This window comes from Culicoides brevitarsis, chromosome 1 (genome assembly GCF_036172545.1).
Source record: "Culicoides brevitarsis isolate CSIRO-B50_1 chromosome 1, AGI_CSIRO_Cbre_v1, whole genome shotgun sequence".
Lineage (NCBI taxonomy): Eukaryota > Metazoa > Arthropoda > Insecta > Diptera > Ceratopogonidae > Culicoides > Culicoides brevitarsis.
This window is the reverse complement of record NC_087085.1, coordinates 15897314-16039598: the sequence shown is the minus strand read 5'-3', so window position 1 is coordinate 16039598 and position 142285 is coordinate 15897314. Positions and strand designations below refer to the sequence as shown.

General features: G+C 29.5%; 19 protein-coding genes across 21 annotated transcripts in view; 10 read left to right on the top strand and 9 right to left on the bottom strand.

Moving 5' to 3' along the window:
* The window catches only part of LOC134836837 (glycosyltransferase 25 family member), a 2259-nt gene extending 2167 nt beyond the window's left edge, over positions 1-92 (bottom strand). The window contains exon 1 of the mRNA XM_063852078.1: positions 1-92. This exon is cut by the window's left edge and continues 212 nt beyond it. The gene's annotated coding sequence lies outside the window, so the exon portion shown is untranslated.
* Positions 93-566: 474 nt separating this feature from the next.
* Positions 567-1331, top strand: LOC134837419 (uncharacterized protein C16orf52 homolog A). The gene is made up of 2 exons (XM_063852797.1): positions 567-757; positions 827-1331. The coding sequence occupies exons 1-2, from the start codon at positions 658-660 to the stop codon at positions 1225-1227; spliced, it is 501 nt and encodes a 166-aa protein (XP_063708867.1). The 5' UTR covers positions 567-657; the 3' UTR covers positions 1228-1331.
* Positions 1292-2019, bottom strand: LOC134837430 (H/ACA ribonucleoprotein complex subunit 2-like protein). Its single transcript, XM_063852808.1, has 2 exons — positions 1761-2019; positions 1292-1702 (listed from the first exon to the last, which is right to left on the bottom strand). The coding sequence occupies exons 1-2, from the start codon at positions 1930-1932 to the stop codon at positions 1398-1400; spliced, it is 477 nt and encodes a 158-aa protein (XP_063708878.1). The 5' UTR covers positions 1933-2019; the 3' UTR covers positions 1292-1397.
* A 659-nt stretch (positions 2020-2678) lies between these two features.
* On the top strand, positions 2679-29443 carry LOC134827528 (TGF-beta-activated kinase 1 and MAP3K7-binding protein 2). The gene is made up of 4 exons (XM_063840210.1): positions 2679-2870; positions 11350-12599; positions 28057-28299; positions 28363-29443. The coding sequence occupies exons 2-4, from the start codon at positions 11381-11383 to the stop codon at positions 29082-29084; spliced, it is 2184 nt and encodes a 727-aa protein (XP_063696280.1). The 5' UTR covers positions 2679-2870; positions 11350-11380; the 3' UTR covers positions 29085-29443.
* On the bottom strand, positions 13096-22127 carry LOC134827530 (uncharacterized). 2 transcript variants are annotated; one of them, XM_063840213.1, is made up of 2 exons: positions 21553-22127; positions 13096-13924 (listed from the first exon to the last, which is right to left on the bottom strand). In XM_063840213.1, exon 2 carries the CDS (start codon positions 13882-13884, stop codon positions 13402-13404), a length of 483 nt encoding a protein of 160 aa, XP_063696283.1. In that variant the 5' UTR covers positions 13885-13924; positions 21553-22127; the 3' UTR covers positions 13096-13401. The 2 variants fall into 2 exon arrangements, with proteins under 2 accessions (XP_063696283.1, XP_063696282.1); XM_063840212.1 differs by lacking the exon at positions 21553-22127 and adding an exon at positions 13998-14217.
* An 845-nt stretch (positions 29444-30288) lies between the features above and the next one.
* On the bottom strand, positions 30289-31141 carry LOC134837978 (pre-mRNA-splicing factor Syf2). Its single transcript, XM_063853391.1, has one exon. It carries the CDS (start codon positions 31040-31042, stop codon positions 30359-30361), a length of 684 nt encoding a protein of 227 aa, XP_063709461.1. The 5' UTR covers positions 31043-31141; the 3' UTR covers positions 30289-30358.
* Positions 31142-31218: 77 nt separating this feature from the next.
* LOC134828057 (small ribosomal subunit protein uS9) lies at positions 31219-32454 on the top strand. The gene is made up of 4 exons (XM_063841005.1): positions 31219-31296; positions 31379-31423; positions 31737-31983; positions 32207-32454. Exons 1-4 carry the CDS (start codon positions 31288-31290, stop codon positions 32350-32352), a joined length of 447 nt encoding a protein of 148 aa, XP_063697075.1. The 5' UTR covers positions 31219-31287; the 3' UTR covers positions 32353-32454.
* A 705-nt stretch (positions 32455-33159) lies between these two features.
* LOC134837081 (structural maintenance of chromosomes protein 2) lies at positions 33160-36950 on the top strand. The gene is made up of 3 exons (XM_063852398.1): positions 33160-33373; positions 33434-34327; positions 34395-36950. The coding sequence occupies exons 1-3, from the start codon at positions 33206-33208 to the stop codon at positions 36864-36866; spliced, it is 3534 nt and encodes a 1177-aa protein (XP_063708468.1). The 5' UTR covers positions 33160-33205; the 3' UTR covers positions 36867-36950.
* Positions 36898-44525, bottom strand: LOC134837092 (putative inorganic phosphate cotransporter). The gene is made up of 8 exons (XM_063852409.1): positions 44308-44525; positions 43898-44247; positions 40851-41096; positions 40597-40799; positions 37830-38079; positions 37645-37777; positions 37343-37584; positions 36898-37280 (listed from the first exon to the last, which is right to left on the bottom strand). Exons 1-8 carry the CDS (start codon positions 44315-44317, stop codon positions 36987-36989), a joined length of 1728 nt encoding a protein of 575 aa, XP_063708479.1. The 5' UTR covers positions 44318-44525; the 3' UTR covers positions 36898-36986.
* On the top strand, positions 41294-42511 carry LOC134828014 (actin-binding protein IPP). Its single transcript, XM_063840944.1, has one exon. The coding sequence runs from the start codon at positions 41294-41296 to the stop codon at positions 42509-42511; it is 1218 nt and encodes a 405-aa protein (XP_063697014.1).
* A 359-nt stretch (positions 44526-44884) lies between the features above and the next one.
* On the bottom strand, positions 44885-46849 carry LOC134838378 (putative inorganic phosphate cotransporter). The gene is made up of 7 exons (XM_063853895.1): positions 46799-46849; positions 46378-46623; positions 46124-46326; positions 45818-46067; positions 45445-45577; positions 45140-45381; positions 44885-45080 (listed from the first exon to the last, which is right to left on the bottom strand). The coding sequence occupies exons 1-7, from the start codon at positions 46826-46828 to the stop codon at positions 44901-44903; spliced, it is 1284 nt and encodes a 427-aa protein (XP_063709965.1). The 5' UTR covers positions 46829-46849; the 3' UTR covers positions 44885-44900.
* Positions 46850-81735: 34886 nt separating this feature from the next.
* Positions 81736-118904, top strand: LOC134838341 (transcription factor collier). Its single transcript, XM_063853851.1, has 12 exons — positions 81736-82055; positions 85929-86082; positions 86155-86218; positions 87078-87133; positions 92074-92147; positions 94562-94630; positions 114619-114700; positions 114795-114909; positions 117887-118041; positions 118105-118231; positions 118295-118702; positions 118837-118904. The coding sequence occupies exons 1-12, from the start codon at positions 81940-81942 to the stop codon at positions 118866-118868; spliced, it is 1452 nt and encodes a 483-aa protein (XP_063709921.1). The 5' UTR covers positions 81736-81939; the 3' UTR covers positions 118869-118904.
* A 1066-nt stretch (positions 118905-119970) lies between these two features.
* Positions 119971-121207, bottom strand: LOC134827044 (ribonuclease H2 subunit B). Its single transcript, XM_063839576.1, has 3 exons — positions 121093-121207; positions 120518-121027; positions 119971-120463 (listed from the first exon to the last, which is right to left on the bottom strand). The coding sequence occupies exons 1-3, from the start codon at positions 121127-121129 to the stop codon at positions 120165-120167; spliced, it is 846 nt and encodes a 281-aa protein (XP_063695646.1). The 5' UTR covers positions 121130-121207; the 3' UTR covers positions 119971-120164.
* Positions 121208-122561: 1354 nt separating this feature from the next.
* On the top strand, positions 122562-124179 carry LOC134827041 (uncharacterized). 2 transcript variants are annotated; one of them, XM_063839571.1, is made up of 3 exons: positions 122562-122760; positions 122826-123793; positions 123847-124179. In XM_063839571.1, exons 2-3 carry the CDS (start codon positions 122837-122839, stop codon positions 124171-124173), a joined length of 1284 nt encoding a protein of 427 aa, XP_063695641.1. In that variant the 5' UTR covers positions 122562-122760; positions 122826-122836; the 3' UTR covers positions 124174-124179. The 2 variants fall into 2 exon arrangements, with proteins under 2 accessions (XP_063695641.1, XP_063695642.1); XM_063839572.1 differs by lacking the exon at positions 122562-122760 and having other exon boundaries at positions 122811-123793.
* Positions 124180-124372: 193 nt separating this feature from the next.
* Positions 124373-125653, top strand: LOC134837341 (senecionine N-oxygenase-like). Its single transcript, XM_063852713.1, has one exon. It carries the CDS (start codon positions 124373-124375, stop codon positions 125651-125653), a length of 1281 nt encoding a protein of 426 aa, XP_063708783.1.
* LOC134827043 (thioredoxin domain-containing protein 15) lies at positions 125642-126713 on the bottom strand. Its single transcript, XM_063839575.1, has 2 exons — positions 126602-126713; positions 125642-126547 (listed from the first exon to the last, which is right to left on the bottom strand). The coding sequence occupies exons 1-2, from the start codon at positions 126636-126638 to the stop codon at positions 125694-125696; spliced, it is 891 nt and encodes a 296-aa protein (XP_063695645.1). The 5' UTR covers positions 126639-126713; the 3' UTR covers positions 125642-125693.
* Positions 126714-127450: 737 nt separating this feature from the next.
* On the top strand, positions 127451-129026 carry LOC134827040 (pleiotropic regulator 1). The gene is made up of 2 exons (XM_063839570.1): positions 127451-127657; positions 127719-129026. The coding sequence occupies exons 1-2, from the start codon at positions 127542-127544 to the stop codon at positions 128980-128982; spliced, it is 1380 nt and encodes a 459-aa protein (XP_063695640.1). The 5' UTR covers positions 127451-127541; the 3' UTR covers positions 128983-129026.
* Positions 129027-130138: 1112 nt separating this feature from the next.
* On the top strand, positions 130139-131474 carry LOC134827042 (zinc finger protein 330 homolog). Its single transcript, XM_063839574.1, has 2 exons — positions 130139-130320; positions 130386-131474. Exons 1-2 carry the CDS (start codon positions 130189-130191, stop codon positions 131190-131192), a joined length of 939 nt encoding a protein of 312 aa, XP_063695644.1. The 5' UTR covers positions 130139-130188; the 3' UTR covers positions 131193-131474.
* Positions 131475-132336: 862 nt separating this feature from the next.
* On the bottom strand, positions 132337-142037 carry LOC134827038 (CDK5 and ABL1 enzyme substrate 2). Its single transcript, XM_063839569.1, has 5 exons — positions 141012-142037; positions 134237-135154; positions 134026-134165; positions 133153-133217; positions 132337-133085 (listed from the first exon to the last, which is right to left on the bottom strand). Exons 1-5 carry the CDS (start codon positions 141464-141466, stop codon positions 132945-132947), a joined length of 1719 nt encoding a protein of 572 aa, XP_063695639.1. The 5' UTR covers positions 141467-142037; the 3' UTR covers positions 132337-132944.
* Between the last annotated feature and the right edge of the window lie 248 nt (positions 142038-142285).

Below are 142285 nucleotides of genomic sequence, written 5' to 3'. Positions count from 1 at the left end.
AATTATGGCTCTTTTTGAAGTACACTTGGTGCTAAATTCACATTTTTCGAGGAATATTTATTTATTTATTTCCCTCAATGAAACTCGGTTTGTTTATCAATGAATCGTGCACATATGTGACTGTATAATGAATGAATTTTGTATGTACCATATGCTGGAATGAAGATGTCAAAATGTTCTAAAATGATTATTTTTAAGATTTTCTTTGAATTTTTGTGAGTTGAAGTTTTTTGAATTAAAAGAATTAATTTTTTATGAATTTAAAATTAAATTTTAATTTTTTTAATGACTTTTGTATGAAAAATTATCTCAAAAAATTACAATTTTTGTGTTTTTTATTCAAATTTTTTGTTTTAAAAATTAATTAAAAAATATTTTTTCCTTATTTTTGCTCCTGAAAATTATTTTTAATTAATTTTTAGGCTTCAAATATGTTAAATTATTTTTAAATCATTTTAAATCCTCAAATTCAAGAAAAAAATTAAAATTTATTAATTTAATGAATGAATTTTTTCCAACGTATTTTTACATCTGTTCCATTTCAAACCAATTCATGAAACGTCAAATCACGAAAAAGCAAAATGGTTCTTTTGTTTACAAATTTTGCGAAAAATTAATTAAAAATCCCAGAAATCCGACTGATTTTACTGCGTAAAAATGGAAAAATTGACGCTAATTAGCGCCACACTCTTCTTAGCTGCTGATGTTTTCGCCATTATTGCTCTGGCAATGCCCGATTGGATAGTTGATGTTGGAGGTGCGTAATTTCAAATTGTTTATTTTCCTCATTAGACCCTTTTTCAACTCAAATTCTTGTTTTTTCCAGGTGAAACACGTCTCGGACTCATGTGGAGTTGCTTTCAGCTGTATAATCGCCCCCAAGTTTGCTACACGCCCGAATTGCAAATCGAATGGTTGATCGCTCTCATATGTATCTTCGTCGGATGCATTTGTGTCACGACCACAATCATCCTTTTAGCATCCAGCAATTGGGACCGACATGTCATAACGTATGCCCGATGGGTCGGTTTCACGGCAATGGTTCTTTTTTGCTTTGCTGCCGTCATTTTCCCACTCGGATTTCACGTCGACGAAATTGGCGGACTACCATATCAACTTCCCAACAGCTACAGCGTCGGAATCTCGTACATAATGTTCGTGCTGGCATTGTGGATTACCGTCATCTCGGAATTATTTGCGGGAAAAGTTTGTCTTCCGCACTTTTGAATTAAATTTTCGCTCAAAATTTTAATTTTTAAGGATATTTTTGTATAAAAAAAAACGTACTGAATTGTTTTAAATTCTTATATTTGTAGGATATAAGTCGCTATTATCAAATTAGGTGTAATAAAAAATATTGTAATCAATGACTTAAAAATCTAAAGTGGTCCGTCTTCTTACAAAGGCGTTGGCAACGTTTGAATTTCCGCTCGCAGCTCGTCATACAGATCTTTGTACTCGCCATGTTCACGGATCAGCATTGCCACGGAACCACGTTTGACCCCCATAGCGACTCCGAGATCCTTTCGACTGGGCGTAAAGCAGTAGGGAATGGCTTTTTCCTCGCACACAGCCGGCAAGTGACACATGATATCGATGGGAGTCACGTCGCCAGCGAAAATAACGAGACCCGTTTCGCCTTTTCGCAAACGAGTTTGTACATCTTTCAAGCCATTTCTTAAATAAGACTTTTGTTTGGCAGCTAAATGAAAGGAAAATTATTATTTTCAATCAAAAAATCATAAAAATTGAATTCTTACCTTTTTTAATCAACTTGTAAATACGCTTGGTTAGTTTCTTGGAAGCCAGCGGTGCGGCAATCTTACAAACGTTCTTGACTTTTTCCTCGTACGTATCTTCCTCCTTGATTTCCGGCTCTTCTTTCACGCTGACGACACTTTCGTCCAACTTTTCCTTCTTTACTTTGCCCATGTTGTGCTTTAAATTGATGCAAAAATGCCTTTTTCCAAACTAAAAATCGTGTTTGTTTTTAATGTCCTCCTCGTGGATACTCAATGACACATGTGAGGCAAGTGCAACTTCAAAAAATGTTTTACATTATCGCCCCCCTAATTTTTTCAAAAATCTAAGATGGGAATAATGGAATGAATGATCGTGGAAAAACATAGAAAATTGACTTAAAAACATTAAATATTTGTCAAAATCTATAATTTTTGTTATATTTTGTAATTTTTGAAAGATTTTGATAAATTTTTACCAAAATATTTTAAAATTTAAATTTAAATACAATTTGTCAAAAATTTTGAAATTTTAAAAAGAGCAGTTTTTCATCGAGAATTTTTAGAAAATTTGAAGTTTTAGATGAATTTCTCAAAAATTTTTAAAATAAAAAAATTATTGAATTTTTGAAAACTTAAAAATTTGTTCAAAAATTGATAAAAAGATCTTTTAAAATTGAATAATTTAAATCATAAATAAAGCTCCTTAAAAATACTGAAAAAGATGAAAAATTGTTAATATTTTCTTTTCCGTTTCCATTATTCATTACTTCCCCCTCCCTAATTTTTGGTCCAAAATAATTTTACTTGCCTAATTGTATCAGCCTTAACATCATTTTAATTCGTCTCAAAATGTCATTGGAAGACAGTAAAAGTACTTCAAAGAAAACAAACCTCAGTTACAAAAACCCGTCGGAAGACAGTAGCAGTATAAAAAAAATAAACAAAGGTTACATGGTTGAATTTTCCGATTTTCTGCCATTTCCTCGCGAAAATTAATTGAAAATTCGCTCAAAAATCGCGTGCCGTGTCCCGTTTTTGTCTTTCTCACGTAAAACTGATCGATTCGTGATGGCATTTTGCGTAAAATCCAACATTTTCTGTTGTGGCGAAATTCGACGATCATTTTAGGTAAGAATTTTATTTTTAATTTAATTAAGGAATGCATTTTGCCGTGCGAACGAGTGATTGTCCTTCGACTGTAATCTACCTTTGCCAAGTCAGAGACCCACGATTTGCGGCGATCAACGACGTATCAGGCGTCTCCTCGTCTTTTTAATTTTTTTTTTTGTAAGAAAAACTCTTTCGACATGAGATTGATCGATCATCTCGCAAGTTAATTTAAAAAGAAAATTGCTTGAATTTTTGCACCCATTCCTTTTCCTGTGTTAGACATTAGTCACCTGTTACATTTTTTTTCTCGCCGTTTCAAAAAATCAATTTAAATTTTAATTTCTTAGCATTTTCTTATTTTTTTTTAGTGTCTGACCTTCAACTTGTTTAATTTATTTTTTCGAACGAGAAGAAAAAACGCAAAAAATAAACAATTTACGATGCACACATAACACATCTGCAAACACGCACGGCACTTTCGAAAATTGGTCCAACTATTTTTCCCAAGAATTATTTGTCAATCATAAACAATTCAATGTGGAGAAATATTTATAGACGAATGCGACGAAAATAGTCTTGTTTGTTGTTTTACGTAAAATCGATTTTTTTTAAGTACAAATATAGCGATTTTTGGTGGCTTTTCACGTAATAATCACTCTAGTCAAGCAAAAAATAAATCATTTTAAAAATATCACAACCACTCATCAACGTGCATCACCCAGCAAAGCAAAAAAAAAAGCTGTAGTAGTAATGCAATAAATTTTCATTCATCTGTGCGTTGTGTGAGTCGCACGTGAAAAAACTATTTTTTCCGCGGATGATGATGAAAAATGTACATCGACCATTAAATTAGAATGTCAACTGCCAACTGCCGAACCAACTTGAGTCATGCTGCCACACATCGGGCTGCTTTAAATCTTCCAACCACATGACCGCTGCAACTAAATCAATTAAATGCAATCGCGAGACAAAAAATAAGCGAAAATCCCTGTATAATATTTTAATTGAACCGACTTTTGTACGGCATCGTCGTCGTCGTCGTTGTGATCTTCCAAAAAATGTTAATTTTAGACTTTTGCGCTTGTGTGAGTTGTGCGGTCGAGTAAAAAAAATTTTTCATTAAGATATCCAACAACGAGAAAAACACTTTTCCTCCACACACAACGAACAACCGGCCCTCGCAATATCGTCGACGTTCGGCTGTACGCGTGACGCTCAGATATTTTTTGACGTAGCTGCATTCCTTTAACACCTCTTCATTTTCTCACAGAAACTCACTGTGTGTCTGTTTTTAAATAAAATTTAAAAAAAAAAGTTAAATTCACATAAGATTTACGAAAAAAAAAAAAAAAATAGACAGATGTGTGTGGCGACCCATACGTGATTTTTATTACATTTTTTTTTCTTTGGTCGATTAAAGTGGAACGACGTAAAAACAAGGAAATTCCACTTCTTTTCACTTCCCCTCGGTGGTTTCCAGAAGTGTCTCCTTGAACTTCTTCAATTTTTTTTTTACAAGAAAAACTATCTTCAGTGGGAGAGAAAATATGTTTTGACAATAAATTTTTACGACAATTCCGAGAAAAAATAAATAATAATTGTAAGAGTGGAATTTCGAACAAAAATGTACCAGACGTCTCCATGAAAATTTCTGTAAAATGCCACAAAAACTATTTTTAAGCTAATCGTTGGTTATTTTTGTTCCTGTTGCGATAAAAAAATTCTTTATCACGCTACTTTGCTGGGCATTTTATTTACAATCTTTCTCATGATATATTTTTAAAAGTGATCTAGTAGACATTTTAATAGTGGGATGAACATGAACAACATACAAAAATACACAACAACAACAACAACATCAACGCTTGAGAGAGATTAAACAAATTCAACGACGACGACGACGACGCTTGTACTTTGGATGTTTTATTATTATTTTTAAATAAACTGCGTTGATACAGTTTTTTTTTTGGTTGAGAGAGAAGAGTGTTAAGATGCGCCGATACGATAAAAATAGACGCATTTTAGTGGTTTTTAGATAATCTAATAAAAATTAAAAAGCTAAAAATATCACAAAATGTGCTTCTGTGACGTAAATGATGCGAATTTCTTATCAAAATTGTTACTTTCTTGCGGTTAAAATCCCTTGAGTTTTTTTTTGTTTATCAAATGAGTGAGAAATAAAATTCAGAGAAAAATAATAATGCAATTCATGACCTTTGAAACAACAAAAAATATTTTTTCTTGATTTTTTTTTTGAGCTAAGGCTGGTTAAAATTTTGTAAACTTATTTTCTTTTGAGAAGTCGAAAATATAATGTTGCAAAAAAAATAAATTTATTAAAAAAAGTATTTTTTTTTAAATTTTTTCATAATTTATGAAATAATTTTAATTAAAATTTTTATTTAATTTGAATTTTTCAATTTAAAATAAGAAATATTTTAAGAAATTTGTTATTTCGAAATTTTTTTGTATCAAAATTAATTATTGAACATACATTTTCTTTTCTAAAAAAAAAATTGTCAGAAAATTACTCAAGTTGATTTTTTTTTAAATTTTTTGACAAATTAGTTTTTATAAAAAAATCAAAAAAAAAATAAAATTTTTTGCTTAAAATATTTTTAAGTCACTTTTGACTTAAAAATAAAAAAAAAATTAAAAAATTAAAAAATTAAAAAATAATTAAAAAATGAAAAATAAATAAAAAATTAAAAAATAATTAAAAAATTAAAAAAAAAATTATTAAATTTTATATGAAAATGTATTTCCAAATTATTTCAAAATTTATTAAATTATATTTTTGCTGAAAAAATTCGAAAAAAAAAATTAAAAATAAATTTTAAGCAACCTTATTTTCAAAACAAAATTTAAAAAATAAATATATTTTTTTAAATTTTATTTATTGTAAATAACTTTTGTTGTAAATAAAACAAATTAAGCATCTGTAACTTTATCTTCAGATTTTGCCAATTAATTGAAAAACTTGTGAATGAATAAATTTTATTTTTAAATTTAGAGATAAAAATAAATACATTAATGAAAAACAACAAAAAAAAAATAATCTAGAATACCCCATAAAACCGTGAAAAAATGCTGGCAATCTTTTAATGCTTGTTATTTATCTAATAAATCAACGCAACATAAAAAAATATAAAAAAACGACAAACGTCAAAACAATCTAACTCTGAACTGTGAATTTTTACGCAGTTTTTTTTATCACTACTTGTCTAACGAAATTTATTGTGCAACATAACAAATAATAACAAACGACGGATTACTGTTAACACAATAACAGGAAATGATTAAGAATGAAATTTATCACCGCAAAGAAGAAAAAAAATCAAAGTTTTATTATTGAAAAATTTTCATTTTTCATGACCTTCGACAATGTCTTGCATCTGTCACGGTAATCAATGACATTTTTTTGTGTTCAATGTTTCTTTTTTCATTCGAGAAAAACAAATTTTTGAAAATCTGGTCTCGTGGGATGAGTGACAATAGATCGTCGCGTCGCGATAGTCACTTGAAAAAATATTGTCCTAGTTGCCATTAATTTTTTTGTTTATTTTTCTACGTTTTTATTTTATTTTTTTTTATTATTAATGTTTATCAAATATTTTTCTGTAATTAATAACTGTTGAATAACATTTTTTAACAGATTTTTTTTTAAATAAAAAATGCAGAAATATTTCCTCTGTACGTGTGAAAAATTGATAAACAAACAGGTCAGCAATAATTTTCCCATGCATCGTATGTGGGATCAAACAGAAAACTTAATTTTTTGCCGTAAAAAATTTTTTTTTCTATGGAATTTCCAATTTATGTTTTCAACTTTTTCGTTAATCATGGGAAAAGATGCGACCAAAGTTGATATTTTTTTTTTGAAAAATTTTTATTAATAAAAAAATTCACTTCTGATGGTTATTAGCAAATGCGAAAAAATATTTTGACTTCGAAATTGACGTCAATGGTGTCGTCTTCCAGAAAATATATGATTTTCGGAATGTCTCGTTTTTTTTATCTCAAGATGCAAGAAAAGCTTTTATTTAAAAAAAAACGTAATTTAGTGTTAAAAAAAAATAAATAAATGCGCGAATGATGAACGTAATACATTATTAAAATTTATTATCCAAATTAATAGGTTTAAACATGCTTTCATGCGCGCCGAACACGCGAAGAAATGAAATTAAAGCATCCTCCCCTTTTTGGGTGTCGATCGTCGTCGGTTGCGTCGCATTTTTCGTCAACCTGGCTCAATATATCAATTAAGACTGCAAGACTAAATAAATAAAAGTTTCATAAATTTATTGTGATGGCAGATGAAAAAAAAAATAAATAAAATTTTTAAGTGCGATGTGCTCAAATTTGTAGAAAATTTAAAATATTTCACACAAATTTTCGCGTGCGCTACAATGTTGCATAAATAAATAGTTTGCTTTATGTTATTAAAAGCATTAAGAAGACCCACAAATTGCAAAGTCGACGTAAGTCATTAAAAATTTTGAATGAAACACACCTGTTCCTCATATAAATCTCAACACTTTCTTTCGGCGGCGCGAGCAAGGAGCAGCATGCACGACAAAAAACAACATTGATCTTGATAATTTTCACTTCAAACTACAAAAACGCAAATTTTTATGATAAATTCTTTATTTTTAACTAGATGACTCGCAATGCACAACAATTTTTTCTTGTCACTTGTTCTCGTTCGCTGACAAAATCTAAGCAAAAAACTTTTACTTTTCAAAGACCTTTTGCGTATTTTTAGTTATATTTATTACCGTGATGGTATTTATCACGAAAAAGAAAAAAAAAATTTTTTTCGACGTCATCAACAATAAAGAGACAAACAAAATTTTTGTGAATTAAAGTAACAATAATAACAACACATCGCTGCTCCGTAATGCTAAAAATAGCTCATCTCTGCCGAAAAAATTTTCTCAATAATTTTTCTTTTTCACTCTTAGAGCATATTTGACAAACAAAAATAACACTAAATTAATACAAGAAGAGACCGGACCGTGTACATGAACTTTTCATCACAGCCACTGGGACAGATATGTTTTAACCGTCTCAGTGATTGCCTCGCAAAAATATAATTTTTTAATATTTTTTTTTTTTTTTTTTGAAAAAATAACCGCGCGGAGGAAATTCTTCTGACAGTAACTCGCAGTGCTGTGATAGAGGTTTAAAAAGTCAACAAATAAAATTTCTTTGTAGATGATGACGATTAATGTATAAAAATACTTTCATAAAAGTGTAAAAAAAATCAAAGATACTTAAGAAAAAAAATACAAGTCAAAAAAAATTTAAGTGAATTAACAGTTGCTGAGCATATTGGATATTTTCAGACACGAAATGGTTAGTGGATGTGTTTTTGTGTGAAAAAAATATTTTCGATTCCGATCAACAACACGCAAGAAGTGCCATTTATTTTGAAAATATGTTTTATTTCGCACAATTTTTTGGGTTAAAAAAATTTTTTTTCTCATCAACATCAACTGAGAGTTGTCTCAGGATAAAATTCGTCGGTTAGATAATAACGTTAGTTCAATATTTATGCTCGATTATGTCGGATGGTGTGCCATGAAGAAACTGCAAGTGTTATTAAATTAAAAATAAATTAAAATAAAATTAAATAAAAAAATTAAATAAAAAAAATTAAATGCTTATATAATAGAAAAAAATAATAAATTAAATAAAAAAATAAATACATTATCAAAATAAAATAAAAATATTATTTAAAAAAAAATAATAATAAATAAAAATTAATGGGATAAAACAATTAAAAAATATATAAATAAACATTAAATAAAATAAAAAAATTCTTGTGGTAAAAATTTTGTAATAAAAAAAATTAATCACCTTTAATTTATGATACGGATCAGACAAAGAATTTTCATGAATGAATAAATAACAAGACTGTCATGATTTGCAACAACTGCCCACTCACAAACAAATACAACCGTAACAATTTCCTCCATACATGAAAAATAAAAGAGATAAAAAGTGACGAAAAAATCAGGTATTTCAAGAGATCACAAGTGAAAGATAAAACAACTTTTTTGAAAGTCAACGTAATATAGATGCCGGTTAATTACATTACTCTAGTAGTATTTGTGCATTGAAAAAAAATTATTAAAAATATAAACTTACGTCATATAAAAATATATAAATGTATTTTTTGTCACCAACACAGATTTATTTCAACAAGACATATAAAAAAGTACCTTAATGAATATTTTTTTTAAAAGACAAAGTGAAAATAGTGGGCGACACAATTAACATTGCACTCAATTAGCAGTTTTTAAGCGCATATAATTGCTTGCAGTTATCTGATTGGCAAACATTTTATCAAAGTAAAAGTTTTTTTTACGTGACCTTCATTATTTAAGCATAAAATTGAAAAAAAATCAATTTTTTTTTATTTGGGAGAACGAAGTAAGTAACATGTAACGCCATGAAATCGAATTAAATTCAAATTAAAAAAAAATAAAAGTTTTCTAAATAAAAAAAAATTGCGTAAATGATTAACAAATAATAAAATTAACTACCGTGTGCGTTATATAGCTAAGCGTTTCAAACAGTATTTTATTATAAAATAATATAATAATGAAGAAAAAAGAAACTAGAGCACATAATTTCAACTGATTTATAGTGTCTTATATAACATAACAACGAATCGATACATTTCTATTAGATTTCCTTCGCGAACAAATCACTGCCGGTCGTTCGTTCATGTCCATTGGTTGGCGCGCTACAAACTAACTTTCCCATTGAAGAATGCCAAAAGGTCCTCTTTCGTCTTCAACTTGACGACCATCGGTTTCAGTGCTTTTACATCGCGGATTGGGGCCTTTGTTGTAGCTGTCGTCGTTGTTTTTGCCGTACTTTTGACCGTTGATGCTGTTGCCACTGCCTCCGCTGCTGCATTTTTCGTTGCGAGACGATTGTTTCGCAACAACCTCTTTGAACTCTTCGGAAAAACGACCTTGGGTCCGGATGTCATTCTGTCGCTTTTATTGTCGCTTGCACTTTTTGATGTCTTAGCGCAAGTACTTACGGCAATTAAGACGGAACAGATGAGGAAAATTACAATGTAAAAATTCTTCATGGTGTTTTTTGCTTTTATTTGCTGCTTCTTTGTGCGATGCGAAGAGGAGATGTACAAAAGTAATAAAAACAACGCTACTTGTCTTTAAAAGAGTAGTTTTGTTGTTTTTTTTGCTGCAAAGCGAGCAATTCGAGTGCACTTTATTGAATATATTATTGTTAATATTTTATGGCGCCGCCACACGACGTACTTGTCCGAACGACAGACAGTAAGTGACTAGCGAACTATTAAAAAAGCAACATAAAGCAGCATTGCATAAAGAGGCAAGTCGGCTCACGTGAGAGTGTAGTGGTAGCTGCTTTGAGTTAAACTTGATCCTTTTATACCTTGAAATAAATCCCATGCAAGTTGTGCCCATATAACTATCAATTACTTTGCGTTTTTACGAGAGAGTTGCTTTGCGTATTTTTTTTTCTTATTTATTATTTAAGAGACAGGTTTTACAACTTAATTATTACAATTAAGCGAGAAAAAAATGTGTAGTGCAAGAAACGGCAATTACAAGTTGCCTTAAAGTCGAAGTGAGGCGATTGAATTTAATTATTTCATTTTTTTGTCTTGAACAGATTTTGATGAATGGGGGAGGTATTAATTAAAAATAAATTATTATTAAAAAAATTAAATAAAAATATTTTTTTTTTAATTTAAAAAATTAAATAAATTAAAATTAAAGATTTTTATTTTTAATTTATTTTTAAAATAAATTATATGCGTTTTTGAACGTTTATATTATTTTTCAATTTTAGTTTTTTTTGTCATTTTTTTTTATTGAAAAACTAAAAAATGCACTCATATTATATATTTTTAAATAAGAAAATTTTCTTTGTATTAAATAATAAAAACTTTACTAACTAAATAAAAATTATTAAAAATTTTAGTCATATAAAAATTTTAAACTTGAATTTTCTTTAATTTGATTTTTTTTAATTTTGCTCTTAAAGTTTTTTTTTTAATATTTTAAATAAAAGAAAATTCTAATTTTAATCGAAATTTCAATAATAAATATCACATTTAAAAAAAATATAATTAAAAATTTTATTTTAGGCATACCTACATTTTTTTGTAAATTTTAATTTTTTTTTTAATTTTAAGTATCTTGTTAATTCTGTTAATTTTTATTTTTTTAATATTTTATATCGATATTTTTAAATTAAATTTTAATCAAAAAATCTCAAAAATATTTTTTAGAATTATTTTTATAAATTTTTTTCTTCATTTTATTTTTGTAAAATCAATGGGGGGAAGTTGACAAAAAATGAAAAAATTAAATTAAATCGCCTCAAAGAGTGTGCGGCGCAAATAAATTAAATCTCGAATGTGTGGATGTGTGAATTATGAGAGTATCTAGCAGTAATTAACGGTTTCCGATTTGCTTTTTCGTTGCAGGAATTTGTAGTTGAGGCAATAATGGCTGAATATGGCGGCTAACTTCTCAGGGCTGCCTGCTGCTGCACCATCATCGAAATCCCCAACGAAATCCACGAAGCCAACTCAATGTTCGTGCTCGAACATCAGTATCATGCAATTATTTCACGAAATGAAACAAGAATTTCCGACAGTGCCTGATCATGTGGTAACGCAACTTGTCGCGGAAAATTGTCACAATCGTCCGAGGTGCATCGAAAAACTCAGTGAAATCGAAGAGGAATACGCACTTTCGACACAAGCGTATCCCGTGCAATCGATCCGGAATAACAAACCGCCGACTCCGCCGCGTCGGTGCAAAAACCCCCTGCGCCAGCTTGAGCTGGAACAAGCAAAAAACACTCGCGATAAAAGTGCGGATCGTAAAAAAAGTGCGAAAAGTGATGAAAGTAGTTGTGAAATTATACTAAATAGTCAAAATAATAGCAAAAATCTAAAGGAAAATATGTGTAAATTCGAAAAGTCAAAACAAAACTCGGGCGATGTGACGCCTCTCGCGTACAATCGACCGGCGCCGCAACGTCCCAACACCTTAACCACCCACAAAGTGCCTTCGTCGCGTGATTCGTCGCCAAGACCGCATCGTGTGGCACCGCCGCCGCCCATTTCCGCCGGCATGACTGTTCTTTCGCAGAATCCGAATGCGGCGCCCGAAGCTCTCAATGTCTCCCTGAATGTCTCCGTATCGCCTGTATCAGGTCGTCGTCCTCCGCCTCGCCCACGACACATTAGCGAAGTTACCGTGCAACCCGAAATGCCCTTCTCGCCGGCACCCGTGCCCGCCAACGGAGCTCCTCGCAGCTACACTTCCGTCAATTTTACGCTGCGACCTCCGTGTACGACAAGTGCCCAAAGCCCGATCGACATTAGTGCGGGCCCGAGTTTAACGTATTCCAGTAGTTCGTACGATGCGCGACAGGGATACCAAAGTAGTTTACAGATAACGGTAGGAGGCACGGGAACGCCGCCCGTTTTTAGTGCGATGAGGACTCGAGCGCAGCAATTGCAGGATGGCGAAAGTGGGAATGAGAATGTGAGTGGATGCGGAACGGGAGCTGTGCAGGAATTGTGTGATACGGGAGACATTTTTGACAAAATTTATCAGCAACGAACGAGTCCGCTGTCTTCGAATACGACAAGTTCGACGGTGTTTCGACTTCCGATGCTCGGAACAAGCAGTTGTCAACTCATGTCGTCGTCATTAAGAGAAGGTAAGAAATTTATTTTATTTTTCGCAAAATTTTCAAAAAAATATTTCACATTTTCTTCTTTATTATTTATCTGAAAATTAAATTCAAAAAAAAATATATTAAAATTTTAAAATTTAAAAATTTTTTTTTTTATTAATTTTTTGTAAAAAAATATTTTTATAATTTTTAAAATTTATTTTCTTGACATTTTTTTAATTTTAAATTTAATTCATAATTAAATAATTTTTTTATAATTTATTATTAAATTTATTATTTTTTTATTTATTTATTTTTATTTTTTTTATAAATTGAATTAATCGTTAATTTAATCAATTGACCCAAAATTATAAAAAATTAATTTAAAATTAAATTTTAAGAGAAGAGAAATTTTTCAATATTTAATTCCAAAATAATGTGAAATATTTTTTTAATTAATTAAGTTTGCAAATTTCGTATCTTAAATGTCTGTTGAACTTACCCAAAAATCATAAAAAATTAAAAAAAATACCCAAAAACGTCAGTTCTTTATATTAAACATTTTTTTATTGCATTTTATCCAATATTTTTTTTATACATACATCAAAAAATTTAAATAATAATTTTTATTACATTAAAAAATCATAAAAATTAAATTAAATAATAATAAAAATATAATTCACACAGGAAAAAATAAAATAACTTAAAAGCCAATTAATTTTATAAAATAAAATAAATTCACTTAAAACACATATAGCAATAATTTAGTCATCAATCAGTCGAATCTTCTTTTTAAAAAATAAATATTTCCTTAAATATACACATAAAAAAATCTCTCAAATGAGTCTCAACCATTTTTTGTGGGGGTCTTCATTTGCTCCTCCTCCATCAACGAAGGATGATGTTTATTACAGCTCTCATTAACTACATCCGCTGTCGTTGCCTCGCCGGCATCCGTAACAGCAGAGTTATTAGCTACATCACAGTCCATGGCTTCTGTAAGATCATTTTGATGATTTTGTTGAGTTTCTATTGCAGTAACGCGGGCTTCGACCACCGTCGTTGTCGATGAATTTTGGTCGACGCGTTCCCAAACGTACGGTCCCGGCAACGGAGTCTCTGTTTCAAAGTCGAAATTCCATCGTGAAGCACTTTCCTGACGATTTTGACGTCGCCACTCTTCCAAACAGGCATTTGCGTAATTCTGATCAGCTGTTTCTGCGGCAAAGCCATTCGGTCTGCTGTGTTCAGGTGCTTCGTCATCGTCTTCGTCATCGAATTGCAATCGTCTACACGTCGGTGGTTTAAAATTTGACATTATTACGGGCATTTGGATGCAGTTTTTTTGATGAAATTGTGCAGTCAAGTGTCTGAAATGAAAAAAAATCAGAAAATTAATTAGATTTTTATAAAAAAATAATTTTTTGTTAAAATTTAGCACACCTTATCTCATTTCTCTCAATATTCGACTCAAAAATTAAATTTAAATCCCGTATTTGAGTTTTCTTTGTGTGTTTACTTTTTTGTAAATCAATAAAAAATTACGTTTAACACAAAAGTTCCCTACTACTATGTTGATGACGACACGACTCATGCACTACTGACTATCCCATATTGCGTGAAACGTAATGCACGGCACCTACGATAACTGAGTTCTATTTAAAAGGCAGAGAAATGCAGTGAGTGACTAGACATGCGCAGTACAGTCAGATTTAAATGCCATCCAAGTTAGAAAAATAAACAGCGCAATTGCCTTTAATGCATGTGTCCCTTCGTACATAATAAATCGCTGTATGGGAGAGAGATCGCGCACATAAAAATAGAATGTCAATAGCACCATATGTTCTTATTAGATAAAAAAAACTGAATGAATAAAATGGGTCTGGAACGCGAGTGTTGTTAGATAAATAAGCAGAGGGAACAAATTCAATGATCGTGAATTCCTTTCTCCCTTGTTTTATTTTTCGTTTTTTGTGCTTCCCATCCATTCTTATTTGAAATTTTTGTGTAATTCAATGATGATCATCGTCATTGTGTGAATAGTTTTGTGCGTGGCAGTGTTACCATGTCTTTGAAATATTTTAATGCGAAGGGAAGGGCCGGCAATGATTTCATTCTAGTATTGTCTAGAATTGTTAATCGCCGGTGTCTGATTTATTTTAGAATTGAGAAAGTGACAAAATATTTTCGTTGTTTGATATTGATTTTTAGTTAAAATATTTTGTTGAAATATTTATTTATTTTTAAAGAAACAAAAATTTAAATTAAAAAAAAAAGTTTTTAAAAATATCCTTTTGCCCTTTAAATTATCACATAAATACCTAATAATTAATAATAAATAAATTATTTAAATTAAATTTAAATATTTTCATTTTTTACATAAAAATTGTCATTAATTTCACATTTTACTTTGTAAAAAATAATTAATTATTTTTTCTTTTTGAAAAAAACTTAATATATAAAAATTTGAAATATTTAAAAAAAAATTTTTTTTTTTAATTATTTTGAATGTTGATTTTCGTAGAAAATAATCTATTTCGAGTATTAAATATTTAATTTTTTTTTTTAAATTAAATGTAATTGTTTTTAACTTTTTCATGTCATTCAAAAACAAAAAAAAAATTAATCTAAAATTTAAAAAAATTCTAAACTTTCAATAAATCAGCTCACAAGCCATAAATTAAGACACAAATTGAGTACAAAAAAAATGGTTTCTATTACAAGGTTAAAAAATTGAGAAGATATAATAGAAATATCTTCTTTTGTTTATAAAACTTTTATTTGTTTAAAAACAATCAATTTTTCGTCAGTTTTTAATTTTCGTAAACAAAATCTCGATATTTATAATACAAGAAATATTTTTTGTAAAAATATATTTAATTTTTTTTTGCGCAATTGTCTAAAACAAATCACAAAAATTATAAATTAATTAAAATTAATCAAAAATTACTAAAAAAAATTATTAAAATATTATGATTTATTCAAAATTAAAAAAAAATATATTAAAAACTTATTATTTATTAAAAATTTAAAAAATTATCAAAAAATTATTATTTTAACCATTAAACCTTGTTTTTTAAATTCAACAAATAATTAATTTTCATTTTTTTTTTGTAAATTTACTCAATTCACTTTGAATCATTAGCATCTGTAAACTAAATTATTTTTAAACCTTAAACATTAGAACAAAATCCTTTTATGCGAAAACCGGTTAAAATTAATTCATTCACGTTCCCAACACTAATTTGATAGCATAATGATCTACACTTCACACAAATTATTTAAACATTTTTAAAGGGCCACGCAATATCCGACAGACATTCACATCACACACACACCAAATTATACAAAAGAAAAAAAATGCGTTCAATACCCTTTTTTGTATGTTGTTTATATTGGCCCATTCGTCTTTTTTATATTTTTTTTTGTTCATACTTATTTAATATTCTAAAGCTACAAAAAAAAATAATCATTTTTAGCCAAATATGTTTTGTTTGTTTGTCGTTCTATTTATCACTTCTTTCAATTAAATGATAATTTAAACGTGGTTTTACATCAATTAATGGAACCTATAGGGCAGTTTTTTTTGCTCTTAAAAAAAATCGAGTGGGGACATCGTAAATTATTATCATGACACTAGAAATTCGATATTTTTTTTTGGCTTGCCACCCATCTGTGATGTTCAGATAAAGGGCTTGGAATTCATTAAAATTTAAAAAAAATTTTTTTTTGGCTATCATGATCTGTTTTAGGTCTCATATAAGGACAAAGTTTTTTTTTATTTCTAATAAATCTCTATCTTAGACACTTTTAATGTAAACATGGGCGATTTGAAACGATCCCGCGGTGCGGAAATTATGATTAATTTAATGTTTCCCTCCACTTGTTTCGTAAAAGTTGTCTAAATTACAGATTATTATAAAATAAGATGAATCATGTTCATTTGACCTCCACTACAAAATAATAATATACTTAATTCCATATCACACAACGAGAGAGCAGCACAAAATTAAACCGCAGAAAACTTGATTACCCGCGTCCAAATTACAATCAGCAGCAGCAGCAAGATAAATACAGAAGCAATTTTTGATTATTGCTCGCTTTTTTTTTCTCATGTACAAATATTGCTTTTTTTTGTGCCTCGCTACTTCAATTTTAATCCAATTTCTGAACAACATGATGACTGCAAAAAAAAAATCACGGCAATGTTACGCTTTTTGCACACATTTAGCAAACGACGACATTGATTTTGCAAAAAGATTGTAAAATAAAAATGTACAGCACAAAAAAAAACGTTAATCCATGTTCATCAAGCGTTTCAAGAAAAAATCTCGACTTGAAAATTTGTATTACGGGAAATGTTCCAGTCGATGTCTTTTTTTTTCATTGTACTGATTCTGAACTTCCTTCTCTTTTTTCTGCCTTTTTTACGTGCCTTCGCGGTGAAACACTTGAAATTCATTTTTTTTTTGTGGAATAATGACCGACTTTTGACCTTCTTTGGCATTCAATGTGTGCACTGTTAATTTTCTCTTCACATTTTTTGTGTCGACTTTGCAACTATTTGCACATTCTTAGACGTTCCTCGTCTGATGACTTCATGATTTTTATAATTTATTAAAAAAAAGTTGTTATTGTACCGTTTTTTTGCTTCGTGTCATGAACAACGTCGTCGGTCAGAGACACACATTTTATGGATGCAAGAAAGAAAAAATTAATTAAGCGAGTATTCATCATGAATTGTGTCATAATTAGCTCAATAATGAGTGTAATGGTCAATAACTGCCCACACTTCATAAAAAAAATTCTCAAATGTGTCTTGATGATGAATGAATGAGACATAACTGATAACGTTAATAAAAAAAAATTTTTTTTTTCAACCCACTGTGGTTGTTATTACAAGTGTCAATCACTCCATATCGGTCATCATCATCATCAACGTATAATTGAATCAAATACGTCGCGCACACACATTTTATTGTTGTTGTTGTACCTACGAGACGACAAAAAATTCAAATATACGACGAACAATTGAGGCGAATTAACGTTATGCGCGCGAAGATGCAATTTGAATGCAATTCCAGACGATAATCATAACAATAAAACTTTATGGTCGTCGTCGAACATTTTTTAATTTATTTTAATTGTTTTTTGAATGATTCGTGTTTATTTAGCTTTTTTTTCCTCCATCATCATTCATGTTATTGTTTTAATTCGCGTCGTTGTCGTGAACGTTGTTTGTCCCCGTTGCAAGATCATAATCATGTCTCCTTCTTTCTTTTTTTTTCGCGTATATTGATTTCATTTGCATCGAACGTGTTTATTTTTCTGATTTCTGTTCGGGGAGTGCTATATGCGTTTGAAACAAGTGCTGCAAGATTAACGACACTCATTTAATTTTATGTGATTTATGATTGCATCAAGTAATTTTTTCGTTCTGTGTGTGTGTTGAAATTTATTCCTGATAATGCTTGTTTTTTTTCTTCAATATTAATAAATAAAAATAATTCGTTGCAATATAGGTCTCTTGTGTGCGATGTGCGTTTCTGCGACCGGCATATTAATGATGATGTGCTAAACTGACAAGTGAAGGTGTCAAACACCTTTCGAGTATTTTTACGCGCGCGCACGTTAAATACAAAAAAATTTTTTTTTACAAATACTCCAAAAAGTTGTAATTTATTTATTTTTTGATAAAGAGGGAATTGAAAAATAGGTCAGTTGTATGTTTTTTTCGGGTGATAAGGGAATTTTTGAGTTGTTTACAACTTTTTTGAAGGTTTTTTGTTTGTTTTAGTGTTGTAACTTGTTTTACAGACACTATCATTGGCATTTAAATTTTTTTTTACTTTTCTTTTAATTTTTGGTTAAATTTTCGCTTATTGAAATTTTTATTAATATTAAATTATTTTTATTTTCTAACTTTAATAACATAGGAGGATTTTTGATTCATGAAAATTAAAATCAAAATTGGTTAAAAAATAAAGAAAAAATTATCAAAATTTAATTCGACTAAAAATTTATTCTAAAAATATTTATTTTATTTATAAAATTTAATTAGGTTAAATTATTTTTTTTAAATATTAGAAAAATTAAAAAAAAAATTTAAAAATATTTTTGTGCTACTTTTGAGTATCGAATCAGTAAAAAAATATTAAAAACTAAAAAAAATCATAAATTAAATATTTAAAAAAAAAATAAATTTAGACATTAAATGGATTAATTTGAACAAAAAATTTACTTTTTGTAAAACTTTCAAAAAATCTCTTAAATTTTTTAATTATTACTTATAAGATAACATTTTTAAATTTGATTTAGTTTTAATTAATTTAATTTTTAAATTACTTGAAAAAATAAATATTTATTAAAAAAAAAAAAATAAAATATCTTTTGTTCAAAAGATGAAAAAATTAAATTATTTTAACTTTTATCATAAAATAATTTTTTGGAGGCTTATAGCTTAAAAAACTTAAAAAAAATTTAATTTTATTTTAAACATTTTTTTTTAATTCTTGAAAAATTTAAATATTTTTGATTTTTTTCTCCTCACATGAAAAAATTAAAAAAAAAAATTTAAATTTACAATTGATGCCTATTTTACATGAAACACTCTGTAACAAAAAATCAGTAGCAAAAACATAGACACCTCTAAAAAAATTGTAACTTAAGATCTCAAACACGCGTCTATCATTAGTTAATCCACTCTCATTAATGATCTAATCAAGCGAGACCATTAATTATAAGCAATTTTCATTAGTAATATCCAAACAACACGAAAAAACGAAACTTACAGCCCAAAAATGACTAAACGAGTATTTAACCACGATAAAAATCAAGGCGGGTACCTCACGTTCACCTCTGTATTCATGCCCATTGTCCACAACATCAGAAGCCCTCAAGCTTCAGTTTTTTTTTTCGTTTTGTACTAATTGCTTTTGCTCGATGATGATTATGATTGATTTTCGACAATATTTCAAACAAATTACATAAATTTCACACTTGGTCTTTTTTTCTTGTGTTTGGCGAAACTAATCCCATGTTCGTTAACATTTTTTTTATTGGTTTACGACTCCTGTTGCGCGCATAAAAAGCGATATGAATCTTTTTTCACGTGTAACAAAAATCTGGTAAGTCGGTAGCTGCGATGTTTCGTACGCAAGATAAATGAGAATGTTAAAATTCTGTCTTATCTCGCTTCATTGCTGGATCGTTGCTCTTCGTTGTGGTCGTGTTTACATGATATTACGTAAAATATACAGAAAAAAAAGAGTTGGAGATACACATGAAATGATTACTTTGTAAGGGGTCTTATGATCTTGTTGATGCCTCTTGCATGTCGCTCTTCCCTTCTCCTCTTTCTCGTCTTTCAAATACAAATAATAATATTATCATTATGATGTTGATGATCGTGAAGTGGATATAATGGAATTAAATGTCTTCGCTACAGACATATACGTTACTATTTTATGTTAAATACAAAGGAGTTCTTTAAACTTTAAATTTCTTTTTCTTCGTGTCTTCTTCTTCCTTTTATATACATATTTCGTTGTTGTTGTTGTTGTTGTATTTAAATCGCCATTCGCTACTACTGGTACTTACTATTAAGAGTAAAGCAAGTACAATTTCAAAAAATGTTTTATTTTAGAACATAAAACATTAAAAAGGAGAAATAATATTTTTATGATTTTCTAAATTCTTAAAAAAACGAAAAAAATTTTTTTTTATATTTTCCTTTTTAAATAAAATAAAAAAAATAATAATTTAAATTTAATAAAAAAAAATTATATAAAATTATTTTTTAAAAAAATTAATTAAAGTTATTTATTTTAATTAAAATAAAATTATAATTTTTTTTATTTTTTTTTTAGTAGAATTTAATTGGAAAATTAAAAAATAAAAATTTTAAAATATTTTGTATTATAAATTATTTAATATTTTATTTAAAACTATAAAATAAAAATTATACAAAAATTATAAAAATATTTTTTTTTAAATAAATTAATATTTATCATACGTATGTTTTATAAAAAATCTTAAATTTTTACAAAATTTTAAATGTTTTTTATGACACTTCATCATTTTACCCTCGAAAATTTAAAATACATTTTTTTATAATTTTATTAATAATTTTCACTTGAAATGTTCAAAAAATAATTCAATTTTGATAAGAAAAAAATATTAAAAATATTAAATATGACAAAATTTTTAAGTTTTTATAAATCTTTTTATTACATTTTTTAATTATTTTCATGCCTATTTAAATCTTTTAAAAATAATAAAATTTTATTTTAATTATTCCTTCTTAAAATTTATGAAAAAAGAATAAAAAATGAAACATTTTCAAAAACTTCACCCGCCTAATACGTTCAATTATCCTGAGATTTTTTCGAAAACTCGCTCTATTGTTTTGCTATCCGAATGTCAAGAAATAGTAGTAGCGAGAAGTCAAAAATAAAAGAGAAACAAGGCAAAGCGAAGAAGCGAAACGAAATAGTTAATAATGCCATGGATGGCGTATGAGTAGAGAATGTTATTATGGTAAAACAAACAAAGGTTAAAGACACTGAAACTTGTCTATTTTTTTTTCTCTTTGTACATTCAATGCGAGTACACCAAAAAAAAAACATTATTTTTATATATTAAACAAACTTCTTCAAAAACTTAAACACACTTGACTCCATATGCCGAAAAAAAAAATCGTGCGATGACAGATGCATTTCACACTTTTTTAAAATTTATATAAATATTTTTTTTATTTCGCAAAACTACAACAATTAAATTTTGTACTGCTAACTTTTTTCATGCGCTTTTTCATTAGCAAGTAGACGTGACGCGCTGTAAAAATGTATCAGGGTCACACTTATTATCGACAACTTGCATTTGTTCTTTGTTGAAAAAAAAAGTTATTACTTTGCACACACATGAACTTGGTTCAATAAATATTCCAGTAGTTAATGAGACACTTGAAAGTTTCTTGATAACAATAACTTTGACTCACCGTATTGTTTATTTTCGATAAAAATCCTCTTTAATTGTGAAGTTTATTTATTTTAATTATTTTTTAATTATTTATTTATTTTTTTCTTATCAAAGCAGATAGCCCGTAATTATCATATCCGCTACCTGAATGCACTTTGTTACACAACTATTTAAATTTTTAATTTTTTTTTTGCTGTTACTGGGCGTGTTGCGGCTATCTGTCTATTTTTATGTGAATTTATTGCATTTTTTCTGGAATTTATTTGAATAAATAGACAATTGTCTGCGAATTTTTTTACTTTTTTTTCTCTGTCTGGCGAATTTTCGCAGACAATTTTTATTATTTTTTTTCTGTTTCTCACTAATAATTTATTTAATTGAATTTTATTTTATTTTTATTACATCGATTTTTTTTTATTTTTTTTTTATGATCGAGGAAGCGACACTTTACAACTCCGCGTCTCACTGGAAACTGACGGCACTCACGTTCAAATGAAAAAAAAAACTATCATCAATTCAAAGAAGAATAGACAAATGTATTAATTTTGTGTGTTAGAGAAGCTGAGTTGTTGTTGTTCTTGCGAACGGAATAGAAATACGATACGGCGTTGATACTCTTTGGCTTGAAACTAACAAACAGCAACGACGACGTCTCCACACAGACCGACACACGATCGACGAGTGAATGGAAGGAACGACATGTGAACTAAAATGATGTTCGCTGTGTTGCTTGTACGATCGTGTTTGTGCACGACGATCGCGGAGGCAGGAACGTTTCCTTATCTAATCATTTTTTTTTTTTTTGAAAAAAAAAATTTTTTTTTTGATAATTTTTATGAGAAAAAAAAATTATAAAAGTGAAATTTGATCCAAAAAAAAAATGTTCCTATCTAATCAATTCCTGTACGACGAGTAAATCTACGCGACTACTACGTTCGTAGTAAACTACGCCGGCTTTGTTGTTATTTTATCGATGTGCATTCATGACCGACCTCTGTGCGCAATGCGAGTTCGTTCGTTCCTTTTTTTTGCATGAAGATAGTAAATGATTCGTGGAAATGTAAAAGTGGGATCGCATATTGAACCAAACTCACAAGTTCAAGCAGAAAAATACAAAAAAAAATTACTCTTTATGATGAAAATATGTTGAACTTTTGATGCCACATACAATTTCAACGCTGCAAAATCATTAAATGCACGCATATTTCTTCTTTTTTGATCCATGCGTGCATCAGATATGTGCAAGCGATGATTTTGAATACACTTATAAAAAAAAAATAAATAATTGTAATTCGCAACAAGAACAACAAAAAAAGAATGAAAATTGAGACGATCCACACGAATGTTTATTAAAAACAGAAAATGAATGTAATTATTGTTTAAAGGTTTGTTTATTGTAAAAATCTCTCGTATGCAGCGCGCAATAAAACTAATAAATAATAAATCGTGTGAGTCAGTGTGTGGGAATTTCAATGCATTTCTTTTCAACAAAACCCACGTCGATCATCCGCAACATTCCATCGCTTCCTTCTTTATACGATTTTTTTTTTGCTTTGCGCCCTGCCCTTTACGCATCTGTTTAGTCTGCGGGCCATTTCGTTTCGTCTAATTAGATTTGATGAATGAATTAGCAAAATCAAGTGGATCCACTATCAATTTTCTGTACAAATATCATAAGTTACCCAGCCAAATGGTTGAGCTTTTGTTTTATGCTGTGTGGTTTCACGGATTGTATGCTTTTTATTTTTTTTTGTACAGATGGATAGATGAACGTTTATAACGATCACCCTTTATGGATGAAAGAGAAGATCGTGAGTCGTGACTTTATGGACGAATGCTTGATAATCAATGTAAATGTTCAGATTTTTGTAAAAAGGTTTTTTTTTTGTATTCAGTCATCGTAATTTTAAAGGCGGTTAAAATTTGGGAAATATTTTTTTTTTAATTTTTGTATTTTTTTTTAGTAAAAAAAAGTCTTAATAGCTCGTTTTTCGGCCGAATCATTTTTATTTTATTTTTTTAAAATTCAAATTATTTATTTTCAAATTATTTAGTATTGATTTTCATTTGAAAATTCACTTTATTTCTCTTTTATAATTTTTTAAAATTCTTTCTTGTTTTTGAATCTTTTTTATACCGTTTATTCTTGTTAAATTTTGATTAATTATTAATTTATTATGAATTTTATCGTTAATTTAATATTTTTCTTAAAATCAAATTTCAAATTGAATGAAAAATAATTAAAATCAAAAAAAAAAAAAATTAAAAAATATTTTAAATTTAAAAATTAAATTAAATAAAATATTTTTTAACTTTTTTTTATTAATTTAAAATATTTTTTTTTGTTATTAATCTATGGATTTATTTCATTTATAGTATTATCAAAATTTTCTTGATCATGAGTTGTTTTAATTTTCAGAAAGTTAGGTAACGTTTCTCGAATAAAAACTTCCCGTTCGTATTGTTCTTCGTTGAGACATTCAAAGTTATCTACTGACTTCACAGGATAAATTCGTGAACGTAAACTTGCTGCATTAGATTTAGAATGATATTGTTGAAAATCGTCTCTCAAATAGGGACTAATTGAATTTGATTTGCAAAATGCATCGATTTCCTCCATTCGATCACAAGTTAAATCTAAATCTCGTATCAAAACAAATTTCAGGTTTGGCATTTTTCGTTTATAATCTTCAATTTCAAATGATAACATCGGATTGCTTCGAACTTCGAGATTTTGCATAGAACCCAATCCCTCAAATGTCTCGGGTGGTAAACGCAACAGTTTATTATTGCATAAATCAATAGTTTGCAATTTTGTTAATCCTCGGAAAAGTCCAACTGGAATATTTTTCAGCTTATTGTTGTTCAAGATGATTTTTGTTAATTCCTTATTTTGGCTGAACAAATTTTCGTCAAGTTGTGTGAGTTTATTGTCTTGCAAATGTATCTCTCTTAAGTTTTGACACTTATCAAAAGCTCCAGGTTGGATAGTTTTCAACGAAACTCCTTTTATTTTGAAAATTTTTAAGTTTGGAAAAGTTTCGCAAAAGACGTGCGTTAAAGTAGTTACATTTGATGAAACAAATTGCAATTCAGTCACTTCATTCGGTCGCAAAGATTTTGGAAGAAACGGAGTGGAATTGTCAATTACGACGTTTTTCAGGACACAAGTTGTACTGGATATTTCCTCACAGCGATAAACTTCAATGTAAATTGGATCTCCTTTTATTTGGGAGAATAAAGCCAATAATAGGCTTAAAATAATTATTTTCATTTTTGCGACTTAATTACTGGAGATGCAATGAATAACTAAAGACAAGATTATTTTGCAAGTTTAGATGAAAACTTTTGATAATGATTGATTTTTGAACTAAAAAAGCAAAAAAAAAAGTTTGTTGATAAGAAAGATTATTTTGATTTAAATTTTGCTAAGATTTAACAAAATCTTTTGCGACTCATTTTCTAACTCGAACCTTTGTTACGTGTTTAACGGCAAAAAAAATTAAATCATAGGAATCTGGGTTCAAAAAGTTTTCCTAAAAAATAAAAAAATTAATCATTATGCCCTCAACCTTCAAGAAGAAAACATCGAAAACAAAAAATAGTCCAAATTGCCTTTTGCAGGTAAAACAATCTTCAATTCAAAAATAAAAAGCCTTTTAAACAACCTTATTGGTTTGATTTTGATAAGAGTTTAGTTCTAATTTAATTTAATTAATTTTTAAATTCAATTAATTATTAAATAATTTTTTTATAAAGCTCTCATTAACTTTAGTAATTTAAATTAATTATTCATTAAAATAATAATATTAAACAAATTGTTTTTTTTTTTAAATTATTTAATTAATTATTTTTTATTATTAATTTTTACAATTTATTAAAAATAATTCTTCCTTATAATGAAAATTATTCTTAATTTTTTTTTTCAAAAAATTCAATTTTTTTCATTAAAAAAACTTTCACACGCAACCAAAACGCAAATTCTGACCCGCCTTAATATCTTAGACGAGTTTAATATTCATGATCCGTAACATAAGGTCAAAGAGAAGATGATAAATTTGATTTCTTTTCCTTTTATATACATAACACACTTAACTCTGTCTCTTTTTTTTTAAATTTTTGCACAGAATGGCAAGCATAAAGCACAAACACAAAAATCACATCATTCACGTAACGTTCTGCACATACAAACTAAATTTAGCATGATTATATTCTTTTCGTTAAAGAAATAATAACAATAATGATACAAAAAAAAAAAACATGTAATTGTTAATCTTAACAAATCTCAAAAAACGAAAAAAATAAAAAAAAATCATTCGCTAAAAAAATTCAAATGATAATAAAATTCACAAAAATCATCTCCATGCCATAGATCTTAATCGTCTAAATAATTGGGCGGAATTCATCAAATCTCATAAAGACCACTTAAACCACGTCATTTGCCGAACAATAATGGAAAAGTATCGTTATTGATGCGAAATTCGTGATATCAGCAAAAACTTGTAATAATCACAATGAGTGTTTAATTGAATTCGAGATCAATTAAGATATGTACATTTCAGTTGAGACGTAATTTTTTCGTCAAAAGATTATAGAGCAATAACCTTATATGCGAGAAGTGTTTCTTTTTGTGTGCAAATTTTATTTTTTTGATGATGTGTCGAAAGAAATTTGATGAAAAAAAAATAATAACAACTTATCAACATTAACACGTTCTCTGAATTTAAGTTAATTATGACAGCGAACTATTAGAAAGAACACTTTAAAAGCATTAAAATTAATGACCTAATTCTGCCTACTGCTTGTCTGGTCTTGTTTTTCGGATTGATGTGATGTGTGGATATGAGTTGCAGCGCGTGCCGTGTCATGTTAGACACTTTTATCGTGATGATAATCGGAAAGTCTAACCTTTCTTTTATATTTTAATTTGATTGGTAATAAAATTTTTTGTTTAGAAATTTTTGTCAGACAATTTTTTGCGCATGATGTCATATTTTTTTTTTTTGCATAAAACGTTTTAAAAGTGATGAAACAGGTGTGTAACTGTATCGAACACAGATTTACAACAAAGCAAATTTTTATTAAAAATTCACTTCAAGTTTTTTTTTGTTGAAAATGTAAAATATTAATTAATTCAATTTTATAATAAATTTAATATAAATAATTATTTTATTATTTTTATTTTATAAATAAAAAAAAAACATTTTTCATTTTTCACTCAAAATTCATTTTTTTAATAAAAAAAAAAAATAAAAATAATATAATTAAAAATTTAATTTATTTAAAAATTTAGTTTTTTTTTAAATCCAATTTAATTTAAATTTATTTTAAAAATTTATTTTTTTATTATTTTCGAAAGAGCTGAATAAATTCAAAACTTAAATAAAATATGAAACTTAAAAAAAGCTTGAAAAATTTGGGGAAAAATCAATTTACAATTTTAAAATTATCAATTTATTCTTTTTAAAAATATATTTTGTTAATGAACTAAATTAAATTTTGTGCTTAAGTCAATTTAAAAAAAAATCAATTAAATTCTGACTCAACGATAATTTTTAAAGATTTTTTTTGAAATTTTTTAATTTTTGTAAATATTTAACTTTATTTGATCCAACGTGGCTAATCTTTAAGTTTAACTTTAAAATTTAATTTAATTAATTTAATTTTTTTCATGTTTAATTTGCGGTTTTATTTTAAGTTTTGAATTTATTTTAATTAGGTATTTGATATTATTTTTTTTTTATTTAATTTTATTTATTTTTTTTTTAAAGAATTTATTCAAAATAATTTATTTTTTTAATTAATTTATTTGAATTTTTATCGTTCTTAAATTTTAAGAATCTTAAATTTATTAATTTAAAAACTATTAAAACCATTTAAAAATTGACTAATAATACACAGATTTGTAAGCTACGTACAAAATATTTACTAGAAACCAAACAAAACAAAAAAAAATGTTTACGATGTTGATGATTATTTTTCGAATTCATGTGTAAATAAACACACGAAGAATTGTTTTCACAAGTGTCGAATTCTTATCTCTGTCACAAAACGCTGTCGACGATCAACGCAACGAAAGAAAATGAGAGCCAATAATAATAAATAAATATTTTTTGGTGTGTGCACTTAATTTATGTGAGTTGATTGTTTCCATAACTTATCAAAAAAAAAAAAGTATTTAACGGCACGTCATAAATTCTGACTTCATTATTAAATTTTTATAAAATTATGTTGAATGACTTTGAAAAAAATCCGATTCATTTCCAATAATTATTCTTATATTCAAATAATAATAAATAGTTCATCACAGTAAATAAACACAAATATTTGTAAAAAAAAAATTATCTGATAAGGATTGTGCAATACACAGAAATAAATACAAAATTACGGGTAGTTCACAGACATTTACAGCGATTTGAAGTGTTCGGTCGTGTTTTACGTTCCAAATAAAATCGGAACTATTTTTCGAAAAAAAAAATTATGGTGAATGTTGGTACTAATGCCGATTTGATGTTTCTTTCAGACGAGATCGTCCAACGACAACTGAATCGCAAACGAGTGTTGGAGAAGGAGCTGCACCGCGATAAATATCGACTGGAAATAATGCAGTACGACATCCACGTACTCGAGTTGACGTTTCCCCTTTCCGAGACAGATAGACTGACTGAAGAGATAAAGCAACTGCGGAATGAATGCAAGATGCTCAACGAAATTTTAGATAAGGCTGGCGTTGCTGTGTTGGGTGATTTGTCGTCGAGTGTGAATGGTGAGTTTTTTTTTTCTAAAAAAAAATTCTAAAAATAAAAATTATTTTTTTTCTCGTTTCCAGCTTTGAGTTTAACGAATCAACCGATCATGAGTAGCAATAGTAGTTGTAATAGTGCGCGATCACCGAAACGACCTCCGTTGCCAGCGGCTCTGCGGACCGTTACCTCGCCTCAGCGTGCCCTTCAGATGCCCGCCTTTACGAATTTGCAGCATCTCAACTTGCACCAGACACCCACAGACATTGTCAACAACACCATTGATGCCGCCGCACATGACGTACCATCGTGGCGTTGTAGCGTTTGCACATTCCAAAATCATCCGCTCCTCAATAAATGTGAACAATGCGAGCAACCTCGAAATCCCTTGGGTACAATACACATTACCGCTGCACATTTTGAGCCTCGTTTTGAAAATGTACAATACCAACAGCAAGCGCATACTAATCCCGTAACTGCAAGAAGCTTTTCGCTCACTAACAATGTGTCGTTGTCGCCTGACAGTAAAATGAGTGACAATCAAATGGTGCCACAAACTGCACCACCAAACACGAATTGTCCTTTTTTCATTCCAAATAACAGTAATTTTAGTAGTAACAGTAGGATAATTTCTAGTTTAGAGGAACTTCAGTATGAAAATGTTGTTCGAGAAAGTAATTTAGAGGAACACACGTATGTTAATGTAGGAAGTTTGAGTTTAGGAAATCTTCCGGAAATTTTTACGAATGACAATCAAGAAACATCTTCAACTTTTGTCAAGGGACATCGTTACAGACCTTCAATGTGAAGTCTTAACAAATCGAAAAATTAAAGAACTGAAAAATTTTAACTGAATTTGCGTCTTAAAAGGTCTAAAATGACATAAAATAGCCTTAAATTACTTTTAAAAATAATTTTTTTCATTAATTTTTTTGTAAATTTACCCGTTAAACGTCTGGTATTTTATAAATCGTCAAAAATTGTTCGAAAAAATATTTAAAATTAATTTTAAAAATTTTTTGTATTATCTTCTGAATTATAAATTTTCAAAAATTTAACATAATATTAATCCTTAATTTTTTTTAAGTTTTGCATGAATTTTCTACATGCGTGTGTTATTATTAAGTCTAAAAAATATTAACATATTAATTAATTGTTACCTTGTTACGAACTTAAATTTATAAAAAAAAATCTTATGACTGTATTAAAAATTTAATTGATAAAAAAATAAAGACAATAAAAATATTCTAAAAAAATGCATGAATTTTGTGTGATTTTTTTTTTTTTTGAGAATTCAATAAAATAATTTAATTAAAGATTTAATTTAAAATTAATTAAAAATTTAATTTAAAAAAAAATAATAAAATTTTTTATTAACATTTTTTTAAATTAATTTTTATTTAAATTTTTAATTAATTTTAATTTAGATTTTTAATTTATTTTATTTTGATTTAATTAAAATAATTTTTAATTATTTTTTTTATAGTAAACAGTTCGAGCCACAATGAAAATGTTCATATCCTGTTGTCAACTATTGTAGGACGAAGTAAGAATTTTAAATTTTTAAAATTCTAGAAAAAATATTAAATTTTAATATTTTTTTTTTAATTTTAGAAATCGTTCATTCTTGGGTGGTTTAGAGAAAAAGAAGAGCTCGGCAAAATTTCCTATCAACTTTAAAAGAAAAATACACACAAAAAAAAACGTTCGGACTTGTATTCAACAAATTCCTATAAAATTTAACTTGTTAAAGATTTTTTACAGTAATTTTTTTTATAATTTAGTGAATTATGAGTGATTGTTTTTCTGAATGTTTTAGAAATTGTCTAAAAAAATTAGTAAAAAATGCATGAATTAAAAAAAATGATACGTAATTTTGTGAATGAATGTTTTTTATAAAATAAATTTAAGAATTGTTAAAAAATGTTGTTATATGGATCAATTTAATTGATTCTTTAGGTTTAAGTAGCTTCAAATTTGGCAGAAAAAATTAAATAACTCAAAATTTTTAGAATAGCTTTGTAATATTATTAAATATTTATTTGAATAAAATAATATAATAAAAAAATAAAAGTTTTTTTTCTATATAGCTGTTCCTCGTTCCAAATTTTGTTTGATTTCCTGCGTATATTCGCCGTAGAATCGATCGAGTTTCTTGTTGAATCGCGCATTTTTGTCGTTGATATAGCTGATATCTTCGTCGTCGTTGTGTGTACGTCTTCTCGAGTACTTTTTCCTCTTCGCGATTTGCCCGTCAAGGTCTTTGACCATTTTATCCACTGCTTCCTTCGAGTCTTTGTGCAAGCCAAACAGCACGGGATTACTTCCGCCGTAAAAACTGTCGCCCAATTCCTCCTTTTGTCTCTCGTACTTTGCCATGTCAGGAGGAGGCATCTGTTTTATCAGTCTTTGGTACTGTCTCGCTGTTGCAGCTTCATAATCTGAGAATCCTGGATCGCCGTTCTTCTTCTTGGCCTTCAATTTGTCAATTCGTTCCGCTTCCACAGCAGATACATTTAGCAATTTGACTCTGTCGTAATCGAGACCTTTTTCGGCAACGGCATCTCTCGATTTTTTATCCTCAATTAACCAGTCTGCTTGTCGTTTCTTGGCTTCCCAATTTTTCGGGAGTTTATTACGTTCGTCCTCGGCGATGGTTTCTTTGTGATTGTCGACTCGTGCTTCATTTCGAGCGTTGTGCAGCTTTTTCAACCGTTCCATGCGTTCTTTCATGCGATCAGCTACTGAGGTGCCGGCTTCACTCATTTTTATTCGGATTTAAAAGCGAGAAATTCAAGAAAATTAATGAAAGTTATGAAATTTCGTCGTTTGTTTTGATGAATAATTTTATTAATTGTGCATTGGGTTATGATACCATTCGTGAGACGAATGAAAGTGATAAATATCCTAATGAGAATTCAAAAAATCGCTGTCAAATTGTTGTGAAATGCCAGCTGGGTGAAACGTCAAGCGTCCACGTTCTCTTTTCGGTCCGTCACCTAGCTAACAAAATGCCAAAGGTAATGTGTCCTCAATTTTAATGGAATTTTTCGAGTTTTTCCAGCGAATTTCCATGCTAAAACTGTTTAATTTTCATTTTAGGCAAAGAAGGAAGCCATCAACGCTGTTCAAGTCTTCGGACGCAAGGTAAATATGCGAAAAATTGCGTGAAAAATATGCGCCCATGTGCAAATGGCTGCTCGTATTGACAACCAGTGTGTAGTGAATAGTGAAAATTACAACCTTTCAAACCTTTTTGTTACTGATGAATTTCGAACGCAAGTTCCTAACAATCTTTAACAAGACAAATGAAAGGCAAATTAAAGTTTCTTTACAAATTACCGCTCAAAAGTTAATTTTGGTGGTATTATCTAGGGAAGCTACATGTGTGTCATGTGTTAAAAATCAACTTTTCTGAATAATTTTGTACTTTTTCTAATGAAATTTTCTTTTTTTGCAGAAAACCGCCACTGCTGTTGCTTACTGCAAACGTGGACGTGGTCTTTTGCGCGTAAACGGACGTCCCTTGGAACAAATTGAACCTAAAGTATTGCAATACAAGTTGCAAGAACCTCTTCTCTTGTTGGGCAAGGAAAAATTCGCCGGCGTTGATATCCGTATCCGCGTCTCTGGTGGTGGTCATGTCGCCCAAGTGTATGCTATCCGTCAAGCCATCTCCAAGGCTTTGGTTTCATACTACCAGAAATGTAAGTAAAAACTTTTTTTCGTCATCCCTCCTACCTTTTTGCCACTGGAGAAGCCATCCTCCGGTAGCAAGACGACAGAAGGGCAGAAAAATCGTGACACTACTAAACCAGTTTTATTCATTTTAAGAGTTTCACTGGATTCCATCATGTCATACATTTTCACTCTAAAAAAGATTTTTTTTTTATTTTGAAATTAATTTTTGTTGTTTTTCGAATTTTTTAGACGTCGATGAAGCATCCCGCAAAGAATTGAAGGACATCCTTACCCAATACGACAGAACTTTGTTGGTTGCCGATCCACGTCGCTGCGAACCCAAGAAATTCGGAGGTCCAGGTGCCCGTGCCAGATACCAAAAATCTTACCGTTAAGGTGGTTTTTTGTGTACACTGCTGCGTGTGTGTATATTTCGCAAATTGCTTAAAGATCATGCAATTTACATTCAATAAAACGATAAATTTCTAAGAAGACAACATTTTTTGTTTTATTTTTTGGAATTAAGGCCGCTCCAAGTAAAAATTAAAAAAAAAGTTTAAAATTTTTGAAAAAAAAATTACAAAATTTCATTAATTTTTTACCATAATTAATAATTTTGATGTTTTTTTAATTATCTTTTTTGAGATTTGCAAGTTAAAAAGTGATTTCAGATCATTTTAAATTAAAAAATAATAATTTCATAAAAAAATATCTGTAAAAAAGTTGTGAGAAATAAGTTCAGTAATTTTATGAAAATTTTTTTTAGAGAAGAAAATTCATGTTGAACAATTTTTCAGTAAAATTAAATTTAAAAGTATTTTTTTTTAAATTTTTAAATTTTTTTATGAAAATAGACAAAAAATTAACATTTTTGATGAAATTTTAAAAAATTTAGTAATTTAAAAAAAAATTTTGCCCCATTAATTTTTTTAACTTTCAAAGGTCATTTGAAAATCCTTTCAAAAACTCCTTTCTGTTCTTTTTCCTTCAAATTTCTTCCGAAAAATTTCCCAACGGTTAAAAATTCAAATAATTTCCCCTATTTTGAGACGAATGAAAATGATTAAAAATTCACCTTTTGCTAATTCACAAATTTCCCCAAATCACTGAATCAGCAAAAAGGCAATTTTTAATGTCAACTGTCACTGTCAAACAAAAAATTCGTTAAAAAGCTGTTTGTTTACGCTTTGTTCGGACAAAAAATTCCTTTTTAATTCCTCAAAAATAAATTAATTACCACACAAAAGCATGTATATCAAGTCTGTCGTAATAGACGGCTTCAAATCTTACGGGCGTCGTGTCGAAATCCCCGGATTTGATCCCGAATTCAATGCCATCACCGGTTTGAACGGAACTGGCAAAAGTAACATCTTGGATTCAATTTGTTTTGTGCTTGGAATCTCCAATTTAGGACAAGTAAGACCCTTTTAACGTTCAAAAAACTTATTTTTAGACTAAATTTCCGTAAAATTTCAGGTTCGCGCAACTTCACTGCAAGAATTGGTGTACAAAAATGGTCAGGCTGGAGTTACCCGCGCAACTGTCACCATCGTCTTCGACAATTCAGACAAATCGCAATCGCCCATCGGCTTGGAAAAGTGCTCCGAGATCTCTGTGGCACGTACCGTCATCGTCGGCGGCAAAAATAAATACATGATCAACGGCAAATCCGTTCAGAACAAACGAGTTCAGGATTTATTCTGTTCCGTGCAACTGAATGTCAACAATCCCAATTTTCTCATCATGCAAGGTCGCATCACAAAAGTCCTCAATATGAAACCACACGAGATTTTATCAATGATCGAAGAAGCAGCTGGCACCAGCATGTACGAAACAAAAAAAGAAGCTTCTCTGAAGATGATCGAGAAGAAAGACGCCAAATTAGAGGAACTTAACGCCTTGATTAAAGAAGAAGTTGAACCGCGATTGGAAAAATTGAAACAAGAACGCGAGCAATATATCGCCTATCAAAAAGTTTTGCGTGAAATTGACTTTTTCACACGTCTCCACATCTCGCATAAATATTTGCAGCTCCAGGAAGCCGTCAAAAACAGCGAATCGATGATACAATCGATCACACAAAAAATTGAGGACCACAAGAAGAAAATTTCAGAAAATATCGAAGAATGTGCGACCATCGAGGAAGAAACAAAGACCTTACAAGCAGCCATGGACAACGATACGGGCGGCGCAATAAAAGAACTCGAAGAAGATTTGGCAAAAGTGAGCAAAGTTGAAGCCGCTACATCGGGAAAACGGAATGCCGCCACGGAAAATATCAATGCTGAACGTCGCAAATTGAAACAATTGCAAAAAAGTATTCAAGACGACGAAAGAGTGTTGCAAAAAAAGGAAGCTGATTACGCAAAGGTAAAAATTTCACTTTTTAAAGCGAAAAAAAAAAATTTTTTTTAAATAATTTTTATTAAATTTCAAGGTCGGTTCAATGTTCGAAGCCCTCAAAAAGGCAAACGATGACGACGCTCAAGCAGCTGAAATTGCCGAAAAACGATATGAAGCTGTTTGCAGCGGCTTGTCTGTCAACGAAGACGGCGAAGCAGCATCTTTACAAGATCAATTAATGGCTGCCCGTTCACAAGTCACCGAAGCAACAACAACCATCAAAACGTCAGAAATGGAGCTAAAACACACACAAAAAGTTTACAACGAAAAATCGAAGCAAGCGAATGTCCAGGATTCAGTCCATTTGCGCGAAACTAAAACCATCGAGGAAGCAACTCGCAAAATTCAGCATTACACGAACGAGTTGTCGAAAATCCGATATGAAGAAGGTTCATTGGAAGCTTTGCAAGATAAGCAGCTGGAATTGACGAATGAGGGTCGAAATATCAAACGTGAGATCCAAAAACGCAACGGGCATCGTTTTGATTTCGTCTACAAAGATCCCGAACCGAATTTCGATCGTCGTCGCGTCTTCGGGATGCTGGGCAAACTCGTTCGGGTCAAGGACAAAGTTCATGGTGTCGCGCTAAATGCTTGTGGCGGCGGCAGTTTGTACAGTATCGTCACCGATACGCAAGTAACTGGCAAATTGTTGCTCGAACGCGGTCAATTGCAGAACCGGGTGACAATTATCCCGCTTAACAAGGTCAATTCGGGCGTTATGAATCCGGAAATCGTGCGAAAAGCGCAACAATTGGTAGGACGAGACAATGTTTGGTCCGCTTTATCGTTAATTGACTATGACGAGGATGTTGCTCCTGCAGTCCAATATGCTTTCGGGTACCAACTTGTGTGTCGCGACTTGAATATCGCCAAACAACTCGCCTACAATCCGCAAATTCGCAGCATTTGTGTCACCCTAGAAGGAGATTTCGTCAATCCCGAAGGTACTTTATCGGGCGGTGCTCGTGGAAATTACGGTTGTGCCATCTTGGAAATGGGTGCGGTGCGTGAACTCGAAGATCGTTACACCGCCATCGAACAAGAACTGCACCAGATTCATCAGAAAATCCAACAACTCGAACACGTTGCCGGGCAATTCACGAAAATCAAGCAGCAGCTCGACCTGGAGAACCAAAATTTGCAGGCAGCTAATCAGCGCATCGCTAATTCCACGTTCAACATGAACCAAGCGGAAATTGACGCGTTAAAGGAAAAGTGCGAAACACTAAAACAGGCGATTGTGGCAGCGAAAGAGTCCATGGCGGAGGGAAATCGCAAAGTGAAGGATGTCGAAGCGAAATTAGCGGATGCGAAAGGTTATCGGGAGCGAGAATTAAAGTCCGCCGAAGAAAATATGAAAAAAGCTAAGAAGAAAAGTGAAGAAAGTAGCAAACAATGGAAGGCACGAGAGCGGGAATATGAAACAATTCGCTTGTCAATCGAAGATTTGAAGACAACGATCGCTGCGTCGCAAGAAAAACTCGTGAATCTCGAAGAAACCATCAAAAATTTGGAAGAAGATTGCGAAAAATTGGTACAAGAGAGTGCAAAGGCGACAAATGATGTCTCCGAGTTGAAAGCAAAAATTAAAGAACTCAAGGACAAGATGTCGGCGCAAAATAAAGAAATTAAACAACGTCTCGCCAAAAAAGATCGCATGTTGAAGCAGAACCAAGATCTCGAGTTGGACATCAAAAAACAAGAAAACGAAATCACAAAAGTTCGAAATGACAATAAAACCGGGTATGACAACATCAATGCGCTCGAGAACAAGTACACGTGGATCGCCGAGGAAAAACAATATTTCGGCGTTCCAAAGACCCGTTACGACTACAGCCAAACGAATCCGATCGAAGCAGGCAAAAAAGTCAAACAACTGAACGAACAAAAGGAGAAAATGGGCAGAAATTTGAACCAAAAAGCGATGATGCTGCTGGAACGCGAGGAAGAAATGTTCGGGCAACTCACGAAACGTCGCACGGATCTCGAAAATGACAAGAAAAAACTCCTGAGTGTCATCAAAAATCTCGACGAAAAGAAAAAACGCGAACTCAAAAAAGCTTGGGATCAAGTAAATGCCAATTTTGGTGGAATTTTCAGTTCAATCTTGCCAGGAGCGAATGCCAAGCTCATGCCGCCTCCCGGACAAGATTTCCTCAAAGGTCTCGAAGTAAAAATCGGTTTCAACGGTTTGTGGAAGGAATCGTTAACGGAACTATCTGGAGGACAACGATCCCTTGTCGCACTTTCCCTTATTCTTGCCATGTTGAAATACAAACCGGCGCCCTTGTACATTCTCGATGAGGTCGATGCCGCCTTAGATTTGTCACACACGCAAAATATCGGAAATATGTTAAAACATCACTTTACAAACTCACAATTTATTATTGTCTCGTTGAAAGATGGCATGTTTAATAATGCCAATGTGCTTTTCCGCACGAAATTCGTCGATGGCATGTCTGCCGTTACGCGAACCGTCAATCCGAACTTGGGGAGGAAATAATAAAATATAATTTTTTTACTAAGATTTGAAAATTTTGATTAAAAATATTTCTAAAAAATTAAGAAATAAATATTTTTTTACAGATTATAATACTGATTTTTATTTGGGACTACGGAAAATTTATTGCTCGTCACTGTCGCTAATGCGGTCAGCTACTTCTTCGATAAGTAAAATAGGCACAGCTAAAGTTTGTTTGGGCTCGGTGCCATTTAAGGCTTCTTCTTTTTTCGTGTCGTCATTTTTAAGTACATTTTTCGGGGTATTGTTCAAATATTCCATTTCGACATCGGGTTTTTCTGCAGGAGAGTTCCAGCTTTGTAATTTTGAGTCCGCGAAAAGGCAGTAAAGAACTCCTGAGATGATTAACATGCCAGCGGTGATTAAAAATACATATTCCCATTGCTTTGCTGTTTGCTAAAATTTAAAAATTTCCAATAAAATTAATATTTTTGAAGATTTCAAGTGAGTTTTCTTACATTATTCAAGGTTAGCAATCCAACAACGATTGGGGACACAAATCCGCTTGCAACTCCAACCATGCCACTAATACCTAACGTGACTCCAGCGAAATTCGGGGCAATATCGACCACAGCAGCTAATGGTCCGGTACTTACGGAGCCATGTACTCCAACAGCTAATGTTAAGAGAACAATAGCTGCTAAGGAATTGCATCCTGAATATGCTAAACCGACGACGAAGAGTCCTTTGACAATTGTACCTTCGAAAAAATGTTTAAAATTTAACTTTATTTGATGAAAATTATGAAAAAAAAACTTACAAACAGCTGTTCCAAACTTTCGTACATTAGTTCGAGACATCTTTTCGTTTCTCAAAAGGTAATCTCCGAGCCATGAGAAGAGCAGCGCGAACAACATTCGAAGTAAATGTGGGAGGCCACTCAAAAATCCGCTCTAAAAATTCAAGAAAATTAATTTTTAATTGCATTTTTCACGTATTTTTTACCATTTTGATATCCCATCCATGAATGTACTTGAAATACGTTGGAGCTTGCGTCATTAGAGTAAAAAGTCCCCAAATACCTCCCCATTGGGCGATTACAATCATCCAGACAATTCGCGAGGTTAAAATTTCTTTCCATGGTGTTGGATAATTTTTCTTCTGAACTGTTGTCCCTAAAGATTTTTCGATGTATTGGCGCTCGTCATAAGCTATTCTTGGATGTTTCGCTGGAGTGTCATAGACAAAGTAGCACCTGATAAAAAAAATAGTGAGATAAGTACGAAAAATTAAAAATTTTAATATCTCTCTCTCTGTTTTTAAAAAAATATAAAAAAATACATAAAAAAATTTCAAATAAAATATTTTGTAGGTTAAAAAAATTAGGAGAAAGAATTACTCCAGAATTAGGGTGTTCCAAGATCGTTTTCTGTTTCGCGTTTCCTCCCCCATCATTTTTATTAAAAATCACCATGGGGGATAGAAATTTTGTATAGATTTTGAAATACTTTTTTATACTAAAATGACTTAAGAAATCAAGATTTTCTAGCTTTTTAGCGATATTTTAGCTGTTTTGAAAACTTTGACATTTTGTTTTGAAAACAAAATACAAGCAAAACTAAATCAAAAAACTATGCAAAACTTTATAAAAACTCAACTGTCAAAAACTGTGTCAAATCAAGCCATTTTTGTCAAATCTTGCTCCAAATGGATAAAAATTTTCAGAGGGCTCTAATTTTCATCATTTTTAATCATTTTATTTTTCAAAAAAAAAATTTTTTTCTGCATAGTTTTGTTTTGAAAACTAAATCAAGAGCAAAACTAAATCAAAAAACTATGTCAAATTTTGTCAAATTTTTTATCATTTTTAAAAAAACTGCCAAAAAATTGAAACTGAAAAAAAATTTTTTCTTTGACACAGTTTTGTTTTGAAAACTAAATCAAGAGCAAAACTAAACCAAAAACTGTGTCAAAGCCAGTCAAAACATTTTTAATCATTTTATAACTAAATCCAAAAACTGTGACATCAAAAACTGTGTCAAAGCCATTTTTGTCAAATCTTGCTCCAAATGGATAAAAATTTGTCAGAGGGCTCTAATTTATCATTTTTAATCATTTTATAACTCAAAACTGCCAAAAAATTGAAACTGAAAAAAAATTTTTTCTTTGACACAGTTTTGTTTTGAAAACCAAATCAAGAGCAAAACTAAATCAAAAACTGTGTCAAAGCCATTTTTGTCAAATCTTGCTCTAAATGGATAAAAATTTGTAAGAGGGCTCTAATTTATCATTTTTAATCAAAAACTCCAAAAATTGCTCCAAATGGATAAAAATTTGTCAGAGGGCTCTAATTTATCATTTTTAATCATTTTATAACTCAAAACTGCCAAAAAATTGAAACTGAAAAAAATTTTTTTCTTTGACACAGTTTTGTTTTGAAAACCAAATCAAGAGCAAAACTAAATCAAAAACTGTGTCAAAAACTTTGTCAAAGCAATTTTTGTCAAATCTTGCTCCAAATGGATAAAAATTCATCAGAGGGCTCTAATTTATCATTTTTAATCATTTTATAACTCAAAACTGCCAAAAAATTGAAACTGAAAATTTTTTTTTTCTTTGACACAGTTTTGTTTTGAAAACCAAATCAAGAGCAAAACTAAATCAAAAACTGTGTCAAATCTGTGTCAAATCCAATTTTGTCAAATCTTGCTCCAAATGGATAAAAATTGGTTCAGAGGGCTCTAATTTATCATTTTTAATCATTTTATAACTCAAAACTGCCAAAAAATTGAAACTGAAAAAAATTTTTTTCTTTGACACAGTTTTGTTTTGAAAACTAAATCAAGAGCAAAACTAAATCAAAAACTGTGTCAAAAACTGTGTCAAAGCAATTTTGTCAAATCTTGCTCCAAATGGATAAAAATTCATCAGAGGGCTCTAATTTATCATTTTTAATCATTTTATAACTCAAAACTGCCAAAAAATTGAAACTGAAAAAAATTTTTTTCTTTGACACAGTTTTGTTTTGAAAACCAAATCAAGAGCAAAACTAAATCAAAAACTGTGTCAAAAACTGTGTCAAAGCCAATTTTGTCAAATCTTGCTCCAAATGGATAAAAATTCATCAGAGGGCTCTAATTTATCATTTTTAATCATTTTATAACTCAAAACTGCCAAAAAATTGAAACTGAAAAAAATTTTTTTCTTTGACACAGTTTTGTTTTGAAAACCAAATCAAGAGCAAAACTAAATCAAAAACTGTGTCAAAGCCAATTTTGTCAAATCTTGCTCCAAATGGATAAAAATTCATCAGAGGGCTCTAATTTATCATTTTTACGCATTTTATAACTCAAAACTGCCAAAAAATTGAAACTGAAAAAAATTTTTTTCTTTGACACAGTTTTGTTTTGAAAACCAAATCAAGAGCAAAACTAAATCAAAAACTGTGTCAAAGCCATTTTTGTCAAATCTTGCTCCAAATGGATAAGTTTTGTTTTGAATTTGTCAAAGCCATTTTTGTCAAATCTTGCTCCAAATGGGCTCTAATTTATCATTTTTAATCATTTTATAACTCAAAACTGCCAAAAAATTGAAACTGAAAAAAATTTTTTTCTTTGACACAGTTTTGTTTTGAAAACCAAATCAAGAGCAAAACTAAATCAAAAACTGTGTCAAAAACTGTGTCAAAGCCAATTTTGTCAAATCTTGCTCCAAATGGATAAAAATTTGTCAGAAGGCTCTAATTTATCATTTTTAAAAATTAAGGACTTACCACGCCATATACCAAACAGTTCCAAATATCCCACAAAAATGAAAAACATTTTCCCAACAACTCGATGAAATAATTGCACCAAAAAGCGGATAATTGATAAAAACTCCAAATGAACTTCCGAGATAAGCTGATACGAATTTGCTTCTTTCATTCGGCGGAATCCAACTTGCAACCATCGTATGCATTGCGGGCCAAGCGAATCCCTAAAAAAACATAAAAATAATTTTAAATTTTTTTTTTAAAGAAATTCTTACCGTTATTAATCCTTGAAACACTCTCAAAAAAATCAGGACATCAAAACTCAAATAAGAAGCCATCGGCATCAAAAAACACAGCAACGAAGACACAAAATTAGCAACTCCATAAACGAGTTTCGGTCCATACTTCTTCGAGAGAATCCCTCCAGGCACTTGCGTCACCCAATGAAGCCAATAAAACGACCCCAGAGCCAATCCTTGTTCATATTCGTTCCAATCGAAACCTGCTTCGTCAATTTTGAACTAATAAAAAAAGATAAAAAAAATATTTTTTTATGAATGAACTAAATTCACATGTCTAATCTTCCGTGTTTTGTCTGAATGATAAGAGATAAGACACTTTAATTGGTCCACACGTGACAAAATTAAAATTGGCATGTATGTCATTAACATTTTAAGTAGGCGCTTGTTATTCAAAACAGTTTGTGACACGCGAAAAAATGTCGGATTTCAGTGAAAAATTGTTCTTTTCCTCCAGTTTTGGGGACACTGCGGAAAATATCCCGAAGGAAAGGTCTCTTTTCAAGATGGGATTGAGTCAAAATAGCATTTTCAAATGGGATCAAATTAGTCAGCCACCAAAAACGGATTTGCTGGTATCTCTCGATCGAATGGTCAAAAATTACACAAAAACCGACCTTCAAGTCTTGATTGGCGATGAAATTTTCAACTGTCACAAAATAGTTTTGCAAGCATATTCCAAACTTTTTTACGAAACCCCCACGGAAGCTCAAACTGTGAGATTAGCAGCTGATAAAATCACGCCAGGAGCATTTTCCGCCATTTACGAATGGATGATCTCGAGCAATCCAGTGGTGAAGCGTCAAGGAATTTTGCAACTTTTTATCGCAGCTCGTTATTTGAAGATCTCAGAGTTGGTAGAGCAGTGTTGGAGTTGTTTCGATTCGGATAATTTCATTGAAGACCAAGCTTTTTTGTTGTATCTCGAGGCACGGTTCTCCGGCGAGACGATGATAATGGAGCTCATGATAAGTCGCATCAGTAAATTTTTCCTAACTCTCGTCGCATCAAAGGAATTCTTGAGTTTGAGTCCCGATGAGGTCTGTTCCTTCCTCAAATGCAGCCAAATTGCCGTTCATTCCGAGCTGGAAGTGCTTTATTCCGGTCTTCGATGGATTTTTCACGACTGGGAGTCACGACAATCGGAAATCGTCAAAGTTATTTCCTGCATCCGTTTCGCTCTGATACCCCCATGGCAGTTAGTTGAGTTCTCCCGAACGTCAGATTGCTCGGAAATTGCTGAAATAATGAAATATGGCGAAGTTATCAAAATGGTTCGTGATTCCTTGGATTATATTGTGTCAGATGCTTGGTACCGCAAACTCAATAACGCCGATGTTGCTGAAGCCATGGAACGATTGAAGCTGAATGGACCAATTGATCGTGTCTGGATCGATGATAAAGTCTTCCATAAGTTTGTAGAGTCGAAAGGATCTTATGTTTATAATTACGACACGTTTTTGACGTATTTGGACACAATCAAGGACTTGGGTATCGATTTCTGGCGTTCAATGAAGCACGTTGATCCACCTCTTCATATGACGGACATGCACAATTATGAGGTTAGTGTTAGCGAAATTGTCAAGAAAAAGCTGGAAGAGAAGTCAGATGTCGAGCATGGAGTGAAATTGAACTGAAATATATTTTTTTAATTGACTTTTGTACCTTAAACCTTAGACGATGCAAGTAAAAGAATAGAAACCGTGCCGAAAGATGATGTTATTTACTCATAATTGGCAATTAAGATTAAACTATTGTAAACAATCGTTTAAGTGAGCATTAGGGATCCTCAATTTTTCCAAAAAAAAAAAAAAAAAAATTAGAACATTATTGAAAGCTGTTTTATGTTTATTTAGCTAAAATTAATAATTTTTTGGCAAAAAAACAATGAAAAATTTATGAAGTGAATTTTTAGTGAAGCAAAAACGATTTTTTAGTTTCTTTGACTCTTTGAATTGTCTTTCTTATTCGATTTTTTTTTTAGAGAAAGTAGTTTTAAATAGCCTTCAATGGTTACACTTCAATATAAAAAAAAATAAAAATACAAAAAACATCGAAAAATATAAAATTTACACAAGACTTTTAAGCTTTTCATTGATTTTCGTTAAAAATTTTGTAATTTTTTTGGATTTTTTTGTTATTCAAAGTAAACATTTTTTACCGAAAAAGTAAGAAAAGTCCATTTACTACAAAATGGGGTGATAAAAAAATGTTTGAGAAAAATTAAAATTTTTTGCTTCGAACAGAAAATGCTCAAAAAGGACAAAAACTTTTGACGAACACACACATTAAAAAGCTTGAAATTTTGTTTAAATTTTATATTATTTTATTTTTTTTTTTGTCGTAATTAAGCAAATTTCTTTAGTTTTTTGTATAATTTTACCATAAACAGTAAATATTTTTTATTAAAAATTATAAAAAGTATTTTATTCTTAAAATTTTTTATTCTTGAAACTCAGATAACGAGTTATTATTCAAGGAGTCGAAGAACCTTAAAAATCGTTTTTAACACTTCGTTAAAAATTCATTTCATGCCGTTTTTCACAAAAATTAATTAATTTTAGCTTAATAATCAAAAACTGGCGATTAAAAGCCAAAATAAGATTAAAATATATTTTTTTTTTTTTAAAGTGAAGACCCCTAAGAAGCACGTTATCATCAATTGTTTTCATTTTTTTATTCTTTTACGCGCCAGTCGTCGTTATCATGAGTCACCGCACTCGACTCAATTTAATCAATTGTGCGAACAAATAATTTACTTCCGTGGAATTTCGTGCAAATTTCCTAACTACACAACACGGCGCTCTAACATGATAACTTTTTTTAGTTTTTGATGTCTTTCATTACATCAGCTTCACAATCTTATCACGGTTGTCTTAATAAATTTTATCAATGTTGATATTATTTTCGCTTGACACTCGCGCACACAACTTGTAAATACCATAAAAGGTTATCAGTTGCAGCGTTATTTGCTCATTTGGATAAGATTTAGGATTACAAAGTGGATTATCATCAAAAATTACCCCAAAATATCGAAGAAGGCTTTTTTCAATGGAGCCGCCCGTCATTTCTTTCTTCTGCATTTTCGTTGGCGGGAGCAATATTGTGTCTGGAAATTCACTTTCGTTGTAAGTTCCGGTGATTTTGGGAATTACATCGTTGTTAAAAGTGTCCAAAGTGGAGTTGAATTTTTTTTCAGCCAACAAAATTTGATCTTTTGTCAAACATTCGGCAGTTTCGACGGCGGATTTGGTATTAAGACGTTGCTTGACCATCACGACAACAGTCATATTGATGTTGATTCGCACCATGTAGTTCACTGCCATGCCGACGAACGTCAGGTACCATAAAATTGTGCGACATTTTATTTTTTCTGAAAAATTATGGAAAATTTTTAATTTTTCTTATCACATTTTTTTAAGGAAAAAGGTACCTTTTCCCATTTTTTAATTTTTTTTTCAGATTTATTAATTAAAAGCACTTATTTTTATCACAGACTTTAAATTTTGTCTCCAAAAATTTATTTTTCACTTCATTTTTTTTAAATTTATCCACAGATAAGAGATACAAATATTCAAAATTTCAATGTCACTTTAATAATTCACGACGATAATTTCTCGTAATATTCAGCGGTTTTCGATCTTAATTCCGCGATCGCGTAACTCGTACTGATCTTCAGACTATCTTCATGAAGACTTATCTCACAAACGATGAACTGAGAACAAAAAAAAATTGCAAGTCGTGTTTACTACTACTACAGCCGAGTGTCGACGACATAATCTGAAATAAAATAATGTTTCTTAATTTATCACAAATTAGTGAAGAACGAAAATCTTGGCGATTATTAGCGCTTGTTACAAGTTGCTGTTGTCATGTCTTATCAGTTCCAGTTGTTTAAATTATTATTATTTTATAATTGTTGTAGAGATAGTACTTTTTTGCGTCGATTGTCGCATTTTTTGTGAACTTTACTTGTAAATTCGTCAAAAAAACATTGGTTTATTGTCGTTTTTTGCGAATGCAATTTTAATTGTTTGAGTTTTTCGCCGATTTTTTGTCTAAATTTTCTATTTCAACGTCATTTTCTGTCTCAGGTGAGTTCCATTTTTGCAGTTTTGAGTCTCCAAAGAAACAATAAAGGACTCCTGAAATGAATAACATGCCAGCGGTTATCAGGAAAACATATTCCCATTGCTTTGCTGTTTGCTAAAAGTCATTTTTTAACAATTATTTTCGATTATTTTAGGAAAATCAAATGAACTGACATTATTTAAAGTCAACAATCCAACGATGATTGGCGAAATGAATCCCGTGGCACAAGCTGTTGTTCCACTAATGCCCGATATGATTCCAGCATGGTTGGGAGAAGCATCTAACATGGCAGAATGGGGTCCTGAACTGACAGCTCCATGAAAACCAACTGATAAATTCAACATTACGATGGCTAAAAATGAATTGCAACCAGAATAGGCAAGTCCAAGAACGAAAAATCCATTGACGATTGTGGCTTTTGAAGAAAAATAAAAATTTTAGGTTTTAAATTTTGAATAAAAAAACATAAAATACTTACAAATCGCTGTTCCAACCTTTCGTACATTAGTTCGAGACATTTTTTCGTGTCTAAGAAGATAATCGGCGCACCATGAGAAAAAGAGTGAAAACAGTATTCGAAGTAAATGAGGTAAGCCACTCAGGAATCCACTCTGAAAATTTAAAAAAATCATTTTTAATAAATTTTTCTTCTATTTTTTGAGAGTAATTTGGCTCAATTTTTTTAGGTTTTCGATTTTGTGCGAATAATTACTTAAAAACTGAATATTTTTCAGATTTTCTCACGAAAGTGATTTTTTTTTTGTTATATTTAACATAAAATAGGTCAAAGTTTCTGCCAAAAATTGATTTTTTAAAAATCATTTTTAAAGTTTTGACTTGAAATTTTTTACCATTTTGATATCCCATCCATGAATGTACTTGAAATACGTTGGAGCCTGCGTCATTAGGGTAAAAAGTCCCCATCCGCCTCCCCATTGAGCAATGAGAATCATCCAGACTATTTTCGATGTTAAAATTTCTTTCCACGGTGTCGGATAAATTTTCTTTTGAACCGTTGTCCCCAAAGATTTTTCGATGTATTGACGCTCGTCCTGAGCTATTCTTGGATGCATCGCTGGAGTGTCATAAACAAAGTAGCACCTGGAAAAAAAAATTTTAACTAAAAAAATATTTTTTTAATTTTTTTTTTTACTTACCACGCCAAAAACCAAACAGTTCCAAAAATCCCGCAAAAATGAAAGACATTTTCCCAACAACTAATTGAGATAATTGCACCAAAAAGCGGATAATTGATAAAAACTCCAAAAGAACTTCCGAGATAAGAAGACACGAATTTGCTGCGTTCATTTGGCGGAATCCAACTTCCTACCATTGTTTGCATTGCAGGCCAAGCAAAACCCTGAAAAATTTTTTTTAAATATTTTTCTATGAATTTTAGTGAATTTCTTACCGTAACAACTCCTTGAACCACTCTCAAAATAATTAAAGCATCAAAACTTAAATACGAAGCGATTGGCATCACAAAACAAAAAAGAGCTGACAAAAAATTCGAAACTCCATAAACAACTTTTGGTCCATATTTCTTCGAGAGAATCCCTCCAGGCACTTGCGTTAACCAGTAAAGCCAATAAAAAGACCCAAGAGCCAATCCTTGCTCATATTCGTTCCAATCGAAACCTTCCTCGTCAAATTTTATCTAAAAAAAAACCAAAATAGATTTTAGACAATTTTTTATGAATGAGAGTCAACGTGCACGAATTAATCTACTTTTATTTACATGAATCATCACTACAACTACTTAACCCAATTGAATTATCAAATAATTGAATTATGTAACAGAATTAAGTTGTAAAGTTTTGAATGAAGCTTACCCCAAAATAGCTCAAAAGACTTCGTTCCATGGAATATTGTGTCTTTTTGTGATCGAAAGTCGCATTAAAAATGTTAATTCTGTTCAAATTTGAATTATTCCATGATTTTTCTGCTAGTAACATCTGATCTTTGTTAAACATTCGGCAGTTTCAACGGCAGACTTTTGATTCAACTTTTGTTTGGTCATCACAACAATTGCCATATTCATGTTGATTCGAGTCATGTAGTTTACTACCATGCCTACGAACGTTATGCACCATAATATTGTGCGACATTTAATTTCTCCTAAAAAAAATATAAAAATTTTAAATTAATTTTTAAAAAATTATTTTAATATATAAATTAAACTAAATAAATAAATTAATTTTTATAAAATTAAATTAATTAGTTTTAAAATTAATTTTATTTTTTTTCAATTTATTAAATTTTTATAATTTTTTAAACAAAACTTTTTTTTTTAATTACAAAATAATGAAAATTTACCCATTTTTATTTAAAATTAATTTTTAAAGGCACAAAATTAGTTTTCTAAATATTAAAAACTTCAACTTTGAATTAATTTTTGTAAACATTGGACGAAATTTAATCTAATAAAAATCTACCGAGCTTATTTCCTTGATCGCATTTATCACACTGATCATCTAACTCTCGACTTGAGTGCCATTCACGCTAATCAAACTCTCATTTCAAGATATAACTCTCATAAAATTATGAGAATAATAAACGTGACGTCTGAATTTTTATCCCGCATTTATGAAAATGTCTTTTAAATTGAAACGAGACATATCTTACAATTTGTTATGCATTTTATTGTAATGGCTCCATTTCCAAAAAAAATATTTCCGAAAATAAACGAAAAACAAGAAAAAATGTCATAATATTAAATAAACATTTATAAAAAGTGACACCATATAATGATAAAATATTCAAAGTGTCTCTAAACTTCGGTGTCGGAATGAAAGGTTTTTCCTTTTTATACATTTTCAATTTCTGAAGGAGGTGCACGTTTGTTTATATTTTTATGATACCTAAATGTGTCGCTCAATCGATATGGCACGGAATAAAAGACATTTTTGCACCGAGAAAAGTACTTCGTGGAAGGATAAAAGCAACATAAAATTTTATCTTTATTTGATTTGGATGTTCCAGGTGACATTGAGGCAATAACAAGAATGAGTTGGAGTCGTAAAACGACCGAAGACGAAGTTATTCAGAAACGATTTATGAGTTTATTTCGAAAATAGTGGGAGAAAAATTTTCCGTAAAAGCTTTTAAAAGTTATTAATATGTGATGGAAGGAGTAAATTTACAAGCAAACTATTTTTTTATTCTTATCATGAGTTATGTGTGTGACACAGTAAAAAGTTTTAAAATTTTCCTCATAAATAAATTTGCGAAAGATAAAATGACATAAAAAGCCTTTTAGTGGGAATTTTATTAAATTATTATGAAGAATTATGAAAATTTTATATGAAAATGTGTTTATGTAACAGAAAAAGTTCAAAGGGAACAAGTTTACATTTGTGAAATAGTGTTTCGTAAAATAAAATTTTATTGAAGATTTTCGTGAAAAATTCTTATAGGAGAAACATTTTTTTTAAAAGTAAAAAACTCAAACATTCAAAAGAATTTCATTAAAAAATGTTTTTAAAAGCATTTTTCGTCGAAAAATTTAATTAAAAAAATTATTGAATTAAAAATAGGTATATAAAATTTAATTATTTTTAATGTTTAAACTAAAATAAAATTTTACAATTTAGTTTATTACCAGAAGGAATCAAGCGCCAAAACTATGCGTTTCCGAGCATATGTTTCATGGAAAAAAGTGATTCTTATGACTCGACGCATGTTTAGCGCGAAAAAATCGGCGCCTGCGAATCACAGGAATGTTACATAACTCCTTCTTTCTTTACCACTAAAAATTTTCAGTAGTTATACTTTTTATAGTTTTAAAAACCGTACTTAGCACTATAAAGTATGAAATAAAAAAAATATTTAAAAAAAAATATAAAAAAAATATTTAAAAAAAATATTTAAAAAAAAATATTAAAAAAAAATATTAAAAAAAATATAAAAAAATATAAAAAAAAATAAACAAAAAAATAATATTAAAAAATGTATTTTATGAAGTTTTCAACTTCTAAAACAAATTTATATTGAAAAAAAAAATTAAAAAAAAAAACAAACTATAAAGTATGAAACAAGTAAAAAATTCGAGGAGATTAAAATAAAACAAACTATAAAGCAAGAAACAAGTACCTTATTAGAGGGAGACTTATCATATCATGAATTTCTCGCAGAGCTCGTCAAACTTTTAGGGTCAAGATTAAAATATACTCCTGACCAAAATGATATAAATTTTGGGCAACAGTTTTCAATTAAAGCTTGTAAAATACAGTAACAAAAACGTCGAAAGCTTATTAATGTTGATTGGAAAAAAGATTAATAAAAACCAAGTTTCCAGATTCAGCACAATTGCCCAAAATTTATATCATTTTGGTCAGGAGTATATTTTAATCTTGACCCTAAAAGTTTGACGAGCTCTGCGAGAAATTCATGATATGATAAGTCTCCCTCTAATAAGGTACTTGTTTCTTGCTTTATAGTTTGTTTTATTTTAATCTCCTCGAATTTTTTACTTGTTTCATACTTTATAGTTTGTTTTTTTTTTTAATTTTTTTTTTTCAATATAAATTTGTTTTAGAAGTTGAAAACTTCATAAAATACATTTTTTAATATTATTTTTTTGTTTATTTTTTTTATATTTTTTTTTTTTTTTTTAATATTTTTTTTTAATATTTTTTTTTAAATATTTTTTTTAAATATTTTTTTTTATATTTTTTTATTTTTTTTTTTTAATTATTTTTTTTTTTAAGAGGATAAAAAATTAAATATTTTAATAAATTTTCAAAATTTTGTGAAAAATTATTAATTTTGTAAAGGAAAATGTTTATTTTAATTATTAATAATTTATTTCAATTTTAATATTAATTAAATAAATAATTTTTAATATTAATGAAATAAATAATTTTTAATTATTTAACTTGAAAAAATCTAAAATTAGTAAAAAAAAAATTTTTTAAATCTTATTTAGGTATTTTTATGAAAAAAAAATTCTTTTAAAAATATAAATTAAATTATCTGATAACTTCATGTTGTCAACGTTTTTTTTACAAACAACAACATAATCATTTAAATTTAAATAATTCTCATTTATGTTTATTCAAATTATAGACCGATAAATATTCATTCAAATTCAAAAAATTCCTTTATTTATTCCTCCGCAACATTATTTCTTCTTTATTCGTGCCTCTGCTTATAAGAGCTCGAGACACAGAAAAAATTTCTTGTTTTTTTTCTCTCATTGTGAACGAAAAAAAAAATGATAATATACAATGCAAATCTCTTGAGATCATCAACGAAGGATACAAACACTCGCTCAGATAAATAAATATTGTATACAAAAAAATTATCTTCATACCGTTGCAATAATTTCTACTTTTTTTTCCATATACCTACAAAAAAAATCGCTTCATGAAAAAAAAGAAAGGAAAAAATATTGTATGGTAGAACAATAAAGAATAGGATTGCAAACGAGCGAACGCGTGAGTGTGTGGAAAATAAGGGAGCGTAAATTAAAAAATCACACGTTGTTTGACAGAAGAGCTTGTGTGCGGTGGATCATTTGCATTTCGATTATTTTTTTCTTTTTTTTTTTATTAAAGCACGTTGTAAACTTCGCGCTCAATAAAAGATGTGTGAACAAGTGTAAAAAGATGTTTTACACATTTTTATTATTTAGTGCAATTTTCTCTCCTTGTTCCAAGTAATCAGTAGAATAATGATGTTATGCGGTTTAATTTTAAAGATTTTCCGGAGAGAAAACCGAGTCAGTGGATGATAAAAAATTTAAAAACTCATAAAAAAAAAAATTTCAACACACGAAGGAGAACAAGCTGCCACAAATTGAATATTAAATTGCAATTTCTTTGTCTTTTCTTGTAAACTTTAAAAGTTTTGCTTGCGAATGCGCCTGCAGCCATTCATACAATATGCAAGGACAAAGTAAGCGCCCACGTCCTACTTTTTTTGCCATTGTTTGAAATTTTTATTTGAATTACCTGTTGTAATTTTGTTAAAATTAAATAAACTCTGGCGTTGCTTTAAAAAAGCGCACGTTCGCCAATTTGCAAGGAAAAAATGTACAAAGACCATTTATTATCCGTCTTGATTATGTCTTCATGGAATAAACAGTCGTCGTCGTTGTCGGTGTCTTGCTCTTTATAAATTCATGAACTTTTCCACAGTTTTCTCCGCAACGAAATTTATTCAAATAAAAAAAATCAACCACAAGATGTTTAAAAAAATAAAATTCAATTCAGAAAGTGAAAATTTGTAAGGGAGATCAAACAGACAGACCACACATGTGACAGAATTTATTTAAAGAAAAAAAAATAAATAAAAAGGTGTCACTCGAAGAAAAGAGGATGACTTTTGATATTGCAGGATCAATTTTTATTCATCTTTCTGGCGGCGAACTACTTTACTTCTTTTTACATTGATTTGAACGTCTCACGGGAATTTTCTCTTAAAAAAAAAAATTTGACACTTTTCAAGACTTGCGGCGATACTGCGGTGAATTTTTTGGCTAGATAATATAATAAAAAAAAATTCAAAAAGGAAATATCAATTGACTGATCCAATAAAATGTAACCAAATATACTCTCACACATGAAAGATAATAAAATTCTGGATAAAAGCAAAATCCAGTCCAATAAATTTATACAAAAACACGGCTCTCAATTTTATGGCATTATTATCATTATTGATTTATGTGGAGAAAAGGACCGCCGACTTTTCGTTTTTTAGGATATATAATGCAATAAAGTGTAAAAACATATGATTTCCATAAAATTTGGGAACATCCCCAAGGATATTGCTTTTTTGTATATTTTTTAAAATACAAGAAAAACCCTCCATTTAAATCAATATAAATATTTTTCTCTTGTTTTTTTTTCTGTTTTCTATTTATTTTGAAAAAGGTGAAAAAAATAGAAACAAATTTATTGTCACACCAAAAAGGAACAAAAAATATGCATTAAAATATTTTGTCACAACAGAAATAAATAAGATTTACGTTTGATTTGTATTACAAATGAAAATTAAATTTATTCTTCAAACTCAGAAGAATTTAGAGATGAGAAGAAAAAAAAAGAACAAAACGCGGTAAATTTGATTTAATGGATTTTTCTGTCAAATATGACAAATGATTTTTCAATATTTTCTGTTTAAAATGTAGATGATGAGGATTGATTTGAAGAAAAAATGTTTTTTTTTTGTCAGTGAATAGATTAATATTGAGATTGATTGCAGTTAGATGTGAATTTGATGATTCTTGAAAAAAAAAAGTTTTTACAAAATTTAGGAATTTTCGGCTTGAATTTGAAAATGTGTTAACTCGAGTTCAATTTTTTGTGGAAAATTTTTGAAATATATAAGAAAATATTTAAGGCGTCAAAAAGTGGCTCCACCCAGTAACTTTTACATAAAACGCCCAATGCGCAAGAGCTGAAACACATTACTTATACAAGAGCCTGAAATGTATATAAGTGGACGTATGTTACTAAATATAGAGAAAAAAAAGCAGTTTTCTTGTTCAATGTAATAGTAGAAAAAGTTATAATGAAACGCAAAAAAAAGAGAAGAAAAGAAAATGGTGGAAAATTGGAAAATATTTAATTTGATTGGTCATTCAATGGATTTTACCAAGAAAAATCCAACTCTTCCCTTTTCTTCTGATGAAAATCAAGCAAATTCACACAAATCAATTTTTCGATAAATTTTTGGCTAACCTGAACCGAAGACAATTTATATTTTATTCAAATACCCTCAAGATCCAATTCTTTGTCAACACATTTAATAACCTAACCGACAAACCGCCACACACATATATCGTAATCACCCAAGTGGCATGACTTGCTCTCCTTTCGCAAAAACACACACACGGAAATATGAAATCATCAAAATTTCAAATCAAAGTTTATCTTTTGTCCTAATATAAATTGCATCCGTTCATCTAGCGCAATGTGCCGAGCTAAAAAGTAATATCGTCATTTTTGCTGAAAATTTTGCACAACTCTCTCTCTTTGCTGGTTTTTGGCATGATGTGTGCATTCACACGTAAGCAATGAAAGTAAAATAATCATATTTTATTTCTAAAGTGTGTGTTTTGTCGGTGAACATGAAGATGATGATTTTACAGTTCATGACATCATCAAATAATTTAAATGGGAACGTGTCGTTGCCGGTCGTTGTCTTTCCCAAATAAAATGCAGGAAAAAAGGAAAAATATAATCCTTTTCACTGGTCACGAGGGATTACTTTTGTGTGCAAATATTAAAATTATCAACGAAAAAAACGTAAGTACATTCGCAAGTTATTAAAAGTTGACATAATGTCTCTCGGAAATGCGGAGGAAAAAAGTAAATTTTATATTATTATTATTAATCAAAGGAAAGATGAATGATATGTCATCATTATGAGCAAACATTGGATTCGAGAGGCTAATTTATTGCATGAAAAAACACAATTTGTTTATTTTTTGAAAGCGAATGTTAGTGGACCCCCATATCATGAAGATTATTGGCACCTTTATCCATCAATTTCAACGATGGATGATATTTTCATCTAATATTCATACAGTTTTTGGTATTTAACACCACATCCGTTCACTGGCTTTCGCAAAACATTAAGGAATATTTCTGTTCATATATTCATTTTTTCCACATGGGAATTGGTCTCATTTATGAATAAATAGCCAAAGGTATCATACCGAGATTTGCTCCTCGGTTATAATGTTTTAATATTAGATAAGTCTCTCTCTCTTTCTCAGTATTCTACATTGGTCCGTATACTTTGTGGCTTTCTGGTTACGCAGTGAATAGAGGAAAGTTTTCTAAATAATTAATTCGATTATAACTTATAATATGAGAGGAATATGTGTTAGGGTAACTTATCAATTTTGCGAAATTATAGTAGTAAGGCCGCTCCAAATGAAACTCAATAGTTTTGTCCAAAATTTTTGAAATAAAAATGGGGGGGGGGCAAAAAAAAATAAAAATTTTGAAATACTTTTTTCATACAAAATGCCAAATTTTTAAAAAAATTTTGATCGTTAATCAATATTATTGTTGTTACAAAAATTACTAAAAATTGAAAAATTTTCTTGAAAATTTCTTGAAAAATTATGAAAATACACCAAAAATGGTAATTTTTGATAAAATTTTTACTTTTTTTTATTTTGCTCCATTGGATTTTCGAATATAAAATGGGGCATCGGAGGAAACTATTGAGTTTCATTTGGAGCGGCCTAATTATACTTAAAAAAATGTGTATTTTTTTACTAAATATTAGATAAATCAATATTGGGAGGTACATAAGAAAATCATCTAAAACTTTTTTCTAATATTAAGGTAAGTGTTTCAAGTTCCTTTGCTGTGTTGGGAATGTTTTTTCTAAGTTACTTTGAAGGAAATATCAAAGTCCAGTCGTCTGTAGCGGATGTGGTTTCATTCATATAGATGAGAAAAAGAAGTGGTCCAAGGAAAGAACCTTGCACGATCCCACGAGTGAAGTTAACTCTGGAGAATTTGTAGCCATTACATTTGACATTTTTACACTTCTCTTTAAAAAAAATAGTAGCATGTCATATTGACACAATTTCTTGAGTATCTTGTGTTTTACGATGTGGAAAGCATTGGAGAGGTCAATAAAGGATCCAGCAGTTGTTTTTCAGATGTTGTCTCATTCTTTTAGCACATGTTACGTCAGGTCTTTGGCACAGTTTGTTGAGTTCTGAAGCAGAACATTTCGAAGTGCAATCGCTGTCTATCGTATATTAGAACTGTAAGCAAAAACCAGCGTATTTTTCACGAATTTTTTAAATATTTTCAGCGTGTAAATTTAGTTAAATGAACTAATTGACACGGAAAAGAATATCAAAAAGTAAAAATTCGTAAGTAATTTTTATTTTGCTACTTAACTGACATTAGGACAATATGATAAAAATTAATTAATAAGAAAAATCAGTTGATGAAAAATATCCGAAAAATGAATTCTAACTAAAAGCCTTGTTATCAATCTATATTTTTTTTAAATGAGATAATCAACAAGCAAATGCTAATATTTTCTCTGCATTTAATTTTTTTTTAGTTTTATCGAAATTGATAACTTACCCTATGAATTATACCGACAAAAACCAAAATATAGGACCATATCACTTCTCCTTGTGCTTCTTTTAAAGAGTTCAAAACCACAATGAAGAACTTTTCTTCTACCAAAGTAATAACTTTATATTCCGACTTTATTCAATTAGGAGAATTTCACAAATAAAATAAGAAATCCATTTAGGGAATCGCTTATCTCTTAAAATATGATGTAAAATGTCTGTTTTAATTAACAGAATAGTTTTGTTTAGAAATGTTATCATTTATGATTAGCTCGTCCCTCCATCCACTCGATCAGACACACATCAGAATTAATTTTAGTTCTATTCCCTGTTTGCTCGTGTTGTTGCTGCTGCTGCTGCTGTAAGCAATGTCTATAAAAATTTATTCAACTTGTTCAGTTACACCCAGTTAATTAATTACTGTCACTCTTCCCGCTTGATGTCACTATAATTAAATCTATATAAAACAATATTGTTGCTGTATTGCGTTTTCAATATCTGCCCGAAATAAATTATGACATCATTTGCATCACAATTTCAACCGAAACATCATTATCATAATAATATCGGGCATTTTCCGTGAAAAAAGCAACAACTTTGTGACAACGCTGCAATAAAATTAACATATTTAATAGTCATCTAATTAAATTAGTGGTTAACCCATGCTGTTTGTATGTGTCCATTGTCCTGTTTAAAAATGACAATAAACGGTAATTAGTGTCTCGCGAATGAAAGTCCGCGTTGTTTACGAGCCAAAACAATAAAAAGAGTGACTTGTGGAACATTTTCACACCCATCGCATTTGATTATCGGTCGTTGGCGTCATCCGCTGATAAGAGTTTTGCGGGAGATTTATGAGGTGCAAAGGGTTCGCTTTATGTTAATTTAATGTCTAATTCTCATGCAAGAGGCTCTTCTTCAATAGCTTCATCGCTGGAGTATCATAAAATAATTAATTAAGTAATGTCACAATATAAAGTGCCGCATTATTCTCGGCGATAAAGAGGCCTCTTGTCGAATAATTGAAGCCAGGTGACCAAAGGTGTAAAAAGATTACATCATTTATTTCCCACATACGAGCATTTGTGGGTTGTGCCCGTTGCGATGGACGTCCAACAGAGACTTGTTTGCATATGCACCCTTGAGATAAGCACGATTTCAACTGTCAACACGTGTAAAGTGTAAAAAAATAAAACGAAAAAAAAGTGTAAAAATTTACGTGTAGAAAAAAAAATTGGATTGTCATGTACGCGATTATGTATTTTGACAATATTACCCTCGCGGTTTATTTTTTTAAAAGTAACATACGCATAAGCTTATTATTATTGCCATACACACGCGGTTTTTTACACTTTTTTTCATCATTTCAAACCAATTTTGCGGAAATAATCATATCATCATCACATTATTTGATGTTTTATGATTGTTAAAGTGGATTTTCACGAAAAAATTGAATTCAAGGCTTTAACTCGTATTTTTTTGCAGTAAAATGTCACGTTGGTTCAGCGTAAAAACGTTTCGAGTTATTTATTGTTCAACCAAAGTCATTTATTTATTCTATGCCAGTCCTGTGCCTTCGTTATTCTCTCAGTTTTTACTCTCCGAGGACATCTTCTAGACATTTCCTTCCATTTTTTGTGTGCAAAAGTTTTTTTTTTGCTATTCAGTGACCGTCCTCACTCACTCGTTCATCCACAAGAGACATGCCGGAGTTGTCTAAGTTAAATTGGAAAATTGTCCGACGTCTTTTTGATTAATTTTTCTCACCATCTGATTTATTGCAGGCGTGACCACAATAAAAAAATACGATGATGGACACGGAAAAAAATTAAATTTTGTTTTGAACTTTTCTTTGTTATTTTTTTCCCCTTTGTAAGTTTAAGTTTTTCTCAGATTTTTCCTATAAAATTTTTTTTTTATATTCCTCGAGGAATTCAAGTATAACTGACCATCAGGTGATGATTTATTAAAGCCGGCTTATATTTTTGTAAAAGATATGAAAATTGTTACAAATTGTTTTTTTTTATCTGATATCCAACTCGAATCCCTCTGAAAATCAAGAGCTTTAAAAGTTTAGGTCTTTAAAACAAAATAAAAATAATTCAAAACAATTACAAATAATTTATATTCCATTTTTACTTGATTGGATAAAATTCCCAACGGTTAGATAACCATTTAAAAAAATGCAATAAAAATATTCACCACTACCTGATTTATATTTTTTAAATTAAATAATGCAATATTTTTAATGTTCCGTAGCATATTTTGTACTAAACCCATAAAACATAATTTCCGTTTAAATAAAAAAAATTGTTGAGAGCCCGAAAAAAATAAATTACAAAAAATCTTCCTTTTTCATAACAAAAAAAAAAAGTTTTTTTTGTTGTTTATGCAAATAAAGTAATAGACTTGATCATTTAAAAATTTTTTCTTTCTCCTCAACGACGAATAATTTTTATCCCTCTCTATTAAATTTGTATCCTGCGTAAAAAAAAATCATAAAATAAAATTAGAAAAAACCACATTCCATCGCTCGCTTAAAAAGTCACATACAAAAAAAATATTTACAGCGAGAAACAAAGCAAGCGAGGAATTTGATGGAAAACTGTAATGAAAATTATGTTCTTGACTCGGTCCTATTGAAATGGTTTTTCCCAATGGACCAACTTATCATGAGAGTGTGCGGCGGAAAATATATAAAATTATGTGCGATCCTTCAAGAACGAAAAAAAAATTTTTTTTTTAATATTTATTATTTAATCTCGCTTGTGTGTTTATTTTTTTTTTCAGGAAAAAGAAAGAAAGTCAACCTTAATCAAAAGTGGAGTTAATCAAATGAAGAGGTCAATTGTGTGTGGGCGCGCAGAACATTTGAAACGAGGGTGCATTTATAATGATATCCAACTTATGATTGACATTGTTTTATTTAATTTTATTTTTTTTGTCAAAAGGTAACAAAAAAATTCACGAAAATTTTATAAAAGTTGTCGATTTGTGGTCTCCAAAGACATTTTTCGTAAAAATTCAAGGTTTTTTGCAATATTTTATGAATGTCACGATCATTGCGATAAATTTACGTCTAAATTTCTGCATTTTATAGGAAATATTTTAGTTTATAATCCCATTAAAATGTCAAATGTCACCATATATTTCTGCAACAAACTATCTTTTGTCTCGTTACGTGACTAGAAAATTGTCACAAAATGCCGAGAATTGCAACAAATAACGTCTAATGTCGCACTTGAGTTAATTTCTGATGCATCACGGAATGATTTAACTCAGATGTGTGTCTATAAATTTTGGTGCATTTCTCTAATGCATTAAAATGTCACCGTCTGCGAGGCAACTCTGGACGACAACCGGAGTCGTCATGTAACGCGATAATTGCTGTGAACATGTTCCGGAACAATAATGATGTTTTGTTGCATCTAATTACGGCCGGACAATGCACCACCGCTGATGTTATTTTGAATAATTTTGTCCATTTTATGTGGAAGTCATGTTGTTGTTCGCCAAACTACAAACTAGCCAACATAAACAAGGAACATGGAATAAATTAACATGGCAGCTTGTAACTTTGGTAATTGACATGAATTTTAGCGCAAAGCAAGTCTCTGTGAGGAAATTATTTATTTAGGTTGCTACAAATGAAAATTATTTTTTTATGCCCATGTTTAAAAGTCGAAAATCCAATTTGATAAAAAAAGTTATAAATGTCAACAAAAATTAATTTTTTAAGTTTATTAATCATTTTTTTTTAATTTTTATTTTTTTTAAATAAATTTTATAATTTTTCTAAATTTTAAATATTTATTGACAAAATTTTAAATTTTTGGTGATTTTTGTATTGAAAATCGTAGTTTTTAATTAATTTTTTATCTCTAAAAATAATATTCATACAGTTACTGAACTTATCTTATCTGGTTTTAAATATATTTTTTATAAAAATATAATTTTTTAATTGGGCTGCTCCAAATTTATTTTCTATGTTTTTTCCCTTGCACCATTTCAAAAGTCGAAAATCCAATGGAGCAGGTTTAAAAAAAAGTTGAAATTTTTATCAAAATTGACCGCTTTGGCCTTTTTCAATATTTTTTTAAGGAATTTTCATTCATTTTCAAAGACAAAAATTTTTATTGAAAAACAAAATTTATTTTGAATTTTTTTGACTAATTTTTAAATATTTTTAATAAAAATTTAATTTCAAAAATTTTTTGACAAATTTTTACCTTTTAAATACTCTAATTTTTATGAATTTTTTTAATAAAAAAAAATAGTTTAATTTTTTACCTTGAAATACTTTAAAATCAATTTTAAATTATGAAATTTCAATGTAGATACCACAAAAACAAAAAAAAAATATTTAAAAAAATATTTTTTTATTTTGTTTTTATTTATTTATTTTTAATTTAATTTTTTTTTTAAATTTTATTTTAAAGTTTTTAGATTTAGTTTTTGATTTTCATTTAGGTCGGCCTTAAACAAAAAACAATAAAAATCACAAAGTTTATGTCTGTGTGTTTAATAAAACAGCAAATTTGACCATTTCGTGTGCAAATATTGGACGCAAGCAAACAACCACGACTTTTCTCCGGCGAAAAAAGAAAAAAAAAAATACTGAGAAATTGTACGAGGAAGTAATAAGAAACAATAAAATAGAAATAAAGAAACATAAGTTTACCACTGGTCGCTTTCTTTATTTATACCTCGAGTTACGGGCAACGAGTTCATTTTCTTCGACTGCATTATTTTTTCAATTACCCTTGGGTGTAATGAAGTCAATACAAGTAATGCGAGGTTGTAAAATACGAATCCCGAAAAAAAAAATAAGAAATTATATTAAACCATGACTGCGCCACCGTTGTAATTCAGGGAGATTTATCTTTAAATTTGTACTTGGATTACACATAAAAATCATCACGGCAACTGTTTAACGAGGAGAAAATGAAATTAGAGTCGGTTTGATGAACTTGACTCCCGACACGAGCAATAAATTTTGCTCTTTTTGACACCAAATCGATGATTTGATATAAAAATTTATGATTTTCTCGCGTCATTTTATAATTAATTAATTTAAATATTAAGAAGCTCATTTTAATTTATGGCGCGTCTTTAATTATATCTCAGCTAGAATATTAAGCTTTAATTATCCAATTTGTAATCCGTATACTGCAGTGTCACTCTCTCTTGGCAGTCTTTCGTGTGCAAATGAGTTTATGATAATAAATTAAAATAAAAATATTATAAGCAGCCCGAAAACATTAAAAGAGGACAAAAAGTTAATTTTTCTTTCCCGCGTCTCCCTGAAGGATTGTTTCATCAAGTGCTTATAAATAAAATAAAAAGTTTAACGAAGAAGAGGACAGGATTAAGTTTTTTTTTTCGTAATTTGTTGGAAATTAAGACGACAGAGGGTCGTTTAAAAGACACTTTCTTCCTTTAATAAAAGTTAATTCGTTGCTTAATATTGTTAATAATGAAAAAAAATCTCTGGAAAAACTTTTTTTTCGGGTACGAGGTGTTCTTGCGAGAAGAAAAAAATTAAATTAAATATTTACAACGCACAAAATATCATAGAAAAGTGTAAAAATGGTGTGTTAAACATTAGCTTAGTTAATTATTCATTCATTTTTAATCCTTCCCTAACACTTTCTAATAATTTTCTTTTTTTTTTCCAGCGGGTGACGACGTTTCTTTTTTGCGTGTAAAAAGGGATGAAGTGGATTTTATGTATTTTTAATTGAGTACAACACTTTTGATGACTTTGTCTTGTCTCATTACGGCAACATTTTGTCTTGAGGAAATTATATTTTGATGGAAAAGCGAGCCGCAAACATTTTTAATGACATTTTAAATATGTAACTAGAATTTTATTATTAATACAAGCAAAACGGGGAAGTTTTGTCGTAAAAAACTAAGCAATATTTTAATAAATCTTAATTTTTGTTTTCTTTAAACGGGTCCTCAGAGACTTTCCTTTGAAAGAAGTGCTAAAAACGTGCAGCTTTATTGTGACAATAAGTTTAATATTAGAACATAACAATAAAAAACTCACAAAAAAGGATAAAAACGAGTTGGGTGGATCATTTACGTTGATTGTCCCTTTTTGCATAATGTCATGAAAAATAAATGCAATTGTCTCTGTTTTAACTACATCTCATTTGAGACAATAATCGTGTGTTTGAATACTAAACAATTGTCTTACGCAGTTTTTTTTTGTTTTCATGACGACTAACTGACAACATTCGGTAAAATAAAAATCTTTCTTTGGTACATATATGTGATTTTTAATATTCCCATTGGGGAAATTATCGCCAGCGTGCTTATTAGAAAAAGAAAGACTTCCCGAAAAAAAAACAGAGACTCGTGTAATAGACTAGAAACGTACAAGACATCATCATCCATTGTTTATTCAGGAAATGATTATCTTTGTAGCATTTCTTCTTTTCATTCAGTCAGTCGTTTAAACAGCATTTCGTGTGTTCTTTCTAACGATGTGTGATAATTACGGTGTGTTCTAAGGTTGTTAAGATAAACGTGACGACTTTCTTTTCAAAACGAGTCGGGAGGAGTGGGAGTTTCGTGAAATATTTTCATTGCAAGTACGTTTTTTCTTCATTTTTAACAGCCTTGATAATTTTTAAAAAGAAAGATTGCTGAAAAAATGTGTGTCATTTTGAAGAAAAAAAACAGAATATTACAAACCTCAAAAAAAAAAAAAAATCTTTGAGTCTTGTAAAAATTTATTTAATTTTTAATTTAATTATATTATTAATTTTTTTATGGCTAAATTTTTATTTTTTAATAAAAATAAAAACTATTTAAAATAAAATTAAAAATTATCCGATCGTTATCCGATAATGATTTTATTGTATTGAACTTCAATAAAAAAATATTATTGTTACTTAAAAAAGATTTTGATTTAAGCTTCATTCAGTTAATTTTAAGGAATATCTTCTTATTTTAAAGAAGAAAAAAATTTATTAATTTAAAATAATTTTTTATTTAATTTTATTTGCATTTCAAAATTAGTTTATGACTTATTCTCAAAAAATTAAATTTTTTTTCAAATAAAATTAATTTATTTTAAATTAAATTATTTTTCTCCATTTTTAATAAAATATTTAAAAATTTAATTAAAAATCATAATTTAAATTATTAAAAAATTTTAATTGATTAATTATTTATAATTTTATTAATTAATTTTTAGTTTAATTTTTTTAATTAATTAATTTTTAAATTTTAATTTAATTTTATTTATTAAAAAATATTTAATTAATTAATTTACATCTTTTGTCCTTGAAAAGTTGTAAAAAAAATATCTTGACGGTTTAAAACAAAAAATTACTAATTTATTTTAAGATTTAAACAATACAAAATTTATTTTAAAGCTTAATTCGTAGTTCAATTTGCATTTCTACCTTGTCTCTTTCTATCAGCACGACCATCACAACAACTTCGTCTGTATGAAAATCGCAAACTTAAACAAATAATTCAATTTAAAATTATCTGACAATCAACTGCCAATCAAGCGCATATTAAATTTAATTTTGACTTTATCCAACTTTTGATTTGATTTAAAATTTTCTGCATTTGAATGTTCAGATTGTTCCGGCACAGAAAACCATCGAATAACAGAAGAAAAAATTAAATAAAAAATGTGATACAAAATTAATTATTAACAAGAAAAAATCTGCTATCCAAGCAAAGTTGAACCAATTTTTTTTTCATTTTTTTCCTGTTTTGCAATTAAATCGCAATCCAATTAAATTTTTTTTTGCATCTGAGATACAAATTTTTTTAATTGCACAAATTGTCATCTTAATGTAATTACGATATTCATACTTTTGTTTCCTCGTTTTTTTCTCCAATAAAAAGTGTAATTTGATCTCATGCACGTTCGGTGAAAAAATTGAGAGGGAGTTGCGGTTCATTGTGTACACGGAATGTCTAAAGGGACATTTTATGGCTTAATAAAAGGGTTATTATATTGGCAAGAGTCGATGTTAGTTAACTCAATTCCCCGAGCACCAAAATTCAATGAATTTTACGGGCTTGATGTTAACTTTCTGTTCTATTGACACATTTTTTCGGGAAACCAAAAACACACAAAAAGCAATAAATCTCTAATAAAATATTAATTGAATCAATAAACTTTGATCAAGAGAAGACAAACTTTTTTCTCATGTTCATTTCTTGATTATTTTCATAAGAAAGGGTTGTCATTCACGTATTTCACGATGGAAAGAAAAGAAACTAAATTAAGAAAATATTTTACGTGACATTAAACTCGGGACTTCATAAATCAACGACGACACACTTTATCATAATAATATATTAATAATGTACTCGGCAACTCTTCTTGCATGTAATTTATATTAATGACGTTAATAATAAGAAAAACTTATTTAAAACATCCATTAAATTTATTCAACGTAAAAAGCCATTTTCTTGCATATATATGAGGTACTTTACTCTCACACATGTGAAAGGTAGTTTTACGCGTCGTCGTCGTCGTGTGTGAAAGAGTTACTAGACAAATTTAATGTTTTTGTTTAAATAATTAACGAGACAGAATCTGGGTGACAAACTATAAAGGGATTCCATTTCTGCAAAAAGTACCCGCAAAATAATTCGCTTTTCATGTAAAAGTCCTTTAATTACACACAAAAAATGGACTTTATAAAAAATGAGTTTATATTAATCATAAAAGCAAACAAACATGCGAGAAATGAGCAAAAAGGACCGCTTTTAATAAATTTTATTAAATTTTTGCCTCACTTCATTTGATATGTGAAAGTAGCACTCATAACTTTAATGATGCGGGTTCAAAGTGGAGAATCATGTTGCCGTGAGATATTAAAGGATCATGAAATCACATGTCAAAGGTCAAAATGTGTGTGAGAGTGGGCGACTACTTCCTTTAAAATTTACTTAAATGGGAGTAAGAGGCACGAAAATGCTTTTCAAATCTCCAGTGGATACCGGTTTTTGAATTAAAAACTGTCTCAAATCCATTATCTTGAATAAATATTTTGAGAATTTTGTCATTTCTTGGATTTTAATGTTATTTGTAGATGATTTGAGAGTAATTTGGAGAAATGATTTGAAAATGAGGACAGTGGCTGAAATGTAACTTTAAGCTTTTATTGAAAGGCAAACATTTTAAATTTTTTATTCTAAAAATTTTAAAGAAAACTTAATAAATTAACCCAAAATGGATAATTCTTTAAAAAAAAAGCTCAAAGAGGCCAAAAAAGCATTTGACTTTAAATAAAAAAAAAAATCTATTTTTTTTCTCTTTATTTATAAAATTTTCAAATTTTGTTCAAGAGTAAAATTACTATTTGCTCAAATTTTTGACTTTTAAGTCATGTTTTAGAAAATAATAGTCCATGACTTTAAGTCGTAAATATTTAAGAAATTTTTGTAAATCAATTTTTAAAAAATTTTTTAAGTTAATTTTTTAAGCTTTAAATTTGTCTTAACATGTTTTTTTCATTTTATCCAAGCAAAAATCAATTAATTTCTCCATGTTTTGAGGGCCTTATTTTCAAGACCCCAGGGCAATTTTAAGATAAAGCAAGAAATCAATTAGCTTTGCCCTTTGATTTAAAAGTTGACCTTGATTTGACCTCTATACTTTAAAAGGCCAAATATACTAATTCAGTTAGAAAAATTTTAATTTTTTAAATCATTTTTAAACAAAAATACTCGAAATTGTCAAAAATAATTCAAAAACCTTCTGAAAAGGTCGAATTTTTTTCCAAAAATTAATAAAAATCTCTGTACTCACATCCCTGAATCCCCATTTCTAAAAGATCATTTACATTTACTTAACTCTCGGGTTGGTTTTCTGCATCAGAAGTTTCTCCATTATATCTCATCATGTGTTTGCCATAAATGACTATTTGCCTAAAATAAATGGAAAGACACATTCCTTCATCATTCTACCAAAAAAGACAGAAACGAAGAAAAATAAATTACATTTTCCATTGCTTAACCATGCCTTATACCATATGGACATTCCTCATCATCATCATCTACATGAAAATCTACTTCGATTCGATTATTTCGTCTCCTTCTTCGGAAAATCAAACAAAATGATGTTGATTTGATAATTTTGCGGGTCCAAGGTAGATAAAGTGATGAATAATGTAAATTCTGCAGAAATTGGTTTCTCATTTTTCAACGTAGATCTTTATTTGAATACGCAGATTTTTTTCTTTCTTCGTCGGAATTTTCCTATGCTGATGATTTATTTAAGTGCAAAAAATGCAATTTCATTTTATTGATGAATTCAGGACCTCTTGGGATTGCAACGTTATTAATAATAACCTTGATTGGAGGAAAAAAAAGGAAGGAAAATAAGTAATTACTTTTCCACCACTTCATTTGTCTCAATTTTCTTCCTTTTTCTTTCGTCATACGGAATTCTGCAAGAAAAAAAATATTAATTAGTTTTATTACAATTATTGGTTTCATTCCCGAGTGAAAAGTGTCTTCTTCTATTTTTTTTTGCATCTCGTCAAAAAAATTCGCAATTCCCATTGAATTAGGCAAGAATTTGTCTTGCGTTAAATTTAATACGGGCCTCGTCGTGTTTATCTTGAAAATTTGAATTGCTTTTGATTAAAACAATGTCTCCCCAGTGCATGTTTTGCCACACAATAATGAGGTCGTTTGCAATTGTTTTTATGTCTTTTATTAAACACCGATATCGTTTTCGGATTAAATTTTGCGAACGGAACACGACATCTTATTTGTTCTGCATCGTTTCATCAAATATAATTTTATTACTTGCGAGTCATTTAGGCGGCATAAAAAAGGCAAAGGGAGGCATTTATCTTGTTAGCTTGTACAAGACGAGCAAATTAATCGCATCACAGATTGATGTAAATGTGAATGTCTCTTATCTCGTCATCTAGATTTTTTTCTCCCGTTTCTTACCTTTTTACTCCGCATTAAAAATAGATGGAAATTTTATGCAAATCTGCCATGAGCATTATTCAATTTTTTTAAAAGGTTTTCGACTTCGACACAATGTAACTCTCGCGGGAGATTAAATTCCGCTCTTTGCACAAACAAAACTCTTTCGACGTGCAGGCGAGGTGCGACGCAACTTCAAACGAATCAACAACAACAAATCCTTAATCAACCAGAACGATTCACTCGAAACAAACACATCAACCACATATCTATTGTCACATTATCGCATACGATATTTCCGCACATCATCTTGCTTTTGACGATGCGAGAAGCCAATTTTATTGAATAAATTTTGGAAAAGGCAAATCAACGTGTGTCGTTCCATTAGAACGATGCGACGAAGATAGATCGAAGGAATTTTTGGTGTCTTTGCTTGACAACAACCCCTTACCGCATGCATGATGGCATATCTTTTGTAATGTGTGCATGTGTGATAAACAGGGATAAACATAAACAATATTCAAACAAACAATAAGGCAAAAAGAGGCGCACATACCCTTAAGTGCCTTAACCTGTTGAGATTTGAAAATCCCCGAACGATTTCTGTCTAGTATGCCAATTTAATGAAAATGAAAATGTTTTTATTTTTTTCGGGCATATATGTAGATTCCTGAAGTGAAAAGTGTCTTTATGTGCTTTACGAGAAGAAAACTATTGAAAATTTCATCAGGAACCAACGAAATATAAAAACTGCACATGGTCTTTTGCATATCACCCGATTTCATCATTTCATCGAAAAAAATTTGGCATGAGATTTTTTGATGGTTTTGTGTTAGTTAGTCCTAAAGTAGTCGAAAAAACCTAAATTCAAAATTCTGGAATGAGCTTCAGTGTTTTTAGGCACTTTTAGTTTGGTTGGGTATGCCAAAGAGGTACTTGAAAATCCCAAAATCCAATAAAAATTGTAAATAACTCAAATTTTGCTTCAAGAATCGCTTTGTAGTTTTGTAGTATTTCACGTTCAGCTAATAGAAGAAACAGAAAAAATACGGATAAAAAAGACGCACCTTTTCAAATAAAAAAAAAATAAGTAGATCTAAATTTGATAATTTTTCATCAAAAATTGATGAAATATCAACAGAAATCCTCTGTGGATATTAAAAATATTTTTGAAAAAGGTAAGAAAATTATATATTTGTTCATTTTTTACCAAAAAAATTTCAAAAGCGGCAAAATTATCAAAAAATCGACCAAATATCAGTCAAAATGAACTTTTGAATGTCTTTTATTTTGCTTTTCTTTCAATTTGAGGCTTGATATTGGTCAAAAATGAATATTTGAAAATATGTCAATTTTTAATTAAACTACAAATATTATCAAATATTATTTTTTGACCAATATCAAGCCTAAAAAAATGAAAGAAAATACATTCAAAAGTTCATTTTAACTGATATTCTGTCAATTTTTTGAAAATTTTAGCAAAGACAGTACTTTTCGAAATATTTTTGGGTAAAACATGAACTAATATAAAATTTTCTTACCTTTTTCAAATATATTTTAAATATCCACAGACAACTTTCGTGAATTTCCTTTTCACCGTAAACCACATTCATCTTTCCTTCCACAAAAATATTTCCTCCACAAACACTGAACATATCATGAAAAAGTCTCACAACTTTGTCGTTCTCAAAAATAAATAAATTTTCACATTATTCATTCTTTATAATAATTATAATTTGTCTGCGCTCCGTCTCTCTTATACACAAACATCCCCTTCCAGCAAATTTAAATTTCCGTATGTTTGATATCGTAATTAAAGGATTAAAGGATGTGTGATGATGCTCATATAAGTAACAGGCAGTAAAATCATTCCAAGTGGATTGCGGCTTAAATTAATTGGGTTACGGTTGATACTATCAATTTGTGTCGTTTCTTTTGACTTTTCTCGTTTTTTCTTCTCGCGCCCTAAAAATTTAAGCTGAAAAAAGAAACAAAGAATTTAATTTAATTTTTCCTCAGGAGAAACGTGTAAATATGAATGTACTTTTTAAATTTTTTATGCGACTTTTTTTTGTCGTTGTGTCGCAAGGAAAATGTCATTCAAGCAAACGATGCACGGGATACGGTCAAAGTTCCCCGAAAAAAAAAAGTAAAATAATAATAAAAAGACATTTATTTTTATGATACTCCACTCGTATACTGCTAAATTATTCACAGAAATGTCTCCATCTTTGCCCATAAAAACCAACAGCCTATTTTTCAAAACGACCAATTTTCACATGTTTAAAGGCAGTTAAACTTTTTTCCTGTGTGACAGCACTTTTTTTGGGCTTCTTAAATATTTTAATAGTTTTTTTTTTATTTTCAGGAAAAATTCGGTTCTACTTTACCGACATCGGGTTTCCTTCATATTCTTGATTGAACATTATCAATCTCTTACGCTTTTTCTTCCTTCGTCGCGTCCCTCTTAGAAAATCGTGCGTATCCAACAACATAACAATAACATCATCATAGATAACGATTACGGGGAAAATTGAAAGGTTCTTTGACGAGAGAAAATAGGGGAAAACGCATACTGTAATTACACGAGTAGGAGGTGCTTACGTAACAAAAATAACACAGAACGAAGCAACAGGTGATTAAATGCGCATGAAATGCATCTTTGATATACTCAAGCCGTAATTGCTGATGAATGGATCGCTGTTAGAAGCACTCTATACAAATGCAAGTGAATGCAAGTAGAAGTTGTAGCGGATTGACTGACAAATCAAATTCTTCCATTTTAGTGGTGCGCTTCAAGAATGTCAATGTACGCGATACGATGGAAGTAATTTAAATTGTATACAATTAGTAACCGTCAAATCTAATTTAAAATAATCGAATGACAGAATTTCTACATTGTTTCAGGAAAACGCGTAATTAGATGGCAACGAACGGCAATAAAATTCATGAAGTTGTCGTCTAACCTCGCTCTATCTGTCTCACTGGATGGCATGCGGAATAGAAAACGAAATCATCGCGTTTGTTTCAATGTATGCATCGTTATTGCCTCAAATTTACATATTATGGATGAAATATTGGTGCGAATGGAGTTGTTAAACATATTCATAAATTTGAGTTACAAACACCCTTGTTTGACTGTCATCCAAGTCATTTATATTCATTTTTTCGTCTTGAACTTTTTCAACTGTCACGAAGGTTGAAAAGGCTGAAAATACAAAAAAAAAATGTAGGTATTTAAAAATATTTAAAAAAAAATTTTAAAAATATTCAAAATATATTTAAAAACATTTTAAAACATTTAAAAAAATTAAAAAAAATTTAAAAAATTTTTAAATATTTATTTTCATATTTATTTAATTTTTATTTTTTTTTAATTATATTTTTATTTTTGATTTTTATTTTAAAATATTTTAATTGCGCTTCTTCAAATATAATTGAACATATTTTTCACTACTGCAGAAACCTCAGGTCATGATGATTTATAATAATATTTATAATTTTAATAATAAGGGTACGCAAACACCGCACTGAAACAAATATTCTACCTAATTTTCGACTTACCAGCAAAACAACATACGATCCCGTTACCATTGATAAATTCTGAAGGGTACATGATTACTGTTACATATGTTCACAATTTTACCAAAAAATGTTTCCATTACCTCTCTACTGGTAACCTACAAAAAATAAAAGTAAGTACAATACTTGAAAAAGAAAAAAAATGAAACGAGAAAAAAACATTGAATAAAACAAGAGGTATTATCAATTATTCTACTTGAAATATATTTTGCTGGTGGATTGACTGCATTCTTGCTGTGTTTTTATCTCGTTTCATTGTATTCAGTCGACTTTGATATCAAGCAAAAAAAAGTGTACAGACAGTGGAAGTTTATTTGTTCCACATATGTGAGTCGTATCTCGTATCGTCCCTTGCTTACTGCTTGCATTTCCATCCAAATATGAACGGAGTTACGTATTAATATTTAATCGAATAAAAAAGGATGGTTATAATTGAATAGTTAATATATTATTTATAAAGGGCACAAAAAATATTTATGTATTTTTATGTTATGTTAGATTAACTGTATACGAGAGAGTGGAAAAGTAAGAAAGATGATCCTCAATTGTAATATTTTTGCGTTAAAATAATTGAAAATATTTCCCCTTTTACGAATTCACTTGTCACGCACTTCATTTATCATCGTCGTCGACGAAAAAAATATCGAATAACAATTTGAAAAACAACAACAATAATTATTGGCTTGATTGAAATTAATACAACGCTCATATGCTAATATTTCTCAAAATTCAAACAATTACTGTCATGTTGCTTGAGAGTGTGTCCCCTTTGTGTGGTTCTCATCTGACAATTTTTTGTCATATACCTTTCAACTGAACGAAAAAAAAAACATTGGAATCAGCAATCTGCCAATATATATTTGCATTTTAAAATTATATCTCATTTTCAGTGGTGACGCAGAAAAATCAACAAATGTGGCATAAACAAAAACTAAAACAAAACAAAAATAGACAAAAACTAATAAGGACAGGGCGTTCAATGGAAGTTGACTTTGCAGTGATTTTTTTGTAAGTACATAGTTTAGAATTCAATTAAATATTAAACGAAAGATTTTATAGTATTTAATTTGAATTTCTTTTTAACTTATATTCTTACAAGATGGTCGTAGTATACTTATTTGACTTTCCATCTAAAGTCTTTGATGTAATCTAAAGAGGCGATCTTGGAGACTCTCCGAAAACCTAGAGTCGAAAACCTAGAGGACATCCAATTCAACACTGTCTGCTCGGAGGGATATGTAAAAGTCTACGCGAGAAATGCGCTGACAATTAATTGGATCATGGGAACTTTCGCGGCGATTGAATAGGTTATTGCAAAATTGGAGCTGCCAGGTAAGAAGCCGTTTGTGAAGGCGACTCTGAGAATAAGGAAAAAATTTAAACCCGTGGACTGGAAGTTGTTAGTCGCTACTCTGGAAAGGCGCAACAAAGGTCTAGATTTATCGGGTTATTTTATAGAAAAAGTCGAGGAACTAAAGAAACGTGAGCAACGCCCGCCTAGACGCCGATCAGCTCCGGCATTAAATGTAGCTCATAGACTAGTAATCTTCAAACTCGGTGAATCAACCGCGTGCTGTTATTAATTAAGATTGTAAATTTATTTTTACTCAAAATAAGAGGACCGAAATTACAAATGAAAATAATTCAAATATCAAAAAGACTTTGGATGATCCAATATTTTGATAATATCTGAGCTAATAAATTTTTATTAAAAAGACAACGGAAACTAAAAATACCTCAGAAATAGGTTTTTAGGACATCATAGTAACAAAATAGAATTGCAAATAGAATTGTTTTTCAACAAAAATTAAGTCATTCTATTGAGAAGTTAAGGACAAAATTATTTAGGGATTTGTAGACTTTAATATAAATTGTGAACTAAAGAGCTTAATTTTTTTTTTTGAAAAATATTTTGTGTAACTCAATGTTAAGAACGCCCTGTACATTCATTATTATTATGAGTCTATGTTTTGATTTACCTCTCGCACCAGTTTTTGTTTATGTTCATTTCACACTTGATTAGCTCATATCATTTCAACTGTTCGCACAGCAATAATAATAAACTTTTTGTTGTTATACCACATGCCTTTTGTATTGACGTGACAATGGAAAAACCGCGGTATATTTTCAATTAATTTATATTTAGTACGCGGTTGATTTTAATTACTCCACTGACAGTCTATTGAAGGGTTATTTCAGGTGACATCTGATTTAAAGAGTTTAGCAAAATTTTTACATGTAATAACAAGTTATAATCTTCTGGTAATCCCTCCTAAACATTTATAGGATAAACAAACCCACACACGCACTTGAAACATTTTTGAATAATTTTTTTCAACATAATACGCTAACGAGCTGCATTCATAATTATATTTTCACCAACGAAAAAACTACCAGTCTTTATACATATTCGATTACATATAATTTTATTACAATGCACACATGTTACGGAAAATCCGGCGTGTATGATTCACTTGTACCCCTCCTGAACACACAATCACATTATTCTCTTATTATTACTTAACGCATTGAATTATAAGAGTAATCCAAACAACGCACGAGAAGAATTACATCATTCAAATAGTTAAAGACTCATTTATCATATTGATCCTGTGTACGAATGCATGGGCGAGGGATGCGAAGAGCAAAAATTGAACCATATTTTGCTCGGAACAATACCAAACTGATTGCAAATAATAACAAACATTGTTATGCAATGTGTTTAATATTTTTGTGAAGAGAATAACAAATGTTTCGAATATTTATGAATGATGGCAGGGATAAGAAAAGGTCAGAATTCTTAAATTTAATTATGAATGACAATGATAAGTGACGCAAAGTGATTGACAAATATTGATGCCATTTACATGAAAATCAACTGAAAGAGAATTTTTCCTATAATTTGTTCCTTTTGGGAATATTTAAAGAGAACTTTTGTAATTTCAGGAAAAATCTGAACGATTTTAATTTTATTTTATTCAATTCAATTCCGTTTCAATCCGCAATCAATATGACATTATAATTATGGTAATTAGTGCATAATGCAGATTTTTACACTGTTAAAAATTTTCAACATGCATCTTCGAAAATATTTGCATTTAAAATTGAATTTTAACAGTTTCCGATAATTCGTTCAGATTCCCAAATAAAAGCCTAGAGAAAGCAAGCGAGATAAACTGCGTGCATTTTAAAACACATTAATTTAATTACTGAAATGCATTTTCCGTTTTTAATAGCATCGGGTGTGTGGTATTTGTGCTCTTACGTGCAAAAAAGTAAATTAAATGCACTCATCCAGATTAAGTGTGTGAGCGTTGCGGCGGACCACAGATTCAATTCACCTGCGTTCAAATTTATTTGTAATTTGATTTTAAATAATAACGAAAAAGATTATAAATGGTTTGTTTTTCGGGGACAATTTATATAATTAATATTTCATTTAATTGCGTTATTATTCGATTTTCGAAATTTTTTGGGTTTTTTCCATGGAAATTTCCAAACTTCTCCGAAACGGATTCACAGGAGGTACAAAAGTCGTACAAAATAATACAAAATATTTATCCAACAATTGAAAGGCTCACAAAAAATTATTAATCGTCGAAAAGTGCAAATCATCACAGAACCATTTATCATAAAAATTATGAGTCCTTCTTCATTTATCTCTAAATCTGTGTGTTTTTGTGAGGCGTAAGGCATTTTCGATTGTCACCCAACATGAAAAAAAATGAAGATGCAGATGGTGACCATTATATTATTTATTTAAGGAATGTAATAAATATTTGTCTTGTAATTCCGATTGAATTTCGGACGAAACAATAAAAGGACACGAAGAAGTTTTATTGTTACCAAAAATTTTATCTTCACTGCCAGGCTCTTTTCATCTTTTTATGTGAAGCAATTGATTCACAGTGTTGAACAAAGTGGACGTCACTTCCCCTGAGACCCGATGGAAGAAGGCGTTTGGTTAAGGAATTGCTTGTCGATTTTTCATATCAATGCTTGCCACATTTGTAATCATTTGAATGGGCAATTCGGAATTCATCATAGGAAAAAGGTTTGTAAGTTTTTAGTATTCAACGTCAAAAAAAAGAAGAAAAAAAGGATTTCATTGCAATCACGTTTGTATTCTTATTATTATTGTGATGGGAATAAATTTTCTATTTTATTTACGTTTTCTGCAGAAATATTCATGTATGAGAGTAATCCTCGTGTAACAAGCCGTGCAGAAGTTGACCAAAAGGAAACTGCAGAGAAGAGATTTGAAAAGACATGAATTTTGAATGCCAACAAAGTGATTGCTGGGCGTGTACCGCAAGTTACCGGAATATGAACGGCTTGACTTTGTGGCATTTTAAGATGCGAAGAAAATGAAACAATATTGTCCCAGCGGAATACATTAGGGCACATTCTTGGCAAATATTATTACTAAACAAGAAACCTTTTTTTCTTTCTTTTATGTGATTTTTTTTATTACAATTTATTTATATTCATTTTATAGATAAATCAAAGTTCGTTAGGACGGAATAATTTATTCAATTTCACGTGTTGCGCTTCTAAGAAAACTTTAAAATCAATTTCCTGTTAAGCAAACAAACTTTTTGACCAATTTTCAAATATTTGCACTTCATCCCCCTGCTTTTGTCCCATGCAGACAATGCAATTGTGTGCCAAAGAAATTACTTTGTTGTGGACAAACACATTATTCACATGAGCAACCAAGCGACAATTTTGATTTCAATTCACTGTTTTGATATAAAATAATATTTTTAAAATGCATCAAAACAAGTTCATCCTTCCTGATCGCATCCGTTGTTTGTTTGTTTAAAAGCGAAGGGTGAGATTTTAAAACTAAAAAAAAAATAAACATTAAATGCAATTCAATGCACATGTATTCCCTTTACCTATCTGCTGAAGTAATTGAAAAATGATGCTTTTGATTCAATTTTGATTGAAAGTGAATTAAATCTCGTTGTACCTTCAAAAAAGACAAATATATCAATTTCATGTTAAAAACTGGCGTGTGGGCAAAAAAGAGAACGACGAAGGAGTCAACGTGATCGATGTTTGATGATGAAAATTATAACAGATGTAACAGAGTCTATTAATAAATAAAAACATGTTTGCTTGTTACGCATCGTTAATTGTTGATGGTCCATTCATTCACGCAGCAATGTGTTTGTTGTTTTTATGTAGGAGACACAAAAAAAAGTAAGAGAAAGGGCTGGTTTTTTGTATAAATTGAATGTGATTGTCTGGATTGACTTATGAAGTCATGAATTTGACCTTTCTGTGATTCTGAAATACAAAAAATGAAAGAGTAAAAATTTCATAGATTTATTTGTGATTTTGAGTTTATTTATTTAATAAATTTTTTTCACATTTTATGTTTTTTACATTTTTTTATATTTCATTTTATTTTATTTTTATATTTTTAATTGTCTATTTTTCTAATTTGATTATTTGTCAAATTATTACATTAAAAAAAAAAAATAATTAAAGAAAATATTAAAAATTAGATAAATTAATTTATATTAACGGGTAAAATATTTTTATGTAAGAAAATTTTAAATAAATTAATTAAATATTAAGTTTAATTAAATTAATTCATTTAATAAAACTTTAATGATTTGTGATTTATTTTTCAGATTTTTTTTCGATTTTCAACAAAATATGAATTAAAAATATTATAGCTATCATTTCAAGAGATTTTTTGAATTAATTATTTTTTCTTGATTTTGGAGTTTTTAGACTATGTTTATTGCTTTTTTGTATAATTTCATTAGTAAAAAAATTAATTAATTACTTAAAAGTTTTAAATTAAATTTCATATTGAAAAATGATAAGCCTTCATTTAAAAAAATTTTTCTCGATAAAAAAAAAATTAAAAATAATAAAAACTTATAAATTAGAATTTGAAAAAAAAATATTTTAATGTTTTAAGTTTTAAATAAAAATTTTAAAAATAAAAGTTATCTCTAATTAATTAAATTTGGGCTAAATTATTTGCTTTTTTGAAGTATTTAATAAATTAATTGAATTTAATTAATTATTTGATTTAATTAATTAATTAAAATTAAATAAATAATAAATCAAACCAAATGAAAATAAATTATAATTAAATTTATTTAATAATATAAAAGTTTTAAACAAAATAAATATTATATTAAAATTAAGGAACCTCTTTTAAAAAGAAAAAATCCCGAGTAAAAAAATATTAAAAATTTACTTTGCGGAAAAAATTTTTTTTTTAATATTTTGAGTTTTCAAACGAAGGTTCATCATTTATTTTTTTACATATTTATGTTTTTACAAAACTTTATTTAAAACTTTTAAAAGATTAATTAAATTTATTTTCATTAGGTAATATTATGGCCTAAAAATCTGAAAGCCACGAAAAAAAATAATTTAAATTTTTATAAAAAAAATCTCTTGAGCACAGCTAAAATTTTCATTTTGATCATCAAGAAAGAAAAATAAATATGTTTGCCTAAAAGATAATCATCGTACCTTTATTCGCAAACAGTAATTAAATTATCATATGAAAAACATAACATTTTCCAATAATTCCCATAAATTATTGATAGATCCGGATGTAGGAATTCTCCAATGACTCTTATTCAAATATATGCGCAAAATTTTCCTTACAGCGATTATTATCGACAAACACTCTGAGGTGAAGTTAAATAGATTAAAAGTTATAATGTTATTTTATATGTTAATTTTTACTCCTCTTCCGAACGTCTTCCTCTCCCGTCGTCACACAAAATAAGACATAACAATATTGTCAGTTTATTTAAATACGAGAAAAGATTAGAATGATGGCATTTTTTCGGGTAGAGAGAATGTATGTATGTTAGAAAGAATTGAGATGCAGGAAAAAAATGTAAACACGAGCATTAGAACATGTGAATGAAAATTATAAATATATTCCATTCTTTAATATATTATTTCCCTGGAGCACAATAAAATGTATTACTCAAGTAGGCGCTCGAGTACGAGTATGTTATCTGCAAGGAGTGTGTAATAAACAATCACCTCTTCACTGTTTTACAATAACAACATGGATATGCAGATCAGTCTCCCCTTGTACTTATCATATAACATGCGAGAGTTAAAAGTCAAGACCTCTTAAATATTTTTTTCCGTAAATTTTTTAGAACAGTAAATAATCCAATTCCGTATGAATTTACAACTTTATTTGATGTCTTTCTATTGTTAAACATTTTTTTTCGCGTACAAGATACTTCACAAGCAATAAATTGAATGTTAGATCCCCATGCCTTAAAAAAACTCTGGAATAAAAAATGGATTCGATGTAATTTTTTGACACACGTAAATTATCATGTAAGCCATTTACGCTTGTTTATTACGTCAGATACAGGATTCGATATAGAAAAAAGAAGGAAAACTAGACGAGACAACTACCTTTTTCTTATCAATGGCTCGCGGCAAGTCCAGTTGACCCACAATACAAAAGTCACTTGCATACAAAATAAAATTTATGTACTTCAGATGCAAATGGTACAGAAATTGTACAGAAACATACAGTATGCTAAACATCAGTCAATTGATGAATTTATGAGTCTCAGAGCGAGTGTTATTTGCGGTCATGGTACGTCCTAATGGGATTACTTATAACCCTTTTTTATTTGTTTGAATGCGTGTTTGACTATTTTTGTGAGGGAATTTTTTGTTTTTTTTTTAGAAAAAATTCCTCTTCTTTAAATTCACATAATTTTGAAATATTTTAAATAATCTATAATTAACATTTATTTGACTTTTATACGAATTTTTGGGTATTTACTAAATATAAATAAATAAATATTTACGAAATATTTAGGGACATTATGAAAAATTCATGTCTGTCAAGTCAAAATATTTGCGAGACATGAAAAATTTTGAAGATAAAAAAATTTAATTTTTTTTTAAATATTTTTAATAAATAAAAAAAAATAAAAAAAAATTAAAAAAAAATTTAATTAAAAAATTGAAAAAAATAAATATTAAATTTTTATATATTTAAAATTAAAAAAAATAAATTTTAAAAAAAATAATTAAAATTGAAAATTTTTAAAAAAAATAATAATAATTTTGTCCAAAGTTTAAATAATTTTTTACAAAATTTTAAATCTCTCAAAGACCAATTTTTATTTTTAATAAATTATTTTATGTTAATATTTTTTTTATTTTTTTTGTTAAATATTTATTTTTTTTAAAATAAATTATAGTAAATGATGCAAAATCTCCATTTATTAACGCCATTAATAATTTTTTGCTTTTAAAGAAAAATTTACATTATGATAAATTTAAAAAAAATATTTTTTTTTAAATTTTTTCAAAAAAATTTTTTTTTAATTTTTTTTTTTAAATTTTATCTCGTGATCTTTTGAGCTTTCGAGACACAATATTTTCATATAGTTTAATATTGACTTTTTTCATTCACTCTCAAATTTGCCTTTTTTTTTTGTTTACTTGACTTTTTCATACGATTATCTCTTTTTTCTTCTTTTTCATGTCCGAAGTACCTGCGAAATGAACCAAACAAAAAAAAAACCTGACTTCTGGCTAAAAAAACACAACAGACGGCAACACCTCCGATACTTTTTGTTTGAAACAACTCACTCAAACAGTTAATTTTTCACAAAAAAAGGATTATTTTGACTCAGTAGGATAATTAATGGGACAAGCTTTCTTGTTCTGTTGTTACAGAGATATTTTGTATGCGGTTTGAAATTGTTTGCAAAGTGATTATCTTGTGATTTTCGGAAACAGTAGGATATTGACTTTTGTGGATTTTGTTAACAAAAGAAATATTTTTATTTTTAAATGAGATTTTTTTTTGCTCAAACAGACTTGAGTTTGCGCGATCACGCCAAATTTTTCATTGGATCTTCAGAAAACGCCTCAATTTTAATGTGTTTTTATGTGAAAAATAATGTTTTTATGCGTTTCTGAAAGGCAAAATCCCATGATAGATGGAAAAACACTTTGATTTCAAGTACAATTTTTCACGTATTTTTGTTCTTGTTCATCAGTCATCACGCGTCATCGTCGCATCACTCGCATGTAAAAACCATTTAATATCTCAATATGGATTCTTTCTGCATAAAATATTAGTTCCACATCATTTATTCATAATATTCATCCATCTTTGCGTCTCAATCCATTACCGTGCTGCACAACAACTACGACGACGACGACGACGGACCAACAATACAACACTTTAAATTATTAAAAACATGTATTCCACTCGCACTTCGTTAGTTGATCGTGCAGCAGCAAGTGGAAATTGTGCATACATAAATTTACTCCTCCTCCGTTTTGGCTTGCGACACGACACACGAACGACACGAAATGCAAATTTAATCAAGGCAAACAAGTAAAGAATGATTACTGGACCGTCATTCATTCGAATTGATGCGACGTGATGACCACGATTGTTCTTTGCTTCGTTCTGCAAATGCAAATTGCCGGGACAACAAATGACCGGACGATTAATAATTTGTTTTTCCCGAAATTTGTTTCGCATTCAATATGTGATGCATATAAATAAATAAAGTGCATGCACTTGAATGGAAAAGTAATGCGAAGGGTACACAAGTCAAGTGCATCGCAATAAAAGAGGGGACAAATACAGGCATGGATTAGAAGGCACATGGAGACAATACAATGGATGAAATGTAGTAATGATGACAGTAATCGAATTATCTTGATTATTCAAATTATCTGCGTTGTAAGAAGGTGAGACGTGAATCTGAACAGTTAATTGAAATTTAATTACCGTAAAAGGTGATTTTGAGCTCTAAGAAGAGGTAAACATTTTTTTTAAATTTTAGTAAAAAAGCTTTGACGAAAAAAATACTTTTACAAAATAAGAATTGAAATTGAATTTTTTTATAAAATTAAAATTTAATATTTTTTTTGTCCAATATTCAAGTGAAAATCAGAAAACAAATTTTTTTAGTTCAATGAAATTTTTAAAAATATTTTTTGACGATTTCCTAAACGAAAAATATATTTAATTGAAGTTGAATATTAAATTAATTTTTTTAATTTATTTTATTAATTTGAATATTTTTTTTTATTTTCTTTTATTTATTTTTTTATTATTTGAAAATTTTAATTAAATTAAAATTAAATTTAAAAACTTTTATTTTTAAAAATTTATTCAAAATTTAAGTAAAAATCATGTGATCTCTTTTAATTATGTTAAAATCTGTGCTTATGTGCCTGAGTCCTTTTAATATTCACATATTTATTTATTTCATCAAATTAAGATTACAGCATTGTAGTTCGAGGAAAAAGCATAAAGCTTAAAAAAAGTTATCTTTTCGTAATAGTTGATAAAATTTTTTATCAAAATTAAATATAGTCTATTCATGTAAATTATTTCGATGGAATCAAAAATTTTTGGATTGTAAAAATTAAGTGAAAAAATTTAAATCGATTAATTTTTTGAAAATTTTTGATTATACGACATTTATTTGATTTTTAATTCACGTTTTAAAGATTTCGTTAAAAGTTTTATAAATACTACGAAAATTGATCATTTCGGGAAATTTTTCAAATATTTTTTTTCATACTCGTTTAATTAAAATTTCAAGATCGTTTAAAAAGTGCAAATTTGTAATATTTTTAGTATTTTTTAAAAATAAAATTTTCAAAATTTATTCTGAATTTTTAGCAAAGAAAAACATTAACGATCGCGAAAAAAATCTTTTGAATATTTTTTTTTCGTTAAAATTCCTTTTCCTCCATCTAACATTTGGCTTAGAGAGACGCAAAACTAAAGAAATCCAAGAAAAAACTAAAGTTGCCACCTTTTTTCTTCGCTGCCAAGTTACTTTCCAATCTACAACTCGACATATTTATATAAAAGATAAATGAATATATAACAATATGATAATAATAACAAGCTAAAAATGTGTAAATACATAATGAATGTGTGAAAATGGGAGGAGCTTCAAACACTTTTCAACATCAAACTTTCTCAATAAATATTTTAATTCGATTTCCCGAATTTTCGTTTGTCTAAAATGGTCTTTGGATAAATAAATTGTCTTAAAATTGGTAATTTTCAATAATCTTGCAGGTCAAATAGTGGTGCAAGATGCAAATAAGTTTCACAGCTCTGCATTACCGACCAACGTTTGCTTGTGTTGGTGCTGGGTTGGCATTCTTACGTTGCGTGGAGGGGATAAAATGCATGCAAAATGGGCGGAGAGTACAGGGACCTTCAAAAATTCCTCTCGAGATATCCTTGTGCGGCGTGTGTGTGTATTGTTGTTATTTCAATGATGTATCAATTGGGAGTACAAGAACAAGAACAATGCGCAGTTAGTGAGTACAGGGAATTTCTACATGCATTCTCGCGCGCGCTCCGCATCACCTACATACGGAACATGTAGGAAAAACAGAAACATAAACAGAGGGATTGTAAATTTTTCCTCTCGCACATTATGTTGCCACGTACGGTGCTTCGATGTACGTATGGCCATGTAAAGTATTTTGTACATTACCAACCAGAGTGGCAGCATCGCAGCACTGCAATGTGATATCGTTGTGTCGTCAAGTTGCTGGTTGCGTGTACGGCGGCTGTATGGATGGAACGAAAAAGTACAAGTAAAATTGTAACTTGTATTATAAAGTACAGATTCAAATTTCAGTAGGGACTCAGACGTCACTCGGGACGAACGGTTTTCGTATATCTCCAGAGATCGTAAAAAGGAAAAGAAATTTTTCCTAAAATATTATATTAATATATTTTTCTCACAAGTCTCATCATAATATCAATTCGAGTTATTTTTGGCAGAGAAAATTTTTCTACATCACCAAAAATCGAAGTGTCACAAGTAGCTCGCAAAGTGATAAAATTTGTAACGAATGTTTCACAAGTTGAAAAATTAACGTGTCGTGTATCGTAACCGGAAAATCGTTTCGTATCGGAAGTTATATCGGAAAATTACAAGTCCTTATCAGAAAAAAATTACAAGTGAAGTGATCAAAAAAATTCTTTGAAAAAATAAAATAAAGAATTAAACTAAGAATTTATAAAAAAAATCTGATAAGAAAAAAAAATTATTTTAAAAAAATTAAAATAATTTTGAAAAATTATTTAATTAAAAAAAAATTAAATAACATTAACAATAAAAAAATAATTTAAAAATTTTTGTGCGTCGGTTAATTAAATAAAAAAAAAAATAATAAAAAATTATTAACACAAAAAAATAAACAATAAGCTCACCAAATACTTTTTTTGTGAACAAGTTCCAATAAATCATAAAACTGAGATCAGACGAGGCAGCGCCGGGCTTCAGCTCGGCCTCTCCCTGGCCAACGCTCGAATTCGAATGGGGTCGAAAGCTATACCCATCGACAGGTCCTCGTGGCACGGGCGGCCTAATGTTCGGTTTGCCACCCACTGGAGGAGACCTCAATCAACCACGCGGTCCCGTTACATCGCTCAAAGAAGAACCGCTTGGGGCACGAGCCTGGATGCAACCTGTCGATCAATCAAAGTAAGTTTCAAAAAAAAAAATTTTTTTTTCGTCAAAAGAATAGGACATAAAACATCTCATACTCCAAAAAAAAATAAAAAAATAAAGTCCAAAAAACACGCGTTTATAACAATGTAACAACATCATAAAACAAACAAAATAATGATGATGGCAAAAAGTGTTAAACTTTTATGTGTTGAATTTTTCACAGTAAATATAAATATTATTATTATTGTGTACAAACAAGGCACAAACTGGCACAAGATCACACATCATCCTATATAAATAAATAAATGAATATATTTATATGGAAAACAAGTGAAACGTGTTGGAAATTTTATCGTAATTGCGGGTAATTTATAAATCACAAAATTTTGGTATAAATTACAAAGTCCTATCAACGGTTCATAATTAAAATTGTTTAAAAGATATTGTGATGCGATAAATATTATAAATTCATGCAGTATGTTAATATTTATATTTTTTACGTGACTCACAAAAAAAGTTCGCTATGTGTATGTGTTTCTTTCATTCACGAGGCGTGAAAATGGTGATAAATATGGAAAAGTTGTAGGATGATCTGTCAAAAGATATTTTTTTCACAATAAAATTTAACTTTATTATAATGTAATAAATTAAAGGTGAAGTGTTTATGAAATTTATCTCTTTTTTATTAAAGGAAAATATTTTTATTACAATTGAAATAATAATTATTTAAAATAATTGTAACATTTATTTGTGTGTGTGTGTGTGTTTTTTTTTTTTTCTTAATTAATTAAAAAATATAATTATAAAAAAATAAAATTATTAAATATAATAAATTTGAAATAATATTAGGAAAACAATATTTCTTTTAACAATATCATGAAAAAAATTTTTATTTTAATGAATTAATAAAAATATTAAAAATATATCAAATTAATTTAATTTATTTAAAATAAAATATAAATAAAAATATAAAATTACAGCTTCCTTATTTTGAATTATTTTTCTTATATTTTATTAACTGGTGAAATATAAGGAGTAAGAAAATGTGAAATATGTATATTTTAGTGAAAAAATAAAGGTAATATAAAGCTTTTGCCAAGAGGAATATAATAAATTTTAAATAATATTTTGGAAAATAAAAAATATATTTTTTAACAATATAATGAAAAATATTTTTAATTTTAATGAATTTCGTTTTCCATTAAAAAAAATTATTTTTGTAAGAATTTCAAATTATTTGAATAAGAATTTAAATTTATTAATTAAATAAAATAAATATAAAAACTTAATAAATAAATAAAAGTACTTTGAATAATAAAATAAAAAGTATAAAAAAATACTAATTTTTATTAATTTAAAAAATTATTTGTAAAATTAATTACTCATTTAAACGATTATTTATCATAATATCATAATATTCATAGCCAAACAAGCTATCATTAATTTTCAATTAGCTACCTCATACTTAATTTTCCCTAAAATATATCATATTAATTATGATAATTACCATTCACAGCCAAATTCCGTCATAAATTAAGCAACAATCAACAGTTCAAAACCTTCGATTAATCAAATCGTATCAAATGTTCATTATTATAAACATTGTTGGCGATCATTAACTTGTCGCATTAAATACTCAACTCCGGTAACTTTTTGTTGTTGTTGTTTTTTGTCCTCATCGTCAGTTAGTCATATCATAAACAAGTAACGAAAGAAAAAGTTCTTCAACGTATAGAAATAAACGCGATACTATATGACTTTTATTTATTACATTATTCATGATTGTACATATGTGGTAATTTTTTCTTCGACAGTCTGTTTTTTTTTCTGTGTTTGTGTGACGTTTCATGTTATTATATTTATTATATTAGTATGATTGTTTTACGAGCGATGCAACTACCTACCTGTTTTTCATTCGACGATATTTTGTGAATGATTAATTTGATATGTTTTTCCAGCGCGATACGAGGCGAGTACTTGATTATCATTAATATCATCAAGTCTGAAGCAATTCGATGGTGGTAAAGTGTGTGGTTTTGTGTGTGCGATGCTCATTAAGTCATGGTCATTCGCGTCCATACTTGGGTGTTCCAGTGTGCGTCTGAGTGAACGCGATGATGTGACAAGCGAACGGATGATATAAAAATGGTAAAAATGATTGTGATTAACAAGACGACAAGACAAAAAAACAACAGAAAATTAACATGAAACACACAAAAAACTTGATGAAATAATTAGAACATTATTAATGTATGCGATGTAATTATATGGTCATTTTCTGGTAATTAATTGGTCAATCATACGGTTACGTTTTTTGACGCAGATGATAAATTAGGACACAGCCAGGGGTCACCGAAATCAAGGAAACTAATGAAACAAAGAAAATCCTTTATAAATTTTCATTTTATGACCAATTTCACACAAACATAACATTGTAACATGTTCGCAAAATTTATTTTATTACAGATTCAGGCCAAACACACGCTCATATATTATTACCAATTGGCATTCAATATTCGATATCATTAAATTGAGATAGGCAATTGAGCAAACTGATCAAATAATAATAAAAAGCATCGTCGTGTGTGTTTGCGGAATCAGTTCTCGTACATCGCGCATCATTTTTTTTAGTTTTATTTTTACTCCAAATTTATTTTCACATTTATTTTCCTACAGAAAAATAAAAAACCGGAAAAATTTTTTGTTTGCTAGATGATAACTAGCAGAAATTTTTATTTTTATTGATGGTTCTCGTTTTTTGTACGAATTTGGCAAAAAACGGCAATTTTCGTTGTTGTAACTCATAGAAATAGTTTATGAACTTCCGATAATATTTTTTTTTGTTCCTGTTGAAGATTTTTTTTTAAATATTTTTTTTTTTTTGTAAAAAGACGAAAATATCGGAAAAAAATTAACGGACACTTCTATCGTATTATCATCCTTCGACACCCATCACGAAATAACCATATAATAATTGCCAAACGTATCATCATCATTATTGTTATTATTATTATTGCTCAAATAATACAAAAAAAAATATGTATCAGTTTGTGATATCATGTATTTTTGTTTATTATGCATGAATTTACAGTTATTGACTACACTCCGCATATCCACATATCGCCTTCAACAAATAACACACATATTATTCGTTCAATGGCTCAATAAAATCCTATCACACGCATTTTATTATGAATTGTATATTCATCGCCAGAAGGATTTTTCGACGAAACGACGAACGACCGAACACATATTGAAACAATGTATGAATTTATTGGAATGCATGAAAATGGTGTCGCTCGCTTGTTTCGCATCTGAATGCCAAAAAACTACCCCTTTGGATGGAAAAATGTGGTAGCGAGAGATATAATTTACAGTCAATCGAAAGGCAATCGAATAAATTTTGGTCCGTTAATTTTAAATATTTTTTTTTGGAGTGAGATTTTTTTTGTGTATCTAAAAATTTACATTCTAGATTATTTAATTTTTTTTTGCAAACATTTTTATTTTTTCATAAAATATTTTAAATGTTAATTGATAATATTTGAAAATATTTATTAAAAATTAATAATTTTTTTTTTCAAAATAACAAAAATAATTTTATAAAAAATTATTTCTTTTAATTAAAAAATTAAATTATTTTAAATTAATAATTTTTTTGTATAAAAAAAATTAATAATTTTTAAAAAATTTTATAATTTTTAAAAAAAATTAATAATTTTTAAAAAAACTTAATAATTTTTAAAAAAATTTAATAATTTAAAAAAAAAATTAATAATTTAAATAAAAAAATTAATGATTTTTAAAAAAATTTAATAATTTAAAAAAAAAAAATAATAATTTTTAAAAAAATTATTGATTTTTAATTTTTAAATAATGACAATTTTTGTATTTATTTTTTTTCAGTCTCGGAATCGGACGTGCTCACTTCGAGAAGCAACCACCCAGTAATCTAAGAAAATCAAACTTTTTCCATTTTGTGATAGCCTTATACGATAGAGCCGGACAACCGATCGAGATTGAGCGCACAGCTTTCCTGGGATTCATCGAAAAGGATTCAGTAAGTACTTTGTTGTTGATGTAAAAAAATTGCAACTAAATATTTTTTTGTTAATTTTTATTTTTTTGCTAGGAATCAGAAGGTCAAAAAACAAACAATGGAATACAATATAGACTACAATTGTTGTATGCTAATGGTGAGTATTTTATATTTTATTTTTTTCTATTTTTTCTGCGTTATCAGCGTTTTTTATTTATTTTTTTTTATAAAAATATACAACACACATGTTCGCATATCCAAAGAGCTCTTGCATGAAAATGAAATAATTGCAGACCGCAATTAAAAGCGGTTTGTTTGCCACACACAAATTCACTGACCTTTGGGAAAAAATAAAGTTTTTGCTTAACAATTTCTTTATTTAAACAAAATTAGACAGATTAGAGTTTTTTTCATGATTTTTTTTTTGTTTCATGAAATTTTATGACTTTATCGACAAAGTTGGGGCAATCTGTTTATCATTAAAGTTTCGTTTTAAAGTAAATACGAATGTATGAAAAAATATGTAGTACAAAATTTGCAAAGACCCATAAATAACAAAAAAGTATTATGTAGCATTAAAAATATGGACATTATGCACTTGTACTTGATAAATTCATTTTAGCAGAGAATTATGTACGTTTTGCTTTTAAAGTCTGGTCATTTTGGCTGGAATTGTGTCTACTTATGCTGCAAACTGATCGATTTTTATTGCTTTTTTCATATTTTTAATTTTAAATATTTATTTAATAAAAGAAATAAAAATTTTAAATATAAAAGAATTAAAAATTAATTAATATTTTATAAATTAAATTATAAAAAATTAATTTTAATTCAAACCAATAAAATTTAAAAATAATTTTAAAAAAAATATATTTAATAAAATAAAATAACAATAATAATAATAAATTAACTAAAATTATTTTTTTTTATTTAAAAAATAATTAAATTCAATTAATTCAAGTTAAATTTAGAAATCGATTTAAAAAATAAAATTAACATTTTTTTTATTTTTTCAGGAATTCGTCAAGAACAAGATATCTTTGTGAGACTCATCGACTCCGTCACTAAGCAGGTAAGTCCCTTCAGAAAAAAATGAAACAAAACATATTTGTTTCTTCTACTCAATTTAACTTTTTTTTTATTTTATGTGACACGTCATTTGTTCGCCCTTTTGCCAAACGTAAAATAAAACAAGAAAATGATTCAACGTGTTAATCCAATTCCATTTGAAATTGCAATAAAATCTCAATTTCTGGTTAAAATTTCCTCTCAATTATTTCCATTCATCCCCAACAACAAAAACAGCACTGCATGCCTTTCAGTTCATTATAATACAAAAATAATGTACTCGAACTGTATTATAATCAACTCTACAACGAAAACAACTATAAATAACATAAGCAGCGTGTTCAATTGATTTGGTTCCAATTAAATAAGGCGTTTAATGTTTGATTTGATACACTTGCTACGCGCAATTTCAACCCACAATAACGGCATCGTTTGTATAATGATATGTTTTGATCAAGGACTCCTTTTATTCGGCGTGTTAACCCGTGTGTGTGTATTTTTGTGTAAATGAATGAAATTTTATGTACTTTCCAAAAAGTGACATATGGCAGAAAAAAAATTTGGGGTTCGTATTTTTTTTTTTGGTCTCTTACCAAAGGGTGCTTGATCAACCCGACAATGCCATTAATCTCCAGTAATAATGATGTAAAAACGAAAATTGATAAAAAAAAGTAAGAAATCAGGTTCAAAGATCATCTCCTCGACGAAAGTCAATCCTGGTAATCGCCCTCTTTTATCTCAATTTAGAGAATAATCCATAAAGCTTATTTTTCAATCATCAATATAATTTTTCATTGCACCGAAATCCTGGTCTATTAATCTCATCAAAAGGCACAATGACAAACAAGAGCGAGAAAACGGAAGGCAATTTACAAACACATTACAACGTCTAATATTTCCTCTCTGACTCACTGTGAAAATTTAGTGTTTCGCAAAAAATAAATATAATTGCGAGACATGAAAAATTTGAATTTTTTACCGATAAAAATATTTTTTACTTTAAAAAATATTTAAAAAACTATTAAATAATTTTATTATTTTCAAAAAAAAAAAAAAATAATAATTAAAAAAAAATTAATAACTAAAAAAATTTAAATTGTTAAAAAAATAATTGAATAAATAAAATAAGCATTAAAATTTACAAATATTTGCTTCAATTTACGACTGTAATTATTAATTTTTAATAATCTATAAATTTTTTTTTTTTTTTAATAATTTAATTAATTATAAATATTTGATAATTTTTAATAAAATAAATTTATAAATTGTTATTTTTTATGAATTTTCCCCTTCAAATTTAATTTTTCTACTTACTGAACAAAAAAAATTTTCATTAAATGAATTTGTGAAAAATTTTATTAAAAAAATATTTCAATATAAAAATTAAGTATAAATACTTACTCAATACAAATTTGTACATTTTTTTTGAAAAGTTTGCTCAAAAAATTTATTTTATAAAAAATATTTTTATCCTCTAGAATATTTTGAAATTTTTAAATAAAATAGAAAAAACGAGAAAATTCTTCAAATTCAGAATTTTTTCAAATATCGCAAATATTTAACATTGCGACATGTCAAATTTTCACATCGCTCCATCGGTAATCTCTTACAATTTTACATCATCCAGCCCGCCTCCGTCCTTTTTTGCCTCCGTCAGACGCTCAAATCGATTTTAATCACACGTGGTTAGGACGCCACGTGAATGGCACGTGCCATCGATAATCATTTTACATCGGAGGGCCTAACGCACTAGTCAAACACAAAACGATTTCCTTTCAAAAAAGACGGAGAAAAAATACAAATAAATAGTTTAATAATACAAGTTTACTTTTTGTTGTACAAAAAAAAAAACGATGAAGTGATTTAAACGTTGGTCTGTTATCGATATAGGGCGTATTTTTCCTCATTTGAAGTTTATTTGCTTATTATGTTTTATATTTAAACTATATTTTGTGTGACTTGAATCGTAATAAAGTTGTTTGTAAAGCCGGATTGATTGTTCCTAAAGTGTTTGCCTAAAGATTTAAAAAAGCAAAATAATTTAATTAAAGTGTCCCGGCACCGGTTTTTTCGGAACAAAACCCGATCTGAGCGAAGATAAGAGAAATTCGTCACCCTCAAACCCTTTTAACGCTCAAACTCTTCATGCAAGAAAACCCTTTCAAGCGAGCGAAAAAACTCATCATATTTCATTTTTAATTGCCTTGTAGATAGTCGCTTATCAGTTATTGCCATCAGTAATATTTCTAATTGTATATAATAATAATTCCTCCTTTCTTGTTGTTCAATATCCGCGTCGATTATATCACTCGACTCCGTTTGTTTTTATTTAGAAAAATATTTAATCCATGTCATTACAATTTTTTTATATCCATAAATATTTGCTCGAAACTTTTATAAATGACACAAAATTACGTGTTTCATGAGGAAAAAAAATCCAAATGTTTACCGTTACACCTTCTTACATGGCTTTTAGCTCTTCATTTATGCATGTTGACTGTATTTTTATCGTGAAATATCGCTGTCAAATTTGAAGCAGATACACAAAGATATGATACGGACGACATGAAAATTGCATGCGTTGACATGGTCATCAAAAAACATGTAATTTAATTAATAAATTGTATATATTTTAACATTTCATATCGAATGTTTTGTGTTTAACATGTTAATAAATGTCTCTTTTTTGTCCTGTTTACTCACTGAAAGTGCATGAAAAATTTATAAACACGTAAAACCGCATGTCACACCCAGAATGTGCCATTAATTGTTGGTTGCTGATGATGACATTATTATTAAAAAAAATTAAGATCGATTTTTTTTTCTCGTTTCTAATCAGCTGGTTGGAACCTGTAAATCACAAAAAAAAACAAGGGACGACCTTCCCGGGAAATCGCTTTAAAGTTGAAACAGTAGTTGATACAATCTACTTAGCTTACACAGATGAATGCGTTAAATAATACAAAAGAAATAAAGAAGGGTTACATTTTTCGATTAAGATCTGTAAAATGCTGCTCACTTTTGCGTGTGCGCTTTTTATTTTATTTTACGCAAAATAAAGTGACGTGCCCTTCACTATTTAGTTTGCATCGAGAAAATGTTTTTGTTTGATAATTTAAATTATTCATAATGGCAATCTAATTTTAATGCAGTTACAAAATAAATAGACAAAATTTCGGGGATAAAAGGGATTGATTTGAACTGATGCGATGGAAATTCGAGCCAAAGATGCTACAAAAATAGATTGCGATATTATGCGAAAACAGGAAAACACCAATGAATTTTTTATTCGCATACGAGATTTTTTTCTGTTTTTCTGTAGAAAAAAATAAAAACAAAAATCGAGTCACTTCCGTTGATTTTTTTATTATTATCCTAGTTCATGGAATGACAGCTCACTGAAAAATAAATAACAATTAGAGTTCATCTAGTGTTTAAATTCATTTTTAATTCTTTTTTTTTAGTTTCCGGTCATTTTCCGCACGTTTTTTTCTAATCCTTTTACTCGCTCGAGGAAAATAAAAATAAAAAAAAATAAATCGACACAAATTTTCACTTTTAATTATTCATAAATTCTTCTTCAGAGAGAAAAAAAAAATAAAAAATACGAAAAAAGAGAGAAAAATCACATCTATTTTAAAATGAAAAATGAATCTAAATAATGAAAATGAATAAAAATATTACAATAGTCGCGCTTACTCATCTCGTCGCATGTAAAAGTGTGTGTAAAATTTAAAAAAATGGGCATTTATTTGTTTCAATTTCTCATGGGAATTGTTTACAATTAAATTGATTGAACGCATACACACACAGAGAAAACTGATACAATTTTATGTTGTTAAAAAAAAAGTGATCGCGACAGACAGAGAAGTGACTTTGAAGCACAAAGGGCGTATTTTTAATAATTATTTGTGAAAAAATTATTGTCACGTCACTGCTTGAAACATTTAACAATTCCCTGTATTTATCTTCTTCACTTTGATTTTTTCTATCGTCCATTGTCGATTTTTAGAAAAAGGTAATTAATTCAAAAAAATGTTGTAAAAAATCGAGGATTATATTTTTACAATTTTTTTTTTATTTAAAAATCGAAAAAAAATCAAACAATATTTTTTTTCGATTTTTAAATAAAAAAAATTAAATGCATCACTTAGATTAATTGTCACTATTTTTTTGTATCATCGCGAAAAAAAATCATGCAAATTGATGTGTTGTTGAAATCTATTAGCCGGCTCAACCAGCAACAACAAACACTGACAAGCCAGTAATTTTTCATGTCAAAATTGGATTTGTAGACATAAGCTGACTTGTTAGCCCCACAAAATCCTGTCTAATGTAAATAAATGAATTATATTTGCATTATCTATACAAGTTGCGTGCTATGAACCCCTCGAAAAAAAAATAACAAATCCAATACCTAAATAATAATGATATTGATGATGATCGAACCAAATGTGTATCTAACTAAGAAAAATGTAATATTTTTTTCTGTACTTTGATTACCGATGAACGGACTAACGACAGAGATTCAAGGGGTTCTTGTACGATAATTCTTTGTAAGTCGACGAATGTAATGAAATGTCGCAGATGAGAGAGAGAGAAAAATAAAAACGAAATGTCATTTATAATGACTCTGGTCACAAATATTTATTACGTTTATTTCGGGAAAAAAAGGATGACTTGGAAAACTGGACCAATTTTTGTCCCTTTATCGTTAAAAAATGGATTTTTTGGGCATTTTTGTGTCACTCTACCAGTTAAAGGGTGTCATTCTCACCATTGTTTATGTTTTTGAAATTGAAATGACCATTAGGGCTTAGATTTTATTTATTATTTTGGATAAACAGGGATTTGTGCTGTAGTAACAATATGAGAACATATGATGTCACAAGTAAAATATGTTACAAAAAAAAAATATTAACTATCATTTTTTTCGTATTACAGGCCATCATCTACGAGGGACAGGACAAAAATCCCGAAATGTGTCGCGTATTGCTGACACACGAAGTCATGTGCAGGTAATTTTTTAAAAATCATATTCAATCACTGTCGCGTCAAATCTTTTCGTGTTTTATTTTTTTGCAATTGCACAACAACGACAACGACAAAAAAAGACAAATCACAACGATATTAGTTAGATTACTTCAGTTTTTTTATTCGCTTGAGAGAGACATGCATCGAGTAATTTACTTGATTTTTCAATCAAATCAACTTTTATTTTGTTTCATTTTTTTTCGTCCATATTCGCAGTGTTATAGGGGAAAAACGTGACATTTATTGCACTGCACTATTGTCTCAACCGAACCATCATATAAATTGAGAGTGTATGAAATTCAGTAGTAAGATAGGTTGCACAGCGATTCAACGATTCAGCTAAAAGCAATAAATGATGATAAATTTTTTATCGACCTGCCAAATAAACGTTGTAGGGAACACAAACTAACATATCTTTACATTGACTTGCTGTATAATTTATGTGACAAACATTAACTATATACTTGCTGCGTTGCTCGTCGCACAGTAGGCTTGAATTGAAAAATTTCTATTCCAAAACCTTCTTTTAACTAAAACTGATATTTCAGGAAAATATCTAAAGAAATGCAAAAAGCAAAATTTGATCCAAATATCTTAAGACAAAATACCTTGGTGAGATAATCGATGACAAACTGAATTTGAAAAAGAACGCAGAACATGTACAGAAAAAAATGGCAAAAATGGTTGATTTTCTAAACAGAAACCGTAAAAAATTTTCCGTATGGAGCTAAAATAACACTCTTCAAAAGCATGATTGGATCACATATCGACTACTGCAGCTCAAAAATGTATCCCAACAGAAAAAAGAAGACATTGCAGCACTACAAAAAGTATGTGACAAATGTCACAAATGACGTTTGAGCTTGTCGTGTAAATCTCCCGCCAAGACTGAGAAAAGAAGAAAAATTTATTCGCTGCAAAAATTAGTTGAAATATTTCATAGAATTTGTGATCATAAAAGTAGAGGAAGTGACGAGGCACATGAAAATTTGTGTTATTTCTCGCACTGAAATCATTGTAGAGTTGAGGATAAATTACTAAAATCTTGTTAATTGAGAGTCGAAGCGCCGAAATTGCGTTGAGAATACTTGAAGCAATAAAACACACGAAATTTTGAGTCCTAGACTGACAAAACCGTGCATTTTATTTACAAAGTACAAAACTGAGCCCTTAGAATATTGACGCATGGAAACAGAGATAGCAGTGTTCGTCTAATGTTAATTTCGTTTAATGTCGTAGTGTTGAATTATAAAACAACAAAGAATCTATTCTCTAATTATCTGTCTATTTAAGAAATAATGCAAATTTAAGACCAAGTTAAGAAATATAATACAATGAGTAAAAGTCTTCTGTGATAAAATTAAAATATTAAGAAGAAACGCTTTGAATTACGTTAAATAAATGTTAAATTAATGTTTAATAGTATATCTTGCCCAAATCATCGTAATATGGACCTGATATCAACAAAAACAATAAACTTTGTAACGAAATAACTTGAATCCTGTTTCGCGAATTTATTTGGGATTTTTGAAGTATGTTTATAACCAGAAGGTTTATTGCAGAAAATTCAGCAAAAATTTCGTAAAAATTTCCTTAGTTTTTAAAAAAAGCTTGGTTTGGAATAATTGTTAATTTTTGGACCACTGTGCATCACCGTGCGCCCATTCATAATATCAGTGAAAAAGTTTTTGCACACCAAAGTGTGTGATATCTCGAGGAGCCGGCCGCTGTTAAAGTAAACGATATCAGAATAATAGCTGAAAAGATATAAAAATAGACATTTTACCTCGTTAAAAAGACGAGGGGTTGATGTGTCGAGCAAAAAAAAATACTTACGCGCGCCATATACACGAAGAAGTTAATTTTTGGGTGTTTGTACGACGAAAGACGACGACAACGACGACAGACATATTTTTTTCCTTAGTATTATTATTATCAGCAACACAACACAAAATATTCCCCATAGCATGTCGTTTTCTCAAGAGGGAGATGTTCTTGTGTACACGCTTACTTGATCAGAGTTACACCGAACATCTCAAGGGACAAAAGGATACACATATTTGGCTACTTTTTTTTTCCTTTTTTTTTTTGCTACATCGTCTTGTTGATACTTTTTTTGTTGTTGTTGAGTAGATTCCCTCACTTCGTACGGGTCGAAGTGATATTTGATAGACATGAAGACGTCTATACTCAATATGATTTTTCGTGAAGGTTATGGAGTGTATCTTGTTCGCGTAGCGTACACGAACGAGGAAAGTCCATGATGCGAATCGCATAATAAATTCAGAAATTAAAATAAATTAAACGAATAAAGACAGGTCTATTGTCGTTTTTCCTCTGTTCCAACGCCATAAAAACGATTCAGATTTTTAATAACAAAATTTTCTTTTATTTTTAGTCGATGTTGCGACAAAAAGAGTTGCGGAAATCGTAATGAAACGCCATCGGATCCGGTTATCATTGATAGGTAAGTTTTTAAAATTTTTCATTAAAAAAAAAATCATCTCAGCTGGTTTCCTTGACCTATCCCACGAAAATCTCAAATTTCGCTGTAAAAAAACATAACAGAACAATCTTCGAACTGTCACTTGTTTCAAATGTAGTGACATGAGCTGTTTTTAGTCGTTTTCTCGTTTGACAAAAGGGAACATAATAAACAAGTGAAATAATAATAACAATTCCAAACAACAACAAAAAAAAAAAAACTAAACATCATCACACAAGAAGACGAAGTCGTCGCAACGAACGAAGAAAAGAACGAAAAAAGAGCAGACAATAAAATGGCATGTCTTAAATTGATTGACATAAGTAATGTGAGTTTGCTTTTCATCTCGCATGATGATAGCATCGCATCGACAAAACGGTAATCATTACAATTTTCGTTTGTTCTTTTTGCGGTGCGTCGCATATCGGTGGAAAGTGATCCGATCACCGAAAGTACTAATAACAAATCACGACAAAACGAAGCATTTCGTAATCTAAAATACAAAAAAAAAATATAATTGGCATAGGCATCTTCTAAAACGGCAAATTTATGGCAAGAATGCACGAGGCACGTGATATATGAAGCAACATGTATAAAAGACGTTTTCGTCAAATATGTCCACGACAACTACCACACAGTGTCACAATAGCAGTACATAAAAATCATAAACGAAATAATAATGATTTGATTTTATGAGGCTTTTTGTTTATGCTTTTATCGACCGTTGTTTATCTCGAAAGCAAAAAAAAAATGTAAAACTTTCGAACGGAGGCAGAAACGAAGAAACAAAAGGCACAAAAAATGAATTATTTATCAATTGATTGATATAGTTATTGACAATCAAGGCAAGTTTTTGCAGCTTTTGTATTCATCTCCCTCCTCTATCTTGTAAATTTTGCTTGTTTTACATTTCAAACAAAATACTGAAAATGTTAAAGAAAAGAAATTCGCATACAATGGCATGAATTACAAGATTGTCGGTATCGATCGTAGTTGCGCGATGCTCATTAAATGTCAAGTAAACTACGCCACTGAAAAATTATCACCTTTATTCTCGTTTGCCATTTAATTGTGAAAAATGCAAGAGATGATTGATAATTTTTTTGCTGCCTTGTCATAAGAGAGAAGAAATAAATAAAATGTTACAATTTTAAACATTTATTCTTATCGCATACGTTGCATCGTAACTTTTTTTGTGTTTCTCTCATATCTTTCGAATGATAATTGGTTTTCCATTAATTTTCAATTTAAATGCTTATTGATGGCTAATTAAAGCAATACATAAAGTTTTTGTTGGTGTCTTGCAACAATGCCACAAAATAATTACCTTTCGAAAAATTGCATGGATTTTTAATAAATTAATGTAAAGTGACCACCAACAATTATACGAGTTTTTTTTTGACGTATTTGTCAACAACTAAGTAGCCATAAATCTCCGATATTTCTTTAAAAGTTCAGTCATAAAAGTAACGAATACCAATAAATTGTCATAAAACTCAACCCGAATTCCTTAATAAGTATTTTATTTTATTTTATGGCGAATTAAATAACCTTAAAAATTTATTTGATTTTTTTTTTCGTTGACATTTTTGCTACTTGACAACCTCTCACTTAAAAATGGGTTCACTTAAAAAAAAAAATTAAAAATTTATCTAGAAGTTGTCGCATCGCATCAAAAAGGACACGCCAAAGCCCCAGCATCTTTGGAGGTCTAACATTTAATCAAAACACTTTAAAACATGATTTATTTCTTTTTGTCAATGGCACAATTTATGTATTTTATTCAGCACATTATTGAATTATTTTTCATATGTGTCGAGCATTAATAATTGTGTCTTGATGGACATGCGAGTGTACAAGAAACGCACAAAAAAAGAGAAAGAAAATACAAATAAAAAACCGCAATGAAGGAAAAAAAAGAGATAAGAACTAGCTTTTTTTTTGTTGTATTTTCTGGTTAATATGATTAACAAACATCGTGTTCTCTTGTCTCTCGGCAAGTAAAACGCGCTGTAAACACAGAAAAATCTATGCGGAGTTTCCATGATTTTTCGCAGCAGCAGCAAGCAAGTAAGCTGCAAGTAACGCAACGAAAAACGAAACCGGTTGCGGGCAATTCAAATCAAATGTAATCGCATATTATTGTGTGCTGCTTATGCTCATTTAATTGAATTGATCATATTTTTTGTGTTACTTGCGATGTTTGTACAAACAAACAAAAAAAAGTATCAACCGTCATTGTGGCTGGCATGACATTATTGCTTAACTTTACCACATACCGTCTCTCTCGCTCGCTCCGAAGTATCACTTATTATTATTAGGATGGTGTGATTTTGAAAAGTGTTTCACTTTACTTCACTTTTAATTGTGAAATTCAGAAACATATGAAAAAATAATTTAAAAACGTCAAAATTTTATTAAAATCCAATTAAAATTTTAAGTTTTTGGTAATTTTTTAACATATAATCTGTTAAATTTAGAAAAAAAACTGTAAAAATAATTTGAATTTTTTGTCATTTTATGCAGTTTTTCAAAAAAATTTATAAATTTTTACATTTAAATAATATTTTCAAACTAATTTAAAAAATTATTAAATTTTAAAAAATTAAAAAATAAAATAATTTAATCTAAAATTTTTGGTAGATTTTTTGTCAATTATTAAAAAAAATAATTTTATTTAATTAAGTTTGATTTTTTTTAAATTAAATTAATTACTGCTATCCAATTAATGAAATTTAAAAAAAATAAATTTAAAAAAATAATTTAAAAAAAATATTATATTTTTTTTTGTTTAAAAATTGACAAAAATCTACCAAAAATTCCAAAATAGATTTCAAAAGAAAAAAAATAATAATAAATAAATAATAAATAAATAAAAAAAAATTAAAAAAAATTGAATTTATTTTTTTTCCCTTCATATTAAATATTTTTAAAGTAACGTTTTGAAAAAATATTAGTTTCAAAATAATTCAAGGTCCAATTAACAGAAAATGCAAAAAAATATTTATTTTTCAAAACAATCCGAAAAAAAATTAAAAATAATAAAAAAATAGAAAAATGAATAATATTTTCTTCGAAACTTAAGTTAGGTTTGAGGATGCATCACCGCGGTCCGAAGACATATTTTGATCGTGTTCGAAACTTTTATTATTCATGATTCTTATCTTAAATATTTTAAAGTCCTGACAAATATTTTGAACAAATTTTCATATAAAATTTAAAAAAAAAATTTATTCATGAAAATTCCTAATTTTTTTCCTATGCGAAATTCGGAATTATTTAAAGAATAAAAATGAATGTGAAACATTTTCTGCAATTGCACTCACCTAATATTATTATATATTTCTTGCGTCTCCGTCATCGTCGTTGCTGCTGCTGTTGCTAAATGAAATGCAGTTAACAATGTTTTGTTAACATTTTTCCACTGTACATATGATCTTCACATGTCACTACGACGACTTACCGTTTTATTTAGCATTTCTTTTTCCCATTTTTAGTATGTCATAACATTACTTATTCCTTTCGTGTTTTCGTTCTGAATGCATACAATGGCATATTACGCTCTGCACACACACGTTGCTGCTGCTGCTGCTGCGGATATGATATTACAAATAAACATAAATACCATATATAATGAAATATTGTTTTCAATTTAATAAGACAAATTAATTGGATGACGAATGTTCGCAACCGACGACGACGACGAAGGTTCTTAGCTTCGTGCATGGAATGCGCTTTTGAACACTTTTTTTTAAAAAAAAAAAAAAAAAATGAATCATCACGAAAACAACGACGACGATTTTCCAATCTGCTTAATGGACTGTTTCAACCCCTTTTTGCATGCAAGACGAAGTGCGATGTGATGACACAAGCGACAAATTTACGCTTTCCGCATCCTTCGTAAGACTGTGTGTCCTTCTTAGCACAAAAGAAAAGCCAATAAAATTCATTGCTGATGTTGGCAAATTTAATGGTTGTAATTTGTTCAAATTAATTTTGGCATCGATTTCTCTTTAAAAAAATAAAAAAAAAACGCAAGAAAGAAAACAAAAATTTAATCCGAGAAATTAATTCATGCCAACTGCTTCGAGTGAATGCCAAGATTTCTCGCAATCGTAGACACTTTGACGATTTTTATTGTAAATAAATACGTGTTAATTAGTTTTAAACAGAAAAATCTTCCTTGCTGCAAGAATGACGAAGAAAAAGACGAGCAAAAAAAAATGGATTCCCCAGTTATGGACATGAAATGAGCAACATCCATAGAACAAGTTCATTAACAATCGTCGTTGTTAGCTCGTTGGAGATTTGCGGTATTTTATAAATGACATTTTCTTACGTTTTTTTATGTCCAGTCCACACGTCTCATGAGCATTTATTGTTACTCGACGATTTTTTCGATTTTAAATTCTGAATATTTTTTTTTGCCTTGCTGCGTTGTTTTTGGACAACCGTATACCCGCAAAGTATTTTTCTTGCAGCAACTTTTTGGCTTGGATGCAATTTGTTTGCCATGAAAGGCGAACGTGTGCACAAAAATGTGTGGAGAAAGGGCAGATAAATTTGTTTTTTGCATTCCTCAAGCTCTTCGCTGCTTGTGGACGATAATTATAATTAATACAGTTGTATTTTTTTCTGCTTATTAATTTAAATTTAATTTTTTTACGCACCGAATAAGGCACACTTCAAATTTTTTCGCGATTTTTTTTTTTATTCCGAGCGAGCGACCGGAGGAGGTGCAGTATCAATTTGTTCGAAAAAAATACCTGAGAAAAAATGTTTATGAGACGACTTGACCTCCATTATCGCAGGAATTTCATGCCGCATTGTTTAAGCCATATAAAAGTCAGTTACAAGAAAAAATGTTTGTTTTTTTTTCGTTCGAACCGTTGCAATGCAATTTATCGATAAAAACGAAGTGATTGAAACACGCGACGCAATGTGGTGGCAAATACAAGTAAATACATAAATACCATTCATTAAATGAATTTTTTTGAAAAAATAAATTTTGTTACAATGAAACTTTTTAATTCCTGCGAAAAAATGTTGACACGACGGATTCTCGTGCAACTAAAAGGAGACAGGTGATCTACAGCAATAAATAGCTGAATCATCAAAAAACCGCCATCCATAAACTTTTCCTTGTTCCAAAAGCAGACATTAAACTTTTCTCCGGCAACGCAAACAAAGCACGTTGAGTTATTTTATCTGTTGTAAAAGAAAAATTTCATGCTGTGCTAATATCAATTCTGGCCTTTATGGCGAAGTAATGATGGCGAATCACGTGATAACAATTTTAATCGCGTGTAAAATTAGCCAAACTCCTAGGAAGCTGCTCTCGAATTGAAATTCAGACAAAAAATGGCGACGAGAAAAATTTAATTTTCATTCATTTACGACGTTACGTAAGAAAAAAAATTTCGTTTCAAGTCAATTTGAGGGGAAAATTGTTGCTTGCGTGTTTAACATGACCGGCAATTAACCGTCCATTCATGTGGACTTAAAAAGACGCACCGCGTCTAATCCATTTAACTAACTCAAACATGATACATGATATCAATTTTCCACGAAAAAGAATGTCAAATCATTTAGTTTATTCAATATTCTGCCATATGTGAGCATTTTCTTGTGTTCTTGAACTTTTCGTTTGAGCTCCACTCTACTTTTTGTGTGCATGTGTGGAAAAGTAGCTCGCATGAATAAAATTCATATGAAAATGTGTGGTCAGAAATGAAAAAGACACAAAATAATCCATAATTTTATTTTAATCTACTAAATGCATTTTATGATGATGGCTTTTGTTACAAAAAAAAATATTTTTTTTATTATTTTATATTGATTAGATTTTGATTGTTTTAAATCGTTTTTCTTCATAAAAACATGAATCAATTTTTATTTATTAAATTTTGATGAAAAAAAAGAGAAATCACAACAAAAAACGTGTAAATGCACTTCATCCCTAATTTTCGATTTTTGTCTATTGGTTTTTTGTGGGCACGAAACAAAAACGAAAAGATGACGACGACAATAATAATAATAAATGTAGCATAAAAATCTCCGTTGTTATCAATATCTAGCTTTAATACACAAGTCTTATGTATCTGCGGAGGAAAAAAGGATGCCGCAAGCTATAAACGAACCTTTCCCTTGGTTCATTGTGAATAATTTGTTTCTCGCAATTTTTTTTTATTAATTTTTTAATAAATTAGATTCAATAAATATAAAAATTTAATAAAAAAAATTAAATATTTTTAAGATGTTTTCGTAAATAAAAATAATAAATCAATTAATAAATTTAATATTATTTTTTTTCAACAATAATACTTGATCAAAGTTTAAGGTGTTTAGAAAAAAATATTGAAAATTATTTAAAATTTTATTTTTTTTTAATTATTTTTTTAATTTTTGAAAAAATAAATTTTTAAAAAATTACGAACCGAAGGTAAAAAAAATTTTAACTGAAGTTTAAAAAATTAAGATTTAACTTTTTAAAATATTTTTAATTTTTTTTTAAGTTTAAAATAAAAAGTCTTTTAAATTTTTAAGCTTATTAATTTTCGACCATCTTTGAAAAAAAAATTTTTATTTTTTTTTAAATTTTCAAATTTTAATTAACGTGATTCTTTTGAAACTTTAAAATTGTTAAAATTTTAACTAAAAATTTTTTTTTCACATCTCGCTAATTATTTTTCTTTGCGAAACTCAAATTTCTCACAACAAACCAACAGATGTTTACAGTCAAAAAACGAATATTCTCCCAATATTGAATGGCTATTCTATAAATAAGGCTCCGAAATCCACAGCATATGAGTAAAAATATAATCTTGCCACTATAATCTCCTTTCTACTTACGCATCCAGTCGAATATTCGACCAAAACTACAACAACAACAACAAAAAAACGGAAAAAAATCTTAGTTGTTACATTTATTTATCTGGAATTATTATTTTATCATAGCCAGTATCTTTTTTTCCTCGTTTTGCAAGCATGTGCGTCGCATGGAGGACGAGCCGACCGACATATCTTGTCATATGATTATAAATTATAAGGGGGTAGATAAAGGGCTAAACCGAATGTAATGCGTTTTTAAAGAGAGAGAAAAACTTGGGAATAATTTTTTGTTTAAGAATTTAATTTTTTGCAAGATTTTAGTTTATTCAAGGCTCATTTTGAGCTTTTCATAATTTTTTTGACTCTTTGAATGTCATCGTTTGTTGTTTAACGGTAATTAGGGTGAAGAATTGCGACTCAAATTGCAGACCGCATGCATTTCGTTCATTTTGCATTTAATAATGAGAAATTTGATACCTTTTTTTTCGTGAAAAAGGAACAAAATAAAAATCCACTTTCGTTTTCTGTAAATTTATGTGAATAATGCTCGTCATAAGTGCGCTATCTCTACAGTTAATCTAATATTTATTATTAAGCGTATGCTCATTTTTGATCAAAATCGAGTATCTCGTGTGTGTGTAGGCAAATATAAATTCAATTCTCATGAATATTACATTCATGGACGATTGTCTGGGTAGAAAGGCCCCTAATAATAATATATAATATGAAGTGTGCCTACAATAGATTATAACAACAACAACAACGTACACGGAGGAAGAGCAAATTGACATAATTAGATTTCTAAACAAAATAGAAGCACTATAAGAGATTTTTGGTGTACACGACGAGCAAATCCTTTAAATAATAATCGAATGAATCATATGAGCAATTTGTTGAGCAAAGCAAATCATTTGAATTTGAATGCCAAGCGACCCTTGTTCGAAAAATTATTTTTAAAATTTTCCGCCAAAAAGGCACACAACACGGAGATCGTGCCATAATCACCCAATTTGTATTTATTATCCGGAATGCATTTCGAGTAATTATTAAGGCAAATGTGCACTTTTGCAGCAACAACAACATTAGTAGAGTGGACGACAGGAACGCACGGATATAATTATTTGTCGGTGAGACACCTCCTTATGTAAAATTTAAATTGCTTTAGCTGTTAATGCGGTGCCACTTGCCTTCAGATTCGTAACGTTTGTGACAAAATTCGAGGACTGCGACGTTTTCCAAGCATTTGAAGCAAAAACTATCGAAAATCCTTCGCAAAACAACCCTCCAAGTAATCTAGCCAAGTAACAAAAACGCGAAGTGCAAATTATAATTCAATTAATTTGACAACAGCACACACACGTGTAATGGCGTTTCGGTGTCTACGTATGAATTTACAATCAAATTCCATCGAATTGAATCAAGTCGCCGGCATAAGTGACAAAAAGTCTGAGAGCAATAAATTATGCGCGCCAACTAGCTGTTCGACACACAGCTGATCCAATATTCATATTTTTCCGATAAATACACAATAAATCAGCGAAATGCAGAGAAATTATCCGCATAAGTTGTATCGATGGGCGTCTCTTCGCTAAATAATGATGCTTTTTCACAATATGCAGCAGCAGCGGCGGACGGTGTCTCGCGCGTCTAATCAGTAAATGGAGTCCATGCACAAAAATAAAATAATTCGCGTATGCAATGAATTATGCGACGATGTTCCTTTGGTGAAGGAATGCAAATTATCCAGATGCGACTCGGGGATCTGGAGTTTAGGGATGCTGCATTTCTAAAATTTTGCCATAAAATAAAATGATAATTACCTCGCGCATTATTAAATGCCTTTTTCGGTGATAATGATGATCATTATATGTATCAGATAAATATTTATTTTCCCCAAATATGTTTAAATCAATTTTAAATATTATTATTTTCATTTAATCACCGATCTAGATAGTGCCCGTTTGAATTTAATTGGTGTCCCATACGACGACGAGAGACCTCCTAAACAACATCTCTAATCGATTTAATGTACATTTATTTGCATTTATTAAAATTTGTTGTAGTTTTGTGCGATACTTTGTTGTGATTCGGCAGCAATGCAATGTGTGCAAAGAGATAATCTTAGTAATCAAATTATTATGGCACAATTTTCATGCTAAATTTACTATAATAACATTAGCAATTAAATCAAAAATATGCATGAATTTTGCACTTCTCCGTGGTTGTGAAAGAGATACGCAGTGAAGAGATAGAATGTGAGTCAATTCATGCAAATTTGTTAAATAATAAGTGTTCATAAAATGCATATTGAGTGGAAAGGAAAATTCTTACAGTCAATTCTCAAAATTTAAAATAATTTCAAAGAATTTATAGTTTTCTTAACTTTTATATGAAATAATTTATTTATTTTGAAATTATTTATTTTTTTTAAATAAAATTAAATTAAAAGAAAAAAATAAAAATTAAATAAAATTAAATTAAAATAAAAAAATATTTTTAAAAAAATTAATTAATTAATTAAATTAATGGTTAAAATTTAATTAAATAAATATTAATTTTAACCATTAATTTAATTAATTAATTAATTTTTTTTTTTTATTTTAATTTAATTTTATTCAATTTTTATTTATTTAATTTTATTTAAATTTTAAAGAAAAATTTTTCAAAATAAATAAATTATTTCATATAAAAATTAATCTTTTATATAAATAAATTTCTTTAAATTGACTTAAAATCTTTAACAAATTAATCAAATTAATTAAAAAAAATAAAAATTATTTTAAATATTTAACTTAAAAATTACTATTAATTTTATTAAATGTTTATAAATTTATTTAATTTTTTATTCAAAAAAAAAAAAATATTAACAATTAATTATTTTAAAATTATTTTATGAAAATTATTATTTTTTAATTAATTTATTTGACATATCTCATTTAAGCCTTGAAAAGAAAATAATAAAAATATTAATATAGTGAAAACTTTATAGCATTTATATTAAAACATTATTTTAAATTTTCATTAATTTGAGTAAAAAATTCTTTTCAAAAAATTTTTAATTTTAGAACTTTAATTTTTTAATAAATATTTTTTAATTTTAAATGGAAAAAATATTAAATAAAAATATTATTTTTAATGTTTTTCTTTTGACACAGAAAAAATATTAAAATTAATTAAATTATCATTATTTTTAATTTTTTTGTTAAAATTATTTATATTTTTAATTAATGGAAATTTTTTTTTATTAATTTTGTAATTTTTTTTTAATTTCTGTCAATTTATAACGAGAAATTTGATTCTTAAAAAAAATTAATAAGAAAAATTTATTTCCTTAACAAAAATCATATTTTTTCCGCAAATAATTCCATTTTTAAAGACCTGTCTGTACATTGAAAATCTTTAAGATGTCTCGTCATGACTTGAAAGACGACGACTTTAACCTGCAATAACCGAAATATATCACAAAATATTGCGAAGAAATAGTATATCCTGACTGTGTGTGTGATACCGGATCAACTTCCAATAGACACACTTTCCACATACACTTAAATAAATTTTACATTATTGATATCTTAAAGCACTTTGCGTTCACATATAACCCTCTTACAAAGACATATCTTTTACATATCAATTGTTGGAAGCAAGTGCGAGCCAGACACTTGCCGAGCTACGAATGCAACGGAAATATCAAATTGTCGGTTCATATTCTTCTCCGGTACAATGTACCACTAATAATAATAATAATCTCAAATTCTAGCAATAGAAGATGAATAAATGAATGAATAAAATGTTCTAAAATTGACTAGAGGGTATGTGTGCGAATAAATACATATATTTATGACTTTTCCTCATGCGAGTGTGTGTGTGTTCCAAAAATACACCTCAGGAAAAGTGAACATCATGTGAATGCCTTCTAATAGTATAATCCAACATTTTATTGTGTGAAATTTATCATTGTATCAGACACTTTTTATTGTGTGTAGCTACGTTGCAAAAACTTCATACGAATAATTCAATTTTCATCCTTTTTAACATAACATCGTTAGACCATTGTTATGGATTTGCAAAATTGAAATTGAAACCGAAATGCACTTTTGCCTCAAAATATGAGAAGGCTGATTACCTTTTCTCTTTGATGCCATTTGATGCTTCAGAGTGAGGCAAAATTAGGATAACGAACCCATTAATTCCGAAAAATTTCCGAAACTAAAGGGGAAAACCACTTTAATGAACGTCTTCACGATTTATCAAAAAATTTCTCATTTTCTCGAATCGACGTGAAATTTCTTCGTCATCACTCGAACTCGACCTTACAACATTATAACACCCATAAAAATATTTCTCTGCCGTTTTTTTGTGTGCCTTTTTGAACATTTCCACACACAATTGTCATAATTTACTGTTGTTTTGCTTTGATAGCATCAATTTGGGCTGCAAACGACGAAGAAGCTATTTAAAACGGAAAAACTGTGTACGGAGGGGTGATGGTGTGAAAAATAAACAAATGAAACATTAAAAATTTTCTCTTTAAGTCGGGCTCTGTATGAAAATGAACGTAATCAGATCTACGAACAACGAAAACAACATGGACCATGAAAAATTCACGCATTTTAAAATGTGTTACAAATTTTCTCTCTTGGGTATAATGATGGCCGACATTTGGGTGGCTTAGACTTTGTTTCGTCTGTTTTTTTTTCTTGACATTTTTTTTTGAAGTCAATGAATGAAAAAAAAACAAAACAAACAAAATTGTTTATTCCGTTACAAATTTATTTTTTTTTTTGAGAATCGATTCGATGAATGAACGTCGTAAAATATTTATTTTTTTTTCTTGTTAGACTTGTTTGTATCACGTTTTGAATAATAAGACAAAAAAAAATTTTTTTTTCAGGGGTTGTTCCCCATTTTTTTCTTGTGAAGATATTTTTTTTGCAAGTATTTAAATGGGTTTTATTAGAAAAAAAAAGTTTTGTGACGAATTTGCAATCAATTTTTTTTTCTTATAAATTCCAGTCACAAAAAGTTAGCCAACCTTTTAAAAAATCACATTCAACAAGGACAATAAAAATAAAGAGAAACACGAAAAAAAAGACATTTATATTACATTGCCTTACTTTTTGTTTTCTTCGTTCTTCGTGCCTTTTGATCTCGAATCGTTGTCCACTACACAAAATTATTGTTTTTGTTATAGATTTTACCCCCATTTCGGCACGAGGCACAGTACACCACGCGGAGAACAAGAGAGAGACACATAAAAAAATTTGTACATAAAAACCGTCTGTTTAACATTTTCGTGCTCGGTACGGAGCAGCATCAATTTACTTTCCCTCGTGAGTCATAGAGACACGACACACACACACACGCACGTAGCGAAAGAGGTTTTCCAAGTCCCAACAGCATGGTTTCGAATCCCAAAGCCTCCCTTTTATTTTTCGGCGTTACATGTAAACAAATCACAAATACACGCGCAAAGAACGAACAAAAAAAAAAGCGACCGTGAAAGAGTGTGTTGACAAGAAATATTTTCGCCGGCAATCCTATGGGAATGAAGAAGACAACACTATATGCGAGTGTGTGTGTGTGTTACAGCATCCACTTGTCAATGTATTGGAGGGAAATTCGCCTCCCCACAGAGAGAACGAGTGATGATTTTTGTTGTTTGCTGCTTACTTCGAGCGACTTGTTTCTATGAATGAACGACCATTCACTGAATAAATTTGTTGGAAAATGTTTTGTTTTTAAGTGGTACACACACACACACAGCGAAACTCGAACGAAAGTGAAAATTCTCTTTCTTTTTATGGTTTTTACGAGCACTTTTTTTTAACACACTCGTCTTCTTCTTCGGCAGAAAATCTTTTTAAACAACTCTTTTTTTTCGCTCGTCGTTCTCAAATTGTCTTCAGAAGTGATGAATGTAACGAATGTTTCCGTACAGAAAATGTTCGCAGGAAAGGCAAAAAAACAAATATATTTATTTGCTAACGAAACGTCTTTCAATGATGATATTCATGTATCGCTTTATTTGATGCCGTGATTTACGTTGAATATTTATTTATATCGTCTTTTTTTGGGGAAAAAATATGAAGATGATGAAAAAATTGGCGTGTGTGGGTTTTTCACGTTAAACAATTTCATGAAAATGTTTTTGTATTACTTAAGACTTTAAATTATTTGGAAAAATATTCGAGTAACAATTACGTAATTTTTTTTAGTATTTAAAAAATTATTAAATTAAATTAAATAAATTAAATTAAATTAAATTTAAAAAATTATTTGAAGGAAATTAAATATTTTCCATAAAATTTAAGTTAAATTTTAAAGAAAATAAAATTAAGTTTAAAAATTTCTTACGTCTTTTGATTTTTATTATTTCAAATTTTATTTTCTGTTTGAAAATTAAACAAAGAATAATTTTATAATTAAAAAAAAAACATTTTAAATTTTTTGACAAATGTTTATTAAATTAAAATTTTATACATATTCTGGAATTTAATAAAAAAATAAAACAAAAAATTGAAAATTTAAAATCCTTAATTAACTTTTAGACATTTTTCAAAAAATTTTTACCTCAAAATTCCAAAAAAGCCATTGTTATTATTTTTTTTTCACATTAAATTTTTATAAAAATTAAATTCGATGAATTTTGAAACTTCTTTAAAAATTATTTATTTTTTTTTTATTTTAAGCCTAATTTTTATTTTTAAATTTTATTACTTAAAAAGAAAAATTTTTTACAAATTTTTTTAAAAATAATTTAGCTTGAAAAAAATAATTTTTGTGGAAAAATCTTGAACTTTTTTAACGCCCCCAGATCTTCCTGTAACGCAAATAGAACAACGCACGTCAGGAAAAAAAACAACAAGAGCTTAACATAGCTTATAATTTAATAAACCAAACAAGTTAACAAGGAGCAAAACGTAAATTGTTTTGGTTGTATAACAAGTCGTTGTTGTCGTCGTCGTCGTTGTCGCAAAATGAAAGAAAATGGGGAGCAGGAGGAAATTCTTGTGTATTCTCTGTGCACGAAAGAAGCAAACAGCAAAGACGATGTCGACGTTTAAGGAAACGTTTAATAAATAAAAAAGCGACATTTCCTTCATTGTACACACATTTTGTACCTTCTTACAAAGCAACATAAATAAATTGAGTTAGGAAATCTTTCAAGTAACTTGTTTGTGTTTTGTTGTTGTTTTTTTTTTGCTTCACGTACACGACGACTTCGATAATGATCGCATGAGAGGAAGATAAAAATATGATTATTTACACCACGCATCATTTAATGCCAGACATGGGTGATGATTACCTCGGATACCTGTTGTGCCAAAGTTGTTTTATTGATTTTTTGACCTTATATAGCTGGGGATGGTGCTGTCTTGTGTCTCAATTACCACGTTTTGACCTAATTAGCATAAAACGAACATTGTCTCACATATGTTCTCGATGATGTCTGCAATATCGATTTGTCGATGTTTCTTGGATGGACCTTCTTTTTTGTACATACGCACACTCGACGATTTTTCTCTCACTATCATAACAACGGCAAGTGGCAGCAAGATTGACCTACGGATTGAAAAGGGGTTATTTTAACATCTTAAGAGGTTAAATTAGTCCTTTTTTTGATAAGGGGTTAATTTAACCTCTTAAGTGTTTCATTTAATCTTTTTAAAGGAATCAAACTGACTTCCTTTGGAGTTGATCATATATAGCCCTTCAAATTAAATCCTTCAGGAGGTTAAATTAACCCTTGAGAGGTTAATTTAATCCCTTGAGTGGTTAATTTAATACCTTGAGAGGTAAATTCAATACTTTCAGAAGTTATTTTAATCCCTTTTGATTAAACAAAAAGTATCAAAAGGGATTAAAATAACATCTATAGGGATTAAAATAACTTCTCAAGGGATTAAATTAACTTATAATGGTTTAAATTAACATCCTGAAGGAATAAATTTATAAAAGTTGTAGACGATCAACTCCAAAGGAAGTCAGATTGATTTCTAATAAGCTTAAATTAACCTCTTAAGGGGTTAGATTAGTCCCTTTTCATAAAATAAGGGACTAATTTAACCCCTCAAGGTGCTAATTTAACTCCTTTTCAATCCGTAGAGCAATAACAACAGAAAAAAGTGATATCATTTTCTTTTTTTGTGCTTCTATATATAAACACTTACACACACACACAGACACAAACAAGTTACGATGATGTCTCCATTCTAAGCGGTTTTGATATTGACTCTCTTTCCCTTGAGCTTTCGTCAATACATTTGGGAGTTATTATGTTATGGCCCATATAGATATGTTTCTATTTATTTGCTCTTCTTTTTTTCGTACTACAGCAGTACTTTCAAGAGAAAAAATGGCTTGTGTGTGTGTTGATGTAACATAACATAACAATGGAAATTTTTGGCACACACAAATGTACACGAACTTGAACATTTTTGGGGAGATTACACAAGCAAAACAGCCATTTATTTTTGCTTTTTTACGTTTGACATGCGTCCACACATGAACCTCCATGTGTGTGTGTTGGTCCCCTTTGGAAAAAATATTTCGATTTTTCCAATGTCTTTGAACTCTTATAAATAGCTTTCGGGATCGGTAGCATGTCAATATTCAAATTAATTTAATTAATTGACGATAAATTTTCAATATTCATCGACCGACATGCAATTTACATGACAAAAAGTCATCTTATATAATGTTTATGTTTATTATGTAAGACATTATTCTTAATTTGATCATATTCACGGAAGGAAGGTGCTTAGTGTCTCGTGTACAGAAATAGCGTCAGAAGGATAATGTTGAAAAGAGAAAAAGGAAGGAAAAGTTGTCGTTCGTTAGACACAAGAAGACTAATAATAATCAAGATAATTTGTAAGATGCTGCTAATTTGGTGTCATTTGCTCCTGGAAATTTACGACCGTCTTTTTCTCCGGTGCGGTTAAGATATTTTTAGCATCCTTCCTTGTCTTTTCAACAAAATTTTCCGTAATCGCATAAAACAATCGTCACAGCAACACATTATCTACACATTTTATAATTGATTATTAGCATTATTTTACCTACAATTTGGTACTGTTCCACTTCCCATGCGACGTACATAAGATTTAATTCATGCCTTATTATGTGATTATCTCATAAAATCTATATCTTTCAACCAGCAACCAATAGATTCCTAATAAGTATGTGTTGTCGAGTAGAGTTATTTATTTTAAAATACAGAGGCACACATACACACGTTCGAACTGATTTTCTCTTGGGCATTCCACTAATGTCAGGAAAATGTTATAATGAACGACACACACAAGTCATGCCAAAGCAAAAATAATAACATAAGATCATAAATAAGATTATTATTTATTATTATTATTTTGTGCGTTGTTGTTTTTGTCGATAAATTAGAATTGAATGCTGCTGAAAGTTTTGTATTTTAATTTTTTTAACGGAAAATTGGAAGCCGACATGATTATTATTGAAACTCCATCGATCCTGCGGGGAATTGTCAGTTTTCGATATTTATAATGAGGTGTTGTGTTTAACGTGATTTTGAGACATAAATCGGTCAGAAACGACTCAGAATTTTTTTTTAAAGGGTGTGAAATTTTTAATAAATTTTAAAATGATGTTTAAAATATTCAATATAATTTTTAAAAAATATTTCTTATCTAAATAATAATTTAAAAAAAAAATAAATTGAGTATTAAAATTAAAAATAAATCGAAAATAATTAATAACGTTAAAAAAACATTTTGTTCCAAAAATAATAAAATGACCTGAATTACGATGAAAATATTTAAATTAAATTTGCAAACAAAATAAAAGCAAAATACATTTTTATATTAAAATAAATGTAAAATAATATCATAAAATATTCAATAATATTTAAAAAAAAGGTTTTTTTATTATAGATCCTTTATATTCTTATAAATAAATTTAAGAAAAATTCAAAATGAGTATTTTAAAAATATTAAATAAATTGAAAATGATTTATTTTATTAAAAATTTAAAAAAAAAAGTTTGTGCCAAAAATAAAAAAAAAATATTTATAACAACCATTTGTTAAAAAAATTAAAATTATGAAAAATATTTAAATTAAATTTTCTAATTTATTTAATTTTATTTTTTTTTAATAATTCATATTAACTTAAAAAAAATATTTTAAAAATTATATATTTATTATTATATTATATTCATTTTTAAATAAATAATAAAAAAAAAATAAATAAAATAAAAAAAATAAATAAATTTAAATTAAAATGGATATTTTTTGAATAATTAGATTTCTTAAAAAATTTAATTATTTAAAAAAACAATCTTGAATATTTTTTCAAAAAATTGGAATTAATATTATTTTTATGACTTCCAATTTATTATTTTTTTGAAAAATTACATGCACAACGTCCCAAAAATTAATAAAATAACAATAATCGTGTTACGTCTATATCATATCGGATCCATTTCCACTTGCACCCCTAAAATACTGTGTGTGCATTGTTAAATGTAATTGAGTTACGTCTCCTCTTGCACAAGTACACAATTTTATTTGAACACACATAACATGCTTAAACTAATTAATACACCCTCCTACTTGTGCGCGAGGGCAAACTACCTGCGGCATCATTCTTCTCGACCAATTTATACACGGAAGGAATAGTGCAAAAAAATTAGCTTCACTTTTGTTCAAAGTTAAACTGGTGCATGTGGTTGGATTAAAAACAGGAGAAACTTCCGCGCGGCTATGATACGAAGAACACAACAGATGTCAGCCCTTAAGGCAAATTATTTTGTAAATAACTCAGCGGGAAGTTTATACAACATAAATTAGTTTATATGAGTTCGACTTATGTCCCGAAAAAAAAAATGTATTTGATTTTGCGTGGCGCAGCAGGACATTCACTGAGAGGTGTTAGATACTTTTTTATTATTATTATTATCGTTTTTGATGATTACGCTGAGTATCAATAAAAATTTCGCTTGAAGGACGATAAAATTATTTACGAGGCGATTCCCTCTCTTAGAAAAGAAGACGAAAATTATCACCATTTTAAAATTATTGCGATCATAAAAAGAATTTTTTTTAAAGAAGCCCGTAATTACACGGCGCATTTCTAATTGTTCGAAAAAAAAAACTTGAACAATTTTTCATATTTTTTTCATGAATTTTTTAATTATGATTAATATTGTCATGCATATTTAAAACAAAAAAAAAAGTTAAACACACAGACAATTTTCATAATTTTACATAATTTTCATATCTGTAAAAATAATCAGGGATCGTCCTTGCAAAAAAGTAGTTTAATATGCATTTTTTTGTGTCTCTAACATGAAAAATGAAATAAGACACCGAATATTATTCCATATTTCTACTCTCCCTGTCCCATTTATTATCTGTTTGTCACAATTATGAATCTATTCTAGCATGTGTGTGTATAAAAAACTTTTTTTTTTGTCATGTTATGTATTTAGAAGGGCAAGCAAAGTCGACATATGATCAAGAGAGAGAGAAAAGGTCTTGTGCGGTGGATAAACGTAATTGTTGCAACATTATCTCTCGTCGTTGTTCGTTTATTCCTCTTTTTTGTCGTACTTTTTTGCATTGTCCTCATAATAAATTATGTTGTCTCTTCATTAGTTAGATTTCGAGCAGTCCACTTTTTAAGTGTTTTTATCTGTTCACTTCATTCAGTACTAGTAGTCATCAACCCTTGGAAATCGTCAGAGGGGTGCTAAAATTAAAAAAAAAAATTATGAATGATGATCTTGTACCAGCGCGATTTTTCAACCCATATGGTTTATTGCGGTGTTACAAGTGTCTCTATCACTCGTTCATTAGATTAGTTTAAATATTCTAGTTTTTTTTGTTTGTTTATTTATGGCACAATGATCAAGAAGGTACTTGAATTAAATCTGAGTAAAAAATTTTTATTTGTTGCCGTATGGTGCAAATAACACAAAAATTAACATGCGTATTGTTTATTTTTATTTACAATCTTCTCGAGGGCTCTTCAAACGTAATTGAGAGGGTGCTTCATTGGTTTTTTGCCGTTTTCTTGTTCAATTGATGTTTTTATCAATGCGAGGAAGAACAAACATTGTAAAAGTAAATATTTAACTTTTATCGGCAAAATTATTGGAAATGCTTTAATTTGATTATTTTTTCATCCCTACTTTAATTTTACTTTAATTTTTAAATAATTTTTCTTCGTCTCAGAAAAAAAAAATTCTCTGAAAAAATAAGAAGATTATTCATTATTATATTGATCAGATTACTTTCAGATAAATATAATTTTTTTCCGGTATATTAACTTTGGCATTTTATTACAAAAGTAACTTTTGCCAGAAATGTCTCGGAAATGTCTTTAAAATTTAATTAAATGGCGAATTAAAGCAGAACATGAAATAAAAAATTATTCGTTTCGTTAAATTTATCAAAAAATTAATTTTTATGACATCTGTTGACACTGCCTGACTTCTGTTTTGCTTTTTCCAAGTGAATTCCGAGAATGCCAGACCAACACTAGACTTCCTCGTACTTGTACCGGATGACCTCAGAGGTCGTTAAAAAATAATTTGTTAAGTTTTTTTCGGTGTCAAATGAATGTTGACTATAAACACACACTTTTTGTCGATAATCGACACTTTTTTGTCATCTGGAGTCTGGTCGTAACTTGTTGACATATCAAAATATGTCTTGTCGAAGATGATAAATTGCGGATCGCTTGACGGAAGTATTTAGTCCAAAGCTAAAAACAAACAAGAAGGAAGTGATTGCACTGCGACCTGATTGATGATTCGCAGAAAAAGGGAATTAACACCTAAAATTTTTGTCCGGAAGGTTCATTTTTCGATAAATGTCCTTGTTGATGTACATAAAATCGTAATAATCATAAAAGGAAGCACGTAAATCCTTATCTGGCAGATAGATCACCCTCACGTTTGTGACGAAATATGTGTGTATGTTGCTTCTTGGAACACTTGTTGTAGGTTGATTAACTGCCAAAACATAAAAATGGGACAAATTGTTGAATCTGGCAGTAAAAAAAAAAGTTTTTTAATTACTTTACTTACGTTTCAAAAGGAAACCTGCTAATAAAATTATTTAAATTTCAAAATTCTAATAATTTTTTTTTTAATTTCAGATTTTTCTTGAAATTTTTCCTCAAATGTAATCAAAATTGCTTGAAAAACGCCGGAAATCCACGTGATATGAGACGATTCCAAGTAAGTTTCTTCTAGTTCTCTAAAAAAAAAATTAAAAAAATATTATTTTAATTCGTAAATTCAAATTTTTCTCATCAAATCGTCACAATTGCAGGTAGTGATAGCGACACAAGTCACCGTTGAGGGACCCCTTCTCGCCATCTCGGACAACATGTTTGTGCATAACAACTCGAAGCACGGACGTCGCGCGAAACGCATGGATCCCGAAGGTACTGGCAATAGTCCATTGGGTATTTCCGGGCATCCTTTGGCACCAGACAGTACGTACGACGGTCGGTTTCATTCAAAATTTTTAACAAAAAAATTTTTTTTTTGCATTAGATTTTTTTAGTTTGAATTTTTTTTATTATTTTGTGTGGTTTTTCAATTTTTAATTTAAAAAAAAAATCAAATCAATTGGAATCGAATTCTATAATTTTTATTATTTTAGCCGATAAGAATGGTTTTGTAAGTGATCGTTGTTCGTACTTATTGTGTGTCTTAGTTTTTAGTTTTTTTTTTACGATAAAAGAGAATTTTTTCCACTTCTAAAAAAATATTTGAACGACATCACGTAATGTTTATCCTACAAAAATTCCGAACAAAATACACACAAAATTGTTGACTTTTATGATGTCATGTAAAATATCAGATACAATTCATGTCATCATCGTGTTTCACATTTTTTTGTGAGAAACAATGGCAATTTACTCGGTGCAACAAATTTTCTGATAGCATTACAAGAACAGCACATAAAAAACTCACCTGTCTTGTTCATGAAAAATCCAGTCATTTCATTTAATCTATTAACGTGTATCTCTCTTGATGCTAAATTTTCACTGATCCCAACAAAATTTACCTTCAACACAGAACAGTTGAAGAATGGCAGTTAGGCAGAATAGTTGACAATGAAATGACACTCTGTTTATTTCTATTTGAGTGTGGTTGTTGGAAAATGCACTGCAACCCTTTCGGGAATTTTTTTTTCGTCAAAATTTTTTAAAAACTTTTTTCATCAAGTTGACTTTTAATTTTTTTTTTTTGAAGTTTTTAGACATTTTTGATAATTTTGAGTACAAAAATTACTGAAAATGTCCAAAAGGGTACCCATCTTGCCATAAAATTGTAAACATTTTGGACAAAAATTGGTCAATAAACGCCTGGCAACACAAACATGCACTTGACTGGAGTGTCAAGCCAATAAATATTGTCCCAGTTTGTGGCATACGAGCACGATTTGGTGAACTTCACCACAGATTGTTATTAAAATCCATGCTGTGATGTGCATTCAACATGAAACAAGAGTTTTTGAACATCGCTTGATAGACGCAGAGCAAATTTTTTTCCATGTTGGTGGTTGGTGCTTTCAACAGATTTTTAATTATCATTGTCATCGTCCTCGGGGACTTCTTACACTCTTTTTTTAATTCGCACTAAATTGTTATAACAACTTCATGATAGATGATGGAAGATAAATCATTTGTGAGTCCTTTCGTCAAATTCGCGTTCCCTACAAAAAAAAAAGTAAAAAATGGAATGTAAATTTATGATAAATGCGGAAAAAATATATGGAAAGCGAGACTATTAAAGGAGTAAAAAATTACCTAAATATAAATCAAATAAAACACCTATTTAAATAGCATTTTACATATTTTTCATTGTGAATGGCTGTAAAAAAGTAACAAGATAAAGTGTGCTTGCCGGAAAAATCTTTTTGCAGTACATGCTATGTAGCAGTTGTGAAAACTTACTTAAAATCATAAAACCATAAAATAATTATTTATTTTTATGGTGTTACTTGAGCGAGTTTAAAATGCCATAAATATCATTGTCTGCCGTTCCTTCTTTCTGTAATTGCAGAAAATTGTATTATTTCGATAGGAAGACGAGATTTAAGTTAAAAATTTTTTATGTATGAAATTTCATTCGACTTTTATTTTTTTTCCAAACTTTTTGACCAACATTTTTGGTTTTGAAATTAAAAATAATAAAAAAATAAATAAATAAAATAAATAAAAATTAAATTAAAAAAAAAATTAAATGAAATTAAAAAAAAATAAATTTAAACAATTTTCAGTAATTTGCTCTTTTTGAAAAATTTACATTGAGATTTTTTTAAATTAGTATTTGTAAAAAATAATAATTAAATTAAAAAAATATTTAAATAAAAAAATCAATAAATTTTTTAAAAATAATGTTAAGTAATATTTTTAGTATTTTTACCTAGAAAACTTTTTAGAGAAGAAAATTTATATTTATTTTGGTACAATTTTTTTTTTATTAAAATTCTATTGAAAAAGAATTGAAAAATATTTTAAGCAATTCTGACAAAAATATTTTAATAGAAGAAAATTCATTTTAAAATACTTTAAAAATTTTTTAAATTTCGGCACAAAACTTTATGAGTTGAAATTTAAAAAAAAAATCCTTAAAAAAAATAATCAATAATGAAAAACGAAAATTTTTGATAAAATTTAAAATTTTTTCTTTGAATTTTTGACTTTTCAACTCTTTAAAAAAATCGAAATAAATTCTTCTGAAAAAACAGAAAAATCAAGTAAAATGTCCATTGTTCAACCATTTTGTCTTTTTCTCTCAAAATGCGTCAATTGCTTCTCATTCATCAAACCTCCCCCATACATTTCATTATTAAAACTACTCATACTCACACGAGAAACCATGTCATTTCATGCAAAAATTTCCAATGTCTTCATGAGATATCTACAATTTCCCTTGACTTTTCGTACTTTGACTGAAAATTCAAGTAAAACTAAAAAGAAAGGGGAGAGAAAGAATGAATTTGTGTTGTTTATGGCGTTTCATGTAATTTTTCCCTACATTGCGAAGAAAATGGGGGACGATGATTTTCCGCATGTAGATTTTTTTTTCACAAGTTGCGTAGAAAAGACAGTAAAAATAAATATGTAGCGACAAAAAACACATTAAAACACAAATAATAATAATGTCGTCAATGTTACTCGACCATATTTTTCATTCAAGTGGAAGACATTCTCTTTTTCCTTCTACGATACGGCGACGTGGTAATATATCTAGCGACTTGTACACATTTATGGTAGCATAGGCGAACAAGAAAAGTAGATGTAGAGAGAGAGAAGAAAAAAAAAATACGAGGAATTAAATAAATGATGTGCAATTAATAGAAAATTTGCAGCAACGTTAATTTTTATATGCCATTTTGTCTTGCAGGCATTTATCCACCATTACCTATGGCAACGCCTTGCATCAAAGCAATTTCGCCGAGCGAGGGATGGACAAGTGGCGGTGCACAAGTTATAATTGTCGGCGATAATTTCTTCGATGGATTGCAAGTTGTCTTCGGCACGATGCTTGTGTGGAGTGAGGTAAGTTTTCTGCACGAAAATGAACTTTTGGCATCATATTTAACTTTCTCTTGTTACTTTTAGCTGATAACCTCACATGCGATTCGTGTGCAAACACCACCTCGTCACATTCCGGGCGTCGTTGAAGTAACTTTATCCTACAAAAGCAAACAATTTTGCAAGGGATCACCCGGGCGCTTTGTCTATGTTTGTAAGTAGTCCCGAAAAAATCCGCCAAAAATGTTTATTTTACTCAAAAACTTTATCTTTTTAGCTCTCAACGAACCAACGATCGACTACGGTTTCCAACGACTTCAGAAACTGATTCCACGTCATCCGGGCGATCCGGAAAAATTACCCAAAGAAATTATTCTGAAGCGTGCTGCAGATCTCGCGGAAGCTCTGTACTCGATGCCACGTTCGCCGGGCGGATCGGGCAGTTTCAACTCGTACACGGGCCAGTTAGCGGTCAGCGTTTCGTCGGAAGGTCAATGGAACGAAGGCGATGAATATACGCGAGCGCAAAGTAGTAGTGTGAGTCCACGAGGAGGATATTGCAGCAGTGCCTCGACACCGCATTCGTCGGGCGGCGGATCCTATGGCAGCGGCAACGGCTACGGACCAACACCAAATATGACGTCATTACCATCGTCGCCAGCGAGCGTTTTCAATTCGGCATCAAGTAAGTAAAAAATTCATTTGATATAAATTCTTTTGAGTTTTTCGCTTGTGTCGTTGATGAAATATCAGGCATTCTGTTTCTGCTTTAAAAAAAGAGATTTTTAGCAAAATTTCCTACTTTTAACTTACTTACAGCACTGCATTGGGCACCAACATTTGGTTTTTAGGATACGTACAATTTAACGGTTGCTGCCACTTCCACGACAAATTCGACAGTTTACTCCTCTTATTATAACAGTGACCAGCAAGCCACTCACGAGTGTAAGTTCAAGTCAGATTGCCTGATAATTCTCTAAAAAAATTTTTGAAATAAAAAAAATTAATTATTTTTTTTAATTTTTTTTTAGGAATGAATGGTCACAACAACAACAACAACATGAATGGACTCACATCGACATCGTGTTACAATTCTTACCTTATGCCACAATGCAGTACGGGACTCGAGCAGCAACCGAGTAGTTATGACATCACAGCAAGTGCGCTAGTGACTTCAGCTACGAAGTAAGAGAGGAACCAAAAGAAATATTTTTTAGACATTTTGTGCAATTAAAGCGAGATTGGAGAACAAAAAAAAATATATTTAAAAAGCACCAACTTTTATATATCGTCTGTATGTGTCACATCACCAACAACCACACCAATCACCTTCTAGAGAATTTTAAAAAATTAAATTAAAAATATCATTAGTTGTAGTTTAGCGAAGAACAAAAAAAAATTGTAAATATAAATAATTAAAAATTAATGAATTAAATTTATATTTAAAAAATAAAAAAAAATATCACGAAAGACCAAAATTAATGGAAATTTTGTAAATATTTAAAAATATTGTAAATTATTTATTTCTTCATATCATAAAAATAATTAAAAATAGATATAAAAACTCTTTCTTTAAATGTTTTAAAAAATTGTATCTCTAGAGAATCGATTTCATATCAAAAAAAAAAAAAATATTTAAAATAAATAAATATCTTTAAGACACATATCTCAACAAAATAACTCAAAAAATACAAAAACTTACCCCCAACTTTTTAAAAACATATCTCACATATAAATAAATAAATTAAATAACATTAAAGGTACAAGAAAAAAATATAAAAAATAGATATCAGTCTTTCTAAAAAAAAGTAGTTTCACGAATCTCTGTATACGAAGCCATTTTCTCACTCCCGGTGTAATTGTACTGTAAGTCCCCCGTGTAGTTATTTATCGTTGACACAAAACAAAAAAAAATATATCACAAAAAAAAATTTTAGCATCTTAAAATTTGTAAATTTGATATTATTCCAGTACTTGATATTAATATAAATTATTTACTCAACAAGAAAAAATAGCAAGAACACTAAGACATTTAAATTAAAACAAAAAAAAAATATTTAATAATTATCTAGTTGTACTAAAAATAAAATTGAAAAAAAAACTTGATGAAAAATATTTAAATATTCAAAAATTGTGTTTTTTTTAATTTATTTTTTTGTAAAGAACGACATGATATTTTTGCTGCCAGTTGCTGCTTTGGCTAATTTTTCGTTTTTCTGTTTTGCCTTTTTGTCGTCTTTTGTTTCCGGAATTTTTTCTAATTTTATGTCTTCTTCTAATCTGGATTTTTTGTTTATACTGTTCTCGAGATCAACGAGAGATTTTCGTTTCGTGCCATTATTTGATTTTGATTCCAGCTGAATGTTCATGAAAGTGGCTAATTTAGTGCTTAGGTCGGATGTTATATATTCTGAGACGATTCCATGAGCAGTTGAAAGGTAAGAGTCTAAAAAAAAGAAAATTTTAATAAAAAATTACGATTTTTATGATAAAAACTCACTTTCATCCACGGTATCAGTGACATTTACAAAAGTTTGTGACGTGACATTTTGTCCCGTGCGAACATTGGATTTCTTGAGTGCTTCAACGACAATGAGACATTTCTTCTTGAGCCATTCAAGGACTTTTTCTTCGTTATATTTGAAGGCATTCAAGTCTTCCGGCCCAACTTGTTCCGCAACTTTGCTCAAAGCTTTCATATCGATCAAAGACATCAATTTTTTCGTTTCTGGAAATTCCTCGTCGACGAGTACGTAATCCAAAGGCTCGACTTTCTTTGAATCGCAATTCATGAGATAACTGATGGCAATGTAAAGTGGATCAAATGGCATCGGCATGTAAATGAGACCATTGGAGGCAACGGAGTCATCAATGAACCAACTTCGATTTTTCTCATTGAAGGTCATGATTTCGTAGAGTTTGTTGTCGGACAGCAAGAATTGAGCTGGTTTTGCGGTTCCGGGATGTCGCAGCGTGAGAGACTCGAATTTCTGTCCTTGTAGGGATTCATCTGGAATGAAGTTTAAAGAGAATTTAAGATTTTGCGGTGAAATTTAGGATTTGACACGGACTTACCTATAACAAATATTTTTGTGTCGAATTTGTGATCCATGATTTTATGGTAAATTGATTAAAATTCTATAAAATTTGTTTTAAAAAAGTGATTTCGCGCTAATTTGTTTACCTTTTTACATGGATCAAAATAATACTCCTCATGGTTCGCTCTGTTATACTTTGAGTAGGTTGAAAGTGATACTGTTCTACTGGCGTCATCCATTTATGCATCGGAAATTTAAGGGGATTGGGGTTCAAAAAGTTTGAAAAGCAATAATTCCGTATTATAAAAAATTTCCTTTGATCATTTTTGATTTGAAAAAATAGAAACTGAAAAAAAAAATTTTTCTTTGACATAGTTTTGTTTTGAAAACTAAAACAAAAACTGTGTCAAAGCCATTTTTGTCAACTCTTGCTCCAAATGGATAAAAATTTGTCAGAGGGCTCTAATTTATCATTTTTAATCATTTTATAACTCAAAACTGCCAAAAAATTGAAACTGAAAAAAATTTTTTTCTTTGACACAGTTTTGTTTTGAAAACTAAATCAAGAGCAAAACTAAATCAAAAACTGTGTCAAAGCCATTTTTGTCAAATCTTGCTCCAAATGGATAAAAATTTGTCAGAGGGCTCTAATTTATCATTTTTAATCATTTTATAACTCAAAACTGCCAAAAAATTGAAACTGAAAAAAATTTTTTTTCTTTGACATAGTTTTGTTTTGAAAACTAAATCAAGAAACTAGTTTTGTCAAATCTTTTGAAAAGAGGGCTCTAAATCAAGAATCGTTTTATAACTCAAAACTGCCAAAAAATTTGAACTGAAAAAAATTTTTTTCTTTGACACAGTTTTGTTTTGAAAACTAAATCAAGAGCAAAACTAAATCAAAAACTGTGTCAAAGCCATTTTTGTCAAATCTTGCTCCAAATGGATAAAAATTTGTCAGAGGGCCCTAATTTATCATTTTTAATCATTTTATAACTCAAAACTGCAAAAAAATTGAAACTGAAAAAAAAATTTTTCTTTGACATAGTTTTGTTTTGAAAACTAAATCAAGAGCAAAACTAAATCAAAAACTGTGTCAAAGCCATTTTTGTCAAATCTTGCTCCAAATGGATAAAAATTTGTCAGAGGGCTCTAATTTATCATTTTTAATCATTTTATAACTCAAAACTGCCAAAAAATTGAAACTGAAAAAAATTTTTTTCTTTGACACAGTTTTGTTTTGAAAACTAAATCAAGAGCAAAACTAAATCAAAAACTGTGTCAAAGCAATTTTTGACAAATCTTGCTCCAAATGGATAAAAATTTGTCAGAGGGCTTTAATTTATCATTTTTTATCATTTTATAACTCAAAACTGCCAAAATTAAGGGGTCAAAAAATGCCTTATCCGACTTCATTAATGTATGACGCCTTACAATTCTGTTATACCGGCGCAATTTTTTAAACACAAGTCACGTGACTAAAACTTTTCCAATCACCAACTCGTCATAAAATTCTCAGATAATAAAAAATGTTGCATCAATCTCAAACCACAGAGATAAACTTCTCATATCTCCTTCTGGTTTTTGTTCGTTATCTTATCGCCATTTCGTAACGATGAATCTACAATTTCCTATTTAAACTGTCCATTTAATCTGAAATTAATTCAGTATCATTTCAGACTTTACACATTTCCCATTTAATCAGGTGAGTTTTGTTTTTGTTTACATTTTCTCTATTTTTTGTTGTAAAAATGATTCGTCATTTTACAGAAAAATTCGTGATGAAAGTAGCTGTTGTCGGCGCAGGAATTGCTGGTCTCGCATGTTGCAAATACTGCAAAGAAGCAAACATTTCCGTGGATTGTTTTGAGCAAACCAACAAAATTGGAGGCACTTGGGTTTATAGCGAAGCAACAGGTCAAGACAAACATGGACTTCCCATTCACTCGGCAATGTACAAAAATCTCTACACAAATTTACCGAAAGAAACAATGAGTTTTCACGATTTTCCGTTTGATGGCTTTGACAGAAGTTATGTGACACCCAAGGAAGTGCTTGAATATTTGGAAAAATATGTTGAAAAGTTCGGATTTCGTGAAAGTATAAAATTCGAACATTTAGTGACGAAAGTCGAACCCATCGAAAACGGAAAATGGCGCGTTGCTTCACAAGATTTGGTGAAAGACGAACAAAAAACTGGGATTTATGACGCAATTTTTGTCTGCAATGGACATCATTTCACGCCAAATCTTCCAAAAATCCTCGGAATTGAGAATTTCAAAGGCAAAATAATGCACAGTCACGAATATCGCGTACCTGAGCCTTTTACAGGGCAAAAAGTTTTGACAATCGGAGCAGGTCCTTCGGGCATTGATATCACCAAAGATTTGAGTTCCGTGGCAAAATCGGTCGGTTTTAGTCATCATGGAGATCCTTTAACAACGGCAAGTTACGAAAGTGTCTACAGCAGCAATGTGATGCAGTTACCAGACGTCGCCCAAATACTCGAAGACGGAAAAGTTCATTTTTACAACGGAGAAGTTTACGAATTTGACACAATTATTTATTGCACCGGATATAATTACTCGTACCCGTTCTTGTCTCCTGAATGCCAGATCAAAGTTGAGGACAATCACGTCACTGAATTGTACAAACATGTCATCAACTTGAACCATCCAACGATGTATTTCATTGGAATTCCCTTTTCAACACTAATTGTGCCGTTATTCGATCTTCAGGTAAGAAATTTTACAAATTTTTAACAAAAATTTAAATTTTTAATTTTTTTTAGGTTCGATTTTGCTTGAAATTCCTCACAAAAGCTGTTGAACTGCCTTCCACGGAGAAAATGCGACAAGATTTGAACGAAGATATCTATCAACGCCAATTACGGGGCTACAAAAAACGAAAAATGCATCAACTGGGAAAGGATTTTATGCAAAGTTACATGAACGAATTGGCGACAATGGCTAATATTGAGCCTGTGAAGCCCGTTATCTTCGATATTTACTTCCGCAGACAACTTTTGATGCGAATTGACTTGAGAAACTATCGAAATTTTAACTATAAAATTTTAGATGATTTTAATTTTGAAGAAACTCGACAAGAAGTTCTTTAAAAAAAATAAAAAAAAATCACAAATCATTGAAATTTTCGTAGAAAACTGCAAATTAATGTTGATTGCTTCTAATATCTCTAAAATTTTTGATTATATACAACTTTTCTTATCACGTTATCACACAAATTGCTAAATTTAATCTATTTAACTCATTTCAAGTTGTAATTTCATACAATCAACATCAAATTCACTGCTAATAATGAAGGTCGCGGTCATTGGCGCAGGAATTTCTGGTCTTGCAGCTGCCAAATACTGCAAAAAAGCAAATTTTTCGGTGGATTGTTTTGAACAAACCAACAAAATTGGCGGAACTTGGGTTTATAATGAAAACACAGAAACAGACAAACACGGATTACCAATTCACTCGGCCATGTACAAAAATTTGACGATCAACAAGCCACAATTGAACATGATGTATCACGATTATCCTTTAGTTGATCCCGGAAAATCATATGTTACAGCGGATAAAATTCTGGAATATCTTGAAAATTACGTCGATCACTTTGGATTTCGAGATTGCATTAAATTTGAGCATCTAGTGATGAATGTCGAGCCATTTGAGGACCAGAAATGGCGAATTTCATACAAGAATTTGTCGAAAAATGAACAAAAAAGTGAAATTTACGACGCAGTCTTTGTCTGCAATGGAAAATATTTTAATCCGCTGATCCCAAAAATTAAAGGAATCGAAAATTTCAAAGGAAAAATCATGCACAGCCATAAATATCGCATGCCAGAACCTTTTACAGGGCAAAAAATATTGACAATCGGGGCGGGACCCTCTGGAATTGACATCACAAGAGATTTAAGTGCAGTTGCAGCTTTTGTCGGCTTCAGTCATCATGGCTCGATTTATCTTGCAACCGGAAAAGATGATTTTGATGCTAATGTCATGCAATTTCCTGATGTTGAACAAGTTTTAGAAGATGGAAAAGTTCGTTTTCTCAACGGGGATGTTCATGAATTTGATGCCATGATTTTTTGCACTGGTTATAATGTTTCCTTTCCTTTTTTGTCGCCCAAATGTGACATAAAAGTCGATGACAATCACATAACGGAACTTTATTTGCATATGATTAACATCAACCATCCAACAATGTTCATCATTGGAGTCAATTTTGCAACGTTAATTGTTCCTTTGATCGATTTGCAGATTAGATTTTGCTTGAAAACGCTTACAGGAGCTCTAAAATTGCCATCCACGGAGGAGATGGGTCACGCCATGAACGAAGATATTGAAGAACGTCGAGCTTTGGGCTACAAAAAACGAAAAATGCATGAATTGGGAGCGAAATTTATGAGACCTTACATGAACGAGCTGGTAACTAAAGCGAATATTGCTCCTATTCGTCCCGTGATCTTCGAAATTTATTACCGCAGACAACATTTGATGCAGCATGACTTGAGAAATTACAAAAAATACGATTACCTGATCATAGATGATAATAATTTCATCGAAACTCGCCAAAAAGATTATTAACAAACGTTTATTCAATCACAGAATTTGTTTAAAATTTTTTCTAATTTTGGTGTTCGTGTTGCGCTTCCGATTCCCGCCACGTTCTCTTGATCATTTCGACAATTTGGTTGTAGAATCGTGACTGTGAAAAATAATAACAAGCACAAACGATGATAAAAAGCCACGAAATCCACAACCAAATGTCTCGTTCATGGTCGAAGGTCCCACTCATATTTAAAGGACCATTAAAGTCGTCTGACGTGACGTACGCCGCATTATTAATCGCCTCCAAATTCGTGTAACGATGAATAAATTTGATGAAATTCTTCACGGAGTACGTCGTTTCGTTATATTTGACTAGCGGTCTGCCCTGATGGAAGATCATGACTGTGGGCAATCCAATTATTCCGAATTCGCTGTTCAAGCTGTAATGCTTAAGGGCGTCAATTGTGGCGATTTTCAAGTCCGGGAATTGGCGGGGAAGCGCATTAAAGTGCGGAGCGACCATTGCACTGCCCGGACAGGATTTTGTGTAGAAAAGTACGAGGGCGCAGTTTCCAGCTTCCGTGCGTTTTGTGGAATTGCCATTTGGTTGCAGCATCAAAGCGAGATCTTTGATGGAATCGAGCATCAAAAGGGTTCCGTTGCCGCCTTCGTAGGGGAGACATTTGACACTTTTTCGTCCCTTGTCGAGTTTTGGCTCGAGATCCACAAGTAGGTCATCGTCGGGGAAGCAAATTTGTCGTTTTGAGATGTAATCAACGAAGGAGTTTCGGCAAAAGCCTCGATTGATGTCTTTTGGCGATTTTGCTTGAGATTTCTTCTTTGAATCCATAAAATCTCCTGAAATGAGCTGCACGAGAAATTGAAGACCTTTTAGCTCGAGTGCAGAAACGATGGATATTCCAAAAGTCACTAAAAATGAAAGGTTTTTAAAAAATCTTTTGAAAAAATTGAAAATTGACTTACCTGAGACTGTCAGAAAAATTATTTTGAAAAGAAGCATTTTTCAAAGGCTTTAATTTTAATATTTTTTAAAAGAATTTTCGAGTTTGTTTTGATATTTTTTCTTGGTAATGTGTTGTTACGGTATGAAAACTCATGGTAAGGCCGGTACAATAATTGAAATTTTTTTGGATTTTTTCCTTCTTTATTTTTTTGGGGAAATTTTTAAAAGGGATAAGCATAGAAAAAAATACAAAAAAAAAAAAATTTCATTAAATAATTTAAAAATAAAAAATATTATCTTTTTTTTTCGAGACACCCTTTAAATTTTGTTAGAAATTTTAAATTTTTAAAACATTTTTCATCAATTTCAAACAAAACTTTTATTAAAAATGTGAAAATTTTTCTTAAAATAAAATGAAAAGTCAATATTTTCTTACATTTTTAATTTTTAGTAAAAAAAAATGTTCAATTTTTATAAAGAAAAAATTAACCCGATGGACAAAAATATGCAAAAACTTAAGAAATTTTTGAAAAATTCTCAAATTCAATTGAATAATTAAATATTTTTATATGAAAATTTTACAGAAATTTCATTAAAAATTAAGAAAATATATTGGATTTTTGACTTTTTAAATGGGGCATCGGACTTTATTTTTGATTTTCATTTTGATTTTTCAACTGAATTGAACAAAAACGTTTAAATTTAATAAATTATTTAATAAATTGTTAAAAATTGATGAAAAATGTTCTAAAAATTAAAAATGCTCTTAAATAAAATAAAAAGACTGAAATTCAAAACATTTTCTATAATTGTAATGGCCTGTAACTCAATTTTCATTGTGGTTTCTTATTCAAACAAACACTGTCGCCAAACGTAAACAATTGAATTTGAGGTTGCAGTGACAATTTTTCGCATTTAAATACATTTCAACCACCTAAAAAAACCAAATTCAACTTCAAAATGGTTGAAGAAGTAACCCGGCACTCGGTTCACACATTAATTTTCCGATCTTTGAAGAGAACGCACGATTTATTCGTAAGCGACCAAGGAATTTTGCCGGAAGACGATCCAGAAACGTAAGTTCCACACTTTTTTCTCTTTTTAACATCAATTTTTAACGAAAAACTTTCATTTTAGTCAAAAGTTCAGATACAATGTGAAAGCTAAGGACAGTTACGGAACGATTCTCGATCGCGTTAAGCACACAAAAGAGACGAAAACACATTCGAACGACACTCATGCGGAACCGGAACACTTGGCAATCATGGATACTCCGTCTCAAAACGCTACTCCAGCTCCCGGCGAAATGTCTCTCGTGCCAGTTATTCAAGCGAAATCCGGAACATCTGCTCCCAAACCTTCCGGGACACAATCCAACGTTCAACTTATCCCGAAAAAAGCTCCCACAATCCCCAAACCCAACTGGCATCCTCCATGGAAACTCCAACGAGTCATTTCCGGACATCTTGGATGGGTTCGTTGTGTCGCTGTCGAACCTGGAAACGAATGGTTTGTCACCGGAGCAGCTGATCGCGTCATCAAAGTATGGGATTTGGCGAGTGGCAAACTGAAACTTTCGCTTACGGGTCACGTCAGTACGGTTCGTGGCTTGGCAGTTAGTGCCCGACATCCGTATCTCTTCAGTTGCGGCGAAGATCGTCAAGTCAAATGTTGGGATTTGGAATACAACAAAGTCATTCGTCATTACCACGGACATTTATCTGCCGTTTATTCGTTGTCGTTGCATCCCACAATCGATGTCTTGGCAACAGCAGGTCGCGATGGCACAGCTCGCATTTGGGATATGAGAACAAAAGCAAACATCCACACACTCGTGGGACACACAAATACTGTCGCCAGTGTCGTTACTCAAGCAGCAAATCCGCAAGTTATCACGGGATCGCATGACTCGACGATTCGTTTGTGGGATTTGGCAGCGGGAAAAAGTGTTTGTACTTTGACGAATCACAAGAAGAGTGTCAGAAGTTTGGTTATTCATCCAACTTTGTACATGTTTGCATCCGCGTCGCCCGATAACATCAAGCAATGGCGTTGTCCGGAGGGAAATTTCATTCAAAATTTATCGGGACACAATTCGCTCGTCAATTGCATGGCAGTCAATCCGGAAGGAGTGTTGGTTTCGGGCGGAGATAACGGAACACTCTTCTTCTGGGACTGGAGAACGGGATATAACTTCCAACGATCACAAGCTGCGGTTCAACCGGGGTCCATGGATAGCGAAGCTGGAATATTTTCGATGACTTTTGATCAATCTGGATCACGTTTGATTACCACGGAGGCTGACAAAACGATTAAAATCTACAAAGAAGATGAAACTGCCACAGAAGAGACTCATCCGATTAATTGGCGACCTGAAATCTTGAAACGACGAAAGTATTAAGGACTTTTCTGAAAATCATTTATAAAATAAATTGACAAAAAATTTTAAAATAAGAGACTTTTTTCTTTAGAAATTTGAATCTTTAATTTTGCAATCTCAGATATTTTTTAAAAATTTCAAATATTGTCTGAAAAATTTTTTTAAAATTTAATTTTATGAATTTTTTTAGTCAAATTTAGGCCGCTTCAAATTTTTTTCTATGTTTTTGTCCCCTGCCCCATTTCAAAAGCCGAAAATCCAATGGGGCAAAATAAAAAAAAAAGTTAAAAATGTCATCCAAATTGACTATTTTTTAGCCTTTTTCAATATTTTTTCAGAGAATTTTTATATTTAAGTTTTTAAAAATATTTTAAAAAAATTCATTTAAAAAATTTGAACAAAAAAAATCATTTTTAAAAAATTTTTTTAAAATTTTTAACTTGAAATACTAAATTTTAAATCATCAAATTTAATTTGTCGTTTCTAAAGGGCCAAAATTTCTAAAATTTGACTGTAACAAATAAAAACTTTTACAATTTCAAATTTTGAAAAAAAACTTTAATTTGACAAAAATTTGGAACGCATAAAAATCATTAAAAACAATAAAACGATAATATTTATAAAAAATGTTTTTGAAGTCAAGATAAGCTTTTATATGAAAAGTTCTATAAAATTACCAGAAATAAAACAATTTATAATAATGAAAATTAATTTAAAATTTTTAATGGACAAAAAACGTACGAAAACTTTTAAACATTTTTTGTCAAAAACATTTTTATATTTATATCTTTTTTGAAATTTAAAATAAAAATTTTCATAATTTCAAGTTATTTTAAAAATTTTTAAAAAAAATGTTTACAAAATTTGCTTGAAAATTAAAAAAAAATGAAAAATTTGATAAAAAAAAATGTCAAAATTTTATTTTTCATATCTCTCAAAATATTGAGAAAAAAATTTTTTTTTTTTAATTTTTTTAAATATTTTTAATTTGACAATATTTGCTTGAAAATTATTTTTAATTAAAAAAAATGTCCAAAATGTTTTAATATTTAATTAAAGATAGAAAAATATTTTAAATTTTTTTGAAAATTTGCGAAATTCGCGAAATTTGGTCTCAGTGCAAATTTCACACTCTCTCATTGACTTATATTTATCACTTTCATTCGCCTCATTATTATTCACGTCGTCGCTCGTGTTTTTAGAAATTTTTAGTAAATAAATCAAAAAATGCCCAAAAAGAAGACTGGACAGCGCAAAAAAGCTGAAAAACAGAAACTTCGACAGAAGGAGATCCGAAACAAAGAATCCGATGTCGCAGATCATCCTTGCAATGCCACAATGGAATGCGATAAGTGCCAAGTAAGTTTTGTGCCTCGAACATTGTTGCAATGTTTTTTTTTTTTATAACAATTATCTAATTGCAGCGCAAACAAAAATCCCGAGCCTTTTGTTACTTTTGTCAATCCACGCAAAAACTCCCAATTTGCGCGCAATGCGGCAAAATCAAGTGCATGGCTAAAGGAGGCGATTGCATCGTTCGACACGCAGGCAATTTCGTGACGGGCATGTCGATGGTAGGAGCAATTTGTGACTTTTGCGAAGCCTGGATCTGTCACGGGCGGAAATGTCTTCAGTCGCATGCGTGTGCCTGTCCTTTAAGAGATGCCGTTTGCGTTGAATGCGAACGTGATATTTGGAGTCACGGCGGGCGGATGTTCAAATGTTGCTTTTGCAACTCGTTCTTGTGCGAAGACGACCAATTTGAGCATCAAGCGTCGTGTCAAGTGCTCGAAAGTGAGGATTACAAGTGCAAATCGTGCAACAAGCTCGGACAATATTCCTGTTTGCGGTGCAAAGTGTGCTACTGTGACGAGCACATTAAGCGGAAAGGATTCAAATATGACAAAAATAAGCCGCCGCCATGCCCGAAATGCAATTATGAGACGTCGCAAACGAAAGATTTGTCAATGTCGACGAGAAGTCACAAATTTGGACGACAAACGATCGAAAATTATAGCGACGACGACGATTACGAAGGAGCGAGTGGGTATGGATATTATGGAGGCTACGGAGGCGGAAGCGGGGGTCAAACGAGTTATGGCAACGATGATGATGATGATGAGTCCGACGAAGATTACGAGGATGACGACGACGATGATGATGATGAAGATGATGACGACGATGAAGAAGAAGACTCTCAGGAGTCGGAGTCGGAAAAGACCAAGAAATAAAAAAAATTGGTATTCAAAAAAAATTTTTTTTTGTTATAGGAAAAAATGAAATAAATTGAAAAAATTAAAAATTTTAACAAAATTAATGAAAATCAAGGTAAAACGAGGTTCAAAAACCGATCAGTAGACAACGTGCATAGAAAACGGGATAAAACCCGTTCCCATTTGTCCCTGAAAATGCACACTTACCTCTTCAAATGAGCAAATAAGGTGATTTTTTTACGTCTCATAAAATTCTATTTATTTGTCTGACCCATAAAAAATTAATAGAATATTTCTGCATAAAAAGTGTCTTTTTTTTGTAACAACGAGACACAGAAAAATCATCCTACCATTGAAAAAAAATTGTTAAAAATTTCCACTTGCCGCATTTTTATTTAAAATGTAAAAAAATTGGTCTTTGTCCAACATTTTTTTGTTGAATTAAATCAAAACGCCTCGTTTTAAGAATGAAAAATTTAAATTTTTGCACAGCGACCAGCGAATGACGAAAATCGGATTCCCCTCGCACTTTAAAAATAAATTATGAGAAAATGATGAGAAATTTTTAAACGAAAATCTATGAATAGAAAATTTTTGATTGCCCGCAAACACGTGTGAAAATTGTGATTGCAAAAGCAGCGAGTGTCTTTCGGTTTTCGTGACAAGTAGCGACATGCAAAGTACTCGTGGGTGAACAAATTTCTAAAAAAAACTTACCTATCTCACAGAAATTGGTTGAAACAAGAAAAAACGTTTTTTTTTAATTTTTATATTTTTTTCAATGCATTTTATTCTGATTTTGTTCTCCTTAATTTTAAAATATTTTTTAATAAGGATTTTTTTTCGTACATTTACAAGTTAACATACATATTTGATTAATTTTTCTTTATTTTTTTTTCTTAGAAAAAATCAGTCCTTTCCTGTATGATTTATATTTCTAAATTTTATTACATAATAGTGATAAATCGACCTCTAAGATCGTCATCTAATTTTCTATCCATTAATATAATTTTATATTTTACACACTTCTAAGTGAACAAAAAAATTATTAAATGTACAAATTTTTGTTTATATTTTTATTTATAGATAGGTACAAAAAGATTATTATTTTATTTGGTAAAAATTATAAATTTTTTTACGGGCATCGTTTTTTTTAACGGGTTCATCATTAAGGAACTTTTTTTTAAAGGACCTGGAATGAGTTTTATTTTGTTGTTGTTTGTTTTTTTTTTGTTCTAGGAAAAAGGTTTAAGGATTTCGTTTAAATATAAAAAATAATAATAAAAGTACTTCGTTTCTTGCTTAATTTTCTTGTAAATTTGTTTTTCATAAGTATATTGTGTTTTGACATCTTATCACTTAATTTTATTATATTATATATAGTTTATTAACGTAACGTCTAATTATTAATTTATTTTTCCCTTCTTATCAAAATCAACATGTATATAAAATTTTTACCCATGAACTTTTGTTGTTGTTGTAATTTTTTTTTATAATTCCTGCTTGATAATAATATATTTTATTCTAATTTTGCATCATTAGTTGTTAACATTCATAAAATAGTAATAATCAATAAAAATAAAACATAAGTACAATCTTAACAATATCAATAGTATTTAGTAATAATAGTAAAAAAAAACTTTTTCTTTAGGATTATAAAAAAAATAATAAAAAAAACATTTAAAAATTTCCAATATAAGTCAATGACACAGTCGTTGTGATAAATGGTCGTTCGTGCCAAACCTTTTCCCGTTTCTGCGACGCTAGTCACTATGACTCGTACACAAGTCGCTGATAATGTGGATAAATCTCGTGCGTTGGAACATGCAAACTGAACTCGAGTGCAACTAAGACAGCAAATTCGGACGAAACGAGTTCTTTACGATTGATACGGAACACACTTTCCGCTTTCTGTTCAAAAGAATGAAAAAAAAATTGTTTATAAAAGAACATTTCGTGACAAACGAATTTTGCTTACCTCAAAAAGACTCTTTAAGACGTCACCTTTGATGTCATTCAATTTGGCACTCAGTAACAAACACGCTGAAAAAAATAATTTATTTGAATTAATAAACAGTACAGTAAGGGTGTTCTAATTTTAGGTCGATTTTTTTTATCGAAAGCAAATTTTTTTTTGCCATTTTTTTATTTTTTGAAAATATAAAAAAAATTAGAGTAATTTTGATTGATATTTGTCATTTTCAATTTGAAAATTTAAAAAAAAAAATTTAAAAAAATTAAGCTTAAAAATTATATTTTTTTAAATTAATTAACTTAAATTAAAAACTAATTTTAATTAATTTTTAATAAGGGAAGGAAGTTAAAATTTTAACATTGGTTAAAAAAATACAATTTTCATGAAAAATTCTAAAAGTAATTTTCTTCATTAAATTAAAAAATATTTTTTTCGCTCCATTTCTAACTTTTTAAAAATATTTAAGGCCGTTCCAATTTTTTTCCGATGTTTTTGTCCCAAAATATTTTTTTCAAAATGGGGGGGCAAAATAAAAAAAAAGTTTTGAAATATTTTTCATAAATTGAATTTTTAACTTTTTTCGTTCGTTTTCGAATATTTTGAAAAATTTTATGGTATAAAAAAAAAATTTGGTAATTTAAAAATGGTCAATTTTAATAAAATTTTTAAAATTTTTTTTGTCTTCATTTCTTCGATTTTTGGGGCATGGGAAAAATATTTTAAATAAATTTCTAAAAAAAATTCTGAAAAAATGTCAAAAGACTGCAACTTTTTAATTAATTTTTAACTTTTTTTTGCTCAATTTTTGACTTTTCATAAAAAATTCAAGAAAAATTTAAAATGACCTTAAACAAAAAAATAGAAAAAAAAAATTACCTGCCGCACACAATTTTCTGTTTGCCTTGTTGATCATGTTGGCCAGAATGAGTTTTTCAAAGTAAACGTAGGCCGTGGCAACCGTAAGCAGATCGATACGCGAATCCAATTTATTGATGCGTCGCATTTCACGTTTTAAACTGCAAAAAAAAAAAAGAAATTAAATTCTTAAAACGTTAGTCATGTTAATTCCGTTTAAACCGAATAATACCTTCGTAATTTGCTCAAAGTCAACTGAATGTGCGGGAATTTCTCCTTGAACTTGTCATTCAATTCCTTCTTCAAGTCGCTCGGGCGCACGTAATCGATGATCGACGTCATGTACGACTGAAAAGTCAGCATTGTGCGATGTTTGCCGGCAATCAACTCCGGGTCATCCAACAAATTCGCGGAATATGGAACACTCGAAAGTTGCGTCATCATAGCGGCATCATCGATTTCCAGTTGTTTCAACTCGTAAATCGGTGCCGGACTTGCGGTGAGATGACGTCCTGCATCTGCGTTGTACATTTGGCGCGATTGTCCGTAACATTTGATGTTTGGCGTACCGACAACCGCATCGATCGTTTCAATGGTTTGATGTTGTTGTTGTTGCTTCTTCTCCTTCTGGTAGAAACGGGATGGGGTGAGTAGATGCCCGTATGACAATTCCAAACCTTGTTCCACAGGTCGCTCAATGCCGAGCAAATTAAAGGCGTCAAAGGGTTGATCGTTAATCGACGACAACGGACGATTTCCGGAGATATTTCGACGACGCTGTCCCTGCGCTTGACGCATTTCAGTCCGGGCATTTTTGCCTTTGTGGTAGGGCAGCACGGAAAAAATCATAAAAGGAGACTTTTGCGAAAGGACCACAATGCGATCGTCTTTAAAGTTGAAATTGTTCGTGTTTGGCTTGACGAAACGGATCTCCTTGGTGTCGTTGATCGAGACATTGCGACCAACTTGGCGCGACATTAATAAACTTTCCGTCGAGCTATTGGGGAAATAGTCGCCTTTCTTCTCGTCTGGCGTGCTGCCCATAATTAATGCACGTTTTGCCACCGGGTTCGTACGAAGAGACCCGGAGTTCAATCGATGACGCTTTTCCGTGGAGGAACTGAGTGCTTCCAAACTTGCAGCTTCATTCCTGGTTAGCACGTGCGATAAAAATAAGAGAAAATTAAACAAAAATTAATTTTTGTGTAAACAGAAAAAAAAACAGAAAGCGTCTTTTTCGGTTGTTATTTTTGACAATAACAAATATTTGCTGACATTTTTTGTCTTGAAAAAAAAAAAAGAATAACAAAAAGGTCGATAAATTGCACTTTTATTTACTTGCGCTTAGTAACCGACCAAATATTCTATAAAAGTCTAGAAAATGCCCAAAAAATGATTCATCGCAAAAAAAATATTTTCTCACAAAATCAAGAACGCAAAAATTTTTCGTTCTCCGCAACAATGTAAATTTCTGCGGAACGGAAGTTATCGTATCGGATGATGTTGTTATAAAAAAAAAAATTAAATTCCTCATCAAATTTCTTTGTGTTTATAAATATCTTAAAAATTAAATAAATAAACAAAACATTTTTTGTTATTATTCTTTTGTTAATTAATCAATTAGCTTTGCGAAAATAAAATTCCGTTCCATTTTTGTCATTTGATCCTCGTGCTCATAATTTAACATGACACTTCAAAAACAGAACAAGAAGAAAGAAAGAAAAGTTTTGCTGATCCAAAAAAATTTTTTTCATTCAAAGCAAAAAAAAAATAGTTTAAAGGAATTTTTGTGACATGACTCATTTGAAGAGTCCAAGGTAGTAAATAATAATATTGAATATCAAAATATTGACGAAACACTTCTAGTTGTTATCGTTTGATCGAGATTAGAAAAATCCAACGACAACAAACTGTTGAATGACCGAATTTGAGTTCACGAAACTATATCTGGATTGAACTGGGTTTGATATTTATTTACTACTTTATTTAGCTAATAAAAGTTTTCGATCATTAAGACAATCTCTTGTTAATATCAAGTACATATAATTCATTCAATAAATATTTTTCCATATGACAAAACAAAACAATTACAAATGATGTGTAACTACTACAACTGCCAGCTGCTGATTCGTTCGTAAACATTTGATAAATTTGAATAAAAATATGAGATGAAAACAAAAAATGGTTTGTTTACAAATAAAGAATTAAAATATTATTCATAATCGCTTTTACGAGTGTTTCGTGCATTATACGATTTCTGTGGTTCATATTTCATAAAATTTTTTAGATCATTTCGCATTAGAAAATTGCTCTTTTGTGGAGTCAGTTTTCTGAAAATTTATAGAAGGTTTAAAATTTAGTAACAAATTACTTTTTTGAATAAGAATATAAAAAAAATTATAGAAAAATATCAAAAATTAAAAAAAAGTGAGGTTATGTTTAGATCTTAAAAAGCGCGCCAAAATTTGTATGTTCATAAAATTAGCAAAAATTCTTAATCTCATAAAATTTTATAATTTTTTACAATTTTTTGCAAAATATATAAATTAAAGCTTTGAATATTTTCAGTTTAATTCTTAAAAAAATTGAGGTTATATGTTTATCAATGTTTTTTTAAAGATCTTAAAAAGCGCGCCAAAATTCGTATGTTCATAAAATTAAAAAAAATTCTTAATCTCATAAAATTTTATTCTTTACTTAACAGTTAAGTTCTTTACTTAAAAAAATTGAGGTTATACTTTTATCAATGTTTCTTTTAAAGATCTGAAAAAGCGCGCCAAAATTCATATGATTAGATATTAAAAAAAATTTAGGAATATTGAAATTGAATATTGTATCAAAAATTTATCTTAAAATCAAAAAACGCTTAGATCATCTTCATCATATCCACAAAAGACGTTTTTCATGTAAAAAAATGCGGCAGCAAAACCAAAACAAAACAAATACAAACAGAATCTACAAGGTTGCACAACATCGTTTGTTTAGAAAGATAAGAAGAACTTGTTGATCCATTTAATGTGAGATGGGAGTAAAAAAATAAGTTAGTTGCGTGATGCGTTCTTCCGTTGCGCAAACAGATCTAATTGATCCGTAATTGATTGCTAATTGTATAAAGAGCTACTCTTCTTATGCAAATTCAAATCTAATTTCATTCATTATCTTATCGGCTATAATTGACGGGCAAACTACCTAGTTGGCAGGTAAAGTTGTTATTCGTACAAATATTCATTTCAAGGCTAAATTCTACGGTGATGAAACGAACAAGGAGCCAATCAGTCTATTTTATTTATGTTTCTTTCAATGACAGCGTTGATTATTTAATTTTGATCAATTTTCGAGTTAGATTGTAAAATGCCGCAGTTCGCTACCTTATCAATTTTGAGTGTTTTATTTTTAGTCGTAAATGATTAAAAATATACCGAATGACGTTCTTTCTTGCCTCTTTTTTTATTTTTCGTTCTTTATAAAAATATCAAACATAAAATATCGGGTGTGATATTGTGTGTCGAGTTGAAGAATTATTATATAATTTTGTGTTGTTTTTATTTTTTTTATGAATGAATGTTACGTTTTTTAGTCACGTTTATAATGAATTCCTTCGTTTATATTTATGTAAATAATAACTCGCGACATTATCGATACTAATATTTTTTAAATAGAATCGCCACTCGCTAACCGCGAATCGAAAGTTGTTAGAATGTAATTTGAGACCTCGATTGAAGTTCAAGAGGGTTCATAAAACCTCCCATATCGAGTCTCCTTCGAATCATTAATCAATCACAGCGAGTCGTGTAGTACGAGTATTTATTTTATAACGTTTGTGTTAATTAATAGATAAAAATATTTTTATACTGAATCAATAACTTGTTTGAAACAAATCGTACGAAAAAAAAAACTTGTCACAGTTGTGTCTGCTTGGAAATAGCATCGTTTGCAGTGCATTTGTTGCATGTAACAGATAAAAGGTGAATGAAACTTTGTTTTCTAGGTTAATATTGTTACACTAAAAATAGATGTTGTTATTCGGTGCAGCGACGTGGTCCACAACGACGATGTTTTTTTTTCGTCGAATGCAAAAATGCTTTGTTATGTTTTTTCCTTTGTGACTCGTCGAGTTGTTTACAAAAATTTGCATCTGGTTTTATTGTTTGGAATGGTTTTTTCCTTTCTCTGTATTCATCGAACTAATTTTCAGAGACGTAAAGTTGATAATTTTTCAAAATATTTAAAAAATTGCTTAATTTTTAAAAAAAGACGCCATTTTAAGTATTTTCCCGCGCTTTTTCTGATCAACGATATAGCGCCTCTTGCGGTGAAAGAAAAAAGTTCTTTCAAAAACAAACAAGGATCTCACATGACTCGAGATTTAACGACGATTATTGTTCTGAATCTCTTATCTGTTGTAATTTATGTCTGTTTAATTGTAATAATAAGATAGGAAAATTACTTCAAATAACGAAAGCCTTTCAATTCGGAAAACAATGCAATAAATTAAAGAAAAAACATTATTTACTCAAGTCAGATGTCAGTCAGACCGGATTAGAGCTGCAACAAGAACATGCCAATACACAGACGGAAAATTTATGACAATTGTCATTGTTATGACTGTACACAAAGTCTCTCTCGATGGTTTAACGTGCAAATTGTCACGCAAACAAAAGATTTTTTTGTGTCTGGAAAAGGCAGTTAGTAAAGAATATAAATTTTGTCATTTTATTTAACTCGCAAGGAAAATATTTATGTATTCAAATGGAATTCATCGCTAATGTTCTACTTTGATATTTTGGCGTGTGGCAAATCCTACGCGGTGTCATTCTAAGGTCATTTAAGTTGTTTACAAACTTTCTATCCAAATATTTGGTTCAATCCGAAAATCAATTCAATAATTCATAAGATGGTGATGATGATGATGATGAATTGACGTGGACAATGTGAATGGAAAACAAAGACGCAGAATCATGCACCTGATTAACTGAAAGCACGACAAAAACACGTGATTATGTAATGCTGGTAACATATGTATGCTAACACTAACACGCATCATTTGTTTCGAAAGAACATAAAAAAACGTAAACAAACATTTTTTTGTTGTTGTTCATAAAATGCGGCGGAATATTCCAGAACACGAGAGAAAGAAGTAGAGGAAAAGGGAATGGAAATTATGCATAATAGCAACACTCGTGAACAAAAATTTTTGTTTTTTCATCAACATTCAATGAGACGATATGACCTTTATTAAGGTCCTGAAGGTCTTAAAATTGAGCCCTCTAAATTTTCATTTGTTAAGATTTTTCCAAATTTTTACTTTTTTTTTTTATAAATATTTCATTAATTTTTGCAAAACAAATTTTTTAAGAAAGTAAAAATTTGGAAAATTCTTCAATCTATGAAAAATTTTCAGGGCTTAATTTTAAGACCTTAAGGGCTCCAAATTTTTTTTGAACTTAAAAAAAAATCCGTTTTTTTTTATGATCATATCGTCTCATTGAGCAGAGAAAAATTTCAATTTTTAAGTCTTTAGGATGATAAAAATCATTTTTTTTCAAAAAAAAAGTAAAATATATTTTTTATTTAAATTTTTACCTTGAAATACTTTGAGATTAATTTTAAATTATCAAATCTCAATGCAACTACCATAAAAATAACTCAAATATTGATTTATCACAAAAAACTGTTAATTTTGTCATTTTGTATGAAAAAGTATTTCAATTTAAAAAAAGTTTTTGGGATTCGAAAAAAAGTCTTTAAGCTCGTCTTTGAACAGCTCTTTAAAACAATTAAGTCTTCTTGAGTTTAGATATAAGTCTTTGAGCTCTTTGAAGCTCTTTGAAATTTTTTAGAAGACTAAATTGTTTTATTTTAAAAGATTTATCATCCTACTATTAAATTTCTCTGTTGATGAAAAAAAAAATCATTTTTGTTCCTCAGTGTAGTCATTAAAGGTAGTTGTTGTTGTTGCTGTAGCTGTTGTTGAATCGCTGCGCAATAGCCTGATTTCTCCGTGCCTATAAATAATTTTATTACCAGGACTTCGAGGCATCGTTATGCTTTGTTTAGTAATTCGACCAACTTGAGTATATTTTATCGTGCACCCATCATTGTTATTATCTTTTTATATGAAGAAACAATACAAGTGGTCATTTTCATGATAAGGCAGAATAAATGATAACAGCACGTGAGTCACATTAAATTCGAGTCACGAAACAAGTTTTCTGCTTTAATTTTTTAACGAAAATTCTTCTTTCTTTCCGTCTTTGAACGTGTGTCGTTAATCACCATTGTGTCGCTTTGTGTGCAAGACCATAACAAAAAACACATGATACCGCGTATGACATAATAGAGCGGCAACGGTTCAAGGACATTCAAGGACTACAACAACTACGACGCAATTTTTCACTCCTTTTTTTGCATATAAAGCAATCAGTACGTGCGGCAAACGGAAGACGAAGCAAGGGAGAATTCTGGTTGCACAGATGAAGAAAAAAAACGAGTTTTATCGAGAAGAGCGGTTTTTTCTTGTTTTGCTTATTTATCGGGATTAGCAATCTCATTTTTATTTTTAGACTTCTTATTTATATACTTTGCAAAAAAAGTGGGCTTTAAAAAATGATGAATCACGAATTCAGGCTTTGTGTTTTTTTTTAAATTCGCGTGGAATGGAAACCACTTCTTCACCTTTCTGTAAACTTTTTGTAGGACAAAGGCACGTGTAACCAGCTTTTATATCAGAAAACGAGACATACGTGTGTGTGGTTGTTATTGATTGAACAACAGACACGAGAAAGAGAGAAAAGGGATCGTCGCAGTACATATAAATTTGCTGCAGCAATGTAGGACTTGAAACGAGTGTTTGTCTAGTACATATGTGCAATGTTGTTGTTTATGTTGCGAATTTTACTACGCAGTTACAAATTTTTCATTAACAACCGGCACTTTCTGTTTCTTTCGACATAAACTACGATAGTTTGTTTGTTTATGATTCGGTAACAACGCAAAAAAATGCTTACCTCTCCTTCAGTGGCGCCTTAAAACGCGACCTCAACTGGACCATAGCACTATCGGAATCCGAGCTATCGGCTCCCGAATAGTCTGGACTACGTCCCAGCTGGCGTTTATGCTTCTGACCATTACATTTTGCGCGTCCCGGTTGCGGTGTTCTGGTCATAGAAGGGTTCTGTATGATTTTGGTAAAATTGCCTGACGTTTCGCCATCTGTCGTGCAGTCATCGGCATCCTTGTCCATAAGACCGCCGATGCCGCCGCCTCCTTGGCTGCAGTCACTGTCATTATTGTTATTTCGCACTTTGCATGCATTATTGTTCAAGTTGGTATGGCACTGTTTGCCACCGCAACTGCCGTAACGTGTATCCGCGTGAGTTCCGTCTAGGGAAATATTCGAAAGGAAAGATATCGCAGCCAATCTACGTCGATATCTTGTTCTATTGAGTGAAGCGGTTGCCATTTAATGCCAAGAGAAAAGTGAAATATTTGCTTTGTGCTTGTTGGCTTTCGAGATTAATTTTTTTTTGCAAGAGTTTTTCAGTCTTTTTTTATCTTTATTTATTATTATTCTTGTTCTCTCTCGTAGTTGCTTCCTTGTACTTCAACTTTGTATTTTATTTAAAATAATATCAACTCCCAACATTTATAAAGACACATGTAACTATATTTATTTTCATAACAAATCGACAATAATATTAATATTGTGTAAGAGAACGTTGCGAATACGCTCTGCTCTATGATCACACACACTCGCGTTCGTAAAAAAAAGTACACAAAATATTTTTTTTTTCGTACGTTACTTCAGTAGATACTGATGGCTTTTAACTGTATGTTAAGGAAAAAAATCTTGATGTTATATTTTTTTCATACACTAATCGATACTTTAATTCACAATTTTATTCACATTAACACTGCATTTCTAAGAGAAATATTATAAATGTTTAGTTCTTGCCATCTTGGTAGGTTATATTTTCTTCAATTCACAAATTAAAATGACCAATTAGTTGGGTAAAAACACCATTTAAGTACGATGAGCTTTTCAAGGCGAATGAATTTGAAATGAAAAATTATTTGGTTATGTTCCCAAGTGACAGCCACGTAGGTCGTATGTTGTACGGCGCTCTGTATTGTTTTTTCAATTAGGGATGTCAATGGTGCTCTCGAGTTGTAGTCTTTTGAAATTTCTTTTTCAAAATTTTTAATATTTATTTTTTGACCTATAAGAAAAGTTAATTTTACCATCAATATTAAACACAACGTTAGATTTTCATAAAAAAAA

Coding starts and splice junctions, on each gene's coding strand:
- LOC134838341 (XM_063853851.1), top strand. CDS start 81,940: ATGTTCGGTTTGCCACCCACTGGAGGAGACCTCAATCAACCACGCGGT. Junction 114,910..117,886: donor GAAACGCATGGATCCCGAAG/GTACTGGCAATA, acceptor TTTGTCTTGCAG/GCATTTATCCACCATTACCT. Junction 118,232..118,294: donor CGGGCGCTTTGTCTATGTTT/GTAAGTAGTCCC, acceptor TTATCTTTTTAG/CTCTCAACGAACCAACGATC.
- LOC134837092 (XM_063852409.1), bottom strand. Junction 41,097..43,897: donor GCCTTCTTCGATATTTTGGG/GTAATTTTTGAT, acceptor TTTTTTTATTAG/TTCAAAATTGACGAAGCAGG. Junction 38,080..40,596: donor ACTGTTTGGTATATGGCGTG/GTAAGTCCTTAA, acceptor TTTTTTTATCAG/GTGCTACTTTGTCTATGACA.
- LOC134837341 (XM_063852713.1), top strand. CDS start 124,373: ATGAAGGTCGCGGTCATTGGCGCAGGAATTTCTGGTCTTGCAGCTGCC.
- LOC134827041 (XM_063839571.1), top strand. CDS start 122,837: ATGAAAGTAGCTGTTGTCGGCGCAGGAATTGCTGGTCTCGCATGTTGC. Junction 123,794..123,846: donor TGCCGTTATTCGATCTTCAG/GTAAGAAATTTT, acceptor AATTTTTTTTAG/GTTCGATTTTGCTTGAAATT.
- LOC134828014 (XM_063840944.1), top strand. CDS start 41,294: ATGTCGGATTTCAGTGAAAAATTGTTCTTTTCCTCCAGTTTTGGGGAC.
- LOC134837419 (XM_063852797.1), top strand. CDS start 658: ATGGAAAAATTGACGCTAATTAGCGCCACACTCTTCTTAGCTGCTGAT. Junction 758..826: donor TTGGATAGTTGATGTTGGAG/GTGCGTAATTTC, acceptor TGTTTTTTCCAG/GTGAAACACGTCTCGGACTC.
- LOC134827528 (XM_063840210.1), top strand. CDS start 11,381: ATGGCGGCTAACTTCTCAGGGCTGCCTGCTGCTGCACCATCATCGAAA. Junction 12,600..28,056: donor GTCGTCGTCATTAAGAGAAG/GTAAGAAATTTA, acceptor TGTTTCTTTCAG/ACGAGATCGTCCAACGACAA. Junction 28,300..28,362: donor TTTGTCGTCGAGTGTGAATG/GTGAGTTTTTTT, acceptor TCTCGTTTCCAG/CTTTGAGTTTAACGAATCAA.
- LOC134827530 (XM_063840213.1), bottom strand. CDS start 13,884: ATGCCCGTAATAATGTCAAATTTTAAACCACCGACGTGTAGACGATTG.
- LOC134827042 (XM_063839574.1), top strand. CDS start 130,189: ATGCCCAAAAAGAAGACTGGACAGCGCAAAAAAGCTGAAAAACAGAAA. Junction 130,321..130,385: donor TGGAATGCGATAAGTGCCAA/GTAAGTTTTGTG, acceptor ATCTAATTGCAG/CGCAAACAAAAATCCCGAGC.
- LOC134838378 (XM_063853895.1), bottom strand. CDS start 46,828: ATGGAACGAAGTCTTTTGAGCTATTTTGGG. Junction 46,327..46,377: donor TGGTTCAAGGAGTTGTTACG/GTAAGAAATTCA, acceptor AAAATTTTTCAG/GGTTTTGCTTGGCCTGCAAT. Junction 46,068..46,123: donor ACTGTTTGGTTTTTGGCGTG/GTAAGTAAAAAA, acceptor TTTTTTTTCCAG/GTGCTACTTTGTTTATGACA.
- LOC134837430 (XM_063852808.1), bottom strand. CDS start 1,932: ATGGGCAAAGTAAAGAAGGAAAAGTTGGACGAAAGTGTCGTCAGCGTG. Junction 1,703..1,760: donor TTACAAGTTGATTAAAAAAG/GTAAGAATTCAA, acceptor CCTTTCATTTAG/CTGCCAAACAAAAGTCTTAT.
- LOC134827043 (XM_063839575.1), bottom strand. CDS start 126,638: ATGCTTCTTTTCAAAATAATTTTTCTGACAGTCTCAG. Junction 126,548..126,601: donor AATTTTTCTGACAGTCTCAG/GTAAGTCAATTT, acceptor TTTCATTTTTAG/TGACTTTTGGAATATCCATC.
- LOC134837978 (XM_063853391.1), bottom strand. CDS start 31,042: ATGAGTGAAGCCGGCACCTCAGTAGCTGATCGCATGAAAGAACGCATG.
- LOC134827038 (XM_063839569.1), bottom strand. CDS start 141,466: ATGGCAACCGCTTCACTCAATAGAACAAGATATCGACGTAGATTGGCT. Junction 135,155..141,011: donor AAGGCGCCACTGAAGGAGAG/GTAAGCATTTTT, acceptor CGTGCTAACCAG/GAATGAAGCTGCAAGTTTGG. Junction 133,218..134,025: donor CAGAAAATTGTGTGCGGCAG/GTAATTTTTTTT, acceptor TATTTTTTTCAG/CGTGTTTGTTACTGAGTGCC.
- LOC134827040 (XM_063839570.1), top strand. CDS start 127,542: ATGGTTGAAGAAGTAACCCGGCACTCGGTTCACACATTAATTTTCCGA. Junction 127,658..127,718: donor CCGGAAGACGATCCAGAAAC/GTAAGTTCCACA, acceptor CTTTCATTTTAG/TCAAAAGTTCAGATACAATG.
- LOC134828057 (XM_063841005.1), top strand. Junction 31,424..31,736: donor TTCAAGTCTTCGGACGCAAG/GTAAATATGCGA, acceptor CTTTTTTTGCAG/AAAACCGCCACTGCTGTTGC. Junction 31,984..32,206: donor GGTTTCATACTACCAGAAAT/GTAAGTAAAAAC, acceptor CGAATTTTTTAG/ACGTCGATGAAGCATCCCGC.
- LOC134837081 (XM_063852398.1), top strand. CDS start 33,206: ATGTATATCAAGTCTGTCGTAATAGACGGCTTCAAATCTTACGGGCGT. Junction 33,374..33,433: donor GAATCTCCAATTTAGGACAA/GTAAGACCCTTT, acceptor GTAAAATTTCAG/GTTCGCGCAACTTCACTGCA. Junction 34,328..34,394: donor AGGAAGCTGATTACGCAAAG/GTAAAAATTTCA, acceptor TTAAATTTCAAG/GTCGGTTCAATGTTCGAAGC.
- LOC134827044 (XM_063839576.1), bottom strand. CDS start 121,129: ATGGATCACAAATTCGACACAAAAATATTTGTTATAG. Junction 121,028..121,092: donor CACAAAAATATTTGTTATAG/GTAAGTCCGTGT, acceptor ACTTCATTCCAG/ATGAATCCCTACAAGGACAG. Junction 120,464..120,517: donor CACTGATACCGTGGATGAAA/GTGAGTTTTTAT, acceptor TCTTTTTTTTAG/ACTCTTACCTTTCAACTGCT.